The sequence below is a fragment of the Meles meles genome, chromosome 8 (genome assembly GCF_922984935.1).
Source record: "Meles meles chromosome 8, mMelMel3.1 paternal haplotype, whole genome shotgun sequence".
Classification (NCBI taxonomy): domain Eukaryota; kingdom Metazoa; phylum Chordata; class Mammalia; order Carnivora; family Mustelidae; genus Meles; species Meles meles.
This window is the reverse complement of record NC_060073.1, coordinates 99,379,149-99,523,327: the sequence shown is the minus strand read 5'-3', so window position 1 is coordinate 99,523,327 and position 144,179 is coordinate 99,379,149. Positions and strand designations below refer to the sequence as shown.

General features: G+C 41.7%; 6 protein-coding genes across 10 annotated transcripts; 4 read left to right on the top strand and 2 right to left on the bottom strand.

The window, feature by feature from the left end:
• Positions 1-8,387: 8,387 nt before the first annotated feature.
• On the bottom strand, positions 8,388-9,329 carry LOC123948817 (olfactory receptor 145-like). Its single transcript, XM_046015956.1, has one exon. It carries the CDS (start codon positions 9,327-9,329, stop codon positions 8,388-8,390), a length of 942 nt encoding a protein of 313 aa, XP_045871912.1.
• A 23,230-nt stretch (positions 9,330-32,559) lies between these two features.
• Positions 32,560-33,489, top strand: LOC123949583 (olfactory receptor 8A1). Its single transcript, XM_046017118.1, has one exon. It carries the CDS (start codon positions 32,560-32,562, stop codon positions 33,487-33,489), a length of 930 nt encoding a protein of 309 aa, XP_045873074.1.
• Positions 33,490-67,569: 34,080 nt separating this feature from the next.
• PANX3 (pannexin 3) lies at positions 67,570-73,682 on the top strand. The gene is made up of 4 exons (XM_046014288.1): positions 67,570-67,750; positions 68,965-69,107; positions 71,286-71,500; positions 73,043-73,682. The coding sequence occupies exons 1-4, from the start codon at positions 67,570-67,572 to the stop codon at positions 73,680-73,682; spliced, it is 1,179 nt and encodes a 392-aa protein (XP_045870244.1).
• A 3,666-nt stretch (positions 73,683-77,348) lies between these two features.
• TBRG1 (transforming growth factor beta regulator 1) lies at positions 77,349-91,338 on the top strand. 4 transcript variants are annotated; one of them, XM_046014755.1, is made up of 9 exons: positions 77,349-77,706; positions 79,501-79,571; positions 80,223-80,455; positions 81,035-81,171; positions 81,474-81,617; positions 85,859-85,956; positions 86,201-86,311; positions 86,688-86,830; positions 87,882-91,338. In XM_046014755.1, the coding sequence occupies exons 1-9, from the start codon at positions 77,557-77,559 to the stop codon at positions 87,899-87,901; spliced, it is 1,107 nt and encodes a 368-aa protein (XP_045870711.1). In that variant the 5' UTR covers positions 77,349-77,556; the 3' UTR covers positions 87,902-91,338. The 4 variants fall into 4 exon arrangements, with proteins under 4 accessions (XP_045870711.1, XP_045870710.1, XP_045870712.1 ...); XM_046014754.1 differs by having other exon boundaries at positions 87,504-91,338; XM_046014757.1 differs by lacking the exon at positions 77,349-77,706 and adding an exon at positions 77,791-77,852 and having other exon boundaries at positions 87,504-91,338.
• On the bottom strand, positions 90,561-130,268 carry SIAE (sialic acid acetylesterase). Its single transcript, XM_046014753.1, has 10 exons — positions 130,120-130,268; positions 125,799-125,960; positions 117,314-117,489; positions 107,058-107,196; positions 103,351-103,528; positions 101,849-101,958; positions 101,162-101,295; positions 94,316-94,470; positions 93,126-93,315; positions 90,561-91,732 (listed from the first exon to the last, which is right to left on the bottom strand). The coding sequence occupies exons 1-10, from the start codon at positions 130,184-130,186 to the stop codon at positions 91,481-91,483; spliced, it is 1,563 nt and encodes a 520-aa protein (XP_045870709.1). The 5' UTR covers positions 130,187-130,268; the 3' UTR covers positions 90,561-91,480.
• A 104-nt stretch (positions 130,269-130,372) lies between these two features.
• SPA17 (sperm autoantigenic protein 17) lies at positions 130,373-143,756 on the top strand. 2 transcript variants are annotated; one of them, XM_046014758.1, is made up of 5 exons: positions 130,373-130,487; positions 131,607-131,787; positions 138,057-138,127; positions 140,203-140,289; positions 143,420-143,756. In XM_046014758.1, the coding sequence occupies exons 2-5, from the start codon at positions 131,634-131,636 to the stop codon at positions 143,552-143,554; spliced, it is 447 nt and encodes a 148-aa protein (XP_045870714.1). In that variant the 5' UTR covers positions 130,373-130,487; positions 131,607-131,633; the 3' UTR covers positions 143,555-143,756. The 2 variants fall into 2 exon arrangements, with proteins under 2 accessions (XP_045870714.1, XP_045870715.1); XM_046014759.1 differs by lacking the exon at positions 130,373-130,487 and adding an exon at positions 131,099-131,208.
• The last annotated feature ends 423 nt before the right edge of the window (positions 143,757-144,179 follow it).

The window sequence follows — 144,179 nt, the reverse complement described above, 5'->3', positions numbered from 1 at the left end:
TTGTTAACCACACTCCAGATCTCTGGTTCAAACTCTCTAAAAGTCGGCTTAACTTTTTCTGATGGGTAGATTAAGGGAAGAAGAATTACAAAACCTCGATATCTAAACAGAATGATGAGTCTTCTTGCTCAGGAGGAGTCTGCTTCTCCCTCTCCCTCCCCACCCCCGCTTGTGCTCTCTTTAGCTCTTTCTTTCTTTCTCTCTCTCTCTCAAATAAATAAATAAATAAGATCTCTAAACAGAATGATGGACAGAATCAGTTAATATTCAAATAAAATTTTCTGCCATTATCAGACACATGAAAAAATGTTCATCATCACTAGCCATCAGGGAGATTCAAATTAAAACTACATTGAGATACCACCTGACACCAGTCAGAATGGCCAAAATTAGCAAGACAGGAAACAACGTGTGTTGGAGAGGATGTGGAGAAAGGGGAACCCTCTTACACTGTTGGTGGGAATGCAAGTTAGTGCAGCCACTTTGGAGAACAGTGTGGAGATTCCTCAAGAAATTAAGAATAGAGCTTCCCTATGACCCTGCAATTGCACTGCTGGGTATTTACCCCAAGGATACAGATGTAGTGAAAAGAAGGGCCATCTGTACCCCAATGTTTATTGCAGCAATGGCCACGGTCGCCAAACTATGGAAAGAACCAAGATGCCCTTCAACGGATGAATGGATAAGGAAGATGTGGTCCATATACACAATGGAGTATTATGCCTCCTCCATCAGAAAGGATGAATACCCAACTTTTGTAGCAACATGGACGGGACTGGAAGAGATTATGCTGAGCGAAATAAGTCAAGCAGAGAGAGTCAAGTATCATATGGTTTCACTTATTTGTGGAGCATAACAAAGAGCACGGAGGACATGGGGAGATGGAGAGGAGAGGGAGTTGAGGGAAACTGGAAGGGGAGATGAACCATGAGAGACTATGGACTCTGAAAAACAACCAGAGGGTTTTGAAGGGGCGGGGGGCTGGGAGGTTGAGGAACCAGGTGGTGGGTAATAGGGAGGGCATGTACTGCATGGCACTGGGTGTGGTGCAAAAACAATGAACACTCTTACGCTGAAAATAAATAAATAAATAAAAATAAAAAAGGAAAAAAAGAATTTTCTGCCATATTTACTATAAATTGAAAGCTACTTAATATCTCTGAGCCTCAGCTATCTATCTCAGTTGTTAATAATATTCCCTACTTCAGCCTTGAGGTATTGAGAAACTCATGAAATGGGTCCTTTTTTTTGACTTGTTATCGGTAAACCCAAAAAAATAGTATCATGGTCCATGAGATATTTTTCTTATGTAATCAGAGGCGAAAATGAAAAAGAGAAGTAACAGAAGTACCTGGCTCTATGCTAAAAATTACAATATATTATGCAATTTATATTCACAATAACCATATTAGGGAGGATTTGTTTTCATTGTACAAATAAATACACAGAAATTTAAAAAGATGAAAATACTTAGATCAAACCTGCATGGTTAGTAACAGGTAGAAAAGAGAGGCAAACACATACGTAGACTGACTCAAAAAAATCATGTTCTCTAATGTTTATCACAATGCTTAGAAATCTGTGGTCACAAATCTAGATAAGCTCCAGGTTAAAATGAAAACCTGATTCTCAGAGATATAAAAATCTAGCAGCAGCATCATACAGTGAAAACTATATAGGCTTTGTAATCAGGCTGATTTTAATCCAAACTCTCAAGCTTTCTTTTACTGCGAAAACAATGAGGTGCCCCACTGAGTTCTTCTGAGAATGAAAGAGTTGCCAGTGCCAGCCACCAAGGGGATAAATGGATCCTGAAAAATAACCTTTAAGAGGTCAGAGATGGAAAAAAGAAGAGGATCTGGCTTTTCTTTCTAGTCTAAACTTTGAGAGGTAGACAAGTCCAAATGTGATCTTGGACAGTGAGGGTAAAAGATGGTGTTTTAAATATTAGTTTTATTATAAAATAGTAAATTACAATATTATAAAACCTTTGCCAACAGGTGAGGAGATGAGTGACATTGAAAAGATAACTTGCAAGCAAATATTTGCAAAAGACAAATATGATAAAGAACTGTTATCCAAACACACTTAGAACTAAACAGTGAAAAAATTTTAAATTTAAAATTTATTTTAAAATAGGCTAAAGACCTTAACAGATACCACAGCAAAGAAGATACACAGATGGAAAAGAAGCATATAAAAAGATGCCCCACATCATTGTCATCAGGGAAATGCAATTAAAATAATGAGATACTACTACACACCTATTAGAATGACCAAAATCAAGAATGCTAACAACACCATACAATGGCGTAGATGTAGAGCAGAAAGAACTCTTATTCGTTGCTAGTGAGAATGGAAAATGATACAGCCACTGTGGAAGACAGTTTGGCAGTTTCTCACAAACTTAACATACGATTACCATATAATCTGCAATTGTACTCCTTGGTACTTACCCAAAGGAATTGAAAAATCTATGCATGGTGGGGCTAATAATACATTATATGTTAATAAAAATGAATTTTTTTAAAAAATCTATGCATGGATGTTTATAGCAGCCATATTCATAATTGCTAAAACTTGGAAGTAACCAAGATGTCCTTCAGTTTGTGAATGAGTAAATAAGCTATAGTATATCCAGACAATGGAATATTATTTAGTGCTAAAAGGAAATAAGCTATCAAATCATGAAAAGACTTGGAAGAAACTTAAATGCATATTAAGAAGTTAAAGAAGCCTACTCTGAAAATCTGAAAAAAGTAAAACTATGGGGACAATGGAGATTTTAATAGTTGTCAGGGTCTCTGGGGGAAGAAGGGATGGACAACTGGAGCACAGAGGATTATTAGGGCAGAGAAGCTATGTGTGTGACACTATAATGGTATACATATAAAACATGCATGTCATTCTACAGTCATCCAAACCAACACCAAACAACAACACCAAGTGAACCCTAAGGTAAACTATGGACTATGTTCAATTATATCAAATGTACAACTATGATGGGGGATGTTGATAAAGGGGGAGGCCATGCATGTGGGAAAGCAAGAGATATATGGGAAATCTCTACACTTCTACACAATTTGCTGTGAGCTTACAGCTGCTCTAAAGGAAAATAATTTATTTTCGTAAGACAGTGTTTCATATTCACAGCTACCAACAGAAGGGAGCATGCCACATACTACAGGGACCACACAGGAAAGCACTAGGATTGGTCATGAGACAGAGGGAAAATGGACAAGACACTTTCTGTTTTCTATAAGAAAGAATGGGCAAGACAGAGTAGGCAGGATTGGCTAGTTTAAATAATTTCAGCTGATTCTGGGGCATAGGAGCTCTGGAATGGTTATAGTATATAGATAGTATCCAGGACTTTTACAGCTTGATAAACGCAGTTACAGGAGTATGGGTCTTGGATTAGTTGGTTTACATTTGAAGCCTCACTTAGGGGTTAGGGGAGTTAATTACCACTAGACCTGCCTTTAAGAAATATTAATAGGAGTTCTTCAAGTTAATGAAAGGACATAAATTAATAACATGAAAATATACTAGGTATCTGTAAAGGTCAGTATATAATCTGGTGGTATCTTAACCACTTAATTCTAGTATAAAGGATAAAATCATTAAAATAACTATACTTAACAATAATTTGTTAGTGGATACACTATATTTAAAAAGGTTAATTATGACATCAAAAACATAAAAGGAGAAGAATAAAAAGGTAGAGTTTTGTATGCAATTAATGTTACATTGCTATTAGTGTAATAGAGACTGTTATATCTATAAGTTGTTTTATGTAAATCTTCTGGAACCACAAAACAAAAACCTACAGTAGATCCACAAAAGATTAAGAAAAGCAGATCAAAGCATACCACTTTGGAAGATCACAAAGGAAGGTAGCAAGAAACTAAAAAAATATAAGGGAATTACGAAACAGCCAGAAAACAGTTAATAACCTAGCATTAGTAAGTCCTTATCTATCAATAATTACTCTGAATTTACATGAATTAAATTCTCCAATCAAAAGGCATAGAGTGGCTTGATGGATTAAAAAAATAAGACCTGGGGCTCCTGGGTGATTCAGTCAGTAAATATCTGCCTTCAATTCAGACCATGATCTCAAAGTGCTGGGATCAAACAGAGTCTTCTCTCTCTCCCTCTGCCCTTGCCCCCCTGCTTGTATGCTCACTCTCACTCTCTCTTGCAATCAAATAATAAATAAAATTGTCAAAAACAAAACAAAAAAACAAGACCCAATTATATGTTGCCTACAAGAGACTTCAGCTTAAAAGCAAACACTGACTCAAAGTGAAGGGATGAAAAAGGATGTTCCGTGCAAATGGAAATCAAAAAAGAGCAAGGGTAGCTATAGTTATATTCAACAAAATAGACTGCAAGTTAAAAATGTTCACAAGAGATAATGAAGGTCATTATGCAATGAGAAGGAGTCAATTCATCAAGAGACTATAAAAATCAGAAAGTATATGCACGAAACATATTAGTCAAATACTAAAGGATATGAAGGGAGTAATATATTGCAGTACAAAAAGAGTATAGGAAAAGAGAAAGAGAGAGAGGCAGACCAAGAAACAGACTCTTAGCTACAGAAACAAACTGATGGTTAGAGGGATGTGTATGGGGGACTGGGTTAAATAGGTGAGGGTTAAGGAGTGCACGTATAATGAGCACAGGGTGTTGAATGGAAGTGTTGAATCACTATGTTATACACCTGAAACTAATATTACATTGTTTGTTAACTAACTGGAATATAAATTAAAACTTTTTTTTAAAGTAGAGGATTTTGATACCCCACTTTCAACAATGGAGAGCTTATTCATGCAGAAACTCAATAAGAAGATGTTAAACTTGAGCTATACTTTAGACCAAATAGACCCAGCCGACTTACACAGAACATACCATCCAACAGCAACAGAATACATGTTCTTCTCAAATGCATACACAACATTCTCCAGGATAAATCATAATAGGTTATAAACGCTTCTTAGAAAATTTTAAAATCCTGGGGCCCAGGTAGCTCAGTCGTTTGGGCATCTGCCTTTGGCTTAGGTCATGATTCTGGAGTCCCAGGATTGGGCCCCCCATCAGGCAGGAGTCTGCTTCTCCCTCTCCCAGTCCCCCATCATGTTCTCTCTCTCTCATACACACACACTTTCTCAAATAAATGGATAAAATCTTTAAAAAGAAAGAAAATTTAAAAATATTAAACTCATACCAAGTATCTTCTCCAACCACATGGTGTGAAACTGTCAATAACAGGAGGAAAGCTGGAAAATTCACAAATACCTGGAAATTAAACAACACATTCCTGAACAACTGATGGGTCAAAGAAGAAATCAGAAATATTCTGAGACAAATGAAACACCAACACAACATACCAAATGTATAGACTTCAGCAAAAGCAATTTTAAGAGGGAAGTTTATGGCAATAAACACTGACACAAAGAAAAAAGAAAGATGAAAACCAGTCAAATAAACAACTTAACTTCACACCCCAGAGTTAGAAAAAGAACATGTAAGTGCAAAGTTAGCAGAAGGAAAGAAATAACGAAGACCAGAGCAGAAATAAATAAAATGGAAACCAGAGAACAGTAGCTTTTCCCCTAAGGCCAGAAACAACACAAGGATGTTCACTCTCACCGCTTTTATTCAACATAATACTGGAAGACCTAGCCATAGCAATCAGAGAACAAAAAGAAATAAAGGCAATCAAAATTATTAAGAAAAAGTAAAACTTTCCACTATTTGCAGATGACATGATACTCTATATAGAAAACCTGAAAGAGTGTCCCCCCAAAAGAACTGATAGATACTGCTAGAACTGATAAGTAATTTCAATAAAATTACAGGATATGAAAGTGATTGTAAAGAAATCTGTTGTATTTCTATACACTGATAATGAAGCAGCAGAAAGAGAAATCAAGGAATTGATCCCATTTACAATTACACCAAAAACCATAAGATACCTAGGAATAAACTTAACCAAAGAGGTAAAAGATCTGTATCCTAAAAACTATAGAACACTTACAACAGAAATTCAAGACAACACAAAGAAACAGAAAGACATTCCATGCTCATGGATTGGAAGAATAAATATTGTTAAAATGTCTGTATTACCCAAAGCAATCTACACATTGAATGCAGTCTGTATCAAAATTCCAACAGCATTTTTCTCAGAACTAGAACAACCTTAAAATTTGTATGGAACCCCAAAGACCCCAAATGCCCAAAGCAATCTTGGAAAAGAAAAGCAAAGCTGAAGGCATCACAATTCCAGAGTTCAAGTTGCATTACAAATCTATAGTAATCAAAACAGTATGGTACTGGCACAAAAACAGACATATATATCAATGGAACAGGATGGAAAATCCAGAAATAATCCCATAGTTATATGGCCAGTTAACCTTTGACAAAGCAGTAGAGAATATCCAATAGGAAAAACAGTCTGTTCAACAAAGTGTTAGGAAAACTGGACAGCAACATGCAAAAGAATGGAACTGGACCACTTTCTTTCACCATACACAAAAATAAATTCAAAATGTATTAAAGACTTAAATGTGAGACCTGAAACCATAAAAATCCTAGAAGAGAACACAGGCAGTAACTTCTTTGGCCTCAGCTATAGTGACTTATTTCTCAATATGTCTCTGGAGGCAGGGGAAACAAAAGCAAGAATAAACTACTGGGACTACATCAAAATAAAAAGCTTCTGCACTGAAAGAAATAACCAGCAAAACTAAAAGGCAACCTATACAATAGGAGATATTTCCAAACGATATATCTGGTAAATGGTTAGTATCCAAAATATACAAAGAACTTATTAAACTCAACACCCAAAAAACAAATAATCCAATTTAAAAATGGGCAGAACATGTATTGCATGGAACACTCAGTATGGTGCATAAACAATGAATCTTGGAACACTGAAAAAATAAAATAAAATTTAAAATAAAATAGAATGGGCAGAAGACATGATTAGGTATTTTCCAAGAAGACATCCAGATGGCCAACAGACCCATGAGAGGATGCTCATCACTTATCATCAGGGAAATGCAATCGAAACTATAATGAGACATCACCTCACATCTGCCAGATGGTTAAATAAAATATTAATGGTTAAATAAAATCAACAACACAAGGAACAACAGGTGTTAGTGAGGATGCAAAGAAAGGAAAACCCTCTTACACTGTTGGTGGGAATGCAAACTGGTACAGCCACTCTAGAAAACAGTATGGAGTTTCCTCAGAAAGTTATAATAGAACTACCTTATGATCCAGCAACTGCACTACTGGGTATTTACCAAAAGAATACAACACTAATTCAAAGGGATACATGTACCCTGTGTGTTTATAACAGAATTGTTTACAATAACCAAGATGTGGAAGCAGCCCAAGTGTCCATTGATTAATGAATGGATAAAGATGTGGTGTATATGTACAATGGAATACTATTCAGCCATAAAAAAGAATGAAATCTTGCCATTTGCAACAACCTGGGTGGAGCTAGAAAGTATTATGCTAAGGAAGATAAGTCACTCAGAGAAAGACAAATACTGTATGATATCATTCATATGTAGAATTTAAGATACAAACAAAGGGGAAAAAATTAGTGAGAGAAAGAGACAAAGCAAGAAACAGACTCTTAACTGTAGAAAATAAACTGATGGTTACCAGAAGGAGCGGGGGGGGGGAATAGGTGAAATAAGTGATGGGAAATAAGGAGTGCACTTACTGTGATGAACACAGGGAGATATATGAAACTGTTGAATCACTATATTGTACACCTGAAACTAATATAACACTGTATGTTAACTAACTGGAATTAAAATAAAGACTTTAAAAAAGAAAAAACTTAATATTAAAAAGTTGTTTTTAAAAAGTTATTTATGGAGAAGTTACATTAAATTGCTATAAATAGAACCACATTGTTAAAAGAAATCTGCAAGGGCAGCAAAAAAGCAAGAAAATTGTTAGAAAGGAAAACAATGTAGATTAAAATTCTCAAGGGTCTGGATTCTAGTCCCCCTTGTGGAACAAGTTGGGTGTAAGGCCCTGGAGAACATACATAATATTTCTAAATTTCCAGTGCTTATTAAATGAAGAGGTTAGATAAAATGGTTTATAAGCCCCATACAAGATTAAATGATTTATGATTATAGAAAAATGCATAAGACAATCTTGGAATAGCTGAGGTGGGTCAAGGGACAATGAAAATAGATATGCATTAAACATTCATCTGAACATGAAGACTTAAAATTTTCTTTATGTACAGAAGAGAAAAAAAAACTGGAACTTGGATCACTCATTGAAAACACACACACACACACACACACACACACACACATAGAGCATTTTATCTCCTCCAAATACTACTTTCTCAAAAAAATATTTTTTCTTTTCAAGGTTTTCCTCAAGGTAACTTTGACATCCTTGTTCCTCAAACTGTAGATTAGTGGATTTAACATGGGCACCACAATGGTATAGAACAGAGAGGACACTTTCCCTTGGTTAAGGGGCAAAGTGGAAGGTGGTTTGAGATACACAAAAGCCCCAGAACCAAAGAAAAGAGATACCACAATTATGTGAGAGCTGCATGTACTAAAAGCTTTGGACCTGCCCTCGGTGGAGTGAATGTGGAGAATGCTGGAGAGAATCAGACCATAAGAGATGAAGATGGTGACAATTGGCATTCCAATGTCAATGGCCACAAGTACAAAGACCACCAGCTCATGCACATAAGTGCTGTTGCAGGAGAGCTCAAGGAGAGGAAAGATGTCGCACATGAAATGATTGACAAGATTGTCATGACAGAAAGTCAGACTTGCTATGCTTCCCATGTGGACCATGGCCCCTGAAAACCCCATCACATAGACACCCAACAAAAGAAATAAACAGACCTGAGGAGACATGGTGACAGTGTACACCAGTGGTTTACAGATGGCGACATAGCGGTCATATGCCATTGCTGACAGGAGAAACGACTCAGAAATGACGAAGAAGCAGAAGAAAAAGAGTTGAGTCATACACTCTGCATGCAAGATGATATTCTTCTTTGAGATGAAACTCTTCAGCATTCTGGGGGTGATGGTAGTGGAGTAACAGAAATCTACCAAGGAGAGGTTGAAGAGAAAAAAGTACATGGGGGTGTGTAGGCGAGAATTCAACCCAATCAGTGTTATCAGGCCCAGGTTCCCCAGCAGAGTGACCATGTAGAAACCTAGAAACAGGGAGAAGAGAGGGATCCGGAGTCCCGGCTGGTCTGTTAAGCCTGCGAGGATAAACTCTGTCACAGAAGAGTTTTTAGTTGCCATTCTCCTCCTCTTGGGTGTCGGTGGAAGAAGGGCAGTCTGGGGAAAAGAAAAGAGAACCAGTGAAAAAGAAACACCACCACTCTCAGTATCCACCCCCCATTCTGGAGAATGGAATCCACAGAGAAATTTGAACATTAGCGTGGTAGGAAGGCTTTTACTATTTTCTATGGATCTATCTTACAGCCCAAGTGACTTTAACTTGCAGAGGGAATGGTTAGAGACTAAACTTTGCCTCCAAAGAGAAAACAGTAATGTATTCATATCCATGTATAGATGTCTTTGAGGTATTTAAGTTAGTCCATTTTCTGTCCTTCTCTCTCCTGCCTGTGCTTCCATTGCTGACACCAGAGCCTCTTCCCTGAAGAGATTCCTATCAGAAGACACTGTTTCTTCTCAGAACCCCCAGCACTGGGTCACTGCTGTCAATCAAGAAGATGAGGCCACATTTTCCTAATCTCTCCTAGAGCAAGGGGTTTAATGATCATTTTTTTAAAGCTAACACTTACTTAAGGTGTTCCTATGAGAGGATATGCACTAAGAGCTATGTGACAATATTATTATCCCCAATTTGCTGATGAGACAAAGGAGTTAGGTAACTAGCACAAGTCCCCAAAATACTGCGGTGCAGGCAGAACGTGAACTTTGGCAGTCTCTCACATCTGCACTCATAACCACTATGTTACCTGACTCACCAGGGTTAGGAACATACTCACCTTCCTTTAGTTCAGAGCTATAAAGTTATTCTCTACCGTTTCTTGACCACAATCGTCGTGGAACCTGAAAATGACCATAATGAGTAGAAAATGTTCGGCTGAGCTAAGAACTCTCTCCTCTCAATCTGGTGCAGAGGATCAGAAACTCTAAGTTATCTTATAGGCCTTTCTGCACTGAAGAACATGATTTCCAATTTTAATTTGCCCAAAATCCCCTCTAGCTATAAAGAGACAGTGCCTTTTCTTAACCAGAGGACAAGAGAATAAGGAGTTTTATTAGGATTATAGGTCTCGGTGGCCTGATAATTAAGACTCCCTGAAAAGAATTTCATCAGAGATTACTTTCCCAAAGGAATAAGAAATGTTTATTTATACCCTTGATATTGCTTGATTTGGCTTGTAAAGACAATTACTTTAACTAACATTTATCCAGTACTATTAAAAGAAAAATGTTTGTGAAAAAAAAATTTTCAACATTACTATTTCTTGAATACATAGTAATGTATCTGACACAGAACCCTTCTACTGACTTCTGGCTGCCAAGATCCAAAACACTATATAAATAAATCCTTATTAATTCTTTACAATAATGATACTCACTTTATACATAAGTTGCTCACAGACTATTTGTTTCAGAGCCCACATGCCTAGATGTATCTGACTCCAGGCCCCTGGATTTGTATGTAACCCCAGGCCCCAAATTGTTTGTAACCACTAGACTAAGCTTCCTCCTGATAAGAGTTACTGAAATCCATGAAGCTAGGGACCTTACCTTCTTGGATCTGGCTGACTCCTGTAAAGTAACAAATATGCAATGACTTTAATAAAAAGAAGTGGTTAGATTAAGGAAAGATTAACACAAAGTGCTATCATAAATTAGGGTAGGACATTCAATAATCTAATCATATCCCAGTTCATTCTAGGAATAATTGTACTATATCTATCTCAAAAAAGAATAGACTTCTCTGATCCCCTAACCCTCTCTTCCCATGGAGTGTAAGTGGAATGGTAACAATATCCATCAGGTAAATGCTCCCAATCTCTGCCCAGAACAGCCTTTTTCTAAATCACTAACTGATCAGAACTCCTTTTGACTGTCCTAAGTTCAACCCACTTTTCTTGGAGCACTACTCTCTACTTTCTAGCTTCTAGTGCTCTCAGATTGAATCCTAATGGATCAGATTTCAATGTAGGGACATATCCAAATTTATTCTTCCTCTTCTGTTATTTTTGTCTTTTTCTGTCTTTTTCTCTTCACACCAGCTCTGCCTTGACAAAAATTGTCTATCCTATGACTTGATCTCTCAGAGCTGTAGTTACTTTAATATCAAACCCACACACCAACAGAATTTTAGACCTCAAAAGACTTGGGAAATTATCAAATCCAGTATTTCCCAAACCTGACTGAGCACCACAATTATTAGAGTATTTACCAAAAGGAATTCTGGGCTCCCACCCATACCTTCTGAATCAGAATCTGTATAGATATGAGTACCATAGCTGTATTTTTTTAATCTTCCCAAATGATTACAATGTCAGCAGCTTATAGATCCGCAGAACTAATATTTACCCCTATCTTGCATGCAGAGACACTAAGGAGAGCCCAAGAAGTAAAACCATTTGCCTAAGGTCACAGATCGAATTTAGGTCTCCAGGTTTCCAGTTTCTCCTGACAGCTGGAATCTGTGGGGCAAGGGATGGAGAAGAAAAAAAACAAAAACAAAAAAAAGAACCCTCGGGCATGTGCATTGAGGATTTCTTTGAGTTCATAGCTGAATTCTAAATTTTGTATGTGCATGACAAAACTCCAGATGTCTAGGACACAACAGCTGTTTGGAGTCTAGGAACTGAATAGGTCACAGAGGATGCATAGTACTGGGGAGCTGTTAGACTTCTGGCGTAGTGAGAGTGAAGAAGCTTTGATGAACAAACCAGACATTAAGATGAGACCCCTGAATTCCATACCCTAAGATTGAGGACTATGCCATCAGGCTAAGGGCAAAATGGAACTAGACCTATCATAACAAAGGCTAAATCTAGGTCTCAGCAGGATGGAGGTGATCTGCTAGTAAATTAACGGCATCCCAGAACAAAATGCAACCATCTGCAGAGAAGAATAACATAATCGACTGTCTCTACAATATATTGACACCAGCATCATAAAATAAAAAATTACTAGAAATACAAATATGCAAAAAAATATGACCCATAATCAAGAGGTAAAAATATTCAGTAAAAGCAGATGCACATGTGACCTTAATGTTGCAGTTAGTGTACAAAGACTTTAAAATAACTATTATTTATGGAAATTTAGACAAAAGCAATACTAAATTGACTAACAGATAGAAAATCCCAAAAGATTTATAAAAACAATAAAAAAGGAAAATTTCAAAAAATTTTAAAAATGAGAATATTGGAAATAAAGAATTCATTAGCTTGGTTTAATAGCAGATTAGACACAACCAAAGAAAGGATACTAAAAGTGAAACAGATCAACAGAAATAATCCATACTAAAATATACATAGAAAAGATAAAGAGGAATACAGCAACCAGAATCCTTAGAACAATGCTAAATTGTCCAAAATACGTGTAATTAGAGTTTTTAAAGGTGAGTTGAGTAAGAATTGGGGGAAAGAAGATTTTTGAAAATAGTAGATGAAATGATCGTATTGTTTTTATCCTTCTCATATTGAACTGATGTACCACCTTGCTTGATTTATGAATCTTGAACCACCCTTTGCATCCCTGAAATAAATCCCATTTGATTGCAGTGAATCATTTTTTTTAAATGTATTGTTGGGGGTGCGCCTGGGTGGCTCAGTGGGTTAAAGCTTCTGCCTTTCGCTCAGGTCATGATCCCAGGGTCCTGGGATCGAGCCCCGCATCGGGCTCTCTGCTTGGCAGGGAGCCTGCTTCCTCCTCTCTCTCTCTCTCTCTCTCTCTCTCTCTGCCTGCCTCTCTCCCTACTTGTGATCTCCATCTGTCAAATAAATAAATAAAAACTTTTAAAAAAAATAAGTCTATTGTTAGGTTTGGTGTGCTAATATTTTGTTTAGAATTTTTGGATCCTTGTTCATCAGAGCTACTGACCTATAGTTCTCCCTTTTTTGTAGTATATCTGTTTTGGTATCAGGATAATGTTGGCCTCCTATAGAATGAATCTGGAAGCTTTCCTTACACGTCTACTTTTTGGAATAGTTTAAGAGGAACACATATAAAATATTCTTTAAATGTTTGGTAGAATTCACCCATAAAACCATCTAGCCTTGGACCTTTGTACATTGTAAGGTTTTGTTGTTTTTCTTTCTGATTCAATTTTTATCTGCTAGTAATCAGTCTTCATATTTTCTATTTCCTTCTGATTCCATTTTGGAAGGTTGTATATTTCTAGAAATTTATCCATTTCTTCTAGGTTGTCCAATTTGTTGGCATATACTTTTTCATAATTACCTCTCATACTCTTTTGTATGTCTGTGGTGTCAGTTATTTTTTTTTCCCTCATTTTTAATTTTGTTTGAGTCCTTTCTTTTTCTTGATGAATCTGATTAAAGGTTTATCAATTTTGTTGATCTTTTCAAAGAACCTGCTCCTGTTTTCATTTATCTGTTCTATTGTTTGGGTTATTTTTTTAGTCTCTCTTTCATTTATTTCTGTTCTAATCTTTTTTAATTCCTTCCTTCTCCTGTTTTGGGGCTTTGTTTGTTCTTCTTTTTCTAGCTCCTTTAGATGTAAGTTGGGTTGTTTATTTGAGACCTTTCTTGTTTCTTTAGTAGGCCTGAATTGCTGTAAGTGGCTCTCTTAAAACCACTTTTGCTATATGCCAAAGATTTTGGAATGTTGTGTTTTCATTTTTGTTTTTCTTGATGTATTTTTTAATTTCCTCTGTGGTTTCTGGGTTGATCCACTCAGTGGTCAGTAGCATGATGTTTAGCCTTCATGTATTTTTGTTGTTCCAGATTTTTTGTGTGATCAATTTCTAGTTTTATACCATTATTGTCAGAAGATATATATGATATGATTTCAGTCTTTTTGAATTTATAGAGGCTTGTTTTGTACCCTAACATGTGATGTGTCCTGAAGAATGTTCCATGTGTATTTGAAAAGAATGTGTATTTTGCTGTTTGGGGGTAGAATGTTCTGTATAAATCTGTTAGGTCCATCTAGTCTCATATGTCATTCAAAGTCAATATTTCTTTGTTGATTTTCTATGGATGATCTATTCATTAATGTAAATGGGGTGATAAAATCCCTTACTGTTACTGTATTACTTTAAAGCAATTATTTTACATATCTTGTCTAGCTTTTTAATTGCTTTTGGTAAGATGACAAGCCCAATATAAGTTATTTGTCATGGCCAAAACCAGAAATCATAGCTATTTAACTTCAGTTGGCTGGCCTTTCATGGAGTTCCAAAGCCTGGAAGAAAGAGAGAGGGAAGGACCAAGAGAAACAAAAGAATATGTTCATTAGAATATATGCCTGGACTCCAAAGTTCAAAGAACACCAAGCCAGAGTAGGAATGTGAACAGGGGTGTATCTGTTGAAATGCATTTGGAGGAAGAATCTCTCCTTGATGAAACTTTAGACAGGCCAATGTCTTTGTCTTCTTCTCAGCTAGGACCTGACCTTAGATTTTCACATCCATCTTTGCTGAGTCCATTCCTAGCAAGAATCCTGCTGCTTTGATTTAGAGAGTTCCCTGCCCTTGATATCTGATCACCTTGGCTTTGAATCCTATTAAGTGAGTTTAGCAAGAATCGCCCTGCCCTTGATGTCTCCTCTTAGTAATTTTCCATCCATTGATCTCTTCCCCTTACTCTTTGTTTATAAATTCCCATTTGTCCTTATATTTGGAATTGAGCTCAATTCAATACTGAAGTCTCTTTTTCCCTATTGCAATAGTTTCTGAATAAAATCTTTCTTTACCACGTAAAAAAAAAAAAGAATATATGCTTGGGATATACTAAGCACTCAGTAAATGCCAAGTACCATATTCCTAATGCTTCATGTTCAAAAATACTTGTAGCAATGTTGAAAAAGAAAAACAAAACGGCAGCATCACGTTCCCTGATTTCAAGCTTTACTACAAAGCTGTGATCACCAAGACAGCATGGTACTGGCATAAAAACAGACACATAGACCAGTGGAACAGAGTAGAGAGCCCAGATATGGACCCTCAACTCTGTGGTCAAATAATCTTCGACAAAGCAGGAAAAAATATACAGTGGGAAAAAGACAGTCTCTTCAATAAATGGTGCTGGGAAAATTGGACAGCTATATGTAGAAGAATGAAACTCGACCATTCTCTTACACTGTACACAAAGATAAACTCAAAATGGATAAAAGACCTCAACATGGAATCCATCAGAATCCTAGAGGAGAACATAGGCAGTAACCTCTTCGATATCAGCCACAGCAACTTCTTTCAAGATATGTCTCCAAAGGCAAAGGAAACAAAAGCAAAAATGAACTTTGGGGACTTCATGAAGATCAAAATCTTCTGCACAGCAAAGGAAACAGTCAACAAAACAAAGAGGCAACCCACGAAATGGAAGAAGATATTTGCAAATGACAGTACAGACAAAAGACTGATATCCAGGATCTATAAAGAACTTCTCAAACTCAAAACAGATAATCATGTCAAATAATGGGCAGAAGACATGAACAGACACTTCTCCAATGAAGACATACAAATGGCTATCAGACACATGAAAAAATGTTCATCATCACTAACCATCAGGGAGCTTCAAATCAAAACCACGTTGAGATACCACCTTACACCAGTCAGAATGCCCAAAATTAGCAAGACAGGAAACAACGTGTGTTGGAGAGGATGTGGAGAAAGGGGAACCCTCTTACACTGTTGGTGGGAATGCAAGTTGGTGTAGCCACTTTGGAGAACAGTGTGGAGATTCCTCAAGAAATTAAAAATAGAGCTTCCCTATGACCCTGCAATTACACTACTGGGTATTTACCCCAATGTAAATGTAGTGAATGTAGATGTAGTGAAAAGAAGGGCCATCTGTACCCCAATGTTTATAGCAGCAATGGCCACAGTCGTCAAACTGTGGAAAGAACCAAGACACCCTTCAACAGACGAATGGACAGAAAGATGTGGTCCATATACACTATGGAGTATTATGCTCCATCAGAAAGGATGAATACCCAACTTTTGTATCAATATGGACGGGACTGGAAGAGATTATGCTGAGTGAAATAAGTCAAGCAGAGAGAGTCAATTATCATATGGTTTCATTTCACTTATTTGTGGAGCATAACAAATAACATGGAGGACATGGAGAGATGGAAAGGAGAATGGAGTTGAGGGAAGTTGGAGGGGGAGACGAACCATGAGAGACTGTGGACTCTGAAAAACAATCTGAGGGTTTTGAAGGGGCGGGGTCGGGGGGGAAGTTGGGCCAGCCTGGTGGTGGTTATTGTGGAGGGCACGTATTACATGGAGTACTGGGAGTGGTGCATAAACAATGAATTCTAGTACACTGAAAAGTAATTTAAAAAATAAAAAATTTAAATAAAAAATACTTGTATCATATTCAGAATATTAAAGAATGTATTTAATGTTCCTATTGAATATGTTATCTTTGACATATACATATACCAAGATTATATTTGACATATACCAAGATTATATTTTTCTCATATAGTCAACAAATATATCCTACTTTTGTAAATATACTTCAGATGATTAGTCTTCTTAATATAAATAATGAAAAAGCACGTAGAAAATCTTGGAGGATTTAAGGAAGATTGTGTCATGGTTTTGTAGTCTTCCTGTATACCCCCATAAAAAAAAACCAGCATAAAGTCACCTGGGTGGCTCAGCCATTAAGCAGGTGGCTCAGCCATTAAGCAGCTGCCTCCAGCTCAGGTCATGATCCCAGGGTCCTAGTATCGAGCCCTGCATCGGACTCCCTGTCCCATGGGGAGCCTGCTTCTCTCTCCCACTCCCCCTGCTTGTGCTTGCTCTCTCACTGTGCCTCTATGCAATAAATAAATGAAATCTTAAAAAAGGAAAAAACCAGCATAACTAAATAGCAAAGCATAATCTCATTAACAAAGCCTATGACAAAAATAAGTGATATGTTATCCCCTTTACTTCCAAACACAAGCAGATGGGCACAAACCACCAAGAGCTTAAAATCTGCTTAGTATCAGCATCTGTGCAGGAAGAAACAGAAGGAAGCAACGGGACATCTGGCAAACCTGAAACTCCAAAACAACTCATCGGTATTCCAAGTATCTCTCAAAAGGCCAATTTGAAAATAGCACCTAAAACTGGAAGGGATTTTGTATTCTTCAATAGTGTGTGAATTTAAATTACTCTGTACTAAGATCTGAAGGGGCTACAGTTTGCGCACTATGAACTCTCAACATAAAGCAACCAAAGCTCCCTACAAGAATAGAAATAAAACCCAAACTAAACAGAAGAGGGTGGATACAGACAAAAGGAAGAAAAGGCCCAGATAAAGGTAGAAAGGGAACAATGCCAAGAGATCTCAGACGGTAAAGTCATATTTTTTAACACCTCACAAAAACGACAGAATAGGGAGTTCTACAGATATGAAATTAGAAAAAAACTAAAACTAATTTTATATAAAAACAAACAGTAGAAAAGAATCAAGAAGAAATTCCATATAAAATGATAAGTAAGAAGAAAAATTTTCCTGCAGAAAATATGGAGCAAACCACAAAGGCATACTGTATTAGTCTGCTTAGGATGCCATAACAAAATACCACAAAATGGGTCACTTAAGCAACAGAAGTATATTTTCTCACAGTTCTGGAAATTAGGGTGCCTACATAGGAGATTTCTGGTGAAGACTCTTCCGGGCTCACAGATGGCTGCCGCTTCAGTATTCCTCACATGGAGGAGACAGTGAGTTCTGGTGCCTCTTCCTTATCTTAGGAATGGCACCAGCCCTATCAGATTAGGACCCCACCTTTATGGCCTCCTTTGTCACCTTCTTATATAGGTTCTGTCTCAGCATACAGTCACACTGAGGGTTAAGGCTTCAACATATGAAGTTGGCAGGTGGGGGGAACACAACACAACTCATTCCATTGCCCATGACTACAAACAAATTAATACTATTACATTATTTAAAAATGAACAAAAATGCATGAAAATACTACAAGGTATGAAAGAACAACAAAAGTCAGAATTAAGAAAACTTATAAATTAGCAACAGAGCCCAAGAAATTATTAGAAATAAAAGAAAAATATAAGAAATATGACTGATTTAGAATTAGCGAAAGTGAGAATAAACACAACAGATAATACCTTAGGAGAAATAGAAGGTGAAAAGGGGGGTTAAAAAAAAGAGAGAGAGAGAGAAAAGAAACGAAGAGCGTTTATGGGAAAGCAGCAAATATAGACACCAGCCAAAGAAGATCTAATCCACATGGAGTAGGAGCTCCAGAGGAGAAAACCAAAGCAAGGGACAGAACAGAAAATAAAGACCATAATTCTTGGATTTTTCCTAGTGTCAAAAAAAATTTTTTGAAGTGACATATTGAAAAGAATCATCACACCTAAGAAAATTGCCCCCAAAATAATTATTAAAATATATACCAGTGAAATTATTGGCCTTTTTAAATGAGGTCCTTTGAAAACCATGTAGCCTGAAATTTTCTGATTCTTTCTGGAAAGACTTAGAAACAATAACCAACCCAGAAACAATGAGCTTCTCTAGTACTAGTCTTGAAATACCATTTCACCACTAAAAGAAAGCATGTTTCCTGGAGAACTGGTCGATTCCTGATCTGAAGAATGAAATGTATGAGATGAGCTTAGAACATCTGGTCATAACAGATAAAAATTAGTATTAAAGACTAGGAGGACCCTGTCAAAGACTCGAGAGACAAAATGGAGAGAATTCCACAGGCCAAAGATAGAAAATTTGAGCAAAAAAGGATAATAAGTGTAATGACACATGAAATATGCTTAAAGTGATGAGAGTATAATGATTCTTTCGTGTTATGTTATGTTAGTCACCATACAGTACATCATTAGTTTTTGATGTAGTGTTCCATGATTCACTGTTTGCCTATAACACCCAGTGCTCCATTGAATATGTGCCCTCCCTAATACCCACCACCAGGCTCACCCATCCCCCCACCTCCCTCCCCTCTAAAACCCTCAGTTTGATTCCTGGACACCACAGTCTCTCATGGTTCGTCTCCGTCTCTGATTCCCTCCCCCCCTTCATTTTTCCCTTCCTTCTCCTAATATCCTTCATGCTATTCCTTATGTTCCATAAATATATGAAATCATGTGATAATTGTCTTTCTCTGTTTGAGTTATTTCACTTAGCATAATCTCCTCCAGTTCTATCCATGCTGATGCTGATGCAAATGTTGGGTATTCATCCTTTCTGATGGCTGAGTAATACTCCATTTATATACGGACCACATCTTCTTTATCCATTGGTCTGTTAAAGGGCATCTTGGCTCTTTCTACAGTTTGGCTATTGTGGACATTGCTGCTATGAACAGTGGGGTGCTTTCCAAAGAAAAGTAGCTGGTTACCTTTGGAGGATAATAAGAAACCAAATCATTATTTTGAAAATCAGAAAATAAAGGTCATGTGAGTGTTTTTATCTGAACTGTGAATAACGAACCTGTGCATGACATAAAGTTGCACTGAACTAAATGTACACACACACACACATGAGCACAAGGAAAATGGGGGAAACCTGAATGAAGGGCTCGGGGTATATATGGCCGTATGCATGTGTGGTATTGTTATGTTGCAGTATAATTTTGCAAAATGTTATCATTGGGGAAAACTGTATGAAGGGTACTCAGGATCTCTCCACATTGTTTCTTTCAACTGCATGTGATTCTGCAACTATCTCAAAATTAAAAGTCTAAAAATCTTTGTTAGTGAGATGCCTGGTTGGCTCAGTCAGTTAAGTGTCTGCCTTTGGCTCGGGTCATGATCCCAGAGTACTGGGATCGAGTCCCACACTGGGCTCCCTCCTCAGAGAGGAGTCTGCTTCTCTTCTTGTGTGCCCTCCCCTCCCCCTCAGACAAATAAATAAATAAAATCTTTTAAAAAATTAAGTAAAAATAAAAATCTTCATTAGCAACATTTTCATAAGATATTGCTGAATATAATCACTAAAAGTAAATTTTCTCATGAACATATTCCCTTTATGAATGAGAATATGCATGACGAGTTCTTATAATTCTGCCTCTTACATCTCTCAACCTCTTGCCATCCCACAGTGGCCATCTATAGGTATGGCAGCAGGGTGACAAGTTTAGTGTTTCTTATAAATTTAACATCCCTCTACTGAAGTTCTGGCTTGTTTTAGTAAACTATTTTCATTTGTTTCAGAAACATTTAAAATAAAGGTTTTCAGCCTAATTGATTATGCCTACTGAAGAGTAACATTGAGTAGTAGCCATAGTGGTAGCAACAGATGATGTGGGTGGTGATGACAAGTGGCGTGGTGAGTGGGGGTGGGGGGTGAGGATCACGGGGTTGTTGGCTGTCAGGGATCTGAAGGCTGGCGTTAGACTCTAGGTTTCCCAAGCTGAAGATGACTCCAGATGAAAGGAAAATTAACACACCTGGGAGACAAACCATGCTTCACACCAAGACTCTAATTGCTCCTTCAGCAAGGACTCCAGGCTCCAGAGTGACGGCATCCCAGGAGGTTCTGCCTGTGTATTACATAAACAGACCCCCAAGTCTCCCAGTCTCAGTGACCCCATTTTTCCTAACCGTGCTGGTGTCTCAGAATCCATTTTAGACTAGATATAAATCTGTATGGTTCTCTCCCTTCTCGCTCTTTATTTCCTGACTACAGGAATCAAGGCATCCCCTAAAATTTCCAGGAGACCGTGTTATTTTTTTCTCACCCCAGGTATTTAATTATGGATTTAAAGCAATTGTATAAGTAAAATATTTCTTCCATGAGCTCCTGTTTCTAATGCAAGCTTTATTTCTAACATTTGTTTATCTTCATCTCTCCGAGTCTTTTCTTTGTGTTCTGCGTTTTCTTTCTTTTTTTTTTAAAGATTTTATTTATGTATTTGACAGAGAGAGATCACAAGTAGGCAGAGAGGCAGGCAGAGAGAGAGAGAGAGAGGGGAGGAAGCGGGCTCCCTGCCGAGCAGAGAGCCTGATACGGGACTCGATCCCAGGACCCTGAGATCATGACCTGAGCTGAAGGCAGAGGCTTAACCCACTGAGCCACCCAGGCGCCCTGTGTTCTGCGTTTTCATCGGCAGCAATCCCAATGCTCTGATGGTCAGGTAAAGCTAGAGGTAATCCTTGTAGTAACTGACACCAAATACATGGATCATGTTTGCCGATTTTATATCATTAGATGATTATAGGAGTAAAACATTAACTTGGTGCTGTCTAGGATTTTTGCCATCTGCACCACACTGATCACTGTTTACTCTGCAATTTTGTAAAGCACTTTGGTTTCTGGTAATAGTATATTCAAGCTGGATTTTCTATGTTTCTTATTGTTTTAAGAGGTAAAAATTGAATACAAGGGGATATGTAAGATTTTATTAAAAACAGATTTTTAATCTATTGTGATCCAGAAGAAATTTGTTTTCTCCTCTAATAAATGGGGGAAAAGTAGGTACTTCTGAGACTAGTTATTGTGAAGCTAAATGCCATACCACCAACAACTTAACATATGAGGTTTACAATGCAATGCAGATTTTCTTGTCTTCACACCACATCCTAAGGATTTAAAGACTGTTATATCTAAGAAAAGGGAACACAGTTAGTTGCCAGAGTTATTATTATTATAGGAATCAAATGAGACAATGTATTATAAAGTACTTTATAAAGTACAAAAAGCATGTTACAAAATGTTTTTTAAAAATACATATATAAAAATACATATATACTTATACACATGTAAATATATATATATATTATATATATACATCCACATAGAAAAAATCTAGAAAGATAGTCACTGCCGGTATTAGTCTCCAAATAGTGGGGAAATGCTGTTTTTACTTTTGCTTATTTGTTTTTTTTTTATGATTCATTTATTTTAGGGGAAGGGGCAGGAGAGAGAGAGAGATTGAGAATCCCAAGCAGGCTCCACGCTCAGCAGAGAGCCCAACATGGGGCTCGATACCATGACTCTGGTATTATGACCTGAGCCAAAGGCAAAGGCTTAACCAACTGAGCCACTCAAACACCCTGACTTTGTAATTTCTTAAATGCCCCCTGAATAGGCAATGAAATCCATCCTGCATCTCCAAAAATTCAATAAATCAAGTTTATAAATAATAGTAAAGTGCTACCCAAAGATAAGCTACAGCAAAACAATACAGTTTAATGGAAGCAAAAGAGATGATAGTCAGAAGTCCCGGGTTGTAGCCTACTTCTGCCTCTACTAACTGTATGATTTGGGGCAACATTTAGTACTATATTATGTGCCCGTGCCCACACTGCACACAGATCAATTAAATTGAACCTCTATGGGTAGATCCCAGGCATTAATACTTTCAAATGCTCTGGGTGATTACAGTATACAGCCAGTGTTGAGAACCACTGTCTTAGAGCCTCAAGTCCCGTGAAAAACTGAGAACAAATTCAGACACCTAATGACAGCTCACTTTTATGGGAACTGAGTGCTTGAAAAAATATTTCTAAATATGCATTATCCTGTGTTATTTTTACAACCACCTTTGAAATTGATATTACTGATTTTTTAATTTAAGTTCATCCAGATTGTCAAATTTGTTGGCGTAGAGTTGCTCATAGTATGTTCTTATAACTGTCTGTATTTCTTTGGTGTTAGTTGTGATCTCTCCTCTTTCATTCATGATTTTATTTATTTGGGTCCTTTCTCTTTTCTTTTTGATGAGTCTGGCCAGGGGTTTATCAATCTTATTGATTCTTTCAAAGAACCAGCTCCTAGTTTCATTGATTTTTTCTATTGTTTTTTTGGTTTCTATTTCATTGATTTCTGCTCTGATCTTTATGATTTCTCTTCTCCTGCTGGGTTTAGGGTTTCTTTCTTGTTCTTTCTCCAGCTCTTTACGTGTAGGGTTAGGCTGTGTACTTGAGACCTTTCTTGTTTCTTGAGAAAGGCTTGTACCACTATATATTTTCCTCTCAGAACTGCCTTTGCTGTGTCCCACAGATTTTGAACTGTTGTGTTTTCATTATCATTTGTTTCCATGAATTTTTTCAATTCTTCTTTAATTTCCTGGTTAACCCATTCATTCTTTAGAAGGATGCTGTTTAGTCTCCATGTATTTGGGTTCTTTCCAGCTTTCCTCTTCTGATTGAGTTCTAGCTTCAGAGCATCGTGGTCTGAAAATATGCAGGGAATGATCCCAATCTTTTGATACCAGTTGAGACCTGATTTGTGACCCAGGATGTGATCTATTCTGGAGAAGGTTCCATGTGCACTAGAGAAGAATGTGTATTCTGTTGCTTTGGGATGAAATGTTCTGAATATATCTGTGATGTCCATCTGGTCCAGTGTGTCATTTAAGGCCTTTATTTCCTTGTTGATCTTTTGCTTGGATGATCTGTCCATTTCAGTGAGGGGAGTGTTCAAGTCCCCTACTATTATTGTATTATTATTGATGTGTTTCTTTGATTTTGTTATTAATTGGTTGATATAGTTGGCTGCTCCCACGTTAGGGGCATAGATATTTAAAATTGTTAGATCTTCTTGTTGGACAGACCCTTTGAGTAGGATATAGTGTCCTTCCTCATCTCTTATTATAGTCTTTGGCTTAAAATCTAATTGATCTGATATAAGGATTGCCACCCCAGCTTTCTTCTGATGCCCATTAGCATGGTAAATTGTTTTCCACCCCCTCACTTTAAATCTGGAGGTGTCTTCGCATCTAAAATGAGTTTCTTGTAGGCAACATATAGATGGGTTTTGTTTTTTTATCCATTCTGATACCCTGTGTCTTTTGATTGGGGCATTTAGCCCATTAACATTCAGGGTAACTACTGAGAGATATGAATTTAGTGCCATTATTAGCCTGTAAGGTGACTGTTACTGTATATTGTCTCTGTACCTTTCTGATCTACTACTTTTAGGCTCTCTCTTTGCTTAGAGGAACCCTTTCAATATTTCCTATAGAGCTGGTTTGGTGTTTGCAAATTCTTTTTATCTCTCCTTCTATTTTCAATGATAGCCTAGCTGGATAGAGTATTCTTGGCTGCATGTTTTTCTCGTTTAGTGCTCTGAATATATCATGCCAGCTCTTTCTGGCCTGCCAGGTCTCTGTGGATAAGTCTGCTGCCAGTCTAATATTTTTACCATTGTATGTTACAGACTTCTTTTCTCGGGCTGCTTTTAGGATTTTCTCTTTGTCACTAAGACTTGTAAATTTTAATTAGGTGACGGGGTGTGGACTTATTCTTGTTGACTTTGAGGGGGATTCTCTGCACCTCCTGGATTTTGATGCTTGTTCCCTTTGCCTTATTAGGGAAATTCTCTCCAATAATTCTCTCCAATAGACCTTCTGCTCCCCTCTCTCTTTCTTCTTCTTCTGGAATCCCAATTATTCTAATGTTGTTTCGTCTTATGGTGTCATTTATCTCTTGAATTCTCCCCTTGTGGTCCAGTAGCTGTTTGTCCCTCTTTTGCTCAGCTTCTTTATTCTCTGTCATTTGGTCTTCTATATCACTAATTCTTCTTCTGCCTCATTTATCCTAGCAGTGAGAGCTTCCATTTTTTATTGCACCTCATTAATAGCTTTTTTTATTTCAACTTGGTTAGATTTTAGTTCTCTAATTTCTCCAGAAAGGGCTTTTATATCTCCAGAGAGGGTTTCTCTAATATCTTCCATGCCTTTTTCGAGCCCGGCTAGAACCTTCAGAATCGTCATTCTGAACTCTTGATCTGACATATTACCAATGTCTGTGTTGATTAGGTCCCTAGCCTCTTCTTCTTTTGTTTGTGGTGATTTTTTCCGCCTTGTCATTTTGTCCAGATAAGAGGATATGAAGGATCAAATAAAATGCATTGTAACCAAATCAGAAGAGACCCCCAAATAGTGGGGGGGTGAAAGGGGATAAAAAGAGGTTCAGGGGAAAAAAAGATAAAAATTAGAAAAATAAAACAAATAAAGAAAAAATATAAAAAAGAAAGAAAAAATATATATTTTAGATAAACTAGTCAAAAAACGTTAAAAAAGAAAAGGGTAAAAGTTTTTAAAATTTTAGCAGAAGAAGAAAAAAGAAAGAAAAAAAAAATGAAAAAAAATTGAATTAACCGCAATACTAAAGAATCATGGGGAGAAAGCTATGAGTTCCATGCTTTGCATTCTCCTCCTCTGGAATTCCGCTGCTATTCTAGGTATTGAACCTGCTTTCCTTGATAGATGAACTTCGTCCTGGCTGGATATTTTGTTGATCTTCTGGGGGAGGGGCCTGTTGTAGTGACTCTCAAGTGTCTTTTTGTTTGTTTGTTTGTTTGTTTGTTTATTTTCAACATAACAGTGTTCATTATTTTGTCACCACACCCAGTGCTCCATGCAGTATGTGCCCTCCCTATTACCCACCACCTGGTTCCTCAACCTCCCAGCCCCCTGCCCCTTCAAAACCCTCTGGTTGTTTTTCAGAGTCCATAGTCTCTCATGGTTCATCTCCCCTTCCAGTTTCCCTCAACTCCCTCTCCTCTCCATCCTCCCATGTCCTCCATGTTATTTGTTATGCTCCACAAATAAGTGAGACCATATGATACTTGACTCTCTCCGCTTGACTTATTTCGCTCAGCATAATCTCTTCCAGTCCCGTCCATGTTGCTACAAAAGTTGGGTATTCATCCTTTCTGATGGAGGCATAATACTCCATTGTGTATATGGACCACATCTTCCTTATCCATTCATCCGTTGAAGGGCATCTTGGTTCTTTCCACAGTTTGGCGACCATAGCCATTGCTGCAATAAACATTGGGGTACAGATGGCCCTTCTTTTCACTACATCTGCCAGCACTGCAATTGCAGGGTCATAGGGAAGCTCTATTCTTAATTTCTTGAGGAATCTCCACACTGTTCTCCAAAGTGGCTGCACTAACTTGCATTCCCACCAACAGTGTAAGAGGGTTCCCCTTTCTCCACATCCTCTCCAACACGCATTGTTTCCTGTCTTGCTAATTTTGGCCATTCTAACTGGTGTCAGGTGGTATCTCAATGTTGTTTTAATTTGAATCTCCCTGATGGCTAGTGATGATGAACATTTTTCATGTGTCTGATAGCCATTTGTATGTCTTCGTTAGAGAAGTGTCTGTTCATATCTTCTGCCCATTTTTTGACGTGATTATCTGTTTTGGTGTGTTGAGTTTGAGAAGTTCTTTATAGATCCTGGATATCAACCTTTTGTCTGTACTGTCATTTGCAAATATCCTCTCCCATTCCGGGGTTGCCTCTTTGTTTTGTTGACTGTTTCCTTTGCTGTGCAGAAGCTTTTGATCTTGATGAAGTCCCAAAAGTTCATTTTTGCTTTTGTTTCCTTGGCCTTTGGAGACATATCTTGAAAGAAGTTGCTGTGGCTGATATCGAAGAGGTTACTGCCTATGTTCTCCTCTAGGATTCTGAGAGATTCCTGTCTCACGTTGAGGTCTTTTATCCATTTCGAGTTTATCTTTGTGTATGGTGTAAGAGAATGGTCGAGTTTCATTCTTCTACATATCGCTGTCCAGTTTTCCCAGCACCATTTATTGAAGAGATTGTCTTTTGTCCATTGTATATTTTTTCCTGTTTTGTCGAAGATTATTTGACCATAGAGTTGAGGGTCCATATCTGGGCTCTCCACTCTGTTCCACTGGTCTGTGTGTCTGTTTTTATACCAGTACTACGCTGTCTTGGTGATCACAGCTTTGTAGTAAAGCTTGAAATCAGGTAACGTGATGCCGCCAGTTTTGTTTTTGTTTTTCAATATTTCCTTAGCAATTCGGGGTCTCTTCTGACTCCATACAAATTTTAGGATTATTTGCTCCAGCTCTTTGAAAAATACCGGTGGAATTTTGATCGAAATGGCATTAAAAGTATAGATTGCTCTAGGCAGTATAGACATTTTAACAATGTTTATTCTTCCAATCCTAGAGCATGGGATAGTCTTCCATCTTTTTGTGTCTTCTTCAATTTCTTTCGTGAGAGTTCTGTAGTTCCTCGAGTACAGGTCCTTTACCTCTTTGGTTAGGTTTATTCCCAAGTATCTTATGGTTCTTGGTGCTATAGTAAATGGAATCGATTCTCTAATTTCCCTTTCTGTATTTTCATTGTTAGTGTATAAGAAAGCCACTGATTTCTGTACATTGACTTTGTATCCTGCCACATTACTGAATTGCTGTATGAGTTCTAGTAGTTTGGGGGTGGAGTCTTTGGGGTTTTCCATAGAAAGAGTCATGTCATCTGCGAAGGGAGAGAGTTTGACTTCTTCCTTGCCAATTTGGATACCTTTTATTTCTCTTTGTTGTCTGATTGCCGTTGCTAGAACTTCTAATACTATGTTGAACAAGAGTGGTGAGAGTGGGCATCCTTGTCATGTTCCTGATCTCAGCAGGAAGGCTGCAAGCTTTTTCCCATTGAGGATGATATTTGCTGTGGGTCTTTCATAGATAGATTTTATGAAGTTCAGGAATGTTCCCTCTATCCCTATACTTTGAAGCATTTTCATCAGGAACAGATGCTGGATTTTGTCAAATGCTTTTTCTGCATCAATTGAGAGGACCATGTGGTTCTTCTCTCTTCTCTTATTGATGTGTTCTATCACATTGATTGATTTGCGAATGTTGAACCAACCTTGCAACCCAGGGATGAATCCCACCTGGTCATGGTGGATAATCTTTTGAAAGTGCTGCTGGATCCTGTTTGCTAGGATCTTGTTGAGAATCTTTGCATCCATATTCATCAGTGATATTGGTCTGAAATTCTCCTTTTTGGTAGGGTCTTTGCCAGGTTTGGGGATCAGGGTAATGTTGGCTTCATAAAAAGGGTCTGGAAGTTTTCCTTCTGCTTCAATTTTTTGGAACAGCTTCAGGAGAATTGGGGTTATTTCTTCTTTGAAAGTTTGGTAGAATTCCCCAGGGAATCCGTCAAGTCCTGGGCTCTTGTTTTTTGGGAGTTTTTTGATCACTGCTTCAATCTCGTTACTAGATATCGGTCTATTCAGGTTGTCAATTTCTTCCTGGTTCAATTTTGGGAGTTTGTAGTTTTCCAGGAATGCATCCATTTCATCTAGGTTGCTTAGCTTATTGGCATATAACTGTTGATAATAATTTGATGATTGTTTCTATTTCCTTGGTGTTAGTTGTGATCTCTCCCTTTTCATTCATAATTTTATTAATTTGGGCTTTCTCTCTTTTCTTTTGGATTAGTGTGGCCAATGGTTTATCGATCTTATTGATTCTTTCAAAAAACCAGCTTCTAGTTTCATTGATACGTTCTACTGTATCTCTCCTTTCTACCTCATTGATCTCTGCTCTAATCTTGATTATTTCCCTTGTGTGGAGTTGGTTTGATTTGTTGTTGATTCTCCAGTTCTTTAAGGTGTAGAGACAGCTGGTGTATTCTGGATTTGACTCTCAAGTGTCTTTCCCTGAGGTGGAATTGCACCGCCCTTACTGGGGGCCGGACTAAGTAATCAGCTCGGGTTCGCTTTTGGGAGCTTCTGTTCCCTGAACGCTTTCCGCTTTCCGTAGAGTTCCGGAGGACAGGAATGAAAATGGCGGCCTCCTAGTCTCCGGCCCAGAGGAGCCAAGAGCCCGGGGCCCCACTCCTCAGTGCGCCCCCAGAGGACAGCACCCAATCACTCCCGTATCCCCAGCCTCTAGCCGCGCTCCGAGCTCACCCAGCCCGCGACTGGTTCAAGGTAACCCTGAGCTGAGAGTTCAGTCCTCGGCTCTGTCTCTGTAACCAGCCTCTCTGTTCTAACACCTGCAAGCTCTGCGACTGTGACACCCCCAATCCTTCTGTGACCCTGCAGGACCTGGGGCCACACTGACCCTGCGTGGGCTTCACCCCGGTTTAGCCTCTGGAGCACTGTCCCTTAGTGGAACAGACTTTTATATGTCCTGATTTTGTGCTCCGTTGCTCCGCCGCTTGCCGGGAGCCGGCCCCTTCCCCTGCGGACTATCTTCCCATTGTTTTGGATTCTCTTCTCCACCAGTCCTACCTTTCAGAAAGTGGTTGATTTTCTGTTCCTAGAATTGCTGTTCTTCTTCTCTTCAATCTCCTGTTGGATTTGTAGGTGTTTGCAATGTTTAGATAAGCTATCAAGCTGATCTCCTGCTACCTGATGTCGTCTCAGCCTGCTACTTCTCTGCCATCTTGACTCCTCCCCCAGCATAGACATTTTAGCAGTATTTATTCTTTCAATCCATGATCATGAAATTTTTTTCCATTTTTCTTTGTGTCTTCCTCAGTTCTTTAGTAAATGTTCTGTAGTTTTTAGAGTACAGATCCTTTACCTCTTTGGTTAGGTTTATTCCTAGATATCTTATGGTTTGGGGTGCAATTGTAAATGGAATCAATTCCTTAATTTCTCTTTCTTCTGTCTCATTGTTTTTGTATAGAAATGCAATTAGTGAGATACCACCTGACACCAGTTAGAATGGCCAACATTAGCAAGACAGGAAACAACGTGTGTTGGAGAGGATGTGGAGAAAGGGGAACCCTCTTACACTGTTGGTGGGAATGCAAGTTAGTGCAGCCACTTTGGAAAACAGTGTGGAGACTCCTGAAGAAATTAAGAATAGAGCTTCCCTATGACCCTGCAATTGCACTGCTGGGTATTTACCCCAAAGATACAGATGTAGTGAAAAGAAGGGCCATCTGTACCCCAATGTTTATTGCAGCAATGGCTACGGTCGCCAAACTGTGGAAAGAACCAAGATGCCCTTCAACGGATGAATGGATAAGGAAGATGTGGTCCATATACACAATGGAGTATTATGCCTCCATCAGAAAGGATGAATACCCAACTTTTGTAGCAACATGGACGGGGCTGGAAGAGATTATGCTGAGCGAAATAAGCCAAGCAGAGAGAGTCAAGTATCATATGGTCTCACTTATTTGTGGAGCATAACAAAGAACATGGAGGACATGGGGAGATGGAGAGGAGAGGGAGTTGAGGGAAACTGGAAGGGGAGATGAACCATGAGAGACTATGGACTCTGAAAAACAACCAGAGGGTTTTGAAGGGGCGGGAGGGGGGGGGGGGTGGGAGATTGAGGAACCAGGTGGTGGGTAATAGGGAGGGCACGTACTGCATGGAGCACTGGGTGTGATGCCAAAACAATGAACACTGTTATGCTGTAAATAAAGAAATAAATGAATTTAAAAAAAAGAAAAAAAAAGAAATGCAATTAGTTTCTATGCATTGATTTTATATCCTGCCACTTTACTGAATTCCTGCATGAGTTCTAGCAATTATGGGGCGGAGTCTTTTGGGTTTTCCACATAAAGTGCATGTCATCTGTGAAGAGAGTTTGACTACTTCTTTGCCAATTCAGATGCCTTTTATTTCTTTTTGTTGTCTAATGGCTGAGGCTAGGACTTCTAGTACTATGTTGAACAACAGTGGTGAGAGTGGGCATCCTTGTCGTATATCTGACCTTAGAGGAAAAGCTCTCCATTTTTCCCCATTGTAAATGATATTTGCTGTGGGCTTTTCATTGATGACTTTTATGATATGGTATATTCTCTCTATCCCTATACTATGGATAGTTTTAATGAAGAAAAGATGCTGTATTTTGTCAAATGCTCTTTCTCCATCTATTGAGAGGATCATATGGTTCTTGTCTTTTCTTTTATTAATGTAATGTATCACATTGATTGATTTGTGGATGTTGAACCAACCTTGCAGTCCAGGGATAAATCCCACTTAGTCGTGGTGAATAATTCTTTTAATGTACTGTTGGAGCCTATTGGCTAGTATCTTGGTGAGAATTTTGGCATCCCTGTTCATCAGGGTTGTTGGTCTGTAATTCTCCTTTTTGATGGGGTCTTTGTCTGGTTTTGGGATCAAGGTAATGTTGGCCACATAGAACAAGTTTGGAAGTTTTCCTTCCATTTCTATTTTTTTTTAAGATTTTATTTTTATTTTTTTTGACAGAGAGAGATCACAAGTAAGCAGAGAGGCAGGCAGAGAGAGAGAGAGAGGGAAGCAGGCTCTCCACGGAGCAGAGAGCCCGATGTGGGGCTCGATCCCAGGACCCCCGGATCATGACCTGAGCCGAAGGCAGTGACTTAACCCACTGAGCCACCCAGGTGCCTCCCCCCATTTCTATTTTTTGAAACAGCTTCAGAAGAATAGGTATTAGTTCTTCTTTAAGTGTTTGTTAAAATTCCCCTGGGAAGCCGTCAGTTCCTGGACTGATTTCGTAGTCAACAAAAAATATCTTGGAATGCAGGGACTCCATCAGAGGCAAGGAAAAGCTTCATTGCCCTGCAGTTTGCAACCAGTGAGACATGGCCTTGGACTACAAAACCAAAGTAGCTCTGTCAGGGAAGGATCAGGCTTGGAGTTTAAAGAAGCAAAAACCTAGGGAAAGCTCTGTGCCCTTTATGGACATTGGTCAGACTCATGTCCCAAGATGCAAGTTTCAGGAGCAGAGTGGCAAGCAGGATACACAGCTCACTATTTCTGGTAACAGTTTCAGGATGTGGCAGCCGCTAAAGAGCATGACAGGATGTGTTGCGAGGGTTTTTTTTTAAATGTTGCTGAATTTTGTGCAAGCTTGTCATCTCAGGCTGTGCTGACTGGTTTTGTTCCCTGTGGTCATTGGGCCTGATTAAAATTTTAGTTTTTCTCCCTTGACATGAGGGCACCCATCTTGCCTGTCAGCCATTACTGTCAAATTATTGGGGCCTCTTGTCCTCATCTGCATCTTTCAGATACAGACGCCGACTTGTCACTCAGTGATACAATTGTAACTGCCATACTATCTTGACACTGTGTGGATTTGAGATGGGTATTTGTGCTTTCACACTCAGAGACTATTTGGGAATTGCACAGATGACAAGGAAATTTTATTTCTGAAGAAATACATCTCCAAGTACAAACTATGAAAGATACTGCTTGTTACCTATAGGTTAGAGGTTCTCAAACCTAAGCACACAGCATCACCTGGAGAGAGTGTTAAACCCAGATTGCGTCCCCCCCACCCCAGGGTGTCTGATTTGGTAGGTCCTGGGTGAGGGCTGAGAGTTTGTATCTCTAACATGAGGCTGATGCTGCTGATCCAGGGACAACACTTTAAGAACAATTGCTGTAGGATATTTGAGAAATATACAAGGAGTGAAAGTCCCAGATCTTGCCCCCTTTTTCCCCTCATCCTCATGATCTTTGAAACACCCAGAGGCTGGTCTTTCTCTCAGCAAATAGCAAGGTGAGGGGAGGATTCATCCGGAAAGAGCCCAGGATCGTCCAGCTGAGCCCAAGTGCTCAAAACTAACTTCATCCGAAAGTCAAAGATGCAGGCTTTCATGGGCTCTTCTCTCCCATCCCCACAGGGCCCCCAAACACAGGAGAATGGCTGCAGAAAATCATTCTACAGCGACCGAGTTCATTCTCAGAGGATTGACAAATCAGCTAGAGCTCCAGTTCCCCCTTTTCTTCCTCTTCCTTGGGATCTACTTGGTCACCATGATAGGGAACCTGGGCATGTTCACACTGATTTGTCTGAATCCTCAGCTTCACACCCCCATGTACTACTTCCTCAGCAATCTGTCATTTGTGGACCTGTGCTACTCCTCTGTCATTACCCCGAAAATGTTGGTGCACTTTGTGTCAGAGAAGAACACCATCTCCTATGCAGGGTGCATGTCACAGCTCTACTTCTTCCTTGTGTTTGTCATTGCCGAGTGTTACATGCTGACAGTGATGGCCTACGACCGCTATGTCGCCATCTGCCGCCCTTTGCTCTACAATGTCATCATGTGTCGTCAAGTCTGCTCCCAGCTGGTGGCTGTGGTCTATGCCATGGGGTTCATTGGCTCAACAATAGAGACTGGCCTCATGTTAAAACTGTCCTATTGTGAGCTCTTCATCAGTCACTACTTCTGTGACATCCTCCCTCTCATGAAGCTCTCCTGCTCTAGCACCTATGATATTGAGATGACAGTCTTCTTTTTGGCTGGATTCAACATCATAGTCACCAGTTTAACAGTCCTTGTTTCCTACGTCTTCATCCTCTCCAACATCCTCCGCATCAGCACCACAGAGGGCAGGTCCAAAGCCTTCAGCACCTGCAGCTCCCACCTTGCGGCTGTGGGGATGTTCTATGGATCTACAGCGTTCATGTACTTAAAACCCTCCACAGCCAGTTCCCTGGCTCAGGAGAACGTGGCCTCCGTGTTCTACACCACAGTGATCCCCATGCTGAATCCCCTGATTTACAGCTTGAGGAATAAGGAGGTAAAGGCCGCCATGCAGAAAACACTGAGGAGAAACGTGTTTTGAGGTTAAGTGTTACTCTTTCTCAATTTTAAAATTAAGTTGTTTTAATGCCAGAAGGAAGCTCCCTAAATGCTTACCTAACCATGATGGGAAATGGGTGCTTGACTACATGGTTGGATGAATGCCTCCTCCCCTTCTTCCATCTTCCTTCCCTCCTTCTCTGGACTCTCATTTCTGTTTGAAATCAGATGACTTCAAGTTCATGGTTTTTTTTTTCTTTTACTTGAGATCCATTTTCTCTGTCCTGGACCCTTTGGTAAACATTTACTATCTTAACTAGAATTTAACATAAATTTTAAACTTCCAGCATTAAGTTTGAAAGTCACCCATTTTGGGACGCCTGGGTGGCTCAGTTGGTTAAGCGGCTACCTTCAGCTCAGGTCATGATCCCAGCATCCTGGGATCGAGTCCCACATCGGGCTCCTTGCTCAGCAGGGAGCCTGCTTCTCCCTCTGCCTCTGCTGCCACTCTGCCTGCCTATGCTCGCTCTCTCTCTTTCTCTCTCTCTCTCTCTCTCTCTCTGGCAAATAAATAAATAAAATCTTAAAAAAAAAAAGAAAGTCACCCATTTTTTTATTACCTTCCCTACAGAAAATATTACTCAACCCAATTCTTTTGTGTGTGTGTGCCAGGGAGTGCACAAGGCAAAGAGAGGTGAATGTGAAAGTCACTGAGAAGTGAGACACAGCTACTTGCTCATCCAGATTTCCTCTCCTCTCTTCACTCCTCTCTACTTGTTCCTGCCTGAGAACCTCTGCATGATCCCTTTATGTAATTTCATAGCAACAATAAAAGTAGTTAAGAGCCAGTCACATGTTTTGAGATGCTTACTCTGAGCCATGCAACTCCCCTAAATGCTTTATAGGTGTTATTTCAATGATGCCTCACAACACATAGGTACTATTGTTATCCCCATCTCACAGATATGTAAACTTGGTTCAGTAACTTGCTGTGGTCACACAGCTGGCAAACAAACAACACTGGAATCTGAATCTAGTAACTCAGAGCTCACGGTTGGCTCTCACACATTATCCCTTCACCTTCAGGCTGACACTCCATTTGAACAGCCTCTTAAGTTTCACCTATGTATGCTTTTCCAGTTTCAGGTACCTCCAAAAAATAATTTCTCAGGTCCCCACCTTTTATCGGCTACACTAGCCTCTTTCCCTTTGTAGAAAAATTCTTCAAGATGACTAAGGGAAGATACACCAGAGTGACCAACATGACCTGGTTTGTCAGGCCTTTTCCCAGCATTAACACTGAAAGCCCTACATTTCAGGAAATCTGTCCAGTTCCAGATAAAGCAGATTTGGGGAGGGGGTCACCCTAGATGACACATTGCAGCAAAATCTCTTGTCCTACTTAAATAACTGATAGATTTAATGCCAGCCTCGCTCAGTAAATCCAGTGGCCTTGGGACAAAGTTTCTTCCTGCTCCCCTTGCTTATAATGATATCAAGGGTAAAAGGGTTAAACTCAGCGGCCTAACATAGGGCAAAGGATTTATGGACATCCTCTTGTCATTTATAGCTCTTTTTGGCATGCTATTATATCAAGCAGTGGTTTATTATGGGAAACAGAAATAACTACTCTTCTCAAGGAGAAAGGAATCTAATACAGGAAACTAGTTGCTTACAGATTTTTGAACGACTGGAAAAGAGGTGAGGAGACCCCCAGAGTAACTCTACCATAGACATGATCTAGGGGTCCTACTGCCCCTGTCCTCGCTTCCCCCATGAAAATTGCCTCTCACACTCATGAATAGCAGAACCTAGGATGAGCATCACCTGGGAACCTGTCAGGAATGCAAATTTCCAGGTCCTCTGTGGGCTCTAGGACTATAGAATTAGCCAAAATCTGTGCTTTAGTCAACCCTTGGGTGATCCCGAGACACAGTGAAGTATGGGGAACCCCCTCCCACCACCTTTCCAGTGGCAATTCACATCCCAGGGCTCCAGCTACCAGGGCATCTGGGTATGTAATACTTAGTTTTTAACCTGACCAGAAGGAGAGTAGAATGGACATTGAAAGAGCCATTCCCAGGTGGCTATCCATTCTTTCCTGATCTTTCTTCAGAAATAAGATCACTACCACTATAGAAGCCCACTGGTTAGGGGGGAAAAAAAAGTAGGAAAATACTTTTTAGCTGAAGATGAGACACCGTAAAGCCAAATAAATTGGTGAATATCATTATATCAGAAATTAGGATATTTGTTCAGCAAAGGACACAAGGGGTGGAGATAATAGAAACAGAATGGAAGATGATATCTAACTAACATATATTAGAAATGCAGGCAAACCAACGAGAAGAAAACCATCAAGAGAAAACATGGGCAAGGTATATACAACAATCATGTTACATGACAACACCTGAAGGGCCACCAAGCACGTCAAGAGACGCTTCAACCAATTACTAAACAGAGGAGGGCAAGTTAAAAGCTCGTTCTTTATACCCACCACTGGGTACATAAAGGACAGGCTATGGCAGAGACTCGGCAGCAGTTAGAAGCGGAGGATCAGCTATGAGCAATGGAGCCTAGAGCTCGAGGGCTGTGCGAGATTTACAACACATTACTTAAGTATATAAAATTACATGCACACAAATGAACAAAAGAATTAGAAAGAAAAAAATAATAACATAAAATATACATTAAATAGGTTGGAATGGATACTAAAGAGATAAGACGCATGGAAGTAGGGAGTGGGGAAAAGAGAAATAGAAATAAAAGTTCCTTTTTCTAGACTCAACCCCCAGATGCATACCAATCAACACGGCCCAAGAGCCTGGGGTTCAGAGCTGGCCACTGGACTGCTAAATGCAGAGACAGGCAAGCCCACCCTCAACATCTGTGAGGCCTAGAGAAAGATTCTCTTAATATTTGGAAATGAACAATCAAGCTAACAAAATGTTAAATATTTTCTTCTTCCTACCTTGACAAATATACCTTCACAACCAGCTAAAATGCCAGGTTCAAATTTAGAAATCTCAGAATGCTAAGAGTTCTGCACCAGACTGTGATATTAAAGGAATGCTCTGCCTGGTCTCCAGCCCCCTGCCCACAGCCACAGCGTGCTCCCTCCACGTCCTCCCACCAGATTCAGCCCCCTCTGTAAGGGACCTCATACAGACACATTTATGAATATCCTCGTGTCCAATCTCCATCCGTATTCCCTGGATACAGCCATCCCCGGGTCATCTCTTTGGTCTAGGGATGAAAAACAAGCTGTGTGGTCTACTTTTAGGGTTTGGACCTTGGGAAGAGCCCTGTAAGCAGGTCAAGGGCATTCAAGGAGGGAATTCTAGCATCCCAACATTGAAGGCACATCCCTCTTAGATCTGTGGGATAGGGGAGGCACAGCCAGAGAGACACCGAGGATAACACACCTCTCACCAGGTCTAAGAAGGCTGGAGTGGAGGGAGGTGACCTTTGCCTATGAGTCTGCCCATAGCTGCTTCTCTCCCTGACTGGCAAGTCCTACAATTGAGATGTTTGTCCTTCATATTACACTTCCCAAAGCATCTTTTTTTTAGAGTGAATTCAAATTTGTATGCAGAAGACTGTTCTTTATCAGAAAGCATACTAAGCTTGAGATAACTTTAATTTCAGCTTTCTCAGGGTTTTTTCCTACTTATTATGGGTGTGGCGTGGAGTTTTCTTAAAGAGAGAGGAAGGCCATGTGAGTACATAAGCTTCTCACTCATTTTTCATACCATTAGAGAGAGAAGTGTGTTCACTGGAACATCCTCGCTCATGTGCTCTCTGAGAAGGACACTCAGCCTGAACCTCAAAGGGTCTTTTTCTTTTTTTGCCTGTAGGTAACAATACAGCATTGTATACTCAAAGATTTGCTAAGATGATAAGTCTTGTGTTGGTGTCACAAAAAATTTTTTTAGATAGGAGACAGAAGCAAGCTTTTGGAGGCGATGCATATGTTCATGGCATTGAGTGTGGTTATGGTTTTCGTGGATGTATACTTATCCATGAGCTCATCTAGTTGTATACATTCAATATATCAATCACCCAATAAAGTGTTTTTCTTTTAAATGGCATCTTAACGCTCAATAGCAGTTAATACTGTCTTGTGAGACCATCTTATGTAGAGTTTGCAAATAAGAAAAATAGGGGGTGCGTGGGTGACTCAGTTCTTGGGGCCTCCGACTCTTGATTTCAGCTCAGGTCATGCTCTCGGGGTCATGGGGTCATGGGATCGAGCCCGTTGGACTCTGCGCTCAGTGGGAAGTCTGCTTCTCTCCCTCTCTCTTTCCCCCTCCCCATCTCGCACGCACATGTGCTCACTCTGTCTCTTTCAAATAAATAAATCTTAAAAAAGAAAAATCGAGCTAAGTGAGTTGTCCAAAGTGTGGAAAAAACAAAGACCACGGAAAGAGAACAAGCAAAGGCTATTTATTCAGAGCTCGCTGTAACAAGGAACGAGCCACTGTGGCTTGCCTTCGGTAGAGACTCATGAGGAGGTTAAGGAGGCAGAAAAAAGGGAAGGGCTTCAGTGGTGCTCTCATTGGAGGTGGTCGGCATGGGGAAGTTAGTAATTGGTTGGGGGAACAGATTTGGCTTTCTCGGGTCCCGCGTTGGAACAGAGGGCAGACAGCTGCAAAGCTGGCAGTCAGCAACTGAATCCTGACCATTCTGGGCTAATTCTTGCACAGGCTGTGGTTTGGCTTCACAGGCTGGTTGCTCCACAGGTCGTGGGTAAGAATTCCATTTTTACATAAGATCTGGCCATTATGTGTTTGTGTATTCAGTTCCTCAAAAGTTACACGGTGAGGGGTGGGAGGTTGGGGGAACAGGTGGTGGGTGATGGGGAGGGCACGTTTTGCATGGAGCACTGGGTGTTGTGCAAAAAGAATGAATACTGTTACGCTGAAAAAAAAAATAAATAAAAAGGGAAAAAAAAAATCTCTAGAAGTCTAGTAATTATGAAGATTCCAAATAAAATGTAATGAGGGTTTGGCCAAAAAAAAAAAAAAAAAAAAAGTTACACGGTGAAAAACTGATACTACCATCCCTGGTATTTCGACTGCAGCTTTCAAAGTTCGTGCCTTTTGTACTTCTGTATCCTGCTATGTGATCCAGAGCTTTTCAGAAGGTTCTCATGTAGTTGAAACAGCTTGGAAAAATTCCAGGACAAAGGTATAGAAAAGATGGTCTTTAGCATCAAATGCACAGTTTTGGAATAGGAACCAGAGCTAAACTTTCATTAGGAAAAAGAAGAAAATGCAGTCATAACAATCCCAAGCAGAGTCTTGGGGTTCCCTTCTCATTCCAAACCTCAAAATGAGAACCTTCAACACATTTAAGCAAATTTCGCTCAAGTCCCACACCAGTTATGGAGGGTCGCTGGCCCATAGCCTCCCTTTTCCTATCACCATGCTGAAAATTCCTTTGTGAGGGTTTAGCACAAAGCAGTGGAGCTCTACCAGCCCAGGGCAGCTCAAGGTAAGCAGTCTGGCACCAGGCTCAGCTGAAGCTGGATCCTTTCCAGCAAAGACTCTCTCAAGGCCAAGCCTCCCTCTAACGACCCGAGACCAGGACAGTTAGAGAAGCATCTCCTGCTCCCAGCATAGATAACTGCTCAGAGCCAGCTGCCTGAAGCTGTCCTGTCCCAGGATCCCTCCTGCTCTCTCTGCCTCCCCACCTCTCTCCACCCTTACCCTAGGGCCCAGAAGTAGCTTAGGGCTGGTATACACAACTGCAGGGCACATGCTCTCTGACGGCCTCATGGTCAACGTACAGTCACATTTATATCCTTGGGCTTCCTCCTGCCACTCATATCACTGGCCCAGGAGTTACCCCCTGGGGAACTGCCACTGCGTCATACAGTGGGAGTCTCCACCACCTTATTTCCTATCTTTGCATGGAATTTACAGTAAGGCAGCTCCAAGTGTGAAGCATACATTGACCGAGTTTCATTACTTGGGGCTGGGCTGGAAGCAATGAAGCAAGTGCTTAGGCACCAGTATATCAGGACACCAAAAAGATTTTTAGAAACATCTCCACAATCTCCCAGTTAAAAAAAAAAAAAGCCAGAAACTACTTTAATTTCAGAATAGAGGTAATTTTTGCTCCATTTCAAATATTAAATTTTATATTTAATATTGATACTTTAATATTTAATATTAAAATTATATTTTGAATTTCATGTGGCTGAGAGTGAGTGGGTGCCATAATTGATTCATGGCCTGAGACCCCACTGTCATTGAAATGTGTCCTTGACTGATAGAGGGGTGGATGTCAAACTTTAGCCTGCATCAGAATGACCTAGGAGGCTTAGGAAGACAATGTGCAGGGCTGTACCCCAGAGTTTCTGATTTACTAACTCTAGGGCCAGGTTTGAGAACCTGTATTTCTACAAAGTTCCCGGGTGATGCTGATGCTATAAGTTGGGGACTGCACTTCGAGAAGCACCGCTGCAATTAAAAGGTGTCCATGTAAGTCACTTTAGTGGTATGTATAACCTTGTTTCCTGAGGAAGTGAAATTCAGAATTTAGTCGATATTGGGCTCCCCAGCACCAGAACTCCCTTGTCTGTCTGGAAACCTTCCTGGTTCAACTGTTGAATTCTTCCCAGTTGGTAGCTAGTAAGGCCAGACAGTACTCTCCAGATCTCTAAAAGGTACAGAGAGACCTCAGCCGATCAGATTCCCCCACTTAGATTTGCTTCCAGAGCAAGTGGTATGAAGAAGCAAGGAGAATTTTGAGTCCATAATGGAAAGACAAAGGTTATACTCTCTTGCAACCAATGGTGATACATTTGTAATGGAACCAGTGATGATGGCCGATGCCCGGTGTGACTTAAAGCAGCACATCCCTTACTTGTGGTCATAACTATGATTCTAGCCCCTGGGGGTTCCCATGGTTCCTAATTATTTCATAAACTTAGTTCCCTAGATTCTGTACAGTTTTGTCAATTACCCCATATCTTGCCAATAAATTTCTCCCCTGCTGAAGTTAACCAGAGTCAGATTGCTTCTTGCAGCTAGGAACTATCACAGGCTGTATCCGGAGATAGCCAGTTGGAGCACCCAACAGAAGGGAGGAGGGCAGAGAGCATTCCAGGCTGGAGAACAGTTCTCACACCCTGTGACTAGTCATAAGCTCCTCCCCTATCTTCCTAGTGGGATGAAAACAGCCCTCCCCTCTTGCTTCCACACAATACTCAATGTGTACCTATACTTGTTTTTTCCCTTCCAGGCTCTTTTTACTGGTGTAATATACCCCCCATCAAAAAAAAAAAAAAATACAAATAGACCAAATTCCAGAGATGATTATTTCTTCAAAGAGCATCATCTTTGAGGAAGTGGGTAGGGGAAGTCTGTAGGCCATTTGTCTCACAAGAACTGTATTTTAAAAAGATAAACTAATGCTCTAATGTCAGCAAAACAACTCTAACCACATTTGCTTGCAACCTAGATATCGATCTATGAATCTGCTCAAAATTCACTGGGAAGCTTCTTAAAATAATTTAATACGTCCCCCAAATTATTTTCAAACTCAAATAAGGCTAACGACATCATTATTGTTTCCAGGCTAACATGTAGCATAGTTGCCATTTCTATTTTAAATGAGCCCTGGTTATAGTAGTGCTCCTTTTATGTGACACACACATGCACACACACACGTACATGCACTCATGCACACTTTGTTGTCTGCTAAGGACTAACTCATTGCCTATGTTATACAATTTCTTTAATTGGTTTTATGTTTTAAATGATTATAGTGTATAATATGGGGTGTGTCTTTATTTTTATGACAGATAATTGGCCAGGTCTTTATTTGTTTTATACTCAATCTTCGCTTGGAAACCATGTCCTATTTCTTAACATCGTTGCTATGGAAATACATGATTAAGTTTTACAGTGCGCTAAGAACTCTTTTCTCAGAGTCCTAAGTGATACGTAGAAAGTGTCTAGCAGACACGGGGAGAAGGATTTCCAGGTAGGGAAAGCAAAGCTAAAAAAAAGACAAGGAGGTATAGAAAATACATTGTGGAGCATAAGGAATAACACAGAGGACATAGGGAGATGGAGAGGAGAAGGGAGTTGGGGGAAATTGGAGGGGAAGACAAACCATGAGAGATTGTGGAATCTGAGAAACAACCTGAGGGTTTTGAAGGGGAGGGAGGTGGGAGGTTGGGTGAGCCTGGTGGTGGGTATTATAGAGGGCACGGATTGCATGAAGCATTGGGTTGGTGCATAAACAATGAATTCTGAAATACTGAAAAGAAATTAAAAATAAATAAATAAAAATACAAGTAAATTTAGGAAAAGGTGGGTGATGGGCTAAATCGGTGAGTGTACTGAAGAGTTAAATAAGAGAGCTTTGGGTAAGAGTGTGTGATTCTTGATCTTATGTGTCAGTTTGGCTGTATCATGTTGGGAAGAAGTATGGCTTTGTTATTGTCTTTATATGAAGATTAAGTACAGTTCAAAGAGATACATTTAGATGCCAGGCTGACAATGGATGGACTGTGACAGCTGATTTTATATGTCAGCTTCTCTGGACTATAGTATCCAGTTTTTTGATCAAACACTAGTCTAGAAGTTGCCCTGGATGTGTTTTGTAAATATGATTAACATTTATGATCATCTGACTCTAAGCCATAGTGTGGGTAGCTCTCATCCAGTTGGTTGAAAGCCTTAAAAGCAAAGAAATTTCCTGGAGAAGGAGTTTTGCCTCAAGACATAGAATCCTGCCTTAGTCTCTGCCTGCTGGTGTGCCCCATGACCTTGAGATTCAAAACTACAAGATCAGCTCTTACTGAATTCCAGCATGCCAGCCTGCCCTACAAATTGCAGACTTGTTTGCTTCCACAACCATGTGAGTCAATTCCTTAAAACAAATCTGTAGATTGGGGGCACCTGGGTGGCTCAGTGGATTGAGCCTCTGCCTTTGGCTCAGGTCATGGTCTCAGGGTCCTGGGATCAAGCCCCGCATCAGGCTCTCTGCTCCGCAGGGAGCCTGCTTCCCCATTTCTCTCTGCCTGCCTCTCTGCCTACTTGTGATCTCTGTCTGTCAAATAAATAAATAAAATCTTTAAAAAAAAAAAAAAGCCCTGTAGATAGATAAATCCTATTGATTCTGCTTATCTGGAGAACGCTGACTGATACGTGAATGCTGATAATTAATCCTCCTCCCCTCCACACTCTGAGTGGTGAGCTAACTGAGAAAGAAGACAGGAGCCATACAAAACAAGATAAGACCAGCCCAAACACTGAGAAGTGGACAGGACGTACCATCACCGCCAGCTTGTTGGTGTACCCGACGGAAGGAAGGAGGGCAGAGAGCATCCCAGGCTGGAGAACAGTTCTCACATCCTGTGACTGGTCATGAGCCCCTCTGCCATCTTCCTAGTGGGATGCGAACAGCCCTCCCCTCTTGCTTCCACACAATATTCAGTGTGTACTTACACTTGGTTTTTTCCCTTCCAGGCTCTTTTGTTGCTATAGTAAACCCCACCGCCACAAAAAAAAAAAAAAAAAAGTACAAATGGGCCAAATTCCAGAGATGATTATTCTTTCAGAAAGTAACTTCTTTGCCGGAAAGGGTAGGGGAAGTCTGTAAGCCATTTGTCTCACAAGAGCGTTATTTTAAAAAGATAAACTAAACAACATTTTGAGGAACCTCCATGCTGTTTTCCAGAGTGGTTGCACCAGCTTGCATTCCCACCAACAGTGGAGGAGGGTTCCCCTTTCTCCACATCCTCTCCAGCATCTGTCATTTCCTGACTTGTTAATTTTAGCCATTCTGACTGGTGTGAGGTGATATCTCATTGTGGTTTTGATTTGTATTTCCCTGATGCCGAGTGACGTGGAGCACTTTTTCATGTGTCTGTTGGCCATCTGGATGTCTTCTTTGCAGAAATGTCTGTTCATGTCCTCTGCCCATTTCTTGACATTGGGGAGGAGAGGCGAACCATAAGAGACTATGGACTCTGAATAACAACCTGAGGGTTTTGAAGGGTCAGGGGTGGGAGGCTGGGGGAACAGGTGGTGGGTAATGGGGAGGGCACGTTTTGCATGGAGCACTGGGTGTTGTGCAAAAAGAATGAATACTGTTACGCTGAAAAAATAAATAAAATGGAAAAAAAAAAGAAATGCAAGCGACTAATAACAGTCAAAACAATTTTGAAAAAAAAAAAAAAAGATAAACTAAACAGGTTGGAGCTGTAACCATAAAAGGACTCTGTAATTTCCTACCGACTTCCCCAGATTAACTTTACAAACCAGCAGAACTGAACATAGTAGTCTTCCCTGCAAAGGGAGGCCACTCTGAACAGGAGGAAACTCTTGAGGACAGGCCTGTCCTAAAAAGGGAAGGCTCAGGGGGTGGGGCCATACTCCACCAGCCCTGCATCCTAGCCCCCACACTCAGCACTCACTATTTTCTCTTGGGGATGGGTCAGGAGGGAATGCAGACAAAGAGAAAGGATCCCTCCCGTTTTTCATCATCCTGGGGTACAGAAGGAATAGGTACCCAGTTACCAGTTAGGCCAGAGCCAGTGGCCCCTTCACAGATGGGGCAATCATTTGCCCACAGAAGGTTCCCATCTCAAAGACTCCCTCATTAAGTTCCATTAAATATAGTTCAATACTGTGATACCTTCAATTTTTAAACTACCCCCAAAAAATAATTAAGAAATCTTAAGATACAACCTCTTTAAAAGATTATTTCCCTTTTAGCCTTTCTCTCCAATGGTCAGAGTTTGGATCTGTTGCTGGGGACCCATGTGTAATTTGGGGTAAATACACAAAGTGTTTCTCAAGTCAAGAGCAACCCAGAGATCTCCCAATCCAATCTGGGAGTTCTTTTGGGAGCTCTTTGTGGGGGAGGGGAGCAGAGAGATGTACAACTATCATTCTTAATCTTTAGCTTCCCTGTGTCCTGTTGTTCTTTTTCCTGTGGGCTACTGGGGCAGGCAAGGATACAAGACTGGATTTAGTGCACGGGATCCATAGAGCAAAGCAAATCTGGTATTGGGTGAGTCAGGGAAAAGAGAGAGGCCCTAGCCATGGGCCAATAAGGCACAGGAGCTAGAAAAGCAAAGGCAGGAAGGAATACTTGAAGGTGGGCAGGAATCATTTCCTGCTTCCTGGTGATCTTTACATACAGAGTAGCGCCACCATCAAGCAGATTATGGGAAACAAAATAGTTCCCAGAGAGAGGACTGGTAAGAGGCAAGGTTAGAATCTAGGTCAAGGAAATGAGGGCTTGCCCAGAAAATTAAGACAATGTCACTCAGAGTCCTACTAGAAAACAGCACACTCAAATTGGACAGTTTACCCTACACTCAAGTTCCAAAAGAATTTATGAAAAACATGGATGCTAGGGTGCCTGGGAGGCTCAGTCAGCTAAGTGTCTGACTCTTAATTTCAGCTCAGGTCATGATCTCAGGGTCATGGGATTGAGCGCCACATCAGGCTCCTCACTCGGTGCCAAGTCTGCTTAAGATTCTCTCCCTCTTCCTCTGCCCTTCCCCTTGCTCATGCTTTCTCACATGCTCTCTCTCTAAAATAAATAAGTAAATCTTTTTTAAAAGAGCATGAGTGCTAAAGAAGTGGGGAAGGGTGGGGCACCTGGGTGGCTCAGTGAATTAAGCCATTGCCTTCGGCTCAGGTCATGATCTCAGGGTCATGGGATCCAGCCCCGCATTCGGCTCTCTGCCCCGCAGGGAGCCTGCTTCCTCCTCTCTCTCTGCCTGCCTCTCTGCCTACTTGTGATCTCTCTCTGTTAAATAAATAAAATCTTTAAAAAAAAAAAGAAGAAGAAGTGGGGAAGGGTGAAAAGGAAGGAAGAGGAAGAGAGAGTGATCAGTTTTAAATGGAATCTGTAGGTATTGAAACTTTGGACCTGCTACCCGCCCCCCAATCAGAGATGATGCCCACAGAGATAAAGTGAGTAAAAACCTGAAATAAAGATACTAAGACCGAGGACTACAAAGTTAGTGCCCATGACTACAACATCCACCAGGCATAACACAGGAGCTATTTCAGGAGAGCTGGAGGAAGGGGCTACAACACACCTGTAAGAGCTGTTGCTGTTGTCATCATAAAACTTGTCAGTCCGGGCCTCCCGGGCAAGCCACGGCTCTACCAAACATTGTAACGTGGGAACCAAGCATGAGCAGGAAGGAATCATTAGAGAGCACAGCCTCCACAGTGACCATAAGCCACTCGTCTCAAAACACAGTGGTCACTGATGACAAAGAAAGAAATAAAAGTCTTGTAGTTTACGTAGTGATGATGATTAATGAATTCAATGATTTGGGTGCATTGAAAAATGAATAAAAGAAATCTTTGAAGGATAAACTAAAGATAAGAAAATAAGAAGACGAAGGGGTATGGAGTGACACACCACTTCCCTAAGATCAAGAAAAAGGTAAATGACCTGCAGCTCTGGTCTATGTGTGAACTCTGCAGGGATCTAGCAATCATGCCTAAGCCATCCTTTTCTGGACAGTAATCTCTCAGTTTAGAAAAGAAGAACCTTATTAGAAGTAGAGCCATTTCCTTACCTTCAGAATGAGAATTTATCACCAAATCACGAGAATGTCTAGTTTCCATGCAAAGGAAGGGGAGAGAAGTAGTAATGGCTATCCCTTCTTGTCCCTTTCCACACTTATGTGTGCTCTTTCCTTATAAATTCAACTGCAGGTCTGAAGTGTCCATAGGTCCTCAGCATATCTCCAGGCCAAGTAGGGTGGTGCTAGACTGTGCACCAGAATCCAGTACTGACAGCATCTCAGAGGGATTGAGTAGTTTCCCAGGCTACTCAGAACTTGGCCTTGAACCAGGTTCAAGACTGATACCTGGAGGAGCACCTGGAAGCCTCTGCCTTCGGCTCAGGTCATGATCTCAGGGTCCTGAGATCGAGCCCCTTCTCCCTCTGCCTGCCTCTCTGCCTACTTGTGATCTTTCTCTCTCTGTGTGTCAAATAAATAAATTTTAAGAACCTTTAAAAAAAAAAGTTTGATACCTGGGAAGACCTCCTCCCTTGATTCACTCTCCCCCACTCCAGACCCAAACAAGAGGAGGGGACAAATCCAAACCAAAATCCATATCCAAAACATTCCACTATGGGACTCTAGGTTGGGAATGATACCAAAAGACATGGAATGCAGCCAGTCTTCCAATAGTGACATCAGAGCTGAGTCCTATGGTCCCTTCCCCCGCTGCTTCTAGAAGGGAAATGCTGATAGTAGGGGTGGGGGGCAATCCTGAACCTAGATTCTTCTTTTCCTATTATTCCAGGAAAAGAAGAGCCTAGTTCCTTTCTTTTTTTGTTAGCCTGGCAGGAGTTCTGAGCTAAAGACCATGATTTCCAATTAAGACTGTGCCTAGAAGCTCCTCTCCAAATGAAGGAGGAAAATATCCTTTGCCTGTATCACTATGGCCATAAGATGATTTCTTTTTTAATTTTATTTGTTTATTTGACAGAGAGAGAGAGAGATCACAAGCAGGGGGAGCTGCAGGCAGAGGGAGAACCAGGCTCTGGGCTGAGCAGGGAGCCCGATGCAGGACTTGATCCTGAGACCCTGGGATCATAGCCTGAGCCAAAGGCAGACGCTTAACCAACTGAGCCACCCAGGCACCCAGCCATAAGATATTTTAAAGTGTTTTATTTTACATGTAGATAAATCAGAGACCTAAGTAGTAATCAAGAAGTGGTTTCTTCAAATACTCACCTAGATACTATAGGAAACATGGTATCATGGCCTTTGAGATCATACGTGAAGCACAGTTTAACCAATATGGTGCACAATCTCACTTCAACCCTGGCACTGCTCACTTCGGAACAATGGAGGCAGGTGCCTACTCTTTCCGCTCCCCAATTTGGTCCCAGGGCCCACAGTGGATGCTATGCAGGAATCCCCACACTGGTTATCTTCAAAGATGACCAAAATTCCATAACACAACTTACAGATCTGGATATTGGATGGGGTTGTAACATGTCCACATGACAGTAGTGCTTGATTTTATTTAACTTTTTAAAATATGTATGTATATGTATATACACACACACACACTATTTTATATGTATATGTATATATATATTCCTTTGTTGTATATGTATATGTATATATATATTCCTCCATTAAATAAATTATATATGTATATGTGTATATATAAAATGTAAATAAGTACGTATTTATACACATAAATATGTACACATTTAAATACGTATTTATATACATTTTTATATTTCCATTAAGAAGAGGTTGAAGGTGGTGTTTAAAAAATCAACAAAGGCCTAAACATCTTCAGTATGGGTTCAGACTGGATGATTCCTTTATCTACTGCCACCTGATGGCAGCATGCCTAAAATTCAAGGACGGAAATCAAAGATCCTGCTCAGGAGCTCCCTGTAGCCCAGGAAAGACTGACAATTAGTTCATAAACGCCCAGAAAACCCAGGTTTTGATGTATAGGTACATCTGCACAGAGGTGCCTGGGTATTAGGAGAGAGAAATGGGAAAGGAATGCCATAACAGTCAAAAATGAACACCAGCCCTTGAATGTAGACAGAAATGGAAAGTACAATATACATCAATATACAATATACATCTAAATTTTTTACAGTAAAAGAAAAAGAGAGGGAAAGGGTATTGGGAGGAACATTTTTAGTGTAAGGAAGGTGATCTTCTGCTTGTACACTGAGACAAAGCGTTAGTAGGGAAGAGAATATTAAAGGTACAAGGAAGAAAATGGAACATTCAGCATCTGAAGTACCTGAGGGGATGTGATGAGGTGGGGCCAAGAGCACATGAAAAGGCATTTTACCAAATTCCATACTCATTCATTATGTCTAGATATTAAATAAATAGAATTGATAGTTCAGATGAATTGAAACTATTCTTAATGTAAAAATATTCACTACTGTGATAGACTGGTTTGTGCCCCTCCCCAAATTCATATGTTGAAGCCCTAGTATGACTACATTGGAAAAAGGGCCTTTAAATGGGTAATTAAGTTACAATGAGGCCATTAGGGTGGGCTCTAATCCAACACCTCATCCAACTGGTGTCCTTATAAAATGAGGAAATTTGGACACCGAGAGAGACATCAGGGATGTGTGCACACAAAGGGAAAGCCATGGGAGGGCACAGGGAGAGGACATCCATCTGTAAGCCAAGTGGAGGCCTTGGGAGAAACCAAACCTGCTGACACCTTGATCTTGATTTCTAGCCTCCAAAACTGTGATGAAAAAAATTTCTGTTGTTTATGCCACCCAATCAATACTATTTTATTATGGCAGCCCTAGCAAACTAATGCATTCCCATTAAAACCTACACCAAGAAGAGGATGGGATGCCCACTATACTTATTATTGTATAGGAGGGAAGAGGAAAATGCCATTAGGCAAGAGAACAGAATTAGAGGCAAAAGAATCAGAAGGAAAGAATTAAAGCCACGTGTATGTGCAGATGACATTATTATATATCTGAAAACTTCAAAAGAATTAAAGTATACTAAAAGTAATACCAATAAAATTGCAGGAACAAAGTAAAAAATCAACATACTTCATATACAAATAGTAGCTTGTTGAAACATGCAATCATAGACCTCATTATAATAGAAAAATTAAAATAAAATTCCTAGGTAAAAATTCAACAAGAACTTTATAAAACCTATTTGGCTAAAGATACAAACATACTTAGGACACAAATGAGATCTAAAAAGTAGGAAGACATTCCATGTTCTTGGATTGGAAGAGTCAACCAAAATATATCAATTCTAAATCTGTTTGCAAATGTAACATCTCAATAAATATAGCCTCAGGTTTTTTTCTGGAGAACACAAACTGATTATAAAGTTTATAAGAAAGAATAAATAAACCAGAATAGCACAGAAAATCCTGGGGGTGTGGGGATTGGTGGGGAATGCACAATGTATAAGAGCTGACCCTAAGATATGGAGACATTATAAAGCTTCTATAATAGCACATGAAGAGAATGGTACATGGCTGGAGAAGAATACAAAACTTGCATATGGACTTGAGAACAAGTAGAAATTTAATATTTGATGAAGGTAGCATCTCAAGTCAGTAGGAAAAAGATGAGTTTCCATTTTTTTTAAATAGTGATGGTACAACTGGGTAGCCATATGAACAATAATAAAATTAGATCCATTTCTCACACCATAAACAGTGGAAATTTCAAATGTGTATATTTATATCTCAGACAAAAGCTGAAGTCTGTAATATAGAAAGCTTCTAAAAATTGAGGATAAAAAGACCTACAACCCAAGAGAAAATGGACAAGACATGAATAGAGATTTCAAAAAAAATAGAAATATTAATTCCTTTTAAACACATGAAAATATGCTCAACTTTTCCCATATGAGAAATTGTTATGGGGGCGCCTGGGTGGCTCAGTGGGTTAAAGCCTCTGCCTTCAGCTCAGGTCATGATCCCAGGGTCCTGGGATCGAGCCCCATATCGGGCTCTCTGCTCAGCAAGGAGCCTGCTTCTCCCTTTCTCTCTCTCTCTGCCTGCCTCTTTGCCTGCTTGTGATCTCAGTCTGTCAAATAAATAAATAAAATCTTTAAAAAAAAAAGAGAGAGAAATTGTTATGAAAAGTATACAGAAAAGATAATTCAAGAAAAATTGGGGTTGAAACTTTCTCTTCCAACCATTAGGGAGTAATAGGATTCAGATTTGCCCTATGCCTTAAACTAGAAAAATAGAATATATGAAACAACTGTTTTCAGATGTTGACAAAAAGCAGCAGAAGAATATAGTTCCAGGGGAAAGAGGGGCGGGGGGGTAAGTATGATCATGATTTTATCCCTAGAGGCAATTTCCAAACAGGGGTGCAGGGAAAGCAAAGCAAACATAGTCTGGTAATTGTGCTGAACTAAGGAGACAGACGCTGGCAGTTGGGGGACCCAAAGCAACAAGAGTATTGGAGCAAAGAGAGCCTGCTCAGGGGAGCTCCAGAAACCTGCAGAGAGGTCTACTTGAGACTTTGGTTCAATACCAAATCTGAATACAGTTAAATTCCATGAGGCCAGATTTGGGGGAGGGAGGAAGGGAGAAAAAAATTCTTGGACAAAACCAACTACCAGAGAATATTAAGCAGAATAATTCCCAGAGTTCATGCAGCCTGGAATCATTCGAATTCCTGCCAGACAGAGAGAAGAGATTTCAATAAATATATGGGGCATACCCTAGGCTATTCTAGATGTATCCAGAAAAGCTTCAAATTTTAAAAGAAAGCCTGCTGGAAGAAAGCCCAATACACTTAAACAAAATACAATAATATTCTGTGCTCAACAATATAAAATCTGTAATTTTACATGCGATTAAAAATTTCTAGATATGGAAGAAGCAGAAAAATGTGATCCAAAACCAGCAGGAAAATAAGTCAACAGAAACAGCCCAGAAGTGACAGAGATGATGGAATTTGCAGATAAGGACTTTACAATTAACTGTTTTAAATATATTCAATATTCTCAATAATTTAAAGAAAAAATGAACATGATGCTAAAAGAAATTGAAGGTATAAGAAAAAACAAATGGAATACCTGGAAACTTAAAAATAAATATCTGAAGAGGAAAAAAATCACTCAATTGTATTAACACCAGATTTTACACTGCAGAAGAAAATATCAAGGCACTTGAAGACAGAGCAATAAAAACTCTCTAGGAAGACAGACAGAAAAAAGACTGAAATTAAAGTTAATAGAACCTCAGTAACCTTTAGAACAATAACAACCAGTCTAACCTCATTCTAACTAATCAGGTGTAGTTTGAGTCCTAGCAAGAAAAATATATATATATATTTTTTAAATAATGGTTGAAATTTTTCCAAATTAGATGAAAATTATATATCATGTATCCAAGAGGCTCATTTAATCTTCAAGCAGAAATGACACAAATAAAACCACACAAAGTGGTACAATAATCAAATTGCTAAATAGCAATCATAAAGTGAACATTTTAAAAGCAACCAAAGAAAATAAATAAATAAATAAATAAATAAAAATAAAAAATAAAACAGCCAAAGGATAAAAGCACATTACAGACCAAGGAACAAAGATAAGAATTACTGCGGATTTCTCATCAGAAACAATGCAAGCAAGAAGATAATGGAATAACATAGTTAGAGTGCAGAAAGAAAACAATTAGCACTCTAGAATTCTGTATTCAGTGGAAGTATCTTTCAAAATTGAAGGTGAAATCAAGATTTTTTCCATACAAAAGCTTCAAGATTCTGTTGTCAGCTGACTGCACTAAAAGAAATGTTAGGGGAATTTCTCTAGGCAGAGTGACAAAGATAATTGGGGAGCCCCTGAAACTGTAAAATGTAACCTTGTATATATAATATAAATGTAAACCTGGAGAGCACTTAAAATTGTAAGTACAAGGATAAATATAAAAGATATTTTTTGTAATTTTTTATATCCTTAAAAATAAAGCAAGGAAAGATGATAGAAAGGGAGGGAAATGGGCTGCAATTTTATGTAAGATGGTGAGGTTAGACCTCATCATAAAGGTGATAATTGAAAAAATACTTGAAAAAGACATGGCCAAATTGTGCTTGGTAATATCAGCTATTCTGATGTCCTGTTGCTTAAACATAGCTCAATGAAACATCCCTCCCAGGCAATACATTTTTGTCATGCATTTTAGTAAACATACCTTAATCCAAAGCCCTGGCTTTAAGGGAGAAAGTTTTAGACATAGAGGTTAAAGGATAAAAGGACTTTCTGGGCATTTTTTTTTCTTTTTTTTTTTCCCCATTTTATTTATTTTTTTCAGCGTAACAGTATTCATTGTTTTTGCACAACACCCAGTGCTCCATGCAAAACGTGCCCTCCCTATTACCCACCACCTGTTCCCCCAACCTCCCACCCCTGACCCTTCAAAACCCTCAGGTTGTTTTTCAGAGTCCATAGTCTCTTATGGTTCGCCTCCCCTCCCCAATGTCCACAGCCCCCTCCCCCTCTCCCAATCCCACCTCCCCCCAGCAACAATGGCAAAAATATTAGATTGGCAGCAGACTTTCTGGGCATTTTAAGAAATCACAAATGGGGATACCTGGGTGGCTCATTGGGCTAAGTGTCTGCTTTCAACTCAGGTCATGATCCCCAGGACCTGGGACTGAGCCCAACATCGGGCTCCTTGCTTCGGGGGGAGCCAGCTTCTCCCTCTGCCTGCTGCTCCCCCTGCTTGAGCTCACTCTCTATCTATCTCTCTCTGACAAATAAATAAAATCTTTTTAAAAAGATACTCAGGGGGTGCCTCGGTGGCTCAGTGGGTTAAGCCTCTGCCTTTGGCTCAGGTCATGATCTCAGGTCCTGGGATCAAACCCCGCATTGGGCTCTCTGCTCAGCAGGGAGCCTGCTTCCCCCGCCCCGCTGCCTGCTTCTCTGCCTACTTGTGATCTTTCTTTTCTGTCAAATAAATAAATAAAATCTTTAAAAAAAAAACTCGGAAATCACAAGTCATATAACAAAGGCACCTATATAGTCATATAACAAAGGCACCCATATTCTGTTCCTAAATACCTATATAGGTCTATAGGAGATATAGGGTGTATACATGTATACTATATATACATGTATATCCCTTTATAGGGTATATCTATGTACCCAATTCTGTTCTTAAACACCCAGCCCTGGCTGCTCTGAATTCCATTCCTTGTGGAAGGGATCTGATAAACTCACTCCTTCAACGACTAATACAGTTGGCATGTGAAAATCTGTATTCTACGTTCCTTATTAGGTACATTTTTATTTTAATGAGGACAGACTTTTTAGCCAATAAATCTTGATTTGAGGAAATTCAAGTCTCAGCAAGTTGGAGAGTTAGATATATTTCTGGTCAGAGTTGAGGAGAAATTAGGAAATTATAGCACAAATACCAAAACCCATCTTCTTCAAGGCCTGTTTATGTTGATGAGTATATACGCACACTTATCAGTGACTGCTTATTTTTCTTTGTGGCCCCTATTCAACCAAGGCTCAGCAGTACCAGTTGGTACCTTATTTATAGCTTTTTGCTTAGAATTTTTCTACATCCTTCAGTGTCATTAATAAATCCCAAACTATCTCCTCAGTCTCACTGCACAAAATTTACAAATAGAGAAAAACAATTCATTATCACAAACTTCACATAAGCCCCATAAGGCATAGTCTCCTTGGGACTTGAACACAAATAAGACCTCAGGGGTTCATTAAAAGTTGAGTTTTCTCTAAGAACCTTTGAGGGCTCTTGCTTGGATGATAACAACTCCAGGAGAAGGTCCTCTGACTTGATGTCTCTTCAGAGACTGTTGCCATGGAGACATCATTTCAAAAGCATCTCAAAACTATTAGAGGCACCTGCTTTTTTGTTTTCTGTTTTATTTTTTGTTTCTATTGAGGTAAAATTCACCATTTTAAGCATTTTAGGTTGTGTATACTATAGTTTTTAGTGCATTTGCAATGCCTTGCTATTATAAATAGTCCCTCCCTACTCCCACTTACCCTCAGCCCCAGACAACCACTAATCTGCGTTGTGTCCCTATTGAGTTGCCTAATTCGGTCATTTCATATAAATGGAATTGTAAATATGTGGCCTTTCGCGTCTGTCTTCTTTCACTCGGTGTAATTAACGTTTTCAAGATTCATTCATGTTATAGTGTGTGTCACTATTTCAGTCTTTTCGTGGCTGAATAATATTCCATTGTGTGGATATACTACATTTCTCTTATCCCTGCATCTGTTGATGGACTTTTGTAAATAATGCTGCCTGAAGAGCAGTCAGAGGTGAGAACTTAGGGTCTTCTCAGATCTGTTCTGAGCACGTGCCGTGCTGGGCATGAGGGTGCATTTCTTGATTCTCAGGAATATACAGAAACTTTTCAAAGCCTCTATTTCCCAAAACATCTCATTCCCTAGTCTTTCTTCCCAAGTTTGCCCCAACTCTTATCCTTACAGTCACTAATGTATTTGCCTTTAAACACTTCTCACACATGTCCTCTTCCCCCTACAGCCACCTCAGCCCTGGGAAAAGTCCAGGTTACTTAAAGTAGAGATCATTGAGCTGGCCTTTCAGAGAACCAGCAGAGAGGTCGAAACAAATGGCCGTGTTCTTGGAGAATTGGGTGTGTTGTGTTCCCTCCAGCACTGGTACTTATGCCAGGAATGCAGGCTGTTGTCTCCAAGGCCAATACCAAGACTGGAGCAGGAGATGCATCCAGGATAAATTAAAATACCACAAAGCCGTCCTACTGAGATTTAGCTTTTTTCCCTTAATTGTGTGTCTCTGTTGCTGCAAGCTTTTGGTTGGTATCCAGAGTTCCTAGAAAGTTAATTTCAAGAGTCTTTCGTCAGTTTATTTATTGCTTGTGTGTATGAAAGGATGTGGGGAGTTCCCTACTCTGACATTTCTGCTGACATCACTCTAGAATCATCAGATATATCCTAGTTCCATGATAAATGATATGGCCCCGCTAATTATTCAGATCATTCACTTTGGAATCAGTCTGATCTCAGTACAAATTCTGCCTCTGCCACTTCATAGCTGAATGACAGTTGCAAAGTTGATTAGCCTTTCTCTGACTTTCAAACCCCTTATCTTAAAATGGGATGATAAACACAACTCAAAGAGTTATATTTATGAATAAATGGTGCCATTTCTGGCACCATAATTTAAGGTATAAAATTTTTTATACAATGTGGGTTTCTCTGTCTTTACTATTGAAATCTGAGCCAAGCCTAAAGGAACATGTTTAAGACGGGTATTGTTAGTGGAGAGGAGTGGAGGGAATCATATGAAACCATGTATTTTAAAATGCAACACAAAAAAGTAAGTTATAGGGGCACCTGGGTGGCTCAGTGGGTTAAGCTGCTGCCTTCAGCTCAGGTCATGGTCTCAGGGTCCTGGGATCGAGTCCCACATCGGGCTCTCTGCTCAGCGGAGAGCATGCTTCCCTTCCTCTCTCTCTGCCTGCTTCTCTGTGATTTCTCTCTGTCAAATAAATAAAATCTTTAAAAAAAAAAAAGTAAGTTATAAACAGTGTATATAATATGGTCTCATTTCAAGGAAAAAAAGGCACATGTGTCCATACAAAAAATATCTGGAAGGTAGACAAAAAGTAATTAAGAATGGTCATCATTAAATAGAGGAAATATGGTGTTTTTAATTTCTCATTTTTTTTCTTACCTACTTATATTTTCCCTTTTTTTCATGTACATACATTGCTTTTGAAATGTAATAAAAAATGCTTTAAAATGCTTTTGAAATTAAAAAAAAAAAAACAGTAATAAGATCTCTCTCCTGTTTATCTCCAGAAATCCAGTAAATCCATTTTACTTTAAAAAATAAAGTCCTACACAAAAGTCAATTATAGCAAAACAGCATGTTACAGGATGGACTGGTGGCCAGAAGTCCTGGGTCCCAGGCCCAGTTCTGTCTCTTGCTAGCTACCTGGTAACTTGAGTAACTTTTTGAGCTTCAGTTTCCTGGAAGATGAAAAATTATAATAATACAGCATTCCTCTTTTCCCCTGTGCTGTGCAAATAGCAAACCCTCAAGAATAAGGTGCCTGAGAGACACCGGTGTACATATTTAAGAGGATACAAACTTAGGACAGTGGCTCTCAAACGTTCATGTACACCAGAATCGCCTAGAAAAGTTGTTAGACTCAGATCACAGGCCTCATCTCCAGAATTTTGATAGATCTGGGTAGGGCCCATGGTTTCTATTACAAATTCCCAGGGGTTGCTGATCATGCTGATCTGGGCACCACATGTTAAGAACCACTGAACTAGAGGCAAGGGGAAAAAAGTTCTTTGGTTTCAAGTTCCAAGTCATCTCTCAGTTCTGTGACCTTGGGCAAAGCTCTGAATCTATCTGCTCTTGAGTTTCTTCACTGATAAAAAACATATTACAATTCCTGCTAATAAGTACCATCTGCCCCCAAGATTTTTATGAGGATTAAATGATTTAAATGTGTGAAAGGAATGCATAAACTCTACTGAATTATGCAAATGGCATTAATTATATAAGTAAGGCAACTAAAGTAACTAGAATTTAAATTATTTTTATTTTAGGAAATACATCTTAGACACAGATGTCTGTCAGTTTAAATTCCCAACAATGAAGATGCATGCTTCTAGAAAACATGTCTAAGACTTGAGTACTTTGCCACTGTGGAGATAATAGCACTTTGGTTAAATACCATGATGTGAACATGTAAAGAATAATAATAAACAACCCAAGAGTTAAAATTTATTGAACACTTGTTTACCAGGCCCCACGGTGATTTAAACCTCACAATTCTATGAAGTAGCTACTCTAAGGATTCCCAAGCTGTAGCTAAAGGAGTTTAGGCTTCCGGTGGTCATATAACTCGCTCGGGGTCACAGAGTCAAGATGGGAAACAGAGTTTCTAAATAATATGCTTACAGTGATCTTTGTTGATTCACTTCATTCAGATATTACTTGTTAATTCAGGGCCCAGAATAGTGTCTAACTCATTATAGTTATTATGAGTTCTTTGCTAAGGGAATTACTGTCAATTGGATTTGATTGGGATTTAGTTCTCTTAAACTTGCTGAACCCCCAATTCTTCTTTCCTATCCCCCAACATACATACATCACAGTTTGAATTTCTCGATACTTATTGTCTACTGCACTATGAGTATGTTTCTTTATTGGTTCTATTTTCTTTTTTCCAGAGTGAATGCTGTCCCCATGATTTTCTATGTCCTTCTTCTTAATATTTCTGCATACTTCACTCTCAGGAGTGGAGTACGACATGAGACGGGAATTTAAGAACAGACAGACTTCTTGGGATCCCAATATAAAGGATACACAGAAGAGGGACATCTGGTTCCCCCAGATAACCCAAATTATCTTTCTTTTGATCTATAAAAATATTATATTTTATTTCTAGTTTCACTACTTCTAACCCTGACCTAACCTGAATTTTCCTGAGCTCCTCTCAGTACAGAAAGACCAATAGATATCATCTTTTTTTTCTTAGTTCCCTGATTTTATTCAAGACAAACTACATTCCGAGCCTAATCTACCCAATTTTTAAGCTATGAAATTATTCTGATCCTGAATTTTTCAAGCTAGAACATTTTCAGTTGATATAATCTAATCTTTCTTTAATAAAATGTTGTAGAGAGTCATACATAGATCCTGACTTTCCAGCATCATGGGGCTTAACCCAAGTGCCAACTTATTGGATTCAGTTTCATGTACAAAGAAAATCTAGTTACTGGCATAAATACACAAAGTACTGTATCCTACTTCTTTTTTTCTTTTTTACAATTTTCAAAACGTACACTCACAAGCATATATAATTTTCACAGATAAATAACTGTGACAACATACATCTTTTTTGTGTGAATATATACAATTCCTTTTTTATTATTATTTCTTTCCTTCGTCTTTGGCTACATCATCCATATACCACATGCAGGCATGTAAAACAGATTCTTCATGGTCTTCTAACTTCTACATCTGTGTGCATTAAAATTCAATGAGTCAATCTCCATTAATACCAATATGCATGATCACACGTGTCCCCCCCTTAATACCCATCACTGATGTTGGCTAATTGAACATAATAAAAAGAAATATACTGATACGCATGGGCTGTCAGAGTGCAGACTATACCCCTTTTACGTGCTGTCACCCCAATGACTGCTCTCTGACTTAGCTGGTAACTAGTCTCTCCTGCTGTATTGGATCATAGAGCTTCAGGTCCAGGGAAAATCTAAAGTCAATTTCCAGCTGCCTGATGGCAACTTATATTTCTTTTTTTTTTTAAAGATTTTGTTTTATTTGAGAGAGAGGGGGAGAGAGAGAGAGAGCATGAAAGGAGAGAGGTCAGTGGGAGAAGAAGACTCCCTGCTGAGCAGGGAGCCAGATGTGGGACTTGATCCCAGGACTCCAGGATCATGACCTGAGCTGAAGGCAGTCGTCCAACCAACTGAGCCACCCAGGTGCCCCACAACTTATATTTCTATAGCAACTGAGCATTTGAAAAAAAAAATTCCATATCCATTATCCCATTTTGGGTTTACAGAACACCTTGAGAGTTGATATTCTGACTTCTCACTTGGTAGATCAGGGCAGGACTTGTCATTCAGTACATGGCAGAACTAGAACCATGCCACGCTGCACTCCCTGGATTGGGATAATGTCAGCTTTACATTATCATGTTCTGGTGAATATTTTGGGATCGCCTGTATGAAAAACGAGATTAAGTTTCTGAAGCAAAATACACGTCCAGACCCAATAAATGCAGCACAAAAAGTTTTATCTCTGAATGTATGAAAAGTCTGTAGGCAGGAAAAAATCTCCAGGCCTTGGCCATTTCCTCTAACCATGCTGATCTCTGAAACACGGCCTGGACCCTCTGACTGCTAACAAACACAGTTCAGCGTATAGTGAGATGAGTAAAACACAGGCAACAGTTCAGCAGGGCAGATGCTCATAGCTGGCCTCCCACTTGGAAGAGAGTTCCTGCAGAACGTACCTGTATAGGGACAGAGCTCATTCTCAGGGACTCCCCACGGCAGCCAGGTCTCTGACTCCTCCTCTTCTAGGGAGCACCACCGGGGGTGGGGGGGCATGCTGAATGCTCTAATATTTCTTACTTCTCAGCCTCACACTCCCATATACTACATCATCAGAAACTTACTGGTTGTGGTGTTTGTGATGGGGTTGATTGGCTCGACAGTAGACATTAAATTATTAAAACTGTCCTTTTGTGAATTATTCATCAGTCATTACTTCTCCCATAGTCTAGCATGCAGGATACTGATAGGACAATTTTCTTTTTGGCTTAATTCAACATTGTAGTCCTTATTAACAGTCTTTGCCTCCTATGCCTTTTCTCTCCGGCATCCTCCACATCGGCAGGCATCACGGAGGCAGGTCCAAAGCCTTCAGCAAAAGCTCTGAGATTTTTCTATGGGTCTGGTGCTTTCATGCTCAGATTGTTGCCTCTGATTGCTTGCTGTAGAAGAAGCCACTGAAAGATCAATATCATGCAGCCTCCAGAAAACACCGTTACACTATCCTGCAAGAATGGAAGTTTAAAGACCAAATAGTGTCTTAATATTAATTAGGAAAATAGTTCCAGCCTAGCGTACCCCTTAAAAGCTCCTCAAGTAGGGGGCGCCTGGGTGGCTCAGTGGATTAAGCCGCTGCCTTCGGCTCAGGTCATGATCTCGGGGTCCTGGGATCGAGCCCCGCATCGGGCTCTCTGCTCCACAGGGAGCCTGCTTCCTCCTCTCTCTCTCTGTCTGCCTACTTGTGATCTCTCTCTCTGTCAAATAAATAAATAAAATCTTTAAAAAAAAAAAAAAAAAGAAGAAGAAAAGCTCAAGTAGGGGGTTATGGACATTGGGGAGGGTATGTGCTATGGTGAGTGCTATGAAGTGTGTAAACCTGGTGATTCACAGACCTGTACCCCTGGGGATAAAAATACATTATATGTTTTTTTATCCCCAGAAAGAAAGAAAGGATGAATACCCAACTTTTGTAGCAACATGGACGGGACTGGAAGAGATTATGCTGAGCGAAATAAGTCAAGCAGAGAGAGTCAAGTATCATATAGTTTCACTTCTTTGTGGAGCATAACAAATGACATGGAGAACATTGGGAGATGGAGAGGAGAAGGAAGTTGAGGGAAATTGGAAGGGGAGGCGAACCATGAGAGACTATGGACTCTGAAAAACAACCTGAGGGTTTTGAAGGGGCCAGGGGTGGGAGGTTGGGGGAACCAGGTGGTGGGTAATAGGGAGGGCACGTATTGCATGGAGCACTGGGTGTGGTGCAAAAACAATGAATAGTGTTACGCTGAAAAAATAAATTAATTAATTTAAAAAAAATAAAAATAAAAAAAAATTTTTAAAAATCTCCTCAGGTACTCTCAGGGGCTCCTGGACCACATTTTGAGAACCTCTGCTTTACATTCAATAGACTGACACAAACTTTAAAGTTGGAGGATGTTGGGATGCCTGGGTGGCTCGGTGGGTTGAGCCTCTCTGCCTTCAGCTGGGGTCATGATCTCGGGGTCCTGGGATCAAGCCCCGCATCCGACTCTATGCTCAGCGGGGGGGGCTGCTTCCCCCTTCCCCTCTGTCTGCCTCTCTGCCTACTTGTGATCCCTCTCTGTCAAATAAATAAATAAAATCTTTTAAAAAAATTGGAGGATGTTAACTGTCAGTGAAGATGAGGGAATATGGGAAACTTTATGCACCACAGCCATTCTAGAGAGAAATAGGATACGACTCGAGACAAGGTAACTATATGCTGCCCTATGACCTAGAACTTCTAGGTCCTTGATATATATCCCAACAGAATTTTCCTGAAGGACCACACGGGTATATGTACATTTTCTGGGGCACAAGTACGAGCAAAATGTGTGTTCCTCAACAGGCAAAGGAGGAGGTTAAAAACAACAGATTAGCTGTGAACATAGCAACATGAATTGACTTTAGAGGCACAGGGCTGTGTAAAAAAAAGAAAGAAACAAACAATAAGGTATAAAACACAAAATCACTTATGAATATTAAAATTGTAGTACATAGGGGCACCTGGGTGGCTCAGTCGTTAAGCGTCTGCCTTAGGCTCGGGTCATGGTCTCAGGGTCCTGGAATCAAGCCCTGCATCGGGCTCCCTGCTCAGGGGGGAGCCTGCTTCTCCCTCTCCCACTCCCTCTGCTTGTGTTCCCTTTCTCACTGTGTCTCTATCAAATAAATAAATAAAATCTTTTTTAAAAATTGTAGCACATAGACTTTTGGATGAAGTGCAGTATGTCGGGGCAGGGAATGAAAGGCTATATTTACTACAAAAATTATGTTTTGTTTCAGGATACCAGGAAGCTTTGGAAGAAATAAGGACAAGATGAATTAAACTTCCAGAGGGGACACACCCATTTCGAGGTAGGAGGACAATCTCCAGGAATTTTCACCCTGGAGGAATTTTTTGCTTGTGGCTGCCAGCTCACCATTGGACTTGGTCCAAGCAAAAGGGCTCTGTTGGGGCTAAAATGAACTACTGGAGCCCTCAGCAGTTGTTAGGAAGGTGGAGTGACAATTGGAGATTTGAGGGACTTTAAACACGCACCCAGACTTCTCCACAGGACATTCCCCACATACTGGTGGACTAGACCAACAGTGACGTCTCCTAGGGCTCTGTGGTATTTAGGAAACAAAGACACTGCACAGGGAGGAAGCCTGCATTCCACTCACTGATACAAATTCACTCAACCCGTCTCTCCTTCAAAACAGGGGCCAGATTGTGAAACTAACTACAGGCAGTGGGAGGCTAAAGAATTAAGCTGAAATCCTCTAAAGAGGATAATGGAAACTCTCCAGTCTTTCAGAGATTAAGAGACAAAGACCCAACAGGCTCCCAGTCAAAAACCTGGAAACATCAGGCTCTACGATTAGAAAAAACTAAGTTGTGGAATGAATCTTATTAAAACTCCAGCGCTGGCCTAACTCAGCTCAGTCCCTGATCAGATTCAGTGATCAGCATCTTGCCCTGTGTACCTAAGGAAAGAAAGGGGAAGCATCTGTGACAAAAAAAAAGCATCATCTAGAGCCATCTCTGTTCTTTTTTTTTTCCCTTTTTATTAATTTTTTCAGCGTAACAGTATTCATTCTTTTTGCACAACACCCAGTGCTCCATGCAAAACGTGCCCTCCCCATCACCCACCACCTGTTTGTTCCCCCAACCTCCCACCCCTGACCCTTCAAAACCCTCAGGTTGTTTTTCAGAATCCATAGTCTCTTATGGTTCGCCTCCCCTCCCCAATGTCCATAGCCCGCTCCCCCTCTCCCAATCCCACCTCCCCCCAGCAACCCCCAGTTTGTTTTGTGAGATTAAGAGTCATTTATGGTTTGTCTCCCTCCCAATCCCACTTCCTTACACCACACACGAAAATAGACTCCAAATGGATGAAGGACCTCAATGTGAGAAAGGAATCCGTCAAAATCCTTGAGGAGAACGCAGGCAGCAACCTCTTCGACCTCAGCCGCAGCAACATCTTCCTAGGAACAACGGCAAAGGCAAGGGAAGCAAGGGCAAAAATGAACTATTGGGATTTCATCAAGATCAAAAGCTTTTGCACAGCAAAGGAAACAGTTAACAAAACCAAAAGACAGCTGACAGAATGGGAGAAGATATTTGCAAACGACATATCAGATAAAGGGCTAGTATCCAAAATCTATAAGGAACTTAGCAAACTCAACACCCAAAGAACAAACAATCCAATCAAGAAATGGGCAGAGGACATGAACAGACATTTCTGCAAAGAAGACATCCAGATGGCCAACAGACACATGAAAAAGTGCTCCACGTCACTCGGCATCAGGGAAATACAAATCAAAACCACAATGAGATATCACCTCACACCAGTCAGAATGGCTAAAATTAACAAGTCAGGAAATGACAGATGCTGGCGAGGATGTGGAGAAAGGGGAACCCTCCTCCACTGTTGGTGGGAATGCAAGCTGGTCCAACCACTCTGTAAAACAGCATGGAGGTTCCTCAAAATGTTGAAAATAGAACTACCCTATGACCCAGCAATTGCACTACTGGGTATTTACCCTAAAGATACAAACATAGTGATCCGAAGGGGCACGTGTACCCGAATGTTTATAGCAGCAATGTCTACAATAGCCAGACTATGGAAAGAACCTAGATGTCCATCAACAGATGAATGGATCAAGAAGATGTGGTATATATACACAATGGAATACTATGCAGCCATCAAAAGAAATGAAATCTTGCCATTTGCGACGACGTGGATGGAACTAGAGCGTATCATGCTTAGTGAAATAAGTCAATCGGAGAAAGACAACTATCATATGATCTCCCTGATATGAGGACATGGAGAAGAATAAATGAAACAAGATGCCATCTCTGTTCTTTCAGTGTTCAGCATGTAGTGCAAAAATGACAAGGAGGTAAGACCATTTACAAAAAAGAGACAGTAGAAGCAGACCTTCAGATCCTCCCAATTCTGGAGTTGGCAACAAAGATTTTAAAATAATTCTGATTACTATAATGGATGAATCAGCAAAAGAGTGGAGATTTTCACCAGAAAATAAGGATCCTTAAAAAAGAATAAAATGGAATTTTCCAGAGTGATAACATTCTAATCTTGAGTTAGGTGTGCATTACACCTGTGTCTGCATTTGTCAAACTCAGTGTATGCATACTTAAGTTTTGTGCACCTTGTATGTAAATTTTACCTTGAAAGAAACAAACTGTAAACAAATTTTAAGTATAATTAGTGATATTCATGCTGAATTATTTAGGGAGAAGTATGCGAATATTTGTCATTTACTTTGACATGTACCCAGAAAAATAGCATCGATTGATGGGTGGATAGAGGGATGGATTGATAGATGTGTAAAAAAATCGAGCAGAGTAACATGTACTAATGATGGAAATATTACAGATATTCACTGTATAAGCTTTCAACTTTGCTTTATATTCAGTGTTTTCATGACAAGCTATTGCTACAGTATAATGAAAGGATATCGTAAATACTGGTATACAAAATAAATTTGACAATTTAGACGAAAAATGGACAATTTCCTCAAAAATTTAACTAGTCACCTGTAGTGTTTTTAAAATATTCCACATATTTTTTGACACTCCCTTCAAGATGGGGCGCCTAATTCCCCTCCCCTTGAATATGGGCTGGATTTATGGCTCCTTCTATTGAACAGTTAAAGAAAAAAAAAAATAGAAACAGCCATTGCAGTGTCAGAGGTGAGGTCCTGAAAGGCACTACAGCTTCCTGTTTGATCTCTCTGTTGGAGCATCTGCTCTGGAAAACCGACTGCCATGTTGTCCCCATGGAGAGGCCCCCAGGGTAAGAAATGGAGGCCTCCTGCCGACACCCAGTGAGGACCTAAGACTCCAGCCAGTATAATCAGTGGGTGAGCCTGGATTTGGATCCTCCAGTCCTGCTGAAGCCTTTGGTTGTGCAACCCCTGTCCAACATCTTGACTGTAACATCATGAGAAACCTTGAGTCAGAACAACCCAGACAAGCTGCTCTTAGATTTCTGATGTACAGACTCTTTGAGATGAACTTTATGTACTGTGGCCATTCTAGAGAACAATATGATAGTACTTAGGACAACATATGCTGCCCTATGACCTACAACTTCTAGGTCCTCGATATATATTCCAATTGAATTCTCTTGAAGGACCACAAGTGGAAATGTACATTTTCTGTGGCACAAGGAGTACAAGCAAAATGAATGTTCGTCAACAGGCAAAGGAGGAGATTAAATGAATATATGGTTATTCCAAGCCCTCAGTTTTAGGACAGTTTTATACGCAACAATAGAAAACTAGTGCCTTTAAGCTAATAGAAAAGAGACCTGAAAATCTGAATCGTCAAATACTTATTAAGGAACTTGAATCCATTAACTAAAATTTCCCCACAAAGAAAACCCCATGCCTAGATGGCTTCACCTATGAATTCTTGCAAATTAGTGAAGAGAATTGACGCTGATCTTGCACAAACTTTTCCAGAGAACAAATAAAAAAGAAGTATTTTCTAATTCTTTTCATGAGGCCGGCATTACGTGCCAGAGTCCTTCCGAGAAAGGAAAATTAAACCAAGCTTGTTCTTTTTTGTAAATATAAATGCAAAATTTTTGACCAGATTTTAACAAACTGAAACCACCAAAAAAAAAAAAAAAAAAAAAACCAAGAATATAATGTAGAGCAAAAGAAGCCAGATACACAAGAGTATATCCATCTGATGCCGTTTCTAGAATGTATAAAGAAGACAACACTAATGTATGTTATTAGAAGTTAGCATAATGGTTACCCTTTGGGAAATGATACTTGGGAAGGAGCACAAAGGTAGCTTCTGGGGTATTAGTAAGGTTCTATTTCTTGATCAGAAGAAAGTTCACTGAACTGTGCACTGATGATATGTGATTACTAATGTCTGTGTATCTTCCAACAAAATGTAAACTGATTTAGGCAAAAGAAAATACATACATACAAACCAATAATGAACATTTGGCAAAAACACACACAATGAAAAGATACTGAAATGGGAGTGTAGAGAGACTAATGGGGAATAGAATAGGTCCTGTTCCCATGCCGGGGTCAGTCCATTTAACACACAGGGCAGCTCTGAATCAAAGTTGGCCTCTAGCCTGGGAGTGAAGAGACAGGCAGGTCCAGCCTGAACATTTGTGAGCCCAGGAAAAAGTTCAAATAGAGGCCCACAGACCATATATCTAAACACTTAAAAGTTATAAATCAAACTAACAAAATGTTAAATAAAATATGTTCTGTCTACCTTGACACACACACAGACACACACACACCCTCTTGTTATCCTCAGGAATACCAGACTTGAATTTAGAATCCCCAGACTTCCCAGATCCTTTCGTTCCAAATCACCTAAGTCCCACATTGCAAGAAGCTTCACATGATTGCATGTGTGGGCACCCCACAGCTTTTAAATTCTACCCAAATCCCTACAACAAGCCATTTCTTAGGCCTAAGAGTGCACAGCAGCAGCACAATCTGCCCTTGGGAGGATGCACCCGAGGAGAAGGCCTGTACCAGCTCTGGAGGCAGACCGGGGCCACCTCGACAGGGAATTACAGTGTCCTCGTGCTAGGAGAATGACCTACGGCCGGTGCACGTGCTCTGAATGGACACTTCCCCTCAGCCCCAGGGACTCTTGCCTTGTGAGAAGGATACCAAAAAAGGGGCCCAGTGTGAAGGCCAAGGTCAAGGCCTCAATTGCCAAGTCTCAAGATAGTGCTGGAGACAAGAGTGCCCTAGGCCCCATTGTTTGCTTTTCCACCAACCCAAGTCCACCAAATTGAAATAGAGTTGACATTTTCCCTGCACTTTACAGTTTACAAAGCACCTTCACATACAAATACTCTTAATCACCCTCACAATCTTGTAAGATTACAACATAATACCGTTTGATAGATGAGAATTCTGAAGCAAAAGTGACTCTCCTCTCAAGTATCATATGGTTTCACTTATTTGTGGAGCATAACAAAGAACATGGAGGACATGGGGAGATGGAGAGGAGAAGGGAGTTGAGGGAAATTGGAAGGGGAGATGAACCGTGAGAGACTATGGACTCTGAAAAACAACCTGAGGGTTTTGAAGGGGTGGGGGGTGGGAGGTTGGGGAACCAGGTGGTGGGTAATAGAGACGGCATGTATTGCATGGAGCACTGGGTATAGTGCAAAAACAATGAATACTGTTACGCTGAAATTAAATAAATAAATAAAGTGACTCTCCTCAAGTCACGTAATAAAAAAATTACAAAAAAGAGAGCTCTGCTAGGTCTCCAGTGGGAGACTTTTCCCTCTAAAATTTAAAGACCATGTTCTTTCCACTATTCAATACTGCCCCCCATCCCCCAGCTTTCTAGAGAATGGATGGGGGCTAAAAAAAAAAAATTGTAAATAGATGGAAATTGTACGTATGTGGTTGAAACTGCGGGAGAAGACCAGAGGCAAATTTAACAGCAAATATAGAGTCGTTTCTGGGAAAGAGCCTGGGCCCAATGCAAAACTCATCGCGGAGACAAGGAATACTATGTAGGAGCAACAATCCTGGCTGGGTCTTAGGGGCCCCACTCCCACCCTAACCACAAAATGAGGGCCCTCAACAGATTTTGGCAATCTCCACCCAAATTCCACACCAATTACAAGGGGGGCCCGGCTCCACCACCCTCCTGCTCTCCACCACCTCACCAAAAATACTTTATTAATGAGAGGGCAGCATAAAACCATGGGACTCCATCTGCTAGGGGACAGTCCAGAGAGAGCAGCCTGGCACCAGCCCCAACTGAAGCCCGACCCTCCTCCAGTGAGGAGGACCCACTAAGCTGTGCCTCCCTCTAATTACCAGATGCCTGGCTCAGGGCCTGGCCAGTTATTTAGAGAACCAGTGCCTGCTCCTAGCACATATCTCTGCGAGGCTGAGGCTGCAGTCACTGTCTGCTCAAAGCCAGCTGCCTGAAGCTGCCGACCCCACACCACTGTCCTGGGACCCCCCTTCCGCAGCTGCACCCCGAGGGCCCCTGGCACCATGTCACTCGCACATGCAGCCGCAGAATACATGCTGTCAGATGCCTTGCTGCCGGACCACAGAGGCCCCCGCCTCAAAGGACTGCACCTGGAACTTCCCCTGGACCGCATGGTCAAGTTCATAGCTGTGGGCTTCCCCTTGTTGCTGATGTCCCTGGCCTTCGCCCAAGAGTTCTCCGCCGGTAAGTGGCCTCCAAGACCCCACGAAAGACCTGTACGAAAGACCCCACTTTGTTTCACTCTTTGCATGGGCTCTGAGATGAGACAGCTCCCACCATGTCCAGCTTTGGTGACTTTGGCCTGGGCATTACCCAAAAGGCAGACAATGTGGGGCAGGGGTTGGGGGGCTGGGTAGGGCACCAGCAGAGCCGAGGCACTGAAAATTTTGAAAATCATTTCCCAACTTTTGTAATAAAAATATCTAGTTTTAATCGTGGTATTTCATAATGTTTTATGTCATTGCAATAAAATAAACTTTCATTTTCATTTTCCTATGGATGAGATTGTGGCTCTTTGTTTTCAGGACATAGGACCGCTAAGGGTTCTAGTCTGCCACGTTTCAGACGAGCCGCTCACCGTCTCAGCCTTCTCCTACTCTCCTTTCCCCCTCCAAGGCTTCTGATTTGAGGACTTATGTTAAGAGCCTGACATATAGGTGCTAAATAAATCCATTCCTTCTTCCCCACAGACCGTGGCCACACACACAAACATGAACAGACACATATGTCTGCTGTTCTAGGCACTAGATTAACTCAGCAGATTTCCTCTGTTAAAGAAAAAGTAGACTTCTGAGAATTAGGATGTCTGGCTTTCTTTTCGGGCTGTGCGGTTAGCTTACTGTGTTTCCCAAGGAGGCATATAAACCTCTCACTGCCTCTTCATTCTCCCACAAGATGGAGAGAACCATTGGTTCCCACTTCTGTCTCTCGCTAGAGAATGACGGGAAAACAAAACTCTCCCCCACCCAACCAAGCCCACTTTCCTTTCTGCACAGCCTGCTCATCCCTTCTCTTGATGTGGGCTCAGAAGCCCAGGCAATTAACCCTCTAAAGTTTAGAACCTAGAAGATGTCAGTCCTCTCAGGAAGGTCTTACCCCCAAACCCAGGAGTGTGGGGCGCCCCCACTGCCCGCATGTCTGGGAGTCCAGGGGGAGCTCTGAGAGGAAAGAACCCACATCAAAGGCCAGTCGCATTGGCAGGCCTGAGCCAAACAGACCTGTGGTGACTCGGCCTTGCAGCCAGAAACTGGGGCCTGGAACGGAGAAAGTGCCTGCCAGATACGGAAATCGGCAGAGCTGTGGAGACAACCCCTGGGAAGCTCTCGGCTGGTTGATCCCTGGGTCCCCATTCCTCTGCTCCGGCTCCAGGCTGCCTCCAAGCTGTGTTCCTGTTCCAGGGCCTCCCATCCGCTGCTTCTCTCCCAGTAACTTCACCATCCGGCAGGCCGCCTATGTGGACAGTTCCTGCTGGGACTCACTCGTTCACCATGAACCGGACGAGCTTGGCCCACACAAGATGAAGTCCCTGTGGCCTCACAAGGTAGGTGGGCCCGAGCTCCATCCGGCCGCTTTGGGGCAGGGCAGGGCAGGCCAGAGCCCCATCAGTGTCTTCTCTCTGGCCTCTTAGCCACCCCACCCCCTGCTTTCTTATTTTCGTCATTGACTCTCGTGTTTCTTCAAGTGTCCAGTGATCTTTTAGCTGGTTGGATCCTTTGTGCCTATGGGTGTTGCTGGCTGATCGGCCTACTGTTTACAGTGAACCCTTTGGGCCATTTCATTGGGAAAACCTCAAACATGGGTGTATGTGATCCTTTCTTTTGGGCCAGTTCCCAAGAAGAATCACTGGGGGATCCTTAATCTGTGCAGAAGGGGCACAGAGCAGTGGGTTCTAAGCTCAGCTGCCAACCCACTGGGAACTCAGCTGTGGGTCTCAGCACTCAGTAGTCACTCAACTAACATGGTCCTTAGTGTTGTTCCCCTGCCCTCAGTGGAGACAAGTGCAGAAGCTCTTTCGTTTAATGTTTCCAGAGAGTGAACCATCCATAAGCCGCTGCCAGGGGATGGAAAGGGCAGTCGCTTGATAAGGGTGTCATGTGCTAGGGAGGATCTGCGGGTCTGTGTTTTCGGTATTCCTGTTGACAAGCCCACCTGTACCTCATTTTCAGAGGTTCCTCATATCTGCAGTTCTTGGGTCTTTCTCGCTCTGTAGTGCAAAAACAGCTTGCTTGGTCTGCCTCAACTCCCCATCTTGCCCACGTGCTGCTGCTTTCCTAGCTTTCCAGCCCACAACATTTTATGGCTGGCTCTTATCTCCTGTTTTCCTTGTCCTGATAGAATTAGGTCTTTTTTTAATCCCTTTTTTGTCATTCTCGTGGGCTTCATGAGGGAGCCAAAGTCATGTGTTGGTCCAATTCACCGTGTTGAATCAGAAGTCACTCGTGACATTTTCCAGCTATGACAGTCTACAAGGCCTCCAAAGGCCACTCAGGTCTGGGACCCAGACAAAAACCAGAGACTTAATGGAAAGAGTTCATGGGGGTCTCTGTCACTGGAAGTGTTCAAACGGGATCCAGATGGCAAAAAGGTCAAGATATTGCAGAGGGGATTCAAATGTCAGAAAAGAGTCAGACGGTCTGACTGTCAGGATTGCCTGAGTGCCCTTTAAACCCAGATTCTCTGGCTCCATTTCAAACCCACTGAGACCGAATCTCTGGGGGTATGTTTATTTTCAAGAAATGCCATTTCTTGAACAGGAATGAAAAGGTTCTGATTTTCTCGAGTGGACAGATGTAGTTTTCCTAACCTGTCTCTGGTGTTTTAGTTCAGAAACACACACGCGCGCGCACATACCCTTTTCTTCTCTACCTAGGTGCAACCAAATATGCAACCTCCCTCTTTTTCTTCAAACTCTCCTCTAAAATAAAAAGCATTCCTTCCTCAGCAGAAGCTTTAGTCAAGTAGTCCCTAAGACCCCCGCATACGTAAGTGTCAGCTTGTGTGCATGCATAACAGAAGTGGCCCCCAAAGAATTCCAAGACAGTCCCCGATGGGGTGGTTTGGCATGACCATGGCTGCAGAGCTGAAAAGACCACTGCACAAGAGAGGAGTCAGGGGAGGCATGGAGGATGTGGGAGTGGACCTCCCCTTCTCAGCAATGTTGGGACCCCTGGTGGTTGGGCTTTGAAAGCTAACAGACTCTGGATGCCTGGTGATAAGAACTGGGAGCAGTCAGAGAAAGAGTAGTTGATGGAGAATGAAGATTGAGAATGAAGGTCGCTCTCCCCAGGCATGAGACTCCATGACCACAGCCGGCCATGATCTCTGATTAGCAACCCAGGCTAACATTCATGGGGGACGGGGAGAGGGGAGGGTTGTCATGTTCTCTCTTTGTTCCCTTCTCCCCAACTGTCTCTCTCTTTTCCTCCCTCTATCCCTCTCCCTCTTCTGTCCTCCCTGAGGTCCTCCACACCTACACAGACCTGAGATCTGAGGAGTGGAGCTGGGGAGTGGAGATACCCACCATCCCTTCTCCTCTGGGCTACACTATATTCAGCCAAGTCAGCAGAGAGCCCTAAGTCCTGGGCCTGTGGTGGCTTGTTGCCCACACTGCCTCCCCCTTCTGAGGCAGGAGGCAGGAATGAGAACCCCTTGGAAAGAACTCTCTCTACAAGGCTTCTGCCCCCTGGGCTTCCCTCCTCTGCTCACTGTCACCCCACAGGCCCTCCCCTACTCCCTGCTGGCCCTGGCGGTGGCCATGTACCTGCCGGTCCTGCTGTGGCAGTATGCGGCCGCGCCGGCCCTCAGCTCGGATCTGCTCTTCATCATCAGCGAACTGGACAAATCCTACAATCGCTCCATCCGCCTGGTCCAGCACATGCTGAAGATCCGGCAGAACAGCTCGGACCCCCACGTTTTCTGGGATGAGCTGGAGAAGTGAGTGGCCTCTCCCGCCTCTTTCCGAAGGACTCAGCTGCGTGCTAACACGATATCCTTGCAGGGTCATCTTTCAACTATCCTCTGTACCATCCTTCTCAAGAATCCAACATGTTTAACACACCATCTCACCCACTTTCTATCATTTCTCTACAAGGAGGGGAGAAAGGACACCCCGAGTCACAGGGGGCTAATCTCTAATGTACCACGTCCATGTACCATTCCCCCACTCAGAACCTCCCCCCATGCCTCCAGAGAAGACCCAAATTCTCCCAAGTATTTTTCCAAGGCCTTCCACACACTGTCACCAACTACTTTTTCACACCTCTGACCACCAAGTGACAGAAACCTCCCCCTCCACCCGCAGTCTCCTGAATAACCAACCGTTCATTCACGGAAGCATTCACGCAGCCTTTGCTGCATCCCAGGTGCTGTTCTGGGTCCCTCCGGCCCAGCGTGTGCTGTGTGTGTTGGGGCAAGGGCGGGGGAGACAAAGCTACACCTATCCATTCTGCTGAGGGGAAACAGACAACAAATAAACACAACACGTAAGCAAATTATATGGCAGAAGATACGTGGTATGAAGGGGGAAAAACGTAAAGCTGAGTCAGGGGGTCAGGAAAGCTGGAAGGTGGTGGAGGGGTGCAGTTTTAAATCGGGCAGCCAAGGGAAGCCCCACCAAGAGGAGCGTTGAGCTGAGACCTGAAACCGAATTCTGTCTCATGTTTGTGCACACAGTCTATCCTCTGAAAAAATGTCCTCTCCCATCTACCTCTCTGAACTCGATCTACCTCTTGAAGGCCATGTCTAAGACAGTATTCTCTGTAAAGGTCTCTAAAGACTTTGGGCTGTGCCATTACCTCTCTCCTAACTTTTTACAACACCGTGGTTTATAGCCATCATTTTAGCCGCAAATCAAGCATGATTTTCATTTCCCGTTTGCATATCGTTTCTGCCCCTTCCCCACAAGCCGGACCATAAGCTCCTTCAGAGCCAAGACTGGCTTACACGTGCCTGAACACCATAGCTCTCCACAGACACCTGTTAGCATGTTTATTTTTATAAAATAAAATAAATAATATTTATAATATAAAATAAATAAAATTTGTAAAATTTCTAGGTTGCCCTAGAAATCATCCACAGAGTATGCAGACCAAGAACCAGAATGTGCTTATCTAGTCTCCCAGGCCAGTGTCAATTTAATAAGCCTATTGCTACCTAAGGATCGAGTTTTAGCTTGAAGGTTTAGTGTGCTCTGCTGGGCAGAAGTTGAGTGTGACCATTTGCTATCCACTGATCACTCACTGGGTTGACCACACTGCACTCACTGGGTTGACCACACTGTACTCACTGGTTGGAAAATGGAGATCTACCCACACCCCCTTTGGGGAGAGGAGGAGTTATGCTCAGGGAAGGCAGATCTTCACTGGAGCCAAAACACCACATCAGGTGTCCAGATGCCATTACTTTCCCACATGGCTCCCTCAGAATGTGGTTCTAAATGATCTCTCCTAACCCTGCCTCCTTTCTTCCCCTACCCAGGGCTCGGAAAGAACGATACTTCGAATTCCCCTTGCTAGAGCGATACCTGGCATGTAAGCAGCGCTCACATTCCCTAGTGGCTGCCTACCTGCTGAGGAACTCACTCTTGCTCCTCTTCACCTCAGTCATCTACCTGTACCTTGGCCACTTCCACCTGGATGTCTTCTTCCAAGAGGAATTCAGCTGTTCCGTCAAGACAGGGCTGCTAAGTGATGAGACCCACATGCCCCATCTGATCACGTGCAGGCTGACCTCTCTGTCAGTCTTGCAAATTGTTAGTCTCTCCAGTTTAACGATATACACCCTGTTGGTTCCAGTAATAATATACAACCTCACACGACTGTGTCGGTGGGACAAACGACTCCTCTCCATCTATGAGATGCTCCCAGCTTTTGATCTCCTGAGCAGAAAGATGCTGGGATGTCCCATTAATGACCTCAATGTGATCCTTCTTTTCCTCCGAGCCAACATCTCTGAGCTCATTTCTTTTAGCTGGTTGAGTGTCTTATGTGTTTTGAAGGACATGACCACCCAGAAGCACAACATTGACACAGTGGTCGATTTCATGACATTATTGGCTGGCTTAGAACCCTCAAAACCTAAACATCTCACCCAGCGAATAGGTGATGAAAACCCATAGTTAAGAAACCATGGAGCAAGAAAATTTTATGGCAAGTAAAACTCTATCTCCTTCTTCACAAGCCTCATACACTAATGTACAAAAATACCACTTTGGAAATGCTAAGTGTGGTTTCAGCTGAATCATACATCCTGTATTATGTTTTCCTAAAGGTGAGAAGATAAAATCAACGCATGAAAACAAATCTGAAAGTTGGAGCTGAAGAGTCAAAGTACTAAAAAAAAATTAGGTCTAGAGCACTCTATGACAGAAAAAAAAAAAAACAAAACCTAAAACTAAACCAGAAGTCTAAATATTCTACAAGGAAAGAAAATTCTAAAGGCTATTTAAAGAGGCAGGTTCTTCTCCATATATTTACTCCATGACCCTTCTAGGATGCACACTCAGCTTAACCCAAAGAGTATGTGAGGCAATCTGCCAAGTGAATAAAGTGAATAAAAATGTGAAATCCCTGGAAACCCTGTGCTGTGGCCTGAAATCCTAGGAACTTGCCAGCTTGCTTTGTGCAAGTCATTGACTTGCCCAGACCCTGTGTGGCCCGCAGAGTTGGCCAGAAGATAATGATGAAGGACCTTATCTGCTCTTGGGGGTTAGGCCAGCATAGAACAAGGCTAGGGCCGTGGGTCAGCTGTGGGTGGAGCTACAGTGGTTTTCATCATCTAAACCGGAGACTCATGATGCTAAGGGCTGGGATTATGGACTGTGGACTCACAACTCCTAATGGGCCCAGAGGTGTTTCTAATATTCCAGGGGATGCTATAGATGCACTTAGAGCCAATCACTGAATGAGCCAAGCACTTAGAACAATGCAAATGACAGTAAAGTGCTGTCGAGCCCCTTCTCTCTCTTCCCTGACTGATTACCCCATCTTAGCTTCTAGCTTCCATTCCTATGTCTGGACTTAATGGAAACTTGGTCTGAGTTCAGAGGCCCTGCTCAGCCTACAACACCAGGTTGTCTCTCATTGGATATTTCTTTTTAGAGTTGCAGATTTCTTCAGAGAATTTTTGTATAAGCCATTTAGACCCTTCTTCATATAGGTAAGCAGAAAAATTACATTGTTCCCTTGCTTCTGATGATGCTGAGCCTTTAAATGTGCTGTCTCCACTGCCCAAGATGCCCTCCTCTGCTCTTCACTGGCCAGCCACCAGATCTCCTTCAGAGTCTGTCCAGCCATATTTTCTTCAGGATGGTTTCCTATCTCCTCCCCTCTTCCCTAACTATGTGCTACCATATCATTCAATACTTACCTCCGAGATAAAAGTTAGTACACTGTATTAATACTGCCCATTTATTGGCCTGCCTTTTCCTCTTAAACAAGTTTCCTAAAAGTTGTGTCATAGCGGGCATTCAATAAATACTCTTCTGAATAAATAAGTGACTGAATGTTGCTTGACAATATTACATTGTTTGGAGCACACAACCCCAGCCCCTAAATAATCTTGTCTAAAAAAAGCTTTGTGGGGTGCCTAGGTGGCTCAGTGGGTTAAAGCCTCTGCTTCGGCTCAGGTCATGATCTCGGGGTCCTGGAATCGAGCCCCGCATCCGGCTCTCTGCTCAGCATGGAGCCTGCTTCCTCCTCTCTCTCTCTCTCTCTCTCTCTCTCTCTCTCTCTGCCTGCCTCGCTGCCTAATTGTGATCTCTGTCAAATAAATAAATAAAATCTTTTAAAAAATAAAAATAAAAAAAGCTTTGTGCACAGAGATGCACTTCACAGCAACTGATGACCAAAATCCAAATAACATGGAAGTAAACATGTAAAATTATTATGCCATAACTAAAATATTAAGCATCGATTTGAAATTATGCTTATAAAGCAGTCATAATAACACCACAAAATAACTATAATAATGGTAAGTGAACAAGAAGGAAACATTGTATTATCTAATATACATCAAAATGCATGAAAGTATTAAACACACATGTTAAAAGTGGCTCACCCTATGTGCTGTTGAATATGTGGGGCAATCTGCCAAGTGAATAAAGTGAATAAAAATTTACTTTATTTTAGTGAAATAAAAGAATGAAGAATGAAGATCTTTATGCCTATGTGGCAACACTGTGGATTTTTTAAAATTTCCTCTTTGTACTATATATTCTAAATATCTAAAATTTGCACAGTGTTTTATGAGTTGTAAGGAAATGTTTTTAATGATGAAAAATAATATTTTAATGCAAATTCCACTGAAATCCATTGGCCAGAGCAGCTTGAAAACTAAAGCAATGATCACACTTTCCCTTCCACTAGTTATGATACCGGTATATGAAAAAGGAATAGTGAAAATAAAGTCAGATCAAAAAACCTGCAAGGACAAAATATGACTGGACAGCAAGTAAATCATGCAGTTGGCAAACAGATTAAAAAAAAAAAAAGACAATCTCTTCCTATCACTCGGTTATCTTTTCTCAGGTTCCAAGAACAAATCTATACTAGCAAAGGTATGATTGTGGATATTTTGTAGGCTGAAAATATTCCTGGCAGTTTCCAAAATGATTCTGTTTCGGCTGCCTTTGTGAAAACACATTGGCTCCCTGGAGAGTTGCTCTATTAAAACCCAGACAAGTCCAACAAAGGGCAGCTTTCAACATGGAGGGACATAAAAGTACTTTAAAAACCATTTTGTCAGACCCTGTCACTATTTTTTAGTTACCAGAAATTACATATCTGGGCCATCAATTCTAAAACCTCTCTTCTTGAACTCCGTAAGCTACTTAGATCCATTAGCGTTACATTTTCCTGCTGTAATTCACTGAACTTGTTTTAACTATGTACATACTTTCCTTAATTTCCATATACAACTCTAGAAGTCTACATTTGGAATATGTAACTGTAATTATAGTTTACATCACTCGGAGTATCACTTGGAGTATCTTACAGCTCAGAACCCCCATTGGTTCCCATTATTCTAACAGGAGATTCCGCTCTTGAACGGAAGACCTATGACGCAGAGGCTCACTCGGCGAGTTAGCGGCATCGCTGGAATAAGCAGGAACACAAGCCCTTCGTCTTCCAGACCGGAGCTGATACCAATACTGCTTCCTAAGCAGTTGTCTACCCTCTTTATTTGATGACTTTGGAGAATCCTTGGTTACAAAGTTAGCGCTAAGTAAACACAGGTACAGGTCCGGACACATACTTTGTTTCGTCAAGGAAACGTTGACCAAGTGCCTTGTCCCTAGCATGTTATCAAAACTGCGCGTTGGATCTTGTTTTCCCGATTAGATTCCAACCTGAGGAGGCACCGGCCTGGTTTCCTGTTCACGAGTGTCCCAGATCCTAGTCAAATCACTGCCCTAGCAGGCTCTCAAGACACCTTTCTGCGAGCTCTATACAGGAACGCCGCAGTCCCAGCACTTGGGTTCAAGTGCGTCCCACAACTGTGTTAGGAAGTGTGGAAAACTGTGTTAGGAAGTGTGGAAAACCGGCGCTGAAACGCAGCGGGCCGGAGGGAACACGGGTGACGTTCGCGCCGGGAAGCCTGAGCGGGAGGGGGTTAGGCGTTAGCTCCACAGACTTCAGCTACGCGCACAGCGCGCAGTCACACAGACCTCTCACCCGCCCCCTTTCCCGCTGCCCGCGGACCCGCAGAGCGGCAACGGCCGCAGGCTCACGGGCCCGGAAGTTACTCGCGGCCGGCGCCGTTACGTAACTTCCGGCCAGGGCTCACTTCCGAGACAGACGCGGAAGTGCGGGAGGTCCCGGGACGAGGTCGGTTGCCGGACTTCTGGGGCGGCCGTCCGCCTTGCGAACGTTCTGGAAGGATAGATTCCTAAGAGGCCGGATCCCGGCAGCCCATACAAGACGAAACCGGCGCTCCTCCGCTTGGGAGCCGATGCCGGCCGCGCCCCAAAGGCCCCGTAGCGGGGCTGGACCATGAGCCTGCTGGGCGGCCCGGCCTCCTCGCCTCGCACCCCGCTGCAGTCCGGCAAAGCCAGGATGAAAAAGCTCCCGAAGAAGAGCCAGAACGAGAAGTACCGGCTCAAGTACCTGCGGCTGCGCAAAGCGGCCAAAGCCACCGTGTTTGTGAGTCTGACCGTCACTCGGCCCCTCTCCGCTTGGACACTCCTGATTCGCGACATCTTTCCCCCACACCGTTCCCCTCCTGAGTGGCAGGAACAGTAGCGTTAGCTTTTGCAGTACACGCTGCTTGCCGTTGTGTTCTTGAACAAGTTAGGTAATTTCTGTACTCTTCTCTTTCCCGACCTGTGAGAACCAACTACTTTTCGGAGTTGTGAAGATTAAGTGAGGAAAGTAAAGAGCCCATACGTCTCAGTCATGGTAGTTCTCAGCGCAAAACTCTTGGGAAGGCGTTTGATTCTCAGGAGAACCCTAGAGTGAGGCATTTCTAAAGAAATGGCCGCACTGAAACCCCGAGATGACTTGCTCAAGGGCACTGTGTCAGATTCCAGCTTACACACCCTGGTCCTAGTTTCTTTACTACATCCACTGCACAGCCTAGGCCCCAGCACCCCAGCATAACTGACCTCTTCTCTCAACAGGTTTGTGAAGCTTTCAGCAGTTTACCCCTTTTCATCCCTTGAGTCTCCCAAGTATTTCTGCTGCTCTTTTACTGTCGAGGCACCGAGTTTGTTGAATAAGAGAACTGGCGTGCCAGCCGCAATTTGTGTTGGGGTACTCTGTCTTGCTGGAGCTTGCCTCAGTGCTGGGCAATAGGGAATGGAGTCCTCCAATGGGCTTCCATGTCTGAGTCACCACCTTACCTCTTCTTTCTGCCAAAAGCTTTGAACATCTCTCAGCATTTTTGGAAGGAAAAGGGAAGGTTTGGAAATGAGAACATTCTTTCCAAAAACACTTGCTTTGTGCTCTGGTGAAAAATGAAGAAAATAGAATTAACGGGACTTGATACTTCATTGGCCATTCCCCTTCTTTTATCCCCTCCATGTCGGAGGTACCTAAAGTCTCTGTTCCTAGGATGTTGGGTCCACCAAGTACATGCAGTATGCTTTGTGAAGAGTCTGAGGTCTCACTTGTGGAACATCCAGATGAGAGCATTTCCTTTCCAACTGCTGCTTGGGAAACATCAAGTCAGGAAGATGATACTTGAGCACACCTAAGTAGATTATGAAGTTTAAGAATTTTGCGTACTACAGTTGATTTTATTCTGTCCAGTTTTTCTCTTTAAGGTTCATATTGCATGGGATGCTTTGAGTTAGGTTGGTTTTATAAGTCAAGGCACTCGGGAACGGATACTTCTCATATTTGTAAGGATTAAATTTAAGCAGTATTCCCTTTTCTCTGTCAAAGGCTACCCCAATCAGGGTGATTCTACATCTTGGTTTGCCTAGGAGACCATAGTCTACCATACTGTACTGGCATCATAATTAATAGCACCCCCTTTTCACCCAGATATGCTCCAGATTTGTAATTTTTGTAATTACCCATAGTGGAACTTACTCTACCTTTACCTGTAGGGTTTTTTAATAGTTTGCAGGGTAGAGTAGCTCATCCTTCTCACCCAGCAACACAGACTTTTTTGGTTTGAAATATAGCTCCTCTTGGGGTGCCTAGGTGACTCAGTCTGTTAAGCACCTGACTCTTGATTTCAGCTCAAGTCATGATCTCAGGATCATGAGATCTAGCCCTGTGTTGGGCTTCTTGCTGGCCATGGAGCCTACTGCAGATTCTCTCTCTTTCCACTCCCTCAGCCCTTTCCCCTCACCTTCCTTCCCATCTCGTTCCCACATGTGAGCTCGCTCTCAAAAAAGAAGAGGAAAAGAAATACAGCTCCTCTTCCCAGCGTAATACTTTGATCTTTTATTCTTTTTATGTGATTATATCCAAAAATTTTTCTTAAAGGAAAATGCTGCTATTTGTGATGAAATTGCTCGTCTGGAGGAAAAATTTCTTAAAGCGAAAGAAGAAAGACGGTGAGCTGCCTTCGTTTTGTGTTCAGAATCACATTTTCAGTGATTGATATGGTGTTACTCTTCTGGGAATTTTTCTCCAGTGGAATTTTTGTGCATTATACAACCCATTGGCTACTGATCAAGTACAGAGAAACAGTCTCTAGTACTTGTTCCCATTTACCCATGTCTTGTTGGACCCTGGGGATGAGACAGCTCCTCTATTCATCTTTCTCACACAGCCCTCTTGCCACATCTAAGGAGCTATCTTCTTATAACTCTCCAATTATAAAGGAGAAGGAGTAAGAGACACTGCCTCTCATTCTGCAAACACTCAGTATATACTGCTCTCTGCAAAGCACAGTGGGTATATAGAAAACATATATATATATAAGCAGGTCATGGTGTGTGCCCTTTGGCACTATAACACCTGTCAACATCAAAGGAGAGGAACCCTTGTGTAGATGCAAGAGAGATAAGCTACAGTCTTTATCTTTGGCTCCTTAACATACTGTCCTCTGGAGCTTCATTATTCCCTGGGCCCAAGAAGAACCTTGTTTTTATGAATGTAATAATCTTTGTATATAACTGTGGCTTTTCCAGTGCTTTAGTGAAATACTGAACTGAGATAAACCGTAAGTTCATACCTCTGCTCCCTTTCCTTCCCCACCTCAGGTATTTGCTAAAGAAGCTCCTCCAGCTTCAGGCTCTAACTGAAGGGGAGGTACAGGCCGCAGCTCCTTCCCACGGCTCCAGTTTGCCCCTGACTTACGGTCTGGCCAGCTCTGTGGGAACTGTACAGGGAGCCGGGTCCATTTCTGGGCCCAGCACTGGGGCTGAGGAGCCATTTGGGAAGAAATCCAAGAAGGAGAAAAAAGAAAAAGGCAAAGAGAACAACAAACTGGAAGGTACCTTGGAGAGAGGGTATCACTTGCCCCAGTGACTAATGGCAGAAACCTGGAACTAACTGATAGACAAAAACGACCACGGATGTCCTGAAACCCTCCTTTGACCCCTAACCAGCCCTAATAGCCTTGGAAAGCAAGTGTATTAGAGCCACTTTGGGTGGAGGAATTCTGGACAGACCTGGGTAAATGTAAAGGGAGCAGGCTCAGGCCTCCCCCCTCGAACACACCCCTGATTCCCTGGGGTGCCTTCAGTTTATCTTTCCCAGAGGCAGGGAAATGGGCTAGGTGGCCTTTTGAGCACACGAATGGCTTGGGAAATTTCTGATCTGGTAAATGAAGGTAAGAGGCCTTAAAAAGTGCAAACCTTTTAGGTCCTCAGCACTAATATTAAAATTAGCGACTGCCAGGTCGGTGGGTTAGAAAGACACTCTGGGCTTTGAGGGAAAGTCCCGTGTGCCCGTTCCGTGAGTACATAGAAGGAGGATTCGCTTATTGCTCTTAGCATTCACGTATAAATTTTTCCCTTCCCCTCTGTATTGGGAGGGGCCTAAAGTGGGTGACCCCAGATTTGCGTTTCAGTTCTGAAGAAAACATCCAAGAAAAAGAAAATGGAGGGAGGTGCTCGCAAGCTGGTTCAGCCCATTGCCCTGGATCCCTCAGGACGGCCTGTGTTCCCCATCGGACTGGGGGGTCTAACAGTATATAGCCTGGGGGAGGTGAGTGAGACCAGCGATACATAGAGAGGAGAATCAGAAATACGGGAACGGTAACGGGGTTGAGGCTTCCCTCCCTGTTCCCATTAGCTGCAGCCCCTTGCTGATCCAGACCAATCCCAGAGAACTTGCAGTCCCTAGGAAACAAGGTCAGTTTTGTCTGCTGCCCAACCAACACACACTCTCTCTCTGATTTGAGTCACTCTTTGCAGCCCCAAAGTGATCTTAAAGGCTACCACAGTCCACTGGACTCCTGAATTCTCTCCAGCATCCTCATTTGCTGATTGGGGGCATCTTTCTTACAGATCACCGACCGACCTGGCTTCCATGACGAGAGCGCCATCTACCCCGTGGGCTACTGCAGTACGCGGACCTATGCCAGCGTCAAGTGCCCAGATCAGAAGTGTCTGTACACCTGCCAGATCAAGGATGGCGGCATGCAGCCTCAGGTACTCACTCTACAAATAACGACCCTTTTCCTTTTCTGTCTTTCTTCCTTCCTTCCTTTCTTTCTTTTTCCTGTCTGTCTGTCTTCGAGAACCTTCTGTGTGGCAGCCACTTAAATAGGTATTACCAGATTCAACACTTAGAATACATACTGTATAATAACCATCTGGATAACTCCAAGATGCAGAAGAGCGATTGGCCCTAAGTCAGACCTTTGTTAATAAGTGCTTAAGTTGGGATTTGAATCTGTCCGTCTTACTCCCATCCTGACGCCCTTTCCTTTGAACCCTGCTGCTTGCACTGTTGCTATGGTGACTGTGAGGCTGAGCGGGTCTGCTTATATGCGAGGTGCAGCCCTATATACCAGAACGAGGACTTGGATACTCCACTATTTCAAGAAGGATTGAAACGGAGGAAGCAAAGAGACTGCATATTGGTTTCTGATTGCACACACTCTTAAGGACTTGGGAGACGTGAACCTTAGGCTTATGAAATACCTTTGTTCATCCTTCCCACTGCTGTGATTGAAGGCAGTTCATTTTCCCCAGCCATCACCTCTGATCATTGGGAAAAAACAGACCATTTTCAGAGTTCCAGGCTTCAATGTCTGATTATGTTACAGATCACTAGAAAGTTAGGTGGAAGGAGGTAGAGGCAAGGAAAGAACCTTTGAGCAGAAGCTGAGAGCCTGCCTGATGCATGTGGATCATAGTGCCCTGCCCCAGTCCTGGTTAGAGCACTGTTAGATGCACGTGAGTGTTCAGATGACCTGGCCATTGCAGGAGTTCTGTTTAGAAAGTACTCCAACCAGGGCGCCTGGGTGGCTCAGTGGGTTAAGGCCTCTGCCTTCAGCTCAGGTCATGATCCCAGGGTCCTGGGATTGAGCCCCGCATCGGGCTCTCTGCTCAGCAGGGAACCTGCTTCCCCTCCTTTCTCTCTCTGCCTGCCTCTCTGCCTACTTGTGATCTCTGTCAAATAAATAAATAAAATCTTAAGAAAGTACTCCAACTGAAAGAGTCATATTATAGCAATATACCATCTTTATAACAGATTTATAAATTCAGTGCAAGTGTAATCAAAAATTAATAGCATTATAATGGATATTGACAAGCTGATTCTTAATTTCGTAAAAGACAAACTGTTGGACTATTTCTGAGGAGAAAGGTTTGTGGGGTTTTAGTTTCCCTTTTTTTTTTTTTTTTTAACTTGTTAACCCCTCTCGACATAATTTTCAGGTACATCATGAGTTTCAATTCTTTTTTTTCTCCAACTAATAAGTGGTATCTCTAGTGTGCATATAATGCATAGAATACTTGACTATGCTTTCACATGATTTTTCTTCATCTCTTTGTTTATAAATGCTACTAGAACTTTTATTTAAGCTTTATAGAATGTCTTATACTATATGTTAACAGAAAATATAGAAGAATATTTTTATAATCTTTGAGGTAAAAGCTTTTCTTTCACAAAGCATGAACTTTAGTAGGAGCCATGAAGGAAAACAGTAACAGATTTGACCATTAAAAATTTAATGAATGACAAAAGGCCCAATAATCCAAGTTAAAACTCAAGGAAAAAACAGGAGGAAAATATATAACAGGGGATTAATATCCAGATATAGTGCTCCTGTGGTCAAATATAAAAAACAAGCAGATACAACTGGTATTGCATAGAAACAGTGTAGATTGGTTGGTAAGAATGGACCTCATTAGCAATGAGGGAAATGCAGATAAAAAGGTCTTACTTTGCTCGTAGGTGAACAGCAGAGAGAGTGATAAAACTTAGTGTTGGCCAGGGTGTAGGAAAACAAGTATGCATTAGTATGTGTGAAACTGTTTTCAGTCTTTTGGAAGGCAACTTGGCAACATCAAGTTTAATATGTGTGTCCTTTGACCCAGAATACTGCTAGGTATTAGAGCATCTCCTAGAAAAATGTGCAAATGTGAATAAAAGAGTTACATGTAACAATATACATCATGGCACTGTATGCAATAGCAAGAAATTAGAAATAGCTGAAATGCATATCAGTAGAAGAAAAATTAACATTTATCCACCTTGTGTAATATTATGTAGCAGTTAAAAGAATGAAGTAGAGTTAGACATGCAAACAGGGAGCGCTCTCCAAGACCAAAATAAGAGATTTTGGCCTTTTATTTGCTCTTTGTGCAAAACAGAATAGTGTATGTACAATATAAAAGATCGGAATTGACATGGCCAGTACCAAATAAGAGCGTCTTCCTGGAGTATTTGAAAATAATTGCTTGTGGTTTTTTCATGCATGGCTAAGAAATAAATACCATCAGTATCTTCAGTTGGCAACATATGTCACTGGCTGAAGTAACAAAACCACTGATTAAAACTCATAAGATAAATTATTGAGAAAATTGAAAGAGCTCTGAATTTGACACAGTAAAATTGAAGTAAAAACTGCAGAAGAAAACTTAACAGCTGCAGAAAGTAGGTAAAGTAGGTAAAGTCCTGTGGATTCTAAGAAATGATTAATCACATGATTGAAAATATACAGAAAATAAATTAATCTTATGGAATGATTTGATTAAACATTAAAAAGCTGGATACTGTTTTGCTTTTGTTTTTATTAAGTTTTTGTTTAAATTCTAGTTAACATACAATGTAATTAATATTAGCTTCAGGAGCAGAATTTAGTAACTCATCACTTATGGCACCCAGCGCTCATCACAAGTGCCCTCCTTAATCCCTGTCCCCCACTCAGCACCACCTCCCCACCACTCCTCCAGTAAACCTCAGTTTGTTCTCGGTTTGCCTCTCTCTCGCTTTTTTCCCCCCATGCTCATCTGTTCTGTTTCTTAAATTCCACATAGGAGTGAAATCATATGGTATCTGTCTTTTTTTCTACTTACTTCTCTTTATAATACATTCTAGCTCCATCCGTGTTGTTGGAAATGGCAAGATTTCATTCTTTTTTGATGGCTGAGTAACATTCCAGTGTGTGTGTGTGTGTGTATATGCCCTCTTCTTTATCCTCTTCTTTATTCTTTAGTGTTGATGGACACTCGGGTTGTTCCCGTTATTTAGCTGTTGTTGATAATGGTGCATGTTTCCCTTCAAATCACTATGTTTGTATCCTTTGGGTAAATACCTAATAGTGCAATTGCTAGATCACAGAGTAGTTCTATTTTTAACATTTGGAGGAAACTCCATACTGTTTTTCGGAGTGGCTATACCAATTTGCATTCCCACCAACAGTGAACGAGGCTTTCCCTTTCTCCATGTTGTAGCCAACACCTATTACTTCCTGTGTTGTTAATTGTAGCCATTCTGACCAGTGTCGTGTGGTATCTGATTGTAATTTTGATTGCATTTCCCTGATGATGAGTGATGTTGAACATCTTTCTATGTGTCTGTTAGCCATCTGTGTGTCTTCTTTGAAACAAATGGATACTGTTTAACTTTGTAGAACACTGGTCAAGGAGTTTAGTTGACAAAACAGAACTTACTACAGAAATACTTTTCTTCACAAAAATTCATTGAACTTACAGAAAATTGGTCAAAGAATTAAGTTGGCTAGATAAAATAAATACAAAATAAATACAAAATAATCTTTTGACAAAAATCCCTCAGTATTAGTATAATTTTAATATAAGAGGTTTTTTTATAGTCAAGATATTTTGTAGTTCAAAAAATAAATGAGCCTTGCAGTAAAAATGGCTATGTTCCTCCTAGATATTACAAAGTAAAGCGAAGACTACATGAACTTATTTTATCTCATATTTCTAAAACACCGTTTGTGGGGCGCCTGAGTGGCTCAGTTGGTTGAACATCTGACTCTTGATTTCAGCTCAGGGCATGATCTCAGGGTCATGAAATGGAGCCCCATGTCAGGCTCCCCCTCAGCAGGGAGAAAGTGGTGCTCTTTCTCTCTATGTCAAATAAGTAAATAAATCTTTAAATTTTTTTTTAAAAATACCATTTGTATTTGTCCTTAATAGATGTAAGTAAGTGGATAGGAAAGGTACGTAACAAATTGAAGTGTTGACTGCTGGAGAACAGTCAGGCAGGTGTATAGAACTGAAACAGCCAGAGGACTTTGTGTTTTCTTGGACTCGTTTGAATTTTGAATAGCACTCTAGGAGATTGTGCCCACCGTCTAGTGTTATGTACATCAGCTTCAAGGCCTAGAGTGAAGAGGTAGCTAGAGGAGGAGCGTGACTTTCTACTACTTGCTCCTCCAAGGTTGAGCTCATTGCCCTTTGATCTTTCTCAGTTTGAAATCGTTCCCGAAGATGACCCCCAGAACGCCATCGTCACCTCTTCTGCAGATGCCTGTCATGCAGGACTGCTCCAGGCCATAAGTGCTGCTCTGTAAGTTGAAGCTTGGAGACAGCGTAAAGAGATCACTTGTGGTACAGTGAGACTTCCCTTGTGTTTAATGTCTGGAGGCCCCATATCTGTAGATAGCTCTCTACAGATTCCTGCATCCTTTCTATTTCTTACCACAGAGTATCCACGTCAAGAAAGTGTGCTCTCTACATTCATACCCCAGTCCTAAACCCATTCTCATCTCCCTCTCCCCTCGTAAACTACAAATCCTTCCTCTCCTATTTAGGGGGAAACTAATGCCCAACCTGCTTCCTTCTGGAGCTGACTTTTTTGGGTTTTCTCATCCGACTATTCACAACCTGATCCAGAGCTGTCCAGGAGCTCGAAAATGCATCAAGTAAGTGTCAAATCCATTCTCTTGAGAGAAGCACCGTGAGCGGCAGTTACTGCTTTGTTCGTTCTGACGCTCACTGAGCCGCTTCTGTGTGCAGAGCGCGCTTGCTCCTCAGCTAGTGTACCTCAGTGGTGCCGCTCAGCCTCAGGTGAGCGGGAGCCAGCACCCCACGGAACCAGAGTTACCATCTTCTCTGAGTACCATGACAGCAAAGGCACTGGGAAGTCCTGCAGGAGCATGTGTCCCTAAAGACACCGATCTTCTCTTAGTTACTTTGTTAATATGATTTTTAGATACATATGGGAGCGATCTCTGGAAGTAAGAATGGGCTATTACAGCTCACAGACATCCCTTATGACAATGCCCTTGGATCCTGCAGTTACCAGTGGGTGAAATTTGAGGTGTGGAAACCCGGAGACAGGCAGCCGCCGCAAGGACTGCTGGACACTGATGCAGCTATAAGCTTCGAAGCCTTTCAGAGACAGGCCTTTGGTGAAGATCACAGTGATCCCATCCTGCCAGGTATCTTAATTTTACTTTTCTGGTTTGAAAATGGACTGTTTCTGGGCTGACCTCTGTGCTTCAGAATTGAGTACTGCAAATGGCTGGGCAGTAAGGGATAGAAACTTCGCCGCCCCGACCACGGAGAGTCCCAGGCGTGAGGACAGGGTGGCCTGCCGGACTCCCCGGCAGTGCTTGGCGGCAGTCACAGGGAGCGGCTGCCGTCAGGGTGAGGCAGGGCCCACGGAGAAATTAGGCTTTTTTCCTAACCTGAGTAAGACCCAAGCAGAGCTCCAGGGGAGAGTCTGCTGTGTAAAATTTCAAAGGAAGTGGAGGACACCAGGTCATGGCCTTCATCCCACCTATGTTTGGTGGAAACCGTCCCCCATGATGGGTGGAACAATGAGGGATCTGGCACTGGGTCCTAAAGGGAGAGCTCTGTGCTAGAAATAATAGAATTCAAATTCTCACTCACTCTCTGTAATTTACTATATAACCTGAGGCAAATCACTGAATCTGTTTTGGCCACAGTTTCCTTCTTTGTAAAAGTCAAGTTTCCGTCGTGTCTTCCCAAACAAGAGCAAGGTTTGGCTGACAGGTGTAAGGGTGTTGGGAATAGAAAGGACATCCATGTGTCTGAGCCGTCCCCTGAGATTCCCAGGCATCGGGGAACTGAAGGGATTTTCTTCTCCAGGATCCTTGGACCTTTCAGAGCTTCAGCCCACACCCTTCGTGTCTTCTTACCAACCCGTGTTCCTGACGCACGAACCCCTGGTGGACACACTCCTGCAGGGCCTGAAGCCTCTGTCACAGTGTAGCCCACCTCCGTCCTCAGAATGAGCAGGAAGGGGTCGCATACCACGTCATTTAACTAAAGTAAAATTCCGAATATGGAAGAAGACCGCATTTCAGGAGTGAAGGAAGATAGCACAATTTGTCATGGAGGCTCCCGTGGTGACAGTGTTCCCTGGGAAAAACTTCAGCTGCTTTATTTTTAGCAATAAATTTCTCTTTACAAATCTGTTTATTTTCATCTTGTTGTAATCAGGTTTTTTTTTTTTTTTTCACTTAGCTCTGCCTGAGGTAGAGTAAACTTAGCGTTCTGTGAGCCCAAGTGAGAGAAGGCTGCTGACTCAGGAGGGAGAGGTAGGAGTCTGACAGCCTTCTGCCGGGATTCTGATCCTAGCTCCAGGAACGACGTCCCGGCCCCTGCTACACAAGCAGCTGCCTTATTTTCATGTCGGTACACTCACAGCCCGGTGCTGCTTGTCCCCAAGCTGGAGAGGCCAGGCCGAGGCCCGCCGTTCTTCTTTTTCTTCACATGCCACATCCTTCAAGGGAATCAAAAGGTCCTCAGTAATCCTGTCTGCCCCCTTTGCTGTTCTTTATCCGAGAATGTGCTTGCTGCTGCACGCAGAGTCTACATGATCACACAGATACATCATGTCGGGGGGCAGCCCCCATCCAGCCACGCGACAGGCTGACCCTGTCACTGCACTAGCCGGCTAATGACATGACTGTATTCCACGCCATCTGAACGTGTCGACCCTGCTTACGGCGCTGAGGGGGAGGTTGCCAACCCGCCTCACCCGACCTGGACCACAGTGGAACCATGCGCCTCGCCAGGTACCTGGAAGGAAGCCACGGAAGGACCCCAGAAGGGGCGGAACGGGGAAGGAGTGGTGACAGGCGTCACTGTGCTGCAGTTCCTAGCTGCTGACTGGGGACAAGAAGGGGGATCTTGTTTCCCAGGAGTAGATGGGTTGGACAACCGCATTGAGAGCAGAGCACACTGGCCACGGAACTCAGAAACTAGAGTAACTTCTGTTAACTCTATGACTCTTCCTTATAGTCCTTTTATAAGTTTGTATAGTTTTTACAGTATAAAAAGATAAAATTTGGGTAACAGCAAACCAGGGGTATAAAGGGGAGACTCAAAAGCTGTTAATGCTTTCTTGTTTTCCTTCTGTCGCTGCCTAAGCTGGCTGGATATGTGCACTTCCCCAGAAATGAGCTGCTGCTTTTACAGATATCTTCTCCTTGTAGTGCTGTTGGAGTAAAACATATAAAACCGAGCCTCGCTTTTCTTTTTTTTTTTAAAGATTTTATTTATTTATTTGAGAGAGACCACAAATAGGCAGAGAGGCATGCGGGGGTGCTGGGGAAGCAGACTCCCTGCTGAGCAGAGAGCCCAAGGCGGGGCTCGATTCCAGGACCCAGGAGCTGAGCCGAAGCAAGAGGCTTAACCCACTGAGCCACCCGGGCGCCCCCTCAAAAGCGACCCTCACTTTAAGAAAGACCTTTTTTTTAAATAAGTTATCCTGCTATTTGCTTTAATCTGAGTATTTACTTTGTAACTTTCCTAGAGGAGTGATTCTAAATACAGATCTCAACCCATTGTTTGTTCCTAAACTTAGGGAGCCAAGACCTCTATTTTTTAAATAAAGCAGTTAGAACTAAGAAGACATCACATGTCAAAATGTTGAAATTTGGATTTCAACTATAGTGTGTATATGTATATTTATATAAAAATCACATCAATACACACAAAAGGGGTATATGGAATAAATGTAAAATGTTTTTACTGCATTTTTAAAAAATACCCCCCCCAGTAGGTTTAAATTTGACAATACCCAGTGTCAGTGGGAGTGAGGCTAAATGGCACTTTACCTTGGGCTGTAAACTATTGGACCCTTCAGGAGAATTAAGCTGTAAGTATCAAAATTTTAAACATTTCCCTTAAAACTGTTATTCCACATTAAGAATCCCAAGGAGGTAAGTGCGCTATGATGGCTACACATAACATTCTCACAGTATTTGTTACAACAGGGAAAGATCGGAAAAAATCTCTATGTCCACTGATGGAAAATTGGTTAAAGTAGGGGGCTCCCACAAACTGAAACACTTAAGTTATACTCAATTTCCATAGGAAAAATATTTTACTAGAGTAAGACAAAAACAGATGACGTGTAGTGTGTAAAATATAACCCAAGAAAATCAAGTGAATGTTTATCAAAATATTAAATGTTTTTTGCCAAATGATGAATTTTGGGGTGATTCTTACTTGTTTATTCTTTCTTGTTAGTGTCCAAATCTACAGTAATTATAAACTTCATTTTTCAAATACTAAAAAGTTATTTTCATTTGGAAAATAAGCTGAATTCCCACAGAATGTTTTAAATGATTCAGCCATTAAAAATGAAGTTTCACATGACTTCTCATTAATTTATCTACTACTTGAAGCTCATTTCCTCCCTGTGTCGCACTTGGTGATTGGGGAAGGAAGGAGCCTGGGCGTATGGGTTCTGACCATGTTGAGCCACCTGCAAATTAAAACAGCCCCTGTGTATATGTGTTGGTAGAGCAGAGGGCAGATTTACTTTTTCTCAGGAATCTGGTCCTAGGTTTGTGGTTCCCCTTAGGTCAGATGCATATGAGGTCAAGGCATGGGTGTTGGGAGTTAACTGTACACCAAGAAGCCCTCAGAGAAGCCAAAATTCCTTGCAGACTGCGTAGTTGTATTGGTTTTTTACAAAATGAATCCTGGTGCTGACTTGGGGATGCTCGGAGCTACACCGGGGCCCCCTGGGGTCAGGTGCTTCTTGCTTTAGTTCTTCCCATTAAGGGAGAGGAAGCTACTCATGCTTCAGAGGACAATTTACAAACCTGTTCCTAACCCGGTTTTGATGGGCTATAAATTGCCACTAATGATTATATTTTTATTTCCAGATTCCAATAGATGACACAGTTATCAAGTTGCTGTTAGCTGTTTTTAATCTACCAATAAACAGCATTACGATTCTTAACAGTCCACACAGAGCGCGCTTTCACATTTGTCCCATCTGGATTATTTTTCTACACGCTTCTCATGGAGCTTTATTTTCAGCCTTTTTTTCTTCCATCTGGGTTATCCTTTTTATAGGTAAACCTCTTACCTTAAAAAGCCCGAGATTTATGCTGAACCTGCTTGCTTCTCAGGAACCTCTGTTGTCATGTCCTTAGCCTGTGACTCCCCCACCCGTCCCTGGCTGCCCACATGCCTTCCTGGGCCGCTACCAACGCCCCCATCTCCTCCTCCCTCAGGCAGCCCCTCCGCGCCATCCCACATGCCTGCACACGGGGCTGGTTGGTTTCAGACAGTCACATTATCATTATTTAGACTGAAGGAACAGAACTGTTTTTGGCTTCGAGAACACAAATAGGGCTAGAAAGAGTTCAGTTCCACATAAGGAAAAACTGTTGGAAGTTTAGAAACTTTGTACAGAGATTCAGTAACCACTCACCAGATCCTGTAAAGAACACATAAATAATGAGCCTTGAAATCTCTTCCAGCCGTGTATTTCCACCCAGTGCTGGGTGTAAGGTGACAAAAGTGTGACACCTCACGCTCTCCACAGGCAAGCGAATGACACTGAGGCTGCCTTTGTTTGTAGCTGGGAATTAGACACTAGGCTGTCTAGGGGACAAAAGGCAAGCATCTCATTGGCCTGCCAGCACTGGCTTGTCTCCTATTCAGAATCTAGAAACAACCATGTGCTGGCTGGGAGCTGGCCAGGCGGCTTTGCTATTAGTTGCCTTTAAAAGCATTAGTTGTCATCACTTCAACACCTAAATGCTCAAATCTCAAGGACCCACACTTAAGTCCAAGATGAGGATCATGAGGCCACTACGTCACTCAGCAAGCTCGCTGTGCTTGCCCCGCCTCGGGTCCGTCAGGGACGCAATGAAGGGAGGGGCTGGCAGGGCACTGCTGGGGTGGTACAGGGGGCACCGCTTATATTCACAAGGCCATGTGGTCCAGGCGTAGCGAACGGCAGCCAGAGTGCCATGGCAAGAACGGATATTCAGGGCCAGCGTCTGGGCTGAGAAAGCGTCCATGGGAGCTGGGAGCCACTTGCACTGACGGTCACGGCAACATGAGATCTAACAAGAGAATGATAACATCACAATGCTTGGGTCAGTGGGGCCATTCCACAAGACTGGGAACTCCTCATTAGACAAACTAGGAGGGAGAGAAGGAGCCACGCTTAGCCAAGGTTGCCTTTCCTACAAGAACCAGAACAAACCCGAGTACAGGTTGGGTTTGGTCAACACAGCCATAGTGTGATGAGAAATACTCATGCGATCAAATCAGTCACTAAACCGTTCAGTGACAGGGAGACAAGGAGGCATCATCACATAGAGTGTTCAGAGAAGGCTCCCAGCAACATCCACGTCCGACCAGATGGCACAGCAGGCAGGAACTGAGCCTGTGGAGCGGTCCAGCTGCTGCAAGCGCCCTGGCCCACCCAAAGGAGCTAGGGAATGAGGAAGGGACACAAAGGGACCTTGGATAATAAGCCTCTTTCCAACCAGAAACAATCCAAGGAAGGGGACATAAATTATCCAGTACCCACAGGTGAAATTCTGTCCTGCTTCCCACTAGGATTCCGGGTCCGGATGACAGGCAGACAGACTGCCAGCAACTGACTACAGGGGCAAACCGAACTCAGCATGGAGATGTCTGGAGAGCTAGAATTACCTTAGCCCCAGTGTCCAGAGAAGCTCTGGGCCATAAGTGCTGCCCAAGCACCTGAGGCCAGTGGGTGTTGTAGCTGGGACTCCAGAGGAGGACAGCCCTAGATAAACTAGTGTATAATTCAAGTCGGTCTTTCATGTTCTTTCATTCCCTCCAGTGCCCTCTTTTCATACACTGCTCCCCCCGCCCCATCCAGCCTGATGGCCTCAGGTTCCCAGAGACGCTCATCTGCATGTTCCAAGAGGAATGCCTCGACCCGCACCCCCAACCGTGGAAGACCCCTACACAGGCTCTTTAATTATTAGCCCTCATTCCACAGTGGAATGACCCTCACTAGATACTAGAAGAGTGTAGTTTCATTACATTAATTCACACTGAGTTACAAATTCCCAAGCTAAGCCTCTCAAAGGAAACACTAAATTCAAAAAAATATTAGAATTTGGGATCGTGTATAAAAAGACATCCAAGGATGAGGGAAATACTCAGGAGTAAGGAATCTTTCAATGGATAACCTCCACAGAAAGCCCCAGGCCCTTACCAGAGCAAAGATGGCTGCTCTGGGAGCAGAAATACAAAAGGAATATTTAATGTGAATTCCTTTCCTGGATTGTCCTATCGAAACTGCCACTAAGTGAAAGAATTAATAGCTACTCAGTCACCTCTCTGAGATAAACTCCACCCTACTAAAAGCCAAGCTCTGCCTCACAGAAATGTTACAATTAGAGATGGGCCTCGGTGTGGAGAAAACCCTGACTCCCGACACAGGACGAACCCCTACTGTTTCAACATTCTTCTCACCTCAAATATCTTGTCTTGCCTCTGCACCTGGATTTCCTGTGAATACGTGAGGTTGAGCAGCCCCTTGTCAGCCAAGAGTTCCATGTTCTCAGGCAGTGGTCCTTGAAAGATCAACTTCTCACCATAAGCCACAGCCCGGGCCCCCAAGTGCAGCCTGTAGGCCACTGTCTGTTTGTCTCGAGGATGGATGCTACAGGATAAAGAACAAGCAGAGAACTTGAGCTCAACAATAACCACACTTTAAAAAAAAAAGAGAGAAAAGGATTACACAAAGCACCTTTCAGGAAGGTAAGAATGAAGCTGACTAAATCTAATAGCCAGTGACCAGTGGTCCATCAGTTTAGGAGACATGGTGAATTGTGACCATAAATGGGGCTCTGGGGCTCCAATGGGTGAGAAACCATGAAAAAGCAGGTGACTTAGAAGGAAGGAATAAAGGTCCCCGAGGGAGGGAGGAAAGGCACTGGAGGAGAGCTGACGCAAAATTCTTCTAGCCACTGAAAGTCCTGTGTTTCATCTAAATCCATCGTTCATCACTCAGTCCCCTCCAGGTTTTATTCATTCAATCAATCAATCTTCATTTGTTCAAAAATAAATATTTGTTCAAGTTCCTACTATAAAGCCGACACTACGAGTTGGGCCCCATTTCACTTCAGATCCCCCTGTATCCCACAGCTAGCATGCGGTAGTCACTGGAGCCATTCACAGATATAACCTCTGAGTTCAGGGAAGAAGTCCACTTCCTGCTCTCCCCAAGCCAGAAGCCAGAAGCCAGAAGCCAGAAGCCCAGCAGAGCCAGATGACCTGCTCTGGCCAATGCGATGTGAGCACAAGCTCCTTTCACCACCAGGGGGAGAATTTAAGGTGCCTGGAAGCCCAGATCAACTTGGAATCTGTCACTCTGGATCTGTGAATGACTCTAACTAGCAAAACCTCTCTGATGACCTCTGTTGACCTTCTTCGGATATGTGGTGTGAACAAGAAATAAAATGTTCTTGCACCAGGCACTGAGACGTGGAGGGTTTTAGTTACTGCAGCCCCTGCCAGTGTAAATAATGAACAGGTAATGCCCCTAAGGTCCAGTCCTTAGAGCACCCACTCTTTGCCTCCTCACAAGTGAACGTCAGAGTGAAGGCCACAGACAAAGAACAGGGAGTATTGTTCAAACAAAGGCCAAGAAGCACCCGTACCTGCCAAAAGGTGACTTCCTATCACAGAGATCCATTGCTACCGCCATGAAAGTGTTGCGCATCCTTGCATTGGGGACATAGCTGAAGTCTGCTGTTTGATGCCAACGGATCTGGGGGAATGTGTCATCCGAGGTTGCAGAAAGATATGAAGATAACTAGAAAGCAGAGAATGCTGCATCAGAATCCTGTTCTAGAGTCTTCTTCATAAGCAGACTCTGCTTCTGCTTCATTCATTCTTTCAAATGCTCATTCAACAAGTACTTAGTGAGCTTCTTACCATTGTGGCTGAATACCCCTCCCCCAACACCCCCGAGTGTCTGTGCTGCCCTGCCCATCAAGAGGCGGAACCTATTTCTCCTCCCACTGAATCTGGGCTGAGCCTGTGATATTCTCCACCCAGCAGAATGCAGTAGAAGTCACCCTCGGCCTCTGAGCCATTGTCCTGAGTTCCCTTGCCTTCTGATTTCATTCTCTTGGCACCTGGGGATGGCCAGGTAAAAACAGTCCAGCTGCGCTGCTGGAGAAACTACATGGAGACAGGCGCCTTAGACATCGGAAGATCCTTAGGAGGGAGAGGAGTTAATGACCCTGCGGGCTCAGCAGAGGGGCCAGTCACGTGAACGCTGGAGCCTTCAGTTCACATTGCAGCAACAGGAGCAAGCCGGGCTGACATCACACTAAGCAGAGCAGAGCCGCCCCAGCTGAGCCCTGCCTGGCCCACCCATGGCATCATGAGCAAATACAATGGCTGACATTTTTTTTTTTTTAATTTGACAGAGAGAGAGGGATCACAAGTAGGCAGAGGGGCAGACAGAGAGAGAGGGGGAAAGCAGGCTTCCCACTAAGCAGAGAGCCCAACGTGGGGCTCGATCCCAGGAGAATGACATGCCTGGGCTAGCCCACAGCTCTCTGCAGAAGGGTGAGCGCCATGGGATGGAGAGTCCTCCTCTAACTCACTCCAGCCAAGCCTAAGTGAGAGCCCCCACCTGCCACTGATCCATAGAGATATGAAAGAGTTCAGTGGTGCTCAGCCAAGATCAACCAGCCCCCAGCGACCCACACATGTGAGCTATAGTAAATGTTATGCTAAGCCATGGAGTTTTGAGGCAATCTGTTACACAGCAATAGCTATCTGGTACAAGTACTTCCCAGCTTTGTTGAGGGGACAGACCTGTACATAAGAAATGTTAATAAACAGTAATATAAAATAGCATGCATTAAATGCAACAATGGAGGCACAGACAGCAAGTACTCTGCATTAAGTTTATTATTATAAGACAACAGGGCCTCAGAATATGTAAAAAAAAAAAAAAAAAAAAAAACCTTGGATGGGCCCAGAAAATACAAGTAGTCACTACAAACAGGATATTTCAGAATCTTATAATATGCAAACCCAAGAAAGAGAAAGGCAATTTTGAAAGCAAGAGAGAGAATAATTGAGATGAACTGGAGGGTTTATGTAGGAAAGACAATGTTGTTAAGATGGTGAGGCAAGTGTTTGGATAGAGTTTCTACTTCCCCCACAAGCAACAGGGGATCACTATGGAGGTGATGGTTGCAGAACACTGTGAATGTACTAATGTCACTGAACTGAATGCTTTAAAATGGTTAATTTTGTGTGAATTTAACCTCAATTAACCTCAATTTAGAAATGAAAGAGAATGATAATGAAATGATAAATGATAAATAATAAATATATAAATAAATAATATTTATATAATATATAATATATATTATATATATTATATATATAATATATAATAAAATAATAATAAATGATAAAAATAAAATTATAAATTATAATGAAAATGATAAAAGGACTATTTCAAAGGATTAATCTAGTGATCATGCAAATGATTCAGGGAAGAAAAGAGCCCAAAAGCAGAGAGGCTGACTGGTTCAAAAGCTACTAGAACATTCTAGACACATGAGAGAAAAGGCCTGACCTAGGAGAACAGCAGAAATGGGATGGGCAGGAATAAGACAACCTAAAAGACAAAATGACAGAAGTAGGCAACCACCTGGATAGGGGATGGGACCTAGAGAAAGAACAACACCCATCTCGGGATTCTGCAGATGTAGGTAAGGCCCTTTATTGGCTGACTTCAAGATAACCAAAGTAGGTGCAGAGCCCAACTCAGTCAGGGAAGTCTTTAAAAAAGGGTAGAGAAGTCTGAGACTCTCTCCTGCTGGCCTTCAAGAAGTCAGCTGCCCTGAGTTCTACAGCTTCAAAGAAATAAATTCTGCCGACAGCCACCTAAGCTTGGAAGACAACCCCAAGCCTCAGCTGAGACCCTGGCTCTGTCCAACACCTTCACTGCAGCCCGGAGCGGAGGACTCAGCTAAGCCAGGCATGCCAGACTCCTCGCCCACACAAACTGTGAGATAAGAAATGTTTGTAGCATTGTTTTAAGCTGCTAAATATGCAGAAATTTTTTATGCAGCAACAGAAAACTAACATACCAGGGAAAGAACTTTCCAGGCAGAAGGAAAGGGAAATGGCCGGCCCTAGGGCCAAATATGCCTGGTGTGCTCAAAGACTAAGGCAGCCAGTGCAGTTGACGTGGAGCAAGTGAGGCAAAGAGAGTTAGGGCGTGAGGTCAGACGCGCAGTGGCAGCAGGGGCGGACCGCCTGTCGCTTTGCTGACCTCGCTCGCATGGCGGAACCACTGGAGTGGTCTGATGCGGCTTACATTTCAAAGGATGGCTTTAACTGAAATGATGAGAATATCGTAAAGGGGAGAAAAGGTAGAAGCAGGAAGACCAGTAAGGAGGCAAGACTTCAAGGGAGAGGTGATGGTGCCTCAGACTAGTGCAGGAGCAGTAAAGGCAGTAAAAGGGCATGTGACTCTGTAACATCCTGAGTAAACGCTTTCATCTCGACTTAAAGTCGGCAGAGTCCTACTCCTGCAGAGGACAGAGCTCCTGGGAAAATTCTTTAATATTACTCAGACGCATGTGGTCCCAACCCTTCCTTCCTCACTTCTCTGATATTTATATCACCCTGTTCTCTGAATTAGACCGCGCCTTATTCTTAGCCTCCGTCCAGCCAGTGAGAGGCATCAACCCACCACCCCTCTTTCACAGCCGTGATCTAACAGGCAGTCAGGCCACAAGCTGGAAAACCGTCTGGGCGAGCAACCACACTATCTTTGGACACCCTTTGAAAATTTCTGTCCCCATCGGGGGAGCTACTTCATGAAGAGACTGCTCCCCCAGCCTTCTCACTCTCAGAGCCAGCAAATACCTGAGATCATCCCGACAAATGTGGCCAAATGAAGCTTTGAGCACAGGAAGTGTTCTGCTTCTTGACCTTCTAGAAAATCCTCAGGAAAACACTGGAGAGGTTGCAATGGTAGAAGAAAGGACATGATCTGGAACTAAGGGGACACTTCTAGTTCTCTTATTAAAGTCTCTAAGGCAAATCTGCTTGAACATATGAAATGATAAAAGCTGCTGAAGCTTCATAAAGGAACTTGGTGAGAAGACGCAGTGAGTGACCCTACTCCTTCCCACGCCACCCCCAGAAGACTGAGAGCAGAACCATGGTCACCAGCCAGTGTCACGATGAGGATCACGGCAACAAAGCTACCAGAAAGAGTCTAGGGTAAGTACTAGGCTGAAGCACGAGAGAGAGAAATGCTAAATGCAGCCACGGCAGCCCAGGAAGTTGTTTCAAAATGGCAGCAGGGAGGCCCGTTTCGTGGCTTGCTCTACTCCAAAGCGGCCACACGGAGGCACCAGCACACTCCATACCCAAAAGAAATTCTTGTTTTCCCTGATCTGAGATCTACTAGGGTGCCCTTCAGCCTCCCATAGCGATGGGTAGAAATACTGCTTCTAATGAAGGCATATGATTGGCCACAGAATAATAAAGTGGCCACACTCAGGGGACTTTACAACTGCATACTGCACTTTGCAGTCCACTCCACTGTTCCTCCAGACCCTTCGTACAAACCATACTCCCACGGACTTCCTAGCCTCCTGGTCTTCCTTCCCTCCCACGCTCCAGATCACCTTCCTACTACCTCTCGCACACACGCATCGAACTCCACTGAGCTCCAATCCTCCGTCTCTAACGTCTCTCTAGCTATTGCCACCATCATTTCGAACTCAACACCGCTATAAACTCATCTTTCCTCGCAGACCAACTGTCCCTCCAGGTGTTCTGACTTCTCACATTGATAATAATTAACACTAACATTACCTGGCATGGGACAGGCTTTATATGGATTAACTCACATAATATCTAAAATAATTAAGATAATAATATTTAATTAATATTTAATATGATTTATTATATTTCTATTTATATAATTATATTATTATAAATAATATTTAATAATATATAATTAAGAAATAATATTTCATCGGTGCCTGGGTGGCTCAGTGGGTTAAGCCTCTGCCTTCTGCTCAGGTCATGATCCCAGGGTCCTGAGATGGAGTCCCGCATCGGGCTCCCTGCTCAGCGGGGAGCCTGCTTCTCCCTCCCCCGCTCCCCAGCTTCTGCTCTCTGTCAAATAAGTTAAATATATTTTTAAAAATCACATGGCTGGAGTCAGAGCTGGATTTGAATCCAGGCAGACTAGCTCCACATCCACGTGCTGAACCACTATTTTGTCATGTTTGATATGTCCCCTTGAAGGTATACGTTTGCATTCTCAGCTTCCCACAAGCAACCAACAGATTTTTGTTGATGATGAACAGCTAAAGCCGGGAGACTAAGGGACTTAGTCTCATGAAACAGAAAGGCCTGAGTGCAAGGACCAGGTCTCTCTGATTCACGCTCTATTTCTAGCCCCTTACACAGTTCATGGCATATAATAAGCATACGACACGTGGCTGGAATTGGCTGAAGTCACATTCAAATCACCATCTACACAGCAAAGACAAAAAAAGAACCTCAAAAGTCCAAATGGAGTTTCCACCAACAGAAACGCAGAGCTGATGACAGGGCTTGCTATTTTGATAATAATGAGTAGAATCATCTTGTTTCGAAGTCAAAACAAATGTGAGAAAGGAGAAAGAACATGGTTGTAAAGTAATTATAAGTGGAAAGAAGGTCTATAAAAATCTTTATCCAAAAAAAGGTACGGTGAAATAGGACAGAGTGGTGAGATGTGAGGACGGCGAGCGCAAGGGATCCGGGGGCCGCGCAGAGCCAGACAGCTGGACACACGTGTGTCTGATTCAAATATTAAAGCATATTCCATTACCACACTGTGAGTTGGGCCCCACTTTTCTAACACCTTACTTGTTTTATTTCCTACATTCCAGGCAAGTCAGAATGACCACCCTGCTAAGATGTCTATGTCTTGGAGGGGACAAAGGAACAGGTAAAGCAACACCATTATGAATTTGGTTAAATATATTTCTTCCTTTTCAGCAAGAGGAGAGCAGATCTTTCCAACTAGCTGCCACTAATTAAAAGTATGATTTCTCTTGACATTTTTTTTCATTCCTGTGTTAGGCCGTATTTAATGACTGCCAACCAGTAAGGTACTGGGACGCAAATGTGATCCAGGAAAACGAGGTCATGTGTGCAACTGACATGAAAGTAACATGGGGAAGGAGAGGGTGCTAAGTACCCCAGATGCTAAAAACTCACAGAAAGCTTCCTAACCTGATACCCAGGCTGAGGTCTGAGGCATGAAGCTGGCTAGGAAAGTGTGGGAGGGTAAGTTTGCTCCAAGCAAAGAGCACGAGCAGTGGGTGGGCGGTGAGAGAGCAAAACTTCGCCGTTGGTGGGGAAGGGGCAGCACTGGTTAGGGAGGCTGTGGGGAAGTGGACATTCTCACACATACCAGCTGAGAGTATACAATTAATCCAAATTTATACACTTTTACAAAGAAACTTGAGGACATATTCAATGCCTTAACAGACGTTCAACTTGACCTAGCAATTTCATTTCTGGGAATTTATCTTACAGAAAGAATTAAGTACATATGCAATGATTTAGCCACAAGGAAAATAAACATGCTGCTGCTTTTAAAAGCAAGATGTTTAAAGCAACCTAAGGGCCCATTTATTGAGAACTAGTTAAATAAATTAGAATACAGCTGTATTTCAAAGTGCTCTGCAATTATTACAAGTTGTGCTTAAGATTAATATTAACTGGCATGAAAAACTGCTCACAATATGACATTAAGGCAGAAGCGAGCTATGGTACAATTACAGTGTGGATCTCATTGCAAAAACACATGAGCAAAAGAGGTCTGCCTATGTCAGGATTGGGGAATTAGATACGTATATGCAACTGATGAACCACTGAACACTACATCAAAAACTAATGATGTACTATATGTTGGTTAATTGAGGGGCACCTGGGTGGCTCAGTGGGTTAAGCCTCTGCCTTCAGCTCAGGGCATGATCCCAGGGTCCTGAGATGGAGCCCTGCATTGGGCTCTCTACTCAGCAGGGAGCCTGCTTCCCCCTGCCACCGCTGCCTGCCTGTGATCTCTGTCTGTCAAATAAATAAATAAAATCTTAAAAAAAAAAAAGAATGTTCTATATGTTGGTTAATTGAACATAATAATAAAAAAAGATTAAAATAAAATAAAATAAATAAAGTGGAGGTTGAGTGACCAAAAAATATTTCAGCTTCTTTTTTGCTTATCTTTTAAATAGCTTTAATGCACATATATACCTTTTTTAATAAGTATTAGTCACTTATTAACCTTATGTTGCAGATGCACTTGTCCCATCTGTGAACTGAGATGAATTAAGTCTTACACTCATTTCTTGACCAGACAATGAGGGCAAAAGAAGGAATATGGATCCCAGGAAAGAGACCTCCACAGCACACCCCCACACCGATGCCCAAACCTTCCTTCCCTCAACACATACCTGGACAAATCCAAATGGGAAGAAACGCTCTGTCTGCCCCTGGGACCCCTGGTGAAAGGTCTGGCGCCAGTCTTCAATGAGTGCAGGGAATGTGCAATTGTACAGGTCCCTGTTAAAATCCACGTTGGACTCCCCTAAAAACAGTCCAGGTTGTGAGAGGGGCTTGGGGTGGGTGCAGACACGGCCATGCATTGCTCCCCAACCTCTATCTATGCCCTTAGGGAGTGGGCCTTCCTGCAGTCCCTCTGGACTGGCCAAGGGGGCCTTAGCAAACAGGCTGCAAGCAGAGGCTTGAAAAGTATTTCAGCTTTGGGTTTCTCTCTCTCTTGATGCATGGGGAACCCTGACACTGCAACGTCAATGACAAAGAAGTCTAAACTAATTTGCTCAAGGCTGAGAGGCCACTTGAGCCCATGGCGCCCCAGACATTGGTCTCAATAGACAGACAGGAAGAAGAAGCCATCCTAGGTCATCCAGCCATCAGACACCTGCCAGGTGGCCAAAGACACATAAGACATACCAACAGAAATTAACCAAAGCAGTCTGTACCAGAAAACTACCCAAATAACCCAGTGAATGGTGAGCCAAATAAAATTATTATTGTCTGAAGTCACTCAGTGCTGGGGTGCTTTGTTACACAGCAGAAGCTAACTGATACAATGGAGAGAGAGCAGAATGAGCACTCACCCTGGTACCATATCACCCCTTTCAGAGTCATGTTATGCAGTGGGTGGATCATGGCATTCCAGAGAACAGAGTGTTTACTGGGACCCGTCACAGAATCAGACTGAGTGAACCTGCAATTGATAAGATCCACAAGTGTCACAAGAGCACTAGTGACCGATCACACGATGATCCCAAAACTCGTGTCTATCCAGCTTCCACTTGGGGTAAACCTCTCATGAAACCACACAGAATCAGACTGAACCACTCTGTTTCCCATGTGAACAGCCTCCAACTTTCATATCTATCCAGGTTCTCCCTGGGATAAGTGTATCAGTCAGCTTTCTGTGAGTCCAGAGGGAGCCATCCCAGTTTCCAGATAAGGTCACTAAGACCAGAGAGGAGGAGTGTTTCATTGGGAGTGTCTCATGCAGACATTTTATCTAACCAGCATTCAGTGAATGGACACTTGGATTAACTTTTCTTTTCTTCCTTATAGCTGAAATTACTGCATAGAGGCTTAATTATGTCTTTAAGATAAATTCCCAGAAGTGAAATTCCTGGGTCAAAGGGCATATTTTTTCAAGGCTTGGAACACATTCCTAAATTTCTCTGTAAAATACATAGATGAGTTTATACTCATAGCAGCTGTATATGAGAATAATGCCCACTTCCCCACACAGTCGGTGGAGTCCCTTCCTGTCCCCAGGGATCTGGGAAGCCTGGCTTGAGATCCCTCCCATTCTCTCAGTTCCAAAGCTGACTGTCCTCCCTCCCCCACAGGCGTGTCTTTACCTGAGCTATACCAAGAACTCAAGTCCATCCTCTCCCCAGGGGCCTTCCCAGACTGAATGAAACGATGTCTGAGAAAGCAGTTCACATCCTATAAATCTCCGTGTTAATATCAGCGTCGGGATTTTATTAACTACTCCTTTCTCCCCAACTCCACATCTTCTTCCGGATCCTGCCTTTCCTGATGGTGCTTTCATCATAAGTATTTCATAATCAGATAAATTTCTTTGATCACGTGTATATTTGTTCTTCCTGTTAGACTCTTTCTTCTTATGGGCAATATAGCACGGTGGCCGAGAGCACAGACATTGGAGCCAGTCTCTGCCCCTTGCCAGTTGTACCCGCGAGCGACTTACTAAACCTCTCTGAGACTTGGCAGCTTTGTTCACATATGATTTCGGTTAATAGTATCTATACTTCTAGAGGCTGTTGGGAGTACTAAGTGAGTTAATACATAGAAAGTGCTTACAACAGTATCTGACATGGAGAAAGCTTCCAGTAAGTATTAGCTATTAAGGAAAAGGATCGTAATGGCTTCCTGACATATCCTCAGATGAGGCTGGTGCCAAGGACAGTGAGAATAATAACACCTGACGTGTTCGTGGGATAAGTAACATACATTTGATACCTATTTGGACATTCAGCAAATTCCTGATTCCCCAGAGAAAACTATTGTCCTTCTTTCTTATAAAATTTCCTGGATCTTTCTCCCGGACGTCAGGATACTTTCTTACCCTCGCGCTGGAACACCACAGGCTCTCAGCGGCCTTCCAGAAGACCACGCTTCGATGGGTGTCCCACCCCACGAGGAGGACATCAGCCCGATGGGGTACTGCAGGACGTCATACAGGTGGCGCCCGAAGAGCCAGCACACTGCTGACATGTACGTGAAAATCCCATGGCCTAAGTTCTCTGTTGAGGAAAAGTTCAAGAAAAGAAGTCAGAAACGCGGTAGTTCTACTGCTGCCTGTAGGTCACCGGATTGGCCCTGCAAGACACCCACACTCCAAACAGTGCTGGCACTCCAGATGTTCCCAGTGTAATCCTGGGAATTCAAATCAATTTCGAATGAGATAAAATTGACTGAGTGCCAAAGGCCCTTCTACTGGCTGGGATACAGTAAATAAAGAGACACGAAGGCTCTCCTCATAGCTCTTACATTCTACACAATAAGTCAAACATTCAGCTGCACAAAATACATGGCAAGATATAGTTAAGTGCCTCAAGAAGTACAAACAAGTGGTAAGGGGTTTCAACAGCAAGACGAAGAATAGCAAATGGAAGGTAGATCACAAAAAGCTTATAAGACTGACCCCTCCTCTGGGTTTCCATAATATTCTCTGCATAGTGTTTCCCTGACCCTCCATAAACTATTAGCTAGTCAAAAACAGGAACGTTATCTTCTTCCTTTCTGCATCCCTAGTGTCTACTACCTAACGGGGAGTCAGTAAATGTCCATTGGCTGGTGTCCGGTGGCTGTGGGTATACAGGCGGACCCACTGATGGGCAGGGAGAAGGAAAAGGTAAGTGAGAGGAGGAGAAAGGTAGGGGATGCAGAGCTGGCATACTAGACAGAGGAAACAATATGCCAAAAGGCACACGGAGTAGGAAAACTGTTGAAAGGATGTGACTAGAGCCTAGACCACAAAAGGGGAAGAGTGAAAGATTAGATGGTTGGGGAATCACACCTTGGAGGAAAGAAAGCAGAATGCCGGAAAGCCACTTGAAAATACTTGGCAATGAGAATGTGTGGAAGGCAGAACAGCCTCCAAAGATGTCCACAGCCCAATGCCTGCAGTCTGTGGCTATGTTACCTTACGTGGCTGTGGGGCTTTGTAGATGTGACAGGGGTTGAGGACCCTGAGATGGGGAGACTGCCCTGTCTTACCCAGGTGGCTCCCATCTAATCATGAGTCCTTCCCAACTGTAGTCAGAGAGACATGACAACAGGAGAGGTGGCAGAAATTTGGAATATGAGAGCGACTTGACCTACTATGCTCTTCCCCAATATCTGCACTGCCTCGCCTTTCTCAGTTGGGACCTCCATGGCCACTCTCCACTGGAAACCAAAACCCCAGCCCAGCCCCAACAGTCCTACATGCACTCCTTTCCCTGATGTATTTCATGTATGTATTTTTGTCTCATTAGTTTGCTCACCATCTACCCTATCCCTTGATACCCAAATGTATTTGGTCTCCAAGTTGGGAGTGAGAGAGAGCTGGTAGCAAAGTAAAACACATTACCCAGATCTAGCTGATTCCTGCACTTTGGATAACACAGAGGGAAAGTTCATAGACCAAAAGATTTATCCAAAAATTAACCCAAATCAATTCAGCTCCTGAGTTCTCATAGGGAGAATTTAGATAGTGTGATACTAGGTGGTATATAATGTACTTATTTTATTATTCATTTCCTGTATTCCCCCGCACTAGAATGGAAGCTCCATGAGATCAGGTGTTCTTGCCTGTCTAATTCGCTGCTATCCCGAAGCACTTAGAACACTGCTTAGCACACAGCAGGCTCTCGAATATTTGTTGAATGAATTAACACTTGAAAATGTGGAACCACACAAGAAACGAAAGATGTTGGTGAGGATGCAGAGAAAGGGGGATCCTTTTACATCGTTGGTGGGAATGCAAACTGGCGCAGCCACTGTGGAAAACAGTATGGCAGCTCCTCAAAAAGTTGAAAATAGAGCTACCCTATGACCCAGCAATTGCACTACTAGGTATTACCCCAAAGAACAAATGTAATGAGCTGAAGCGGCACCTGCACCCCAATGTTTATAGCAGCAAAGTCCATGATAGCCAAACTATGGAAAGAGCCCAGACGCCCTATGACCAGTGAATGGGTAAAGAAGATATGGTATTTACATACAATGCAATAATGCATAAATGCAGTACTCAGCCATCAAAAAAATGAAATCTTGCCATTTGCAATGATGTGGATGGAACTAGAAGGTATTACGTTAAGCAAAATAAGTCAATCAGAGAAAGACAATTATCATATGTTCTCACTCATACGTGGAATTTAAGAAACAGAGAAGGATAGGGGAAGGGAGGGAAAAGTGAAACAGGATGAAATCAGAGAGGGATACAATTCATAAGAGAGTCTGAATCACAGGGAACAAACTGAGGGTTGCTGGAGGGGAGAGGAAGGATGTGATTACTGGATAATGGACATTCAGGAAGGCACATGATGTCATGAGCACTGGGTGTTCTATGCAACTGATGAATCACTGAACTCTACTTCTGAAACTAATAATGCACTACATGTTAATTAATTGAATTTAAAAAAAAAAGAAAATGTGGGAGCAGAGGTTACCAAAGTAAAGCAAGTACAGACAAAAAAGAAAAGAGATGAGAAAAAGCACAAGGGACATTTGGAGGAAGGGACAGAAGAAAGCAGAGCGAGAGAGGGAGAAGTCAGAGGGGGAAACTAGGACAAGGAGACATCAGGCAAGTGAAGAATGTACAGGTTTTTTTTTAAGATTTATTTATTTATTTGGGGGGTGGGGAGAGCAAGAAAGAGAATCCCCACTGTGCACGGAGGCAACACAGGACTCCATCCCAGGATCCTGAGATCATGACCTGAGCCGAAATCAAGAGTCGGATGTTCAATCAATGGAGCCACCCAGGCGCCCCTGGAATGTAGCGTTTCTAGAAGCCGTGGTCAGCAGTGTCAAATGCTCGGGTGTCCAGAGTGCATAACTGGAAGAACAGTGGTAGCCCTGAGGTGAGCCCATTGTTGAGGTGGAAGCAGAAGCCAAATTACAAAGAATGAACACAAGGAAAGGCAGTCAAAAGAATGAGAACAAAAAAATGTTCTAGAAAAGCTTAACAAACCAAAGGACAGAGGTGAGGCATCATGAGAAGGATGTGTATTATGTTCAGTTTTCCTTTGTTTTGCCAGAATAAAAGAAAGACTATCTGAGAGCAGGGCCTGTTTCTGCCCTGCTCACTGCTGTATCCTTGAGGCCCAGCACAAAGCCTGACACAGAACAGGCAGGAAATAAGGAGTCTGTGCTAAATGGACAGGGGCGTGGAAGACCAGAGCTCAAAGGGTAAAAGAAGGCTGTGGGGGGAGTAAGCGCCCGCATCAGTGGCAGCCCTAAAAGAACACCAGCCCATTGCGTTCAGACACAGAAACAAAGGAAGGGAGAGAAAAGGAGAAGAACATTGAGGCAGTGGGGAGAGATGCGGGCAGAACTATGCTGAAGGGCCTCAGTGTGTTCAGTGAAGCTCAAGGAAGCGTCACCTGCTCAGAGCAAGGAGGAAGAGTCACTGGCGGAATCTTGGGAGGAAACATGAAATGGCTACCATCAGAAATCGGGTGGAAAGTCAACAGAAATGAGTAAGGGGATGGTTGAATCGTAATAAATAGATCAGAAGCGAACCCAGGACTACAGATTCCACCTAGGACACGTTCCAGCATCCCTTACCTGAGGTGGGCTTAGCCCACTGCAGGTCAACCTGAGCGAGGTCCTCCAGCTCCTGCTCTGCCTGGATAAGTGACACGGAGAAGATGCGGACAGACTGATAGGCCGCAGTGTTGGCCAGCTCTGTTGTGGCATTGAATATCTAGAAAAGAAACAGGAATGTCAGCTCTTACACCCACCTACTGGGTGGCCAACTATCCTACTACCTCTTACTAAACACTGCCAGGGAGCTCCTTCCAAGCCTTCATATACCAAGACTGATCAAATAAATAACCAAAACCAGTGATGGGCTGGTCTGAGTCACCTTGAGCCACCTTGATGAACAGAGACCAAAGAAAAGAGGAACACAGTGAAATTTGAGATCTCAACGAGCAAGTGTGAATTAGATGAGGTTTAGGCTGAAGAAGGTCAACTATCAATTAGACCATATAATATAAAAATATACAATAAGAATAAAATACTTCTATTCAGAAAAGGTATCTCATAACATAAAACCATAGCGTTAAATTCTTTTCAAAATGGAGCCCAGAAGACCAGGAGGAGGTAGAGTCGCATAATCCATAGCACCTAAGAGAAGTGTTTTCAAAGGAACACACCTGAGAAATGACTGTAAAAGTACTGAAACATACTGAAACATTTCAGATGCTTAAATTCTCATCTCATCATGGCAAATCACCCAAGAAAAGCATGGGAGGAGGCATAGCAGTTTGAGAAACGTGGTGTTTGGCACGAATGCTAAGGGCAGTCCATCCAAGAAAAGTGTCCATCCAAAGACATCACTTTTTCCCAAATCCCTTTATGAAACCTTCCCAGTTGCCAAGAGTATGACAGGAATGGCTTGGAGGTTTTCTGGATGAGAACACGTTCTACAGAGGAGCTTCTTTGTTAGTCATTCCTCTGTGAGCTTCCACAAAAGTGCTATTTCCTTGCATCCTGATTTTCTAGTTAGGTTTTTCAATTTAATTTACAAAGAACATATTATAAATATATTGTTTTGGTTTGTTATCTGTGTGTTTGTTTTTTTTTTTTTTTCCTTGCCTTCTCTCTGGCAAGAGACTATCCTCCTGGACTAATCTGGTTTTACCAAAACAAAGAGCTAAAAGGAGCCTCAGGAAGCCCAGTTATCATTGTTGGCCTCGGGGAACAAGAGCTCCAGCTGACAGAACCGCCACAGCGAGAGGCACAGGAGGCTGGGAGACTTTCCATTGGCCGCTGGCCACAGAGTGTGCAGCTGGCTCCCTCTCCCTCCCACCCACCACGGAGAATACAGCTGGCCCTCCAGCCCACAGCGTGAGAGAAACTGCCGCAAGCAGCCAGTGTGCCCCCACAGGGCACTTCATTGAAATAGGCTGCCCCTTGAATCGCCTTTTGACTTGCCATGAAGCCTGCTGTGGCCAATAAGAGGGCCAGCTGCAAGTGAAATGTCTCTCGGGGTCTCCCAGGGAGCCACAGCCTGAAATGCCCGCTGGGTGACAGTCGCTCTAGCCGGACAGGGTGACTGGTGTTCCTCGCTAGCAGGACAGAGATGACAGATGGTAGCGGGAAAATTCCATAGGAAAGCCAGCCCTGTTTGTTCCGAGTCCTGCCTGGCAAGCGTACTGTAAAATAAACAGTAAAGAGTGAAAACAGGCTCAAGTGCTCTCAGTCTATTCTGGCAGGAGAAGTATTTTTCAGCGGCAAGTACCTGTAAAAAGTCACCTCCCTTGAAATCAGCTCCGCTCTCAGCGCGGAGGATCATACGTCGCTGCCATGGGAACAGGGGATGAAACTGCCTCCCGTCCCTCCACCCACACTAGCTTCCGCACTGACTGGGAACTCAAGTGCCTCCTCGCAGGGAGATGCCAGCGCGGGGAGGTGGTATGGGCGAACCAGCTACTTGTCGTGTAGACTGCTGCGAGCCCTGCAGAGCAGCGCAAGGCCACCAGGGTTGGGTGGCTGGCACCCTCCAAATTACCAAGCACACGGTACTGGTCCCCAACTCCCGGCTGGGGAAAACTTCCATTTTCAAACTCACATTGGTGTCCTATCTCAAGCCCAAACTCGAAAGCCACAGCAAGTGTTAAAAATGGGGGTCAGCGGGGTGGGGGGAATTCTTGCTCTACCTGATGGCAATTACTTCTGAAATTGGTACCCTTTCCCAATATCACCAAGCCTTCTTGATGGAAGCATTTCCTCGGGGATATTGGCAGCAAATTTAGGAATAAAGAGATTTCAGGAAGATTTTCATTTAAATGACACTTAGTTTCCCTGCTGATGAAAGGGGAAGCCTTCCTCCATCTGCTGAGATCAAATTTCATCTCATCAAACACCTCAGTGTAATTATTTTTCTACCAAGTATTTAAATGAGGATGTAAATGAATACCAAGGTATTTGAAGTCATTAAGGCTGCCTCGGCTGAGAGGGAAAACCATTGGCTCTCAAGGGACCCACAGTTCACCATCAAAGCAGCTGCTCCCCAGTGTTCATTTTGTAACCTTTATGCCACATTCTTGAATTAATGAAGAACGTCAAGAATCTATTTCCTCAGAGAATCTTGGCATGGGGTCTGCATGAGGAAGCAAGGCACGTGTGTAAGAATATGTGTGTGTGTGTGTGTGTGTGTGTCGTGCGCGTGCACGCAGGGGACAAGGGTGAACTTTACTTAAAAAAAACTTTGGATTCTGTAAGTTATAGTCCCTTCTACCACAGTATAATAGAGCAGGTTTAAAGTTGAGGGAATAACCATAAATAAGCCAGCCATCATCATTTCCATGAATCTTTTATTGTAATATGGTACCAACCATTTTCTTCTGGATTTTGACTTCTCCATGTGTACGGGAGGAATGTCAGGATATTGAAAACTGGGTTTCCTGTCTAACAGTGGCCATCTTCTTCTGAGCCTAACTAGAAATATCCAAGTCTTAAGACCTACCCTGACTTAGGAGGCGACAGATGAACATTTAGACTTTTCTCCATTTATACACATCTCACTCAGTGTTATAAATAACACTCAATCTTAAAATTCTACTTTACCCTAACAACAAGATGGGCATACAATCTGCCATTCCCTTCATTTGAATGTGAAGAGTGGTAGGTTATAGTAGAAATCTTACCTCCTCGGAAAAGTCACATGCAGGGGAGCAAAAAGCAGAGATAGACACTGTGTGTGTACATGTGTGTACGTGTGTGTGTGTGTGTGCTTGTGTGTGTCCGTGTTGGGAGTCTGTAGATGAAAAGGAGAAAAAGGGATAAAGGAGGAATCATATAAAGCACTCTTTTGATCAAAAAAATAAAGTTTTACACAGTGTTAAGAGACTGGAGAATTTGGGGCGCCTGGGTGGCTCAGTGGTTTAAGCCTCTGCCTTCGGCTCAGGTCATGATCTCAGGGTCCTGGGATCGAGCCCCGCATCGGGTTCTCTGCTCTGTGGGGAGCCTGTTTCTCCCTCTCTCTGCCTGCCTCTCTGCCTACTTGTACCTCTCTCTCTGTCAAATAAAAAATATTAAAAAAAAAAAAAACAAACAAGAGACTGGAGAATTTGGTTTGGATACTGTCAGCACCTAAAATGTTGTCTTGCAAACTAAGTGTATGATTTAAAACAAAGAAATTTTTTAAAAATTAACTCTTGGGGGGGGTGGGAGGTTGAGGAACCAGGTGGTGGGTAATAGCGAGGGCACGTACTGCATGGAGCACTGGGTGTGATGCCAAAACAATGAACACTGTTATGCTGTAAATAAACAAATAAAAAAATTAAAAAAAAATTAACTCTTGGCTGTGTTAGAGGGAATCTATCTTCCTATATGCCAGAGCTTGTAGCCTTGGTCTAATACAGAAGATGCATAAGAGTAAATTCTAGGCAGAGAGAATGTGTTCACTTAACAATATCAAAATCTCATTCAGCTTGACAGAAAATGGGATGAGATCCCCTGGCATAGACTGCTACTGGGAACCTGACTGTATAGATACAAATACATCTGGTCCATGCCTTTCTGTGCAAACAGGGAACTACAATTAAAACATTAAGGAAAGTGCTGTTTTCCTTAGGGAGTTAGCAGCAATCCCACTTCTATACAAAACCATGATTTCTCTTAAGATATAAACCTTCAATTTTGCTTCAACTCACTGGTGCTGAAAGGGAGCCCTGTTAAAGTTCACCTTAATAAACATTAAAACTCAAAGGTATCCATATATTTAAGCAGGGCAGGAAGCAAGAGTAAATAAGATATCAGTTATGAAGACATAAATGTAAGAATTTAGATTCTGAATTACAAAACTAATAAAAAATGAAGTAGGTATGTCCAGAGTAGGACCTTTTTAGTAGCACAATTTAGTGATTGGTTAACAAATGAAAAAGAAAAAAAAAGGCAATCAGGGGTAGAAGAAATAGAAGCAAAACAAGAAATCAAAGTATGTGAAAGGACTCAATTTTATAATTTTCTTTTAAGATAAATGAACTGAGACATAGTGTCATCATAGAGATTTTTAAATCTCAAATTTAAGTATTTCTCAAAAATGGAGAAGTAGATAATGAGAGAAAGGCAGGAAAATAAAAATCAACTTGAGAAGAAATTAAGTTTTAGGAAGACCTGGGAAGACAATAATGTTTTCAAGTCCTTAGCCAATTAAAGGAAATAAATCAAAGCACACAGAACATATCTGTGCCAACCCATAATGCAAATTAAAGAATTTATTCCTAAGATTCCTGTTTATATAATATGACTCTTCATTGTAAACTGTGCATTCGATAAATATTTAAGAGATTAGTTAAGTCGATATCAATTTCCGTTCTTACAGCTTTCTTTTAAAAATTAGTTATTTCATGCTCATTATAGAAAAACAAGAACATACAGATAAGCAAAGAAAATCAATCCCAGTTTCAAATGTGTCAAAGAACTTAAGTCAGAGTAATTGCTCTTAAGTTCTGATACTGCACAAAAAAATCTTTACTCCTCTTTCAGCAATACTTTAATTTCAATACATCTATGAACTTGCAAATACACTGTTCAGCCCTGATTCCAACTGAAATGAAACCACAACAGTCTCCCTTACTTTTATTTTTTTTAAGATTTTATTTATTTATTGGACAGACAGAGATCACAAGTAGGCAGAGAGGCAGGCAGAGAGAGAGGGGGATGCAGGCTCCCTGCTGAGCAGAGAGCCCAATGCAGGGCTCCATCTGAGGACCGTGGGATCATGACCTGAGCTGAAGGCAGAGGCTTTAACCCACTGAGCCACCCAGGTGCCCCTCCCTTACTTTTATTTTTAAGTCAGATAGCTTCCACCAAACCAATGAAGCCATGACAATTCAGAGGCCCAAGGCACTAAAACTATCACACCCTATCCCAAAATCCAACCTCTTCATTCTAGACAGTTTTGGGGTTTCATTTGGAAAGTAGAGCAGATTTTAAAAAGGAAGCTGAGTGCTTAAAGACATAGAGCACCAAGGCTTTGTGCTACCACTGCTGTCTTGCTAGAATACCAAAGTATGAGGCGTGCTTCCCTTGGCAACTTTTTCCAGTGTCCTTTCTATCCAGCTCTACTTAAGAGACCTCACTCAATCGGAGGGGCCCTATTCTCTAAGAGCAACGAAGACATGAACCTTCAAAGTGAATTTCATCACTGACCGACATATTGGCAAGTCAGAATTCCCTTGACTTGATTCTCTTGGAATCAAGAGAATCATTTGATTCTCCATGTACTCTATGTGCCCCATCCCTCCTTGGGAGCCTACACAGTGCTCTCCCACCCAACTTTCTAGCAGTAAAGCTTCTATATAGTTATAGTAAGGGAGGAGAAAAAATGTGAGGTCTCAAAATTTAAGAACAGTTACTCTTCAAAGACCATGACTGAAAGAGAGAAAGAAGAATTGATGCCAACAAAAGAAATCCTAGGCTATGAAAAAGCTAAGCAAAAATAATCATCACTGGCCTATTATCTCTCCTTTCTGTGTAAAGAAAAAACATATCTAAACATATTAATTTGATATATGAATATATATTAATTTCATATATGACGCCCAAGTGAAGTATCAAGATGTCTATAGCTTACCTTGAGATAGTTCACACACACACACACACACACACAAATACATAAACCAAATATGGCAAAATATTCACAACTGTCAATCTAAGTGTTGGGTATATAGGTGTGTATAAGTCTCTTTTGTATGTGCTTGAAATGTTTTATAATAAAAAGTTTGAAAAAATAGTGACATTTATTTTTAGACAGCAGTTTTCCATTTATAAAGGCCTTTTAGAAACAAACACAATAATTTATATAATAATAATATATAATATATAATATATATATTATATTATTATATATTATATTATATTATTATATATTATATAATATATATTATAATAATATATAATATATATATTTATATATTATATAATATATATAATATAATATATAATTATATTATATTTATTATATTATATATATATAATATATATAATATAATAATAATAAGTCTCTTTTGTATGTGCTTGAAATGTTTTATAATAAAAAGTTTGAAAAAATAGTGACATTTATTTTTAGACAGCAGTTTTCCATTTATAAAGGCCTTTTAGAAACAAACACAATAATTTAATTTTTGTAAATTAGGTCAGATATAATCACTATTATAGTACAATCATGAAAACTAAGTTCCAGACATTTAACAAAATTCAACATACTTTCATGATTAAAAAAAAAAAGTTCAGGGGCGCCTGGGTGGCTCAGTGGGCTAAAGCCTCTGCCTTCGGTTCAGGTCATGATCCCAGGATCCTGGGATCGAGCCCCATATCTGGCTCTCTACTCAGCAGGGAGCCTGCTTCCTTCCCCTCTCTCTCTCTCTGCCTGCCTCTCTGCCTACTTGTGATGTCTCTCTGTCAAATAAATAAATAAAATCTTAAAAAAAAAAAGTTCAGACAACTAGAAACAGAGAAAAATTTCCTCAACATGATAAAAGGCACCTATGAAAAACCCACAAGTAAGATCACACTGAGTGTGAAAGAGTGAAAGCTTTCTCCCTAAAACCAGGACAAGACATGGATATCTGTTTTCACCACTATTACTCAATATTGCACTAGAAGTTCTAGCCAGAGCTATTAGAAAAGAAAAAAGAAATAAAAGGCATCCAAATAGGTATAACTATCTCTATCTACAGATGATATGCTACTATACTAGAACCCCCCCCAAAAATCCACAAGGAAGCTACCAGTACTAATTAACTAATTCAGCAAAGTTTCAGGGTACAAGACCAACATGCAAAACTCACTTGTTTCTATACACCAGCAACGAGCAGTCTTATGAGAAAATTAATTTATAATAGTATCAAAAATAATTAAATACTTAGGAAAAAATCTAGCAAAGGAGGTAAGAAATGTGTACATTGAAAATTGTAAAACACTGCTGAAAAAAAAATGTAAATTAATGGGAAAACATCCCTTCATATCAAGAAGGCTTAACCCCATTAAAATGTCAATATTACCCAAAGCAATCTATAGATTCAACACAGTATCTATCAAAATTACAGTAGCCTTTTTTTGCAGAAATGGAAAAGTATATCCTCACATTCATATGGAATTTCAAGGGACCATGACTAGCAAAAAACAATCTTGAAAAAGAAGAATAAAGTTGGAAGACTTATACTTCACAACTTTGAAACCTTCTACAAAACTACAGTAATTAAAACAGTATGGTACGAGCATAAGCAGAGACATATAGATCAACGGAATAAAAGAGGAAGCCCAGAAATAAACACACATATATGGTCAATTGGAATTCCAAGAGTGTGATAGAAAAGGCTAGTCTTCAACAAATGATGCTGGGAGAACTGGATATCCACTTGCAAAAGAATGAAGTTAGACTTTCACCTTATACCTTCACCCAATAAATACTGACCCCCAAAACTGGATCAAAGACCTAAAACTACAGAATTCTTAGAAGACAACACTGGGGAAAACCTTTGCATTTGGCAACAATTTCATCAGTATGATGCCAAAAGCACAGACAACAAAACATTAATAAATAAACTAGACTTCAACAAAATTAAGAAATTTTGTGTATCAAAGGACACTCTCAAGAATGTGAAATGACAACCTACAGAATGGGAAACTAATTGCAAATCAAATATCTGAAAAGGGATTAATATCTAGAATATATAAATAATTCCTACAACTCAACAACAAACACCCCAATTGAAAAATGGGCAAAGCTCTGCCTTCGGCTCAGGTCATGATCCCAGGGTCCTGGGATCAAGCCCCGCATCGGGTTCTCTGCTCAGCGGGGATCCTGCTTCCTCCTCTCTCTCTCCCTGCCTCTGCCTACTTGTGATCTCTGTCAGTCAAATAAATAAATTAAATCTTTTAAAAAAAAAAAGAAAAGAAAAATGGGCAAAGATTAAGGAAGGTACATATTGCATGGCACACTGGGTATAATATGCAAACAATGAATCATGGAACACTACATCAAAAACTAATGATGTACTGTATGGTGACTAATATAATGTAACAAAAAAATAAAATTAAAAAAAATAAAAAGAACTTAGACAGTTCTCCAAGAAAATACATAAATGGCCAATAAGTACATGAAATAATACTCAACATCATTAATCATTAGGAAATGCAAATCAAAACCACAATCATATCTGCTAGCATGGCTATAATAAAAAAAAGTTTTTAATTAACAAAAAACTAGAAAGTAACACATGTTAAAGAAATTGAAACCTTTGCAGATTCCTGGTAGGAACATAAAATAGTACAGACACTGTGGAAAAATGGCTTGGTGGTTTCTCAAAAGTTAAACATAGAACTAACAGATGATCCAGCAATTTCACTCATAGGTATATATCCAAAAAAACTGAAAGCAGGGACTGGAACAGATATCTGTAAAACAATGTTCCTAGAAGCATCATTCACAACAGCCAAAAGACAGAATCCCCCCAAGCGTCCACCAAGAGAAGAATGAAGAAACAATATGTGCCATAAAAAAGGACAAAATTTTGATATATGCTTCAACACAGATAGACCTTGAAAACATACTCAGTAAAATAAGTGAGACACAGAAGGACAAAGATTGCTTGATTCCATTTACGACAGCATCTAAAAAAGAAGAAAAAGAAAGGAAAATGGTTTCTACACAGAAAATGAATGAATGAATGAATGAATGAACTAAAGAACAAATGAATTTAATACTTAGGAATAAATCTAGCCAAGGAGGTAAGAGACTTATACACTGAAAAATGAGGTACAAGAATAGAAAGAAAGCAGAACAGAGGTTACTAGGGGCTGGAAGAGGGGAAAAAAGGAGGAGTTCTTGTCTAATGGGTACAGAGTTTACACCAGGGATAATGAAAAAATTTTGAGTATAGATACTGGTGATAGGTACACACAGGACCATGAATATATTTAATGCCACCGAGTTGTACACTTAGCAATGGTTAAAATGATAAATATGATGTTATATTCACTTTAACAATAATTGTTTTCAAAAGCACGTTTTGAAAACAAAGTCTCAGAAATACAGTGATTTGCTCCAAGTCATACAACTGATGAAAGGCAAAGCCAACATTCGGTCTCAATTTGTTAAATCTCCATGACAACAAAAGACATGTATTCTACTAGATGCATAGCTTAAAACAAAATCTAATTGTTTTGATTTCCTAGGCTCTCTCCAGAAGCTCATCTTCTAAAACCTATCAAGAAGAGTAATCTACTTTACCTTCAATTTGATATGAAATCTGCCTGACCATGAGATACTCCAGCTTTTGCCTTTAGCTCAGGAAGAGGAGGAAAGAGTGCCCCGCACCCTTACAGTGCACCAGGCGTGATTAAGAAAGGCTCTGGAGGGGCACCTGGGTGGCTTAGTGGGTTAAAGCCTCTGCCTTCGGCTCAGGTCATGATCCTAGGGTCCTGGGATCGAGCCCCACATCGGGCTCTCTGCTCTGCGGGGAGCCTGCTTCCTCCTCTCTCTCTGCCTACTTGTGATTTCTCTCTGTCAAATAAATAAAATATTAAAAAAAAAAAAGAAAGAAAGGCTCTGGAGTCACCTGGCTCTACTATTAACTTTTGACCTTAAGCAGGTCATTTAACCTCCCTGGCCAGTATCCTCATCTAGGAAATGAATGGTATTCACCTCATCAAGTCATTAAATCAAATTAATTATTACATGCCAAACACTTAGAACAGATCTTGGCCTCTGGTAAAAAAGGTTTCTACCTCCTCCTTCCTCCTTCTTTTTTCTTCTTCTTCATCATCATCATCAACATTATTAACACTGAACCTCTGAAAATTACCTGTGAAACTGTCATTTGCATGTTACTCTGCCCACTGCAAAGCCAGACATCTCCAAACAGGACATCATGAACTCTCAGGGTGCTGTTCGTTCTCCCAAAAGTCTGTTGTGCCATCATCTCGTAAGGTCCCCCAGGCTTCATAGGATCCAGAACCACCATCCAGCTGTTAGAGTGTCCTGAAAGCATTAAGAGGCTCCAAGGAATTAATCAATCAATTAAAATGAAATTAAAGCCCAGTCCTGCCATGTGTCATACTCATTTGTGGCTAAACCCAGACATTGTGATGAACTGAATTAAAAGATAGGGAGATTGGCCAAATTTCACACAAGCAAATAGAAATAACAAAAGCAATGGCATTTCTATCCTTAATCTGTACCAGTTCCTCCTTCCTTGTAACTGAAGCATTTACAGGAAAAATAAATCACCCGGTTATAATCCTAAGTGAGAACAGACAAAAACATACTGAGATTAAAATTCAGGGAGCTTAATTAAAAAAAAAAAAAAAAAAATAGAAACTCTCATTATACTATCCAACTGCCAATATTAATAGAATTGTAATCTAATGGATTTACACAGTGCCCCAAACTAGTCTGTGTTATATAATCAAATATGAACACAGGTTAGAGAAAATCACTTACAATCTGGAACTTTCCCCTTACTTGATGGTATCATCCTTGTCATCACTCCCTGACCCACTCCCAATGTTGCATCCAAGGATTAATGCTACCGTTGGGTCTGGGTTCTCCAGACTCACAGGTGAGCAGAGAAAGTGACATACAAAAAAACAGTAGGAGCATACAAATGAATCTCTGTGAAGAAGCTATTCAGATGTGCCTGATTAATTATTTTCAGAGTTATTTACCAGACACAAGGTTTTCGGACTCAATTAGGGAGATGAAAAAGCTATCCAAGACCCTATTTCAGAAATTCATAGCATATTCCTTAAGAACCACCCCCCTACCACCTTCCTACCTCTCACCCACTCATACCACCGCCACTGCCAACATCATACTCAGAAACTTAAGGAAAATATCTTCAAAATGGCAAAATTATGCCTCGGAGAACCAAACAACATGCACAAAGTTGAAGAAATGTGAGTGAGAAAAATAAAGAACATAGAGAAGTGATCATTTTAAAATAAATATTCTTGGCACAATGCCAAAGAATACAAAATCATTTCTAATCTGTGCCCATCGGATCAATGTTAGTTCAAAGGGAAAGAATGGTAAGAACTGGAAATGGAGCAGCCTGAAGTCATCACAGCAACCTGTAAAAAAAAAAAATAATGAAAAAATACTATCGAGGTGTCTACTGTGTGCTAGACACGGTGCTAGGTTCTTCCAAATCAGCGAAAGCTACGCAGGAGCATGAGGAGTCCAGATGCATGATAGGAGATGAGTAAGAGCTCGGGCCATACAGGACTGCTCAGAGTCTTGGGGAAAGTGTCCAAAAGGCCCAAGGCACCAGCAAAAGGGTGCACGCGTGTTCCTCTCAAAAGGAAAAGTGACTGGGATTGCTTCTCCCTTGTCCCTTGGAGGTCAATTAAAGCCAGGTGCAAATGTTCACTCTCGTTTTTACACCACCAATAGCCAGACAGCAACACATTAAATGTATAATTCACCTAAAGCGGAAAAATCACTGTTTTGGAAACAGTGGGCAGCTAGTGCAGATTGTGTCGCACAGGTGTGATATGTGCCATATGGTTCACGCTTCTGAGCAGACAGACACTCCAATCTGTCCCAACTAGAGTCTTGCCAAGGTCTTTCCAGGCTTCTTGCACGGACATATCTTCCCGAAGCTCTGTCCTTCTGCCACCAACGTTACTCATTTACTGATGAGGAGGTCAAAAAACTTAGGCAGAACATTTTTTTAGCTTTCTGCTACTAAACAATCTACTTCTACTCGCTGCTGCTTACTGGATATTTACACTTCGCCTCAGTCACACAGTATGGCTGGTGAACAAAATGGCCTTCACCAGGTCCTCTGGAACGTTTTGCTGCCCAGCAACAAATAGAAAATAAGGGCAAGGGGAGATGTTTGGACAAGAGATGGCAACATGGGCCTGCGACAGCAGGAGGATGAGCTCCTTCTAGAACCTAAATAGTCTGAAGAGGACTAGGGATGCTGGCCTGACGCTTATCCCCAAGCACTGCTCTCCTGAGGAAAGCTCTCAGCTCCCTCAAAGACCCTGGAGAACTGCCTCTGCCCTGCTCCTCAAGTTCTCTCAGTTTCAAGCAGTTTCCCTCTCCCACTTGATAAAAAACATAAATAAACTCTGACACAATAATGAGGGTTAAGTGAAGCTGCCTGGCCGGGAACGCAGGAGAAACCACACCCACCGCAGAGAGCTGACTAGTGGTCAAACTAACTCAGAAACAATTCGGTTAAAACAACAAGGATTCCCTCCCTGGTTAAGTACACACAAAGGAGGGCAACCCCTGCGAAGGCTGCTTCTTCGACTAAAGGCAAGGATAGAATAACGAAGGCAAAAGTCACCCCGTTTCCCACAGAGAACGGCTGGATAAAGCGGAGCTCACCACAGGATGACGAAATCCACTTAGAGTTTTTAGAAACTGTGTTGACCCACCACATCCATGAGGCTAAAGCCAAACAATACAACTGAGTCACTGACTCAGAAGAGTTGGAAGTTCACCATCCAGCTGGCTTTCCGCTGATGCTGATGGGCTTTCCGAGCAACAGCTGCTCTGGTTCCTTCTTCTGGGCCCTCATCACCTGCCATCTTACCACCTCACTTCTCAATCCAGGCCTAGGTTTCTGTACATTCTCATTTTTGTTGCATTCAAATTTCTGCTTCCTCACATTCTTTCTTCTCCCATGGGGGAAGATTCATGTCCTTCCTTCATAATAGAGTCTCTTTGAGTGCTTACCGTGTGCCAGGCATGCCATCGGGTAATCCACAGAGAGTAAACCCCAGTGCTGAGTTACACCACCAAGAAAGCCACGCAAACCAATTAGGGCTTTGTGTTTCCGTGTCCAATGGTGAGCGTATCTGGTGGCCTATTTCTTCCTGTCCCTCTTCTCTTCCTACTTCTCTATGTACCTGGCCAAGGGCTTAAGTAAAGCACTCTCTTGGGGCGCCTGCGTGGCTCAGTTGGATAAGCCTCTGCCTTCGGCTCAGGTCATGATCCCAGGGTCCTGGGATCGAGCTCCACATAGGGCTCTCTGATCAGCGGGGAGCCTGCTTCCCTTCCTCTCTCTCTCTGCCTGCCTCTCTGCCTACCTGTGATCTCTCTGTCAAATAAATAAATAAATAAAGTCTTTAAAAAAAAAAAAAAAAGAACTCTCTTTTTTTTTCTCTCCATCTCCCTGACCAACCCCCACCTCAAAAATCAGAAAAACAAATCATCAAAGGGAAAAAAATTATAGGAATTTGTCTAAAGACATGATTAGTCATAAAGTGCTTTCATGCTTTCTTCCCTTTTGCTATTCACATCAGATGGTAATTAGTTTTCGGGTTATTGTGCCAAATCTCAGATGCCAAGAGAAAAAAGAAAATTATCCATGACCGTTCCCTTCCCAAAAGGAAAGCCTAGAGCTGGAAGAAGCAGCCTTATTTGCTTCTTCCCCCACAGAAACCCTGGCACTTCACCAGCCGCAAATCAGTTCAGTGATTTGTGGAAGTGACTGGGAGATCTTAGTGCCCAAAATGCCCCTTGACAACCTACATTTATTCTGTATAAAGTTCATTTCCACCAGCACCAAATATGAATGTAAAAAGAAAAAACAAAAGCTTGAGTATTTTTCTAGCAATAAAACTGTTTATGCAAGTTGTTTAAATGACAGCATGCTATGGCAGACACAGTGACCCTCCCCATAAGTCACACCCTTACGTAGTCCCCTCCCCTTCAAATGCAGGCAGAATCTGTGATTTGCTTCTAACCAACAGAAAATGGCATGGGGAAGAAGATGTCATTCTTGTGATGATTTGGTTAAAGATAAAGGAGTTTTGCCAATGGAATTTAAGTCCCTAATCAGCTGACTTTAAGTTAACGAAAAGGGAGAAATCCCTGGGTAGGCCCCGACCTAATAATGCAAGCCCTTTAAAATAAAGAAGGTCTCAAGATCGGAGACTTGGAGCCACAGAATTGCTTCCATGAATGCTGCAGGCATAAGGAAATGAATCTGCCTGCAACCTACAAGAGCAGGGCATCATTCCCTAGTCAAGCTTCCAGATGAGAACACAGCCCAGCCAACACTTGATTTCAGTCTTGTGAGACCCTGAGCAGAGAACCCAGCTGAGTGATGGCCCAGGCTTCCAGATCACTAGAAACTATGTCATAATAAATATGTGTTCTCGTAAGCACCTAAGTTTGTGGTAGTTTATTTATTACGTAGCATAGAAAAGGAGTATGCATGCTAACACAGCAACCGGGAGCTTTTTGCTTCTCTAAGGGGTTTAAGCTTTTTGGAATTCTCTAAGTTACAGAAAATATCTCTGCTTACCTCAGTCGTGATGACAAATCTAGACACACCCTCATGTTACCACCCCCCTGCATCCCCCATGTGTATCAGAGTGAGAGGATACACGCTATCCCCCCTCATTTTATTCCTTCTGTCTGAAAGAATCATCAGACATCATTTGACAAGATGGTCTGAATAGGCCCAGTACCTGACCCATATTCCCAATCATTCCCTCAAGTTTTTAATTTTCCCAAAGCTTGAGTGTCAGTCTGCTGGACAAAACCCTTCATGCTGTTAAATCCATTTTGTTGCGGGCACCCAGGGGGTTGATTATAGGTAATAAGGTAAATATTAACAGAGACAGAGTGACAAATTGAAGTAGTCTAGCTGAAAATCCCAGAGCCCTCATGAAAATTCAGATAGAAATCAGCCCTCTGATATATCCTGCAGTGTTTCCTTTGAGAAGCATTTTCTTAGCTGCCCTATAAAATTTCCTACATGTCTGCGTCCTTTACTCCAAATAACACTTTATCTGTTTTGCTTCTTGTGCAGAACAGAGCGAGACGCCCCTATTGGTAGTTCATGGATCTACATACAATACATACCTTTCTTCCTTACCCAGCAAAGGTGGACAGCCTAATAAAGAAATCTACCCCCACTGCTACCAATAACATTCCCCCTTTTCCTGTGAAATTACCGTCAATAGTCCATGAATCACTCGGTTCCCTTAGGCTGCTGCTGGATATTTTAACTTCAAATGACACATCACTCTGCAGTAAAGCAACAGAAGCGTTACTTAAACCTAAAGTACTGAATGTGAAAGGAAAGCATGAAAGAGTGCATTCCTGCAGGATGGACACAATTTGTATGCTTCTTCGTATTTTCTAGGGTTTCAGTGTTTTAGACACAAGAAGCCTTCGATTGATATTTATAGGATTGAACTCAAGACAAGCGAGCAAATTCACTATCACCATGAAGGAAAAGAAAGGCTCACCCCCTAATTAATTACATTTCACGCTTGTTGTCACTACCTACCCTCGTGTCCCATCTCTGGCCATTCCAAATATTGGTCTTACAATAGCCATGAGGGGAGAAAAGACTTAAAATAATGCATAAGAGGGGCGCCTGGGTGGCTCAGTGGGTTAAGCTGCTGCCTTCGGCTCGGGTCATGATCTCAGGGTCCTGGGATCGAGCCCCGCGTCAGGCTCTCTGCTTGGCGGGAAGCCTGCTTCCTCCTCTCTCTCTCTGCCTGCCTCTCTGCCTGCTTGTGATCTCTCTCTGTGTGTCAAATAAATAAATAAAATCTTTAAAAAAAAAAAAATAATGCATAAGAACATTTTTAAAAATCTGAAATGCTATATATTTGGCCAAAGATCAAGATGCCCCTATAAGTAGGTTTATGGATCTATATTAAATAAATACCTTTCTTTTGCACCAAGCAAAGGTGGAGAGCCTAATAAATATATATAAAGTATATGCATATATACATGTACATGTATATATGTATATATGTACATACATATGTATATATGTAAATACATGCAAATATATATACATCTTCTGTATCTACCATTATAGTACTATGTAGCCTCTGTCTTCTAAATATTTATTGGTATGTTAATTATTGGCACCAAGGAAATCCCTTTTATTATATTTAAACTACAGTGGTTCTTTGGATTTCTAAATCGACATCATTTACTGAGATTATGCTCAATAAATACTCTGTGCTGCTAATTTCTGAGATGGACACAACACAAAAGAAAGCACTGCTCATCTCTTGAATTCCTTTTCAGTTTATCCTGCAGATCACGAGTAGCATTTAAATCTAGCAGAGAACAACTTCTCAATCAGCTTAAGCTTCCCTTTTAACTCTTAGTCTCACCCAATAACATTCTTATCTCAAGAAGTTTTAAAATCCAAGAACTAGTAGCACTCGCCTTGTATCCATGGCTGGTACATAATAGTTAAAAATGTTCATTGAATGGAAATTAATTTCAAAGAGCCTACACCAGGGTCTGGATCGCTCTGAATTGGATATTGACAAGAACTGATTCGGCAATCTTTGTTTTCAAGGGCCAAAAGAATTTCCAGAAGCTTCCCAGTCATCCCTATATTCAACTCACAGCTCAAACCACCAACTCCTACCTTCACCCCACTGCTCCCCAGAGTACCCTCCTTACCCGTCTGCCCCTCACCTTGAATACTCCATAGCTATATTGCTACTTCAAACCAAGATCTGATCCAATCTCCACTTGACCCAGTCCTGACTGTGACTTCCTGCCTCCACTAACTTCCAGCCATGCTCCTCCCACGTTATCTTACATAGCTTTATCTCTTCTAGACAGAGCATCCTTTGTAGTACCTGTCTGCTCATGGAAGCTTCTGGTTCTCACCTTCTTGAACATCCCTGCAGCTACCACCTTGGGTCAGGCCTTCACAGTCTATTGCCAGAATCTCATAACTGCCTACCAGTTCTCACCACCTCTCCTCTTACTGATCTTCAATCCATTTTCCACGGTGCTGCCAGAGTCATCTTTCTAAAATACAAATCCAACTGAGTTACTTTGATGCTTAAAATCTAAAAATCCAAACCAGAATATACACTCCTTAGCAGTGACAGACAAGCCTTCCTACATTTCCAACCTTCTCCCCCATCATCTGCCAGCAGTCCCACACCCCAGTGTTCAAGCAAACCAGCCTGCTTGCCATCTCGCCAAGGATCCGTGCTCACTCACGCCTCCATGCTTTCGTCCAGGCTATTCCCCCTACCTGGTTTGCCCTACTCACCTTTCAAGATAAACCTCAGGCTAAGTGAATTATCTCCCCTAGGCACTCCCAGAGCACACTGTACTTCTAGACTGTGGCATCTAACGCACTTACCTGTCATTGCTTATTATTGTTCTCTCTCCTCCCCTAATCGGTAAGCTTCCTTAGAAGACCACATCTAGGGGTGCCTGGGTGGCTCAGTCATTAAACGTCTGCCTTCATCTCAAGTCATGATCCCGGGGTCCTGGGATGGAGCCCCACATCAGGCTCCCCGTTCAGCAGGAAGCCTGCTTCTCCCTCTGCCTCTGCTTGTGTTCTCTCTCTTGCTGTGTCTCTCTCTGCCAAATAAATAAATAAAATCTTTAAAAAGAAGAAGAAGAAGAATACCACATCTATCTCGCTAATCATTGTATCACCACTACCTGGCCCAGTATCTGGCACACAGGGACTCAATAAATATTTGACCGACTAAATATAACAATATAGTGGCAGCTAACATTTGTTCCATACTTCCTGTGCGTCTGACACTGTTCTAAGTACTTTACATGTGTTAATTCATTTAATCTTCGCAATAATTCTAAATATCATTTTTTAAAATATCTTATTTATGTATTTGAGACAGAGAGCACAGAAGAAGAGTGAGAGGGAGAAACAGACTCCCTGCTGAGCAGGGATCCCGATATGGGACTCGATCCCAGGACCCTGGAATCCTGACCTGAGCTGAAGGCAGCCACTTCACTGACTGAGTCACCGAGGCACCCTTAAATATCATTACTATCCCCTCTTTACAAATAAGGAAATTGTGATGCAGAGACATTAAATAACATGCCTGAGGTTATATGGTGATAATGTGACAGAGTCAGAACCTGAAGCCAGACAGTGAATCCAGAGCCTAAGCTCTTCAGCCCTCCTCCATACCGCCTCTCCTTCACATATGATTCAGTTCAACGGTAGTTTCTGCGGGAACCGTCTCTTACCATCCAGTCTGAGTCAGACGTTTCTCTTCTGAAACCCATGACACCCTATACACGCCTTCACCATAGTACTCATCACGCTGCAGTGTATGACTTGGTGTCTATTCCCATTACTCCATGAGACCTGGATGGCAGGGGCTTTGACTTTGTCTTGATCTCCTTTGTGTCCCCAGGGCCCTACACATGGTAAATATTTGAGCTCTTAGGGATGGTAGACAATGGGTGGCTGCGAGAACCTGAGCTGGAGCCTAAGCATTCATTTCCAGATTATCCAGCAGGTGGCAGAAGAGGACAAAAGCTGAACAGAGGACCAGCCTCCTTACCTTTCACACTCGTCACTTTCTTCACGATGGTTTCCTGACCTTGCCACAGAGTCACTGTCACCGTGGCTCCCAATGTGCCATAGCCCCAAACCACTGCCCCCGCAGGCTCCTTCTGCAGCACCATGGAGTTATTGATGTATGAGGCGAAGCGAAAGGCGACATCTAAAAAATGTAACAAACCCTTAGAAAAGCGTCATCACCAATTGAACCTGCTCAAACAGCAAGGAACAGAAAGTCTTTATACAGGACAATTTGACTATATTCAGCCCTTTTCATTCTTCTAAACCCAGATCTTATTCCTCCCAATTAGGTAAGCGACCTAACAAGACCGGTTGCCAACAATAGGCAGCATAGTACAAGGTGACCAATAAAAGAAAAACGCAAAGAGCCTATAGGGCAACCCATGTGCCACCAGCCTCCTCCCCCTCAGAGCTCCTGATCTGCCTTTGGCCTGGGGCTTGGCCCTGCTGCTTCACTTTCTCCCCCCCAAATTGCTAACATGCTCCTCTTATACACCCCACAGATGGTAGGTATTTATGAGAAAAATAAACCACTTCCTTCCCCTACTTTCTATTACCACGCCCACTCCTTGTTGCTGGGAATAAAGAAACCTGTCTCCCTCCAACACAGCCTTCCCTAATCTTTCCCCTCACTCTTTATCTCCCCTTTTCCATCGTACCAGTGTCGATTTCCCACAAAGAATTCCCCTTATTGTGTTTGTTTTTTTTTTTTTTTTTTGGACAACCCACTGAAAATTCTAAATAAGCATTTATGAATATCTGCAATGTCTGCTTCCTTCTAAAGTAAGTACAGATAAATTAAGATGAAATAATAAGGTCAGTGAGAAATAGAAGGTCAAAATGTCAGAACAAAGGTCTTCTGTCTCAATTTTACCCATCTCACAAGCTAAATTATATAAAAAGAACAAGAGGGAGAGCACTTGAAACTGCAGATTCTATTCTAGAGTCACTAACAAGACTGAATAAGAACTCACTTTAACGAGATCATTCCTATTTTTAACATGCAGCCTATATTGAAGTATTTTATTAATAACAAGCATCTATCCAAATTATCTCAGTGAGTTCCTCATCAAAACTTAACAAGGGGGAAAAAAAACTTAAGTTATGTCCCAATTTGTCTGAGCAAAACAGACTAAAATCCCTAGAAGAAAATAATTAACAAAGTTATGGGGTTTTTTTAAGGGCTTTAAGCAAAAATGATAGGCAGGAAGAAGAATGAAAACTAACAAGGTTGACATTTTCCTCCCTGGAAGCTACAAATAAGGATGGCCCCTTAGGCTATGCTTAACAGGACAGCACAGTTAATGGGGTCTATTCCACACAGACCCGGTGGCCTATTTGTCCTGTGTTTCGAATAACAGCCCAGTCGCTAAACATGCTCTGCTCTCCCTCTCTCTCATGAGCTTTTAGTCCCATCATATAACCAACATGACAACCAAAGATCATCCAGGAGGCTGGATAATGGGCTGGAGAGGCACAGCTACCACAAGCAAATGCTCCGAGAAGAGACTCTCCCACCCTACAATTGCATAAGCAGGTTGGCAGCAAGCTGGAGGGAAGGGGAGAGGCACATGTGTGGGAGGGCCTAGTCTTGGGTAGGTACTTCATATGGAACAAAAACTGGAAACCAAAGGGCTAAGAGCTAAGCAGAGAGAGGGTGAGGGGAGAGGGGGAACAGAATGAAGGAAACCAGCTGTCTGCTCCCACATGAGCCTTTGCAAACCGATGGGCTCTCTGAGTGCAGCCATTGTCTTCCAGACAGGGGACACATCTTTCCGAGTCTGCCTGTTTTCGCCAACACGCATTTACTGGACCTCCTTGTGCCTGGCTCTATTCTGCGTTAAAGAATTTTATTTATTTATTTTTAAAGATTTTATTTATTTATTTATTTGACAGAGGGAGACACAGCGAGAGAGGGAACAGAAGCAGGCGGAGAGGGAGAGGGAAAAGCGGGCCTCCCGCAGGGCGGGGAGCCTGATGTGGGACTCGATCCCATGACCCTGGGATCATGACCGGAGCCAAAGGCAGACGCTCAATGACTGAGCCCCCCAGGCACCCTGTGTTAAAGAATTTTAGAGGTAGAAAGGATCTTTCACACCCCAACGTACAATCATGTTACTTACTGATCACCAGACTGACACCCAGGTAGCTTAGGTAATTGCAGTTAATAGCTTGAGTATTAATTAATTAATTTGACAAATATTTATTGATACCTACTGTGTGCCAGGCACCACTTTAAGCACTGCGAATGTAACAGGAAGAAAAAGAAAACAGACAAAAATCCCGCTAGCAGCAGGGAGCTTACGTTTTACTGGGGAGCTTACTTGTGGCAGGCACAGTGCATCATCAACCCCTTCAACCAACCTGAAATCACATAGGTGGTTTAGGACAGGCCTAGAAACCAAGCCACCTTGGATTCCAAAGTTACTGCAATTTCCACTCTGCTGCAGTTAGATACTGGTGGTAAATTTAAAAAAAAAAAAAAAAAAAAAAGTCCTATTCCCTGCCCTTATAAAGCTCACATTCCAAGCCGATAAGAGTAGACAGTGGAACATTACCAAGGAATTGAGCAATGGACAAAATAGGAGACTAGGAAAGGAGGCGGGGCTGGTCATTCCTTTTGTCAAATACAAGACACTTCGCATTTGAATTTTTTTTATGAGTTTTTTTTTTTTTTAAAGATTTCATTTATCTACTTGACAGACAGAGACCACAAGTAGGCAGAGAGGCAGGCAGAGAGAGGAGGGGAAGCAGGCTCCCCGCCGAGCAGAGAGCCCCATGTGGGGCTCGATCCCAGGACCCTGGGATCATGACCTGAGCTGAAGGCAGAGGCTTTAACCCACTGAGCCACCCAGGCGCCCCTTGAATTTTTTTTTTAAGTCTTCAATTTTTCCTTCATTTGGGTGTTGGAGTAGACAACAGGAATTAGCATTCTGGGGACATTAAAAGGAGTCATTAAAATTAGACTGACAAAATTAGGACAGTGTTTAGGTTACCTCTGATGGATGCATTGGAGAGGAACACCCAGAGAGTCTCGATAAAATGCAATGACCTAGTTATTAAGTTGGGTGCAACATCCTTGGGTATTCAATTTTTTGTTTCATTGCTTATATATTTTTATACATTTCAACTATTTTACACAGTCACACAGGGGTAAAGACTGGAAAGAAAGATGCCAGGATATGCAACCAAATAAGAAGTAAAGAAAATTTAAAGCATTAATGAAAAATACAGTCATTGTAAGTCAAAGTAATGGAACGGTAAGACCCAAAGGTGAAGAGAGAATACCGTATTGGCATTAAAGTTAACAGCCTTTAAAAGAAAAACTAATTTGAAAATGGCCTTACTCTCCTCTCCTAGGCTGGACTCAAAGGTCACTGAGTGGGAATGAGAGTCAGAAAGTGCTATGCAGAGCAGTGCTGGTCTACACTTCTGTTAAAGCCCGAGACACTACTAATGGGCTGCATGCGGTCTCAGTCTGGGTACTTCTGGGTTCGCAGGTGGAGCAAGAGTCATTTCTCTGCACCCTGTCCCCATTCTCAGTTCAATTTTCATATCTTAGCAGGGATCTGTGGGGTCCACTGCTTGAATGGTTTGAGGGAAACAACGGGTCCAGCATTACCACTTTATCACTTGACACGAGCGGGCGGAGTTCGCCCTCTGGTTCTCCATGGTTGTGGCTCGGTGTCCAGCCTGGAGTAGTCAACTGACAGGATCCGCCCTGGACAATAGTCAAAGTGAGCCGCCCTCCTCCCCGATGCCTTGCCTATTATCCCACCACCGAAATCCGTAACCTGCGCCAGAAATCAAGGCTAAGCCTGAAATATTCTGAGCTACTGAGGGGGTTGTATTTCCTAATCCTAATCACCACTTAAACTAGTCAAATATAATTCCCCTAAGGAACCAGGCTTGAAGCAAACCCTCCCCAAGGGTACTACTGAGGGGGCAGCAGCGAAATGTTGGGGATGACTCAGTCACCTGTTTCCAAATATTATCTAACGAGCTTCGCCACCCCCCTTCGACTTCCGACTTCCCGTGCGGTTATTCAAAGACCCGAGGGCCTCGGTCCGGGACCTTTAGGCCTCCCCCTTAAGATAGGCCCACATGTCCCTCTGCGCCACACCGGTCATCAGGACCGTGCAAGGGTGTGGAGGAAGCGGACCGACCGCAGACACTGCGGCCTAGGCCTGGGTCCCGAGGCCGGCTCCAGGGTCGCGGTTCGCGGGTCCTGCAGAGGACGCGGCATCTCGGAGCCCGCGCAGGCGGACGGGCAGGGGTCGGGCCGAGCCGGGCCGCCTCACCTGCACTCGTGTCGGCCGGCACGATTAAAGACAGCACCAGCCCAAACACAAATCCGGGCGCTACCATGTTGGCGAAGATCCGCCACCCGGGTACGGGACTCTGGACGCGGACTTCAGGGGCCAGGGGTGGGGGAGGGGGATATGCCGGAGTCGTGGGCGGGGCCTGCGCGGGGCGGGGAGGCCTGACTCCACCCTTCCCGGGCAGTTCTGTCGCGAAGCCGGCCCCTGGCCGCCCGGCGCTGCCTGCCTCACCCCTTCCCGGCCGCCGTAGTTGAATTTAAAAAAAAAAAAGAAAAAAAAACAACGGTTACCCAGCAACGAGAAATAACAACCGGAACCATCGGCACCAGCTCTGAGAGAACGAAGAGGTGAGGCGGTTTACCCCACTTCCTCTCCAAATCCGACACCTCGCCTTTTCCCTTCGCCTCTCGCATTCTCGCAGATCCCAGACACATTCCGGGATCGCGAGGGCAGATTGGGCGCCAAGGCAGCCCGTTCTGCGAGAGTCTGAAATCCCAGATCCTCGACGTCCCGCCGCCGACTAGACCCGTGTTCCCCCTCCAACAGCCCTCCACTCCCCACAGTGGTTCAGGGTGTCACCTGTCCTTCTCACAACCCGAGAATGATTCAGTGCCTCATCTCCTGTTCCCTCAAAAACAGAAAAACATCCTCCGCACTTTGGGCCTCATCAAACCTTCTAGGCCCTCACCTAGACCCCTACTACGGCTTGCGGACTTGCCAAAAAATGGGCACCTTCACAGAAAGGCCAGGTCCCTGAGTGTCGTTTGCATACTCAGCAGCCCAACCCGCTGCTTGGCAGCTGTCCTTAATCCAGTCCTTGTATTCCAAGACAGGAAGATAAGACCTGGTCAAGACAAAACCAGAAAACACAAGAATCCCCAAATCATGGACTCTTCCGACTGCAAAATCGTGACCTTGCCTCCGCCCCCCTCTGACCCTGCTGCCCCCTTCAGAGTGTGTAGGTGCTTTGGGGCATTTTAGGTCATGCTTCAGAAGTGAAAACAAAGGGCAAGACCTTAAGTGTTAAACTTCTTCATTCAACGAATTAGAATAATTTCTAGAACCAAGGTTAGTTCTTAATTCAATTTTTTAAAAATTTTAGACCCCAAACAGCGATTTATGATGAATTTTTAACAACGCTTCTCTCTAAGCTCCTGTGGGATAGCAGAAATTACCCTCACCTTTTAAAGAGAGGAACAGAGAGAAAAATTACTTAACGTTGTGAAAAATCTGAATTTTTGTAATTTAAAAAAATGACTTGGCCTAGTAAATGAGTCTGTTTTTGTAATATTCTAATTAATGATGTAGAGTTCAAAACTCAAAGAAGTCATGGATTGGAGTTGTGTTGGGAGGAAAGAATTGTAGTCCAGAAAATTGGGAGCTCAGGGATAATTTGTTGTCATAATTGTGATTATATAAGTAAAATCAGACAAATTTAAAGACAGTACTCTCTAATGAATCTCTAGGTACAATAGGCAGTTCCTTCCAAGGAGATGTCGATTCCATTCTCCAACACCCACTACCGAATTCCACAAGGATTTGGAAATCTTCTTGAAGGGCTGACACGCGAGATTCTGAGGGAGCAACCAGAAAATATACCAGCTTTTGCAGCAGCATACTTTGAAAATCTTCTAGAGAAACGAGAGAGTAAGCTTTTTTTAAATAGGCTTTTTTTTTTTTTTTTAAGTAAGAGACTAAGTATTTGGTTATGGTGAAACTGGCTTAAGTCCTCATTCCATAGAAAGTTTTTAGGAGGCAGGTAGCTTCAAATAACAGTTCTTGCTATTGAAAACATGTGCCTTATGACAAGATCTCATAAATCAAGTTATTTCACATTATTGAAAATTACCAGTTGGTTACACAGACCTTCTTTATTGTACTCTTCATGGACACACTGGGTGAAAGGAAACCTCAAGAGGTCATCCAGTCTAGCTCTCGATTCTCCAACAGGCTGTTTCAGTGCATGCCAGGCAGTTGACTGTCTTGTCCTCCTGGGAGGAAAGTTTGTGGTTTTCTTTACATGGTGACTCTTCTTACTTGAAAGTATTATAAGTATTGTTTAAAAAAATAATAATAATTCCATGCTCCTTAAATAGATTGGTATTTGCTGGGGTATATGAAACTAGTCTGCAAAAAGTCACAGAGAAACACTACTTTTAAAGTGAAATTCCAGAGGTGCTTGGGTGGCTCAGTCAGTTAAGCATCTGACTCTTGATTTTGGCTCAAGTCTTGATCTTGGGATCATGAACTCAAGCCCCACATTGCGCTCCGCACTGGGTGTGGAACCTACCTAAAAAATAAAAAATGAAATTCCAGCTTGGGAAGGTGATTTATATCATTTCTCTATTCTCCCAAGGTCCTGTCTTGCCCAGATTCATACTCGCAGTGACTCTTTGGCTGAGAGCCAAAGCACTTTCTTCATTTCCAGAAATAAAATGTCCAAATTCCCCTTCTTGAAGGTTCATATCTACCAAGACCTGATCCAGTAGTCAAAATGGGAATTATTACAGCTATACATTTCTATTTTTTTAAAAAAGCCCTTTTTGACTAGAACAACCACTTTGTATAAGCTGAAAGATCATTACTTTTGACTGCAGTATTCCAACAGAGTGGTAAAGTTGACAAGAAATAACTACAAGTAAGCAAGCATTTGATTTGAAATCATTTTCCAGGGGCGCCTGGTGGCTCAGTGGGTTAAAGCCTCTGCCTTCAGCTCAGGTCATGATCTCAGGGTCCTGGGATCAAGCCCCACATCAGGCTCTCTGCTCAGCGGGGAGCCTGCTTCCCCGCCTTCTCTCTGCCTGCCTCTCTGTCTACTTGTGATCTCTGTCTGTCAAATAAATTCTTTTAAAAAAAAAAAAAAAGAAAAGAAAAATCATTTTCCAGAAGAAAGAAACCTTCCACAAGTTTTTTTTTAACTTTTTTTTAAAAAAGATTTTATTTATTTGACAGAGAGAGAGATCACAAGTAGGCAGAGGCAGGCAGAGAGAGAGGGGGAAGCAGGCTCCCTGCTGAGCAGAGAGCCCATGCGGTGCTCAATCCCAGGACTCTGAGACCATGACCTGAGCTGAAGGCAGAGGCTTAACCCACTGAGCCACCCAGGCACCCCCTCCCACAAGTTTTGAATTCAAGGAACTCCCTACACACTGCACAGCTCTGCCATCTTCTCTTCTTTGCTGAACCCTGGCAGAGCCTAGAATCTCTGCCAAATTACTGAACGTTGCTGGTCTTTTCCATATCCTGTCAGTGTGAATATCTGTTGCACAATTTGAAACTTATGTGCCCCTAAAAAGCTATTAAGAGAATCTTTTAGGGTAAGAGGTGAATTCTAATGAGCATTAATTTAATTTTGTTATTATAACATTAATTTTACAAATTCATGATTAAAATGTCTTTAGTCATTTATTTAATTTTAGATCTCAGAAATGTCCCATTACAAAAACATTTGAGTCATTGTTACTGGATCATGATAATTAAAGAAATTTGTGATTCAGATTAATGGTCTCAGCTTACTAGTCTCTAACTAATAAGAATTAGACAAAACTATTTGAAAAAATTTAATGCACCATACCCATTTCCACTTATGCAAACCAAAGGTGAATTATCCAAATGATACATCTATCAGAATGTAGTCTCTTCAAAAGGGAAGAAAAGTCGTCTAGCCCAGTCTCTCACACGATGCAAGAATTCCCTTGCCAGCATTCTTTATAGGTAATTATTAGTCTTAATTTTGATTTTTTCTGACAGAAAACGTATCAGCATTTGATATAAGTGGTATCTGAAATCACTAGGGAGAAGGTAGACTTTTTATTAAATGATGTTGAGATAAAGATGGAAAAAGATAAAATTGGATCTATTCCTTACATCATACACCAGGGTAAATTCCAAATTGACCGAAGATTTAAATTATTTTTTGATGAAACCATACAAATACTAGAAGGAAACATGGATGAATTTCTCTGTAATATAAGAGAGGAAAAAATTTTGCTAGGTAAATTTCTATCAATAATTACTTACAAATTCAAAAGCAGGGGCACCTGGGTGGCTCAGTGGGTTAAAGCCTCTGCCTTAGGCTCAGGTCATGATCCCGGAATCCTGGGATGGAGCCCCGCATCAGGCTCTCTGCTCGGCAGGGAGCCTGCTTCTCCCCCCCGCCCCACCCCGCCTGCCTGCCTCTCTACCTACTTGTGATCTCTGTCTGTCAAATAAATAAATAAATTCTTTTTTAAAAATTCAAAAGCAATTAGGGGAAAAGACTAATAGGATTGACTACATAAAAGTAAACTTTTACATGACAAAATCACCATAAGAAAAATGAAACTACAAATGACAAACTGAGGAAAACTTTGTAATTTATATCACAACAGGTTAATAAACTTAATAACTAAAGATTTGTAAAAGTAGTGAAGAAAAAACTAGGGGTGCCTGGATGACTCAGTGGGTTAAAGGCTCTGCCTTCGGTTCAAGTCATGATCCCAGGGTCCTGGGATCAAGCCCCTCGTCAGGCTGTCTGCTCAGCAGGGAGCCTGCTTCGTCTTTCTCTGCCTGCCTCTCTGCCTACTTGTGAGCTCTGTCTGTCAAATAAATAAAATCTTTTTAAAAAATACTGAAGAAAAAACTAATAAACCTTATATAAAACAATGGTCTATAAATATGAGCAAACACACAAAAATGCAAATGACCCTTAACATATGAGAACATACTAAAACTAACTCATAGCAACAGAAGCCAAAAATCAAAACTACAGTGGGGACCACTCGCATCAGACTGGCAAAAAGCCAAAGTTTGCCAATTTATTCCAGGCAAGGCTGGAGGGGAAATAGGCAGTCATACACATTGCTGGAGGAGATACAAAATGATATAACACCAAGGGAGAGAATTTGACATAGAAATTCAAATTCTACCCTTTTCATGGCATCATTCTTTAAGGGAACAATCCAAATATCCATCATAGGGGATTTGTTGAATAAACTAGAGGACATCCACAGAGTGGAATTATATACAACTGTAAAACAAACAAAACCAGAGTGAGGACAATCTCTATATGTTGCCATGGAGTGATCTTCAGGATACATTAGGTGAAAAAAGTAACATAGGAAAAAGTATGTTTAGGGGCGCCTGCGTGGCTCCGTCAGTTAAGTGTCTGCCTTCAGCTCAGGTCATGATCCCAGGGTCCTGGGATTGAGCCACTATCAGGCTCCCTGCTCAACGGGAGCCCCCCATCATGCTCCTTGCTCTGCGGGAAGCCTGCTTCTCCCTCTCCCACCGCCCCCCCACCCCGCTTGTGTTCCCTCCCTCACTAGGTCTCTCTCAGTCAAATAAATAAAATTTTGTAAAAAAAAAAAACAAACAAACAACAACAACAACAACAAAAACTAGACTTCTCTGAATATATCTTGAATGAAAATCATAAATGCTTAACATAATTTAAAGCGGAAATAAATTTTTTAAATTGTTGAATCTCTAAAGTTCAGAAGCAAAGTGAAACAAACAAACCTAGCTAGTATTGACTGGGTAGATATAACCATACAGAAAACAATAAATTCTTTTTTTTTCCAGTGACTTTATAACACAGTAATTTGACTATACATCCCTCAGTGGAGATAGCCTAAAAACAAAGTGAAGTTAGAAAGTCTTGAATTGTTTTCAGTAATCATTGTTAATAATATCATATAATATAATATATATCATAAAATATAATAGGGGCGCCTGGGTGGCTCAGTGGGTTAAAGCCTCTGCCTTCAGCTCAGGTCATGATCCCAGAGTCCTGGGATCGAGCCCCGCATCGGGCTCTCTGCTTGGCAGGGAGCCTGCTTCCCCCTCTGTCTCTCTGCCTGCCTCTCTGCCTACTTGTGATCTCTCTCTGTCAGATAAATAAATAAAATATAAATAATAATAATAATAATAATATCATAGTTTTATTAAAGTTATAGTATAATTATAGTTCTTATATGCTGTAGGACATAGCAAATAAGTCACTATCCTACTCTTATTAGGACTAAGATTTTTACCATAAGAAAAATGACAAATATGTAAAAATGAAGGAAGTTAATAATCCTAAATTTGAGCAGGAAAATATCAGTGTGACTTCAATGACATGTTTTTCTCTGTAAAAATGAAAAAATGTTTTCTAACTCTATGCATTTTTTTAAAGGGTGGCAAACAATAATCAACCCAGTACTGGTCAACACTTAGCTTCTAGACTGTGGCCTCTAGCTACCATTTCCCAGGAACCAAGGTTTCTTAGAGAACTACCTAATTCTGTGAATTGGTCAGGAAATATGCAAGTTCAGCCTGAACATCTAGTCATATCAGAAAAGGAGGAAACTGTCAAAGATCACTAGAGTTGTTTCCAAAGCACTGAGGAGCATATGAACACCTGAATCAGCTCCTACCAGCCAACTCTGGACAATTAGAGCATCAGGAAGAAGAATAAATGCAAGGGATTGAAGTTGATCCAATTTCTTAAATATTCATTTGTTCATAATGATCAAAACAAAGAAAGAAAGAAAGCCTCCTTAAGAGGATCCTAAAGAACCAACTGATTATTCTGTAAACTGGTTGATAAGGGGAAAGAATGAAAACTTTAACCTGCCTTTTCTGGATGAACTGTATATCAGGGTAACCAAATAGTTGCTATGGGTAAGTTTTTCTTTACTGATTACTCCAGAAATAAAGAAATAATGATCAAATAAGAACACTGCCATTTTGCAACCCCTAAAGAAATGATCTAAGCAGTCATCATCAATGGGCCTTTAAAGATTATAAAAAAAGATACAAACAGATATTGTATCCTGACAATTACACTACGCTATCTATAAAGTATGCTTGCCAAATAAATAAATAAATGCCTAAATAAATAAATCCTGAATCAGGAAATTCAAAATACAGGAAATTCAAAAGCAAAGGAACTTGTTAAAAGTCATCAGGGGAGTGGAATCAGAAATATCTAAACTGTGGAAAACTCCAAAGGGAAAATGATCCAATTTCCTCAACAAAAACATTGCAAGGAAAAAATGTGGGCTGACAGATAGGTGAAAATCTCTTTCAATTAAGAGATGGGAAAGACATAATGAAATACTGTGTGTGCCTATTGTTTGGGTTTTGATTTGAACAAATCAACAGTAAAAAAAAAAAAAAAAGCCAAAAATATATTAGACAATAGGGAAAATTTGGATAGCTGATATAAAGGCATTATTGTTAGTATTTTTAGATGTGATAACAGTATTGTGGCTTTAAAATAAATATTTGTAGATAAAACAATAGGGTGCCTGGAACGGGCTTGAAAATAATCAGATGAAAGAGTGGGAAATTGAGTGAAATTACAGATAAAATAAGATAAATCATGAGTTTATAATTGTTGAATGTGAATAATGTGCACATGTGAATCTGCTATATTATTCTTTCTACTTTCTAAGTTTGAAATTGTTTATAATGAAAAGTTAAAGGAAAATTCTGCTTGAATATAAATACAGCCTATGTCTACTAGCTATATAATATGCCTCATTTTTTAAAAACCTCTTCCATTCTTCACTTTTCCAAACTTCCTTGCTATTTAGCATTTATTTTTATACATTTTCTTGTGTTTACTGATATATGTTTATGAGTTTCTGTATTTATATTTAAGTTTGACATTTATTCTCTCCCATTTTATTATAAATTCTATAAAGCAGAAATTATGGTTTTTTTACTGCCTTTCTAAATATCCTCAAGGGCTCATCTAATGTTTAATTCATCATCATATATTCTGTGATCACTGGTTGTGTTTACAATGTTAGATTATATGCATAACAATATTTTCAACTGACAGTAAAGAACCTGTGGTTTGAAAAAGAAAACTTGTTTTGTGTTACTATTCTGGATTTACTTTAATGAACTCAAAATAAGTCTGAAACTATAATATTTTTGTTATTTAGAAACCAACTTTGACCCAGCAGAATGGGGGACTAAGGTAGATGACCGCTTCTATAACAACCATGCTTTCAAGGTATGGACCCAGGAAACTCATGGATTTGGTTATCTTCTTCTCCCTGTCTCCAAAACAGAGAATATTGCAGTCTTCCCAGAATCATGAACATCACAAAAGGCAAACAAATATCTTATTAAACCTTTTAAATTGTGCTGTTCTTTCTGATGAGAAATTATTTTCTAAATTATGTGAATCATGGACAGATACTTAGCTGAAATGGAAAGGTGATCAAGAATGAACTTGAAAGTTACAGAATAATTACTCATTTATTCTTCAAATTGTATTGGGTATCACAATGCTTAGCAATAGCAGATCTTCAATAAACTTTTGTTGAATTCATGAATGGCATTTCATAAAACACCATTCATCCAGTTGTTTCATCATCATTGACATCTTACAAAAGACTGATTAGAATTTAAATTCATAATGCGAGAGTTTTTCCTATAAAGCTAATCTGTTCAGAGACTGAACCTACCTTCTCTTTAGCAGCATTCTCAGAATCAGCCTTTTTCAACCAAGGTTCCTCAAAATAATTAAGCCCTGGGGCGCCTGGGTGGTTCAGGTCACGATCCCAGGGTCCTTTGATGGAGCCCCGCATAGGGCTCCCTGCCCCACATCAGGCTCCCTGCCCTGCATTAGGTTCCCTGCTCAGCAGGAAGCCTGCTTCTCCCTCTCCCACTCCCCCACTCCCCCTCTCCCACTTCCCTCTGTTGCTGTGTCTCTCTGTCAAATAAATGAATAAAATCTTTTAAAAATAAATAAATAAATAAATAAAAATAAAATAAAATAATATTATTATTTTGCCTAAGCCAAAGGCACTCATTGCATGTAAGGAATTGGTATCCCTCCTTTTTTTCCTCGAATGGCTCTAATTATATACCATCCTTGAGAGAATTGTGAGACTAGTCACTCAAAACATTCTGTGATCTGTGGTCCAGAAGAGGAACACTGGTTGAGAAAAGCTGTGTGCGACCCTGCATCATTGGCATCAACTAACTGGGAACTTAATGGAAATTTTGTCTCAGGCCCTACTCCAGATCTGCAAGTTGGAAGCTGAGCTTTAACGAGCTCCCCCAAAGTAATTTGTAGGTACATTCAAGTCTGAGAATCACTCTTCTAGACAACTGAGATATTACGTTAGCCGCAAAGCACCATCAGATATTAGAATTAAAGGGAATTAGCCAAGTTCAGGTTTTGATGGTGTTCCCCAGTAGATTTGGGGAATTTCCTGGGGAAATACCTATCACTTATTCCATGAGTTCAAAAGTAAAGTTCCATCCATTTGTGCCTGCCAGATATGGGGGTGTTGAGTTTGTTTCCATCTAGTCATTTAACAAGATTCTCTGTTCATGTTTTATTTCAATCAAAGGAATAATGTCAGAAAGTTTTAAATCTTTGTGTCACATAGCTTTCAGGGTGTTTTTTTCATCTCTTTTGAATTCTAAAGACTTTACTAATTAGCTTATATGTCTTCAAATTTCTGTTTTATAGATTAAAGAAACTCTTCCCATAGGCTGTAAATTAGCAATGCCTCTATATTTTGCTGGAAAATTTCAACAACCATGTCAAAATAGGCAGAGCTGATTTCCCTTTTTTTACTTAAATGGTTCCCCAAGCAGAACTTAACTCTTTGACATGGTTTTGAATCTACAGATTCCATTAAAAAGTCAACTTGACCTCACACTATGGGACCCAGTAGCATATATTTTGCTCTTATTTTAAAAACTAACAGCGCTTCTTTTTTATACTTTGTTCAAGATTCATTACAGCATCTTAACACTTTTTAGTATAAGACAATAGCTTATTTTTCATATGAAATAATGTTACACACATTCCAAAAGCAAAAAAATTCTGCATTTTTCACCGATTCACCAATCCACCAATTGGTCATATTTGTTTATGCATATTCCTTTGAAAATTTTTATGTATTTCTCTTTTTTTCCAACCTACTTTCCTTTTTTAAAAAAAAATCAGTATGTATTTAATTCCTACTACTTCTCAATAACATACAGCAGTATTTAATGACTTTAAGAGGTTTGATACAAGACTTTACTATTTTGGATTGACTGTTTGGCCCTCTCACCCCCTTCCAGGAGCATGAATCACCTGAGAGTTGTGAGTCTGAAAAAGAAAAGTCTAGCACATCTGTGAAAGAGGATGAGACACCAGTCAAAGCCTTAGTAAGTTATGTTTTCCATATACTATTAGATTCCTACAAAGAATCATATCACTCAATTTAAAATTATGCTCCAAATAGGAATCCAGTCTGTTACCCATATTGCTAAAATTATGGTTTTTGCTTTCTAGATAACTGGCATCAGTGATAAACTAACTGGTGGATCATTTTTAGCTATTCCTATCGTAAAGGAAAACTCCTTCTTCCCCTTAAAAATTAAATCTTTTTTTCCAAGAATGTCAATGAGTGGGGAAATCTCCCCAAAGGGAAAACCAGACAGAACTCACTGCCTCACTCTTCATCCTTCAGATTCACTTTCCACTTTGAGAATTTTTCACTAATTGATGCTCTCACCACCACACAGTGACAAAGGTTCAGAGATAACAAAAGGAAACCCAGAGAAGCACATACCACCAAACAGAATGGCTTTACACAATGTGTCTTATTCACCTTCCATGCACTGTTGTCTACAAAATGACTTCCTGAGGAGCAGCCTACATCTAAGCAATGAAGACTTGAGTAGGACCCACCTTCAAAGACACCTATGCCCAGGAGTGTGCTACATCCGGCTCTCAACAGACAATTGTGTGCATCTCTATACAACCCATGATCAGCAATGTCTGCTTGGTAGCTTGAAGTCAGCCATGGTAGGAATATGATGATCATGGCCAATATTGCAAATCAGACATTTTTTCTGGAGAGTCTATATCTAAGCATTTACCAGCATATCACTATCTATACTCTTCATAGTCCAGACTCAAGAGGACCAAACCTAGTGAGAAAGAACTCACTCTCTACAGTGCTGAAGGCCGAACTTCTGAGTTCCTTTTCGTGTTCTAATGTCCCCATTAGTCACCCATTAACTGACACCCAAAGTAAGCATCCTCTTCAAGGAATATCCTACCTCTTCCCCAGTTGGAGGCTTAACTTTTCCCTATAACCTTTATAAATTATTCCAGAATTATACCAACACAACCCAATCGGCCTAACATTGCCATAAGATGCAATGGGAGGTCAGGGAAGAAAGGGAGTCATTTCCTTACATCTTTAATAGTTGACCTTAATCAGCATTTCATGACTTTGAGTTGAGATCCTGTTGATTTCCAGCTTCATTATAATTCATTTGCCCATATTGGGGCATCATCTCAAAGGATTTAATACCATTCTGTTTGAGATCTACATTTGCCTTGTTGTTTTTTTAATAGGGTGAGGGGTGTAAACAACCTGAAGGTCCATCAACAGGAGACTGAGTAAATAGATCAAGGTGCATTAGTACATGTAATACAATGGTGTCATTAAAAAAGAAGAAGAATGGGCAGTTACATACTGAATAATAATAAAGAGAAGAGAACCAAGATATATAGTTATAAGGAAAAAGTCATTGGGAACACTGTAATTAGTATGATCTCATTTTTAAAATAAAAAGCCATGTATATACCCATATGAATACTTTTTATATAGAGAAATTTTGGAAAGTTGTATATACTCAATCCATAATAATGGTTACATCTTAGGAGTAGATTTGGAAAGGGGGAGAAAACTTCCACTATGAGTGACATTTAAGTTTTTATTTATTTCTTAAGATTTTGTTTATTTATTTGACAGAGAGAGTACAAGCAGGGGGAGTGGCAAGGAGAGAGAGAAGCAGTCTCCTGCTGAGTAGAGAGCCAGACATAAGGCTCAATCCCAGGACTCTAGGATCATGACCTGAGCAGAAGGCAGACGCTTAACCCACTGAGCTACCCAGGCTCCCTGATGTTTAAGTTTTTAAGTGTATATGTATCACTGTTATAATTTAAAACTATATATTAAAAACTATGTATCAGGGGTGCCTGGGTGGCTCAGTGGGTTAAAGCCTCTGACTTCAGCTCAGGTCATGATCACAGGGTCCTGGGATGGAGCCCTGCATCCGGCTCTCTGCTCAGCGTGGAGCCTGCTTCTCCTTCTCTCCCTGCCTGCTGCTCTGCCTACTTGTGATCTCTGTCTTCCAAATAAATAAAATATTTTAAAAAAAACCTAAATATCGGACACCTAGACGACTCAGTTGGTTAAGCATCTGCCCTTGGCTTGGGTCATGATCCTGGGGCCCTGGGATTGAGTCCCACATGGGGCTCCTTGCTCCATGGGAAGCCTGCTTCTTCCTCTGCCTGCTGTCCCCCCGCCCCCGCTTGTGTGCTCTCTCTCTGACAAATAAATAATTTTTTTAAAACTATATATCTTTTGCATTAGACACTTAAGATCTGTATGTCTCACTGTCTATAATTTAGGTAAATGATACCTAAATTTTATTTTTTTGAAAGGTTTTGTTTATTTATTTATTTGAGAGGAGAGAGCAGGGAGACAGAGAAAGACAGAGATAGGCAGACTCTTTGATGAGCTTGAAGCCCAATACAGGGCTTGATCCCAGGACCTTGAGATCAGGACCTGAACCGAAATCAAGAGCCATGTGCTCAAGGGACTGAACAACCCAGGCACCCCTATACCTAAATTTTAAAGAACAAAACAAAAGCAAAAAACTATTTACAGAAGTTCAGCCAACCACCTTAAAACTGACGTTATTGGACTAAAAGGATTTCTTTCACAGTCCACTTTACATGTATGATTCTGATTAGCTAATCATTGAAAATTTAAGAAATTAATTTCATGTAATCATTATTTTGAAACAGCACATTTACTATTCTTGACGTTTTTACCATGCTTCAAGGATTCTTATTTTCCAAAAAAAAATGTCATTGCTCAGGAAACTGTTAAATAGGAGCTATTTTGAGGGGGAAAGTTGGCACTGATCATTTATTGCAGAGGCATATTAAAGAATGAGAAAACAAAATGCCTGCTATTTTGGCACTCACCGTTTGGAACATACACAACATGACAGTATATAAAATTCCCTTAAGAAGCAACAGATCCTGACTGTTACATCCCTATATTGATTACATTTCTGCACTTATTTTTATGGCATCAAAATATTCGATATTTACTTAGGGGAGGGTATGTGCTATGGTGAGTGCTGTGAAGTGTGTAAACCTGGTGATTCACAGACCTGTACCCCTGGGGCTAACAATACATTATATGTTAATTAAAAAAAATATATTGGATATCTAAGAAGTCTCTTACTTTTTCTCCTTTCCATGAAGGAAACTTCTGAAGAAGAAAGAGAGAACGCTGCTGTCAAAATCCAAGCAGCCTTCCGGGGATACTTAGCCAGAGAGGAGGTGAAGAAAATGAAATCAGGTGAGGCTCAAGAAGAGAAAAAAGAAGAAAACGAGTGAGAAGACTGGTTTTACTCCCCCGCTCCCCAGAAAAAAAACATGAAAAAAAACCATCCAGATCCGTCAACCTCGCTGTGATTGTTGTTTTTTTTCTTAGTAAGGGAGATTTGATGTAGTGAAATAACATTTGTTGCTGTTGTGAAAATCTGTCATGAGCATTTGTTTAATAAACATGCCATTGAACACATGCCTCTTAAAGATTTCTCTGAGTTCATGAGTCTTATTTATACTTCTCCCAAGTCTCTGTATGAAGACCCCTGGGGCCGTGATCATATAGTGGTTAGTACTCTGCATTGTGAAGACCCCTGGATTTAAAGTTTTAGAACTGGTATATCTGAGTTTTTAGGACTCTCAGTGGTTATGTGGTCTAACCATTATCTAATAAATAAATCCTCTATCACCTCCCTGAAAAATGGTCTTTCTGCTCATGTTTCACTCCCAGTAATAGAGAATTTTACTGTCTTTCACGCATAGTCCATTTAATTTATGAATAACTCAAATTATTAAAAAAAATAAGCTGAATCCAAAATCTACCTCCCTGTAAGTTTCATCCATATGTTTTCATTTGTCATGGAGGCATGCAGTCATTTATTGAAAAATGTATTGAGCCCAAAACATGTGCTGG

Excerpts from the sequence above, each read along its gene's own strand:
- PANX3 (XM_046014288.1), top strand. The coding sequence starts at position 67,570 with ATGTCACTCGCACATGCAGCCGCAGAATACATGCTGTCAGATGCCTTG. Across the intron at positions 67,751-68,964 it reads CGCCCAAGAGTTCTCCGCCG|GGCCTCCCATCCGCTGCTTC; the intron begins GTAAGTGGCCTC and ends TTCCTGTTCCAG. Across the intron at positions 71,501-73,042 it reads TTCTGGGATGAGCTGGAGAA|GGCTCGGAAAGAACGATACT; the intron begins GTGAGTGGCCTC and ends TCCCCTACCCAG.
- LOC123948817 (XM_046015956.1), bottom strand. The coding sequence starts at position 9,329 with ATGGCAACTAAAAACTCTTCTGTGACAGAGTTTATCCTCGCAGGCTTA.
- SIAE (XM_046014753.1), bottom strand. The coding sequence starts at position 130,186 with ATGGTAGCGCCCGGATTTGTGTTTGGGCTGGTGCTGTCTTTAATCGTG. Across the intron at positions 125,961-130,119 it reads GCCGGCCGACACGAGTGCAG|ATGTCGCCTTTCGCTTCGCC; the intron begins GTGAGGCGGCCC and ends TACATTTTTTAG. Across the intron at positions 94,471-101,161 it reads TCCCATTTGGATTTGTCCAG|TTATCTTCATATCTTTCTGC; the intron begins GTATGTGTTGAG and ends TCTGCTTTCTAG.
- SPA17 (XM_046014758.1), top strand. The coding sequence starts at position 131,634 with ATGTCGATTCCATTCTCCAACACCCACTACCGAATTCCACAAGGATTT. Across the intron at positions 138,128-140,202 it reads ATAACAACCATGCTTTCAAG|GAGCATGAATCACCTGAGAG; the intron begins GTATGGACCCAG and ends ACCCCCTTCCAG. Across the intron at positions 140,290-143,419 it reads AGACACCAGTCAAAGCCTTA|GAAACTTCTGAAGAAGAAAG; the intron begins GTAAGTTATGTT and ends CTTTCCATGAAG.
- LOC123949583 (XM_046017118.1), top strand. The coding sequence starts at position 32,560 with ATGGCTGCAGAAAATCATTCTACAGCGACCGAGTTCATTCTCAGAGGA.
- TBRG1 (XM_046014754.1), top strand. The coding sequence starts at position 77,557 with ATGAGCCTGCTGGGCGGCCCGGCCTCCTCGCCTCGCACCCCGCTGCAG. Across the intron at positions 81,172-81,473 it reads CAGTATATAGCCTGGGGGAG|ATCACCGACCGACCTGGCTT; the intron begins GTGAGTGAGACC and ends TCTTTCTTACAG. Across the intron at positions 86,831-87,503 it reads CAGTGATCCCATCCTGCCAG|GATCCTTGGACCTTTCAGAG; the intron begins GTATCTTAATTT and ends TTTCTTCTCCAG.